At 50.0% G+C, this 144,179-nt stretch overlaps 1 protein-coding gene, 1 long non-coding RNA gene and 1 pseudogene across 3 annotated transcripts; 2 read left to right on the forward strand and 1 right to left on the reverse strand.

Annotated features, from left to right (window-relative positions):
- Window positions 1–15,850: 15,850 nt before the first annotated feature.
- LOC140400024 (uncharacterized) lies at window positions 15,851–20,300 on the forward strand. The gene is made up of 3 exons (XR_011938088.1): window positions 15,851–16,134; window positions 16,335–16,560; window positions 18,500–20,300. It is a non-coding gene; the product is annotated as an uncharacterized lncRNA (long non-coding RNA).
- A 2,833-nt stretch (window positions 20,301–23,133) lies between these two features.
- Window positions 23,134–23,432, forward strand: LOC140400952 (dynein light chain Tctex-type 1 pseudogene; annotated as a pseudogene).
- An 11,749-nt stretch (window positions 23,433–35,181) lies between these two features.
- Window positions 35,182–99,238, reverse strand: slc30a10 (solute carrier family 30 member 10). Of its 2 annotated transcripts, none has more exons than XM_072509413.1 (4): window positions 98,329–99,238; window positions 97,760–97,834; window positions 60,927–61,166; window positions 35,182–35,669 (listed from the first exon to the last, which is right to left on the reverse strand). In XM_072509413.1, the coding sequence occupies exons 1-4, from the start codon at window positions 98,762–98,764 to the stop codon at window positions 35,590–35,592; spliced, it is 831 nt and encodes a 276-aa protein (XP_072365514.1). In that variant the 5' UTR covers window positions 98,765–99,238; the 3' UTR covers window positions 35,182–35,589. The 2 variants fall into 2 exon arrangements, with proteins under 2 accessions (XP_072365514.1, XP_072365504.1); XM_072509403.1 differs by lacking the exon at window positions 35,182–35,669 and adding an exon at window positions 45,175–46,888 and having other exon boundaries at window positions 98,329–99,236.
- Between the last annotated feature and the right edge of the window lie 44,941 nt (window positions 99,239–144,179).

The raw sequence follows: 144,179 nt of genomic DNA on the forward strand, positions 1-144,179 counted from the left end.
TTGATTTCCCAATGGCAGGTTGAGATGCAGAGTTTAAGTCAGTGGCATGTTTGTGACCTTGTGCTATCTTGTGGCGGGTTTCTACATTTGCATACCATAAATACTCATGAGCATAAAACTTTTAGCATAACAATCCACCCACATGATAAAGTCAGCAGAGCATGAGAATCACATGGCGCCTGGTCCACATTCGACTAAAGGCAGCATACAGCTTTGTGCAGGTGTGTCTGAGTTCAGTGGTTTTCCTTGTTGAACTCTGTGGCTCGATGGAGGAGAATGGCAGCTTGCACGAAGGCTCAAGACTGTCATGGGTGAGTCAGTGGTAAGGGAGACGGGGATGAATGAATGGTGCTTATTGTCACAAGTAGGCTTCAAATGAAGTTACTGTGAAAAGCCCCTAGTCGCCACATTCCAGCGCCTGTTCGGGGAGGCTGGCACAGGAATTGAACCGTGCTGCTGGCCTGCCTTAGTCTGCTTTCAAAGCCAGCGATTTAGCCCAGTGTGCTAAAGCAGCCCCTGTAGAGTGGGGTCAGGAGAATGAAGGGGTTGAAGAGAGGCCCAAAGGAGGGCAGAGGATGGGGCCGTGGGTATTGATGAGTGAAGGGGGAAGGGCCTGGGGTCCTAGGTGGTGTGGCGGGGGTGTGAGGGTGCAGTCAGTTAAAGTAGGATAATGAGAGGCTTAAAGAGCGGTGTCAGTATTATCCAAATGTGGATCCATTGCAGAATGTTAGTTGGCAGGGTGATTACAGGCTTTTAGGTTCACCCGCAATTTTAATAATAATAATCTTTATTAGTGTCACAAATAGGCTTACATTAACACTACAATGAAGTTACTGCAATACAATTATCATGAGGAAATTGAGCCCTTTTTCTACTTGCAGCATTTAAGTAAAGATTATTTAGCCCTGTCAGACTAACATGTAGCTAATAAAATTCAAGTGTTTCGCAAATTAACCTGAGCGTAATTAGGTTCCCGATTATCACCTAAAGCAGTAAAGAATCAAGAAAACATTCTGAGAAACTGTTCCACGTTTTATAAATTTAGTCATCTCCATCTCAACATTCTGCTAACGGCTGCTGGCCAAATCATAACCGCGTAACCAAAACCCAGTAGTTTTTCCAAACTTTATACTGCCAGCATGCTACTTAGAGTCAATGGAAAATAAATTTGATCTGACAGCCAGAATTATCAGAGATGAAAGTTAGATGGATGATACCTGTGGAAATGACTGTTATCTAACAGTCAGTAGTCAAGTTGTCGAAAATCATTCCATTGTCTTAAGTAGTAAAAAAACAAATACATTAGAAAATAGTACTTAACCTACCATAACTAAGACTTATGACATTCTTTACATTAACCAACCATAAATTATTAGTGACTATTCTTTTAGATATAACCCCATCCACCAAAATTAGTCACTGCCAATAGTTTATGGTTTCATGGTTCATATAACGCTGCAATATTTGAAGCATTCAACAATCTAAAACTTCCATCAGGTTCACAGTATGAGGGTAATTTTATAGCCCTGCTTGTTTTAGTGCAGAACCCTTAGCAGTGTGTCTCTAGATTTGTGCTGTGTGTCACCACTGGATGAGGCTTCCCAGCAGAAACATAGATTCATAAGATTGGCCCTTGTTTTTTTTATTCATTTACGGGATGTGGGCGTTACTGGTTAGGCGAGCATTTATTGCCCATGCCGAGTTGCACTTCAGAAGGTGGTGGTGAGTTGCCTTCTTGAACCGCTGAGGTCCTTCTTATAACAGTGCACCCACAGTGCTGTTAGGGGGAGAGTTCCAGGATGTTGCCCCAGCGACAGTGAAAGTACGGCGATATATTTCCAAGTCAGATTGGTGAGTGACTTGGAGGGGAACCTCCAGGTGTTGGGGTTCCCAGGTATCAGCTGCTCTTGTCCTTCTAGATGGTAGTGGTTGTGGGTTTGGAAGGTGTTGTCTCAGGAACCTTGGTGAATTACTGCAGTGCATCGTGTATATGGTACACAAGTCTGCCACTGTTCACAGGTGGTGGAGGGTTTGAATGTTTGTGGAAGGAGGAGCAATCAAGAGGGCTGCTTTGTCCTGGATGGTGATGAGCTTCTTGAGTGTTGTTGGAGCTGCACTCATCCAGGCAAGTGCAGAGTGTTACATTACACTCCTGACTTGTGCCTTGTAGATGGTGGACTGACGTTGGGGGGATCAGGAGGTGAGTTACTCGCTGTCCAAGCTTTTGACTTGCCCTGATAGCCACAGTATTAATATGGCTAGTCCAGTTCAGTTTCTGATCAATGGTAACCCCAAGGATGTTGATTGTGGGGGATTCAGCAAAGGTAATGCCATTGAATATCAAGGGGTGATGGTTCGTGTCATGATATCCATATTAACATATCATGGTGCAATCACACACACACACTGATGGACAGGTAGACGGACCAATCAACACACACACATCACAGCCAATCACCAGTGAGAGCACACGCACTATAAAACAGGGAACACCACAGTTCCCGCTCATTCTACCAGGAGATAGCTCAGAGCTCAGAGCTCACAGTGTGCCACTCAGACATACACCATGTGCTGAGTGCCTCTCTAAGATAGAGATAAGGCTGGGTCCACAGGTTAGCTGGTGAAGTACGAACCACAGCCAGAAGTTAATAGTTATTATTGTACAGAATAATAAAACAGAGTTGTACCATCTACAACCGTGTTGGTTCGTTTGTGTATCGGAACATCCAACACGACAGTTAGATCCTCTCTTGCAGGAGGTGGTCATTGCCTGGCACTTGTGTGGCGTGAATGTAACTTGCCATTTGTCAGCCCAAGCCTGGATATTGTCCAGGTCTTGCTGCATTTGGACATGACTGCTTCATATTCTGTGGAGTCGCGAATGGTGCTGAACATTGTGCAGTCATCCGCAAACATCTCCACCTCTGACCTTATGATGGAAAGCAGGTCATTGATGAAGCAGCTGAAGATGTTTGGGCCTGGGACACTACCCTGAGGAACTCCTGCAGTGATGTCCTGGAGCTGAGATGATTGACCTCCAACCACCACAATCATCTTCCTTTGTGCCAGGTATGACTCCAACCAGCGGAGTGTTTTCCCCCAGATTACAGGGTTGCAACCTGGTCCATACCATTATCTTCCTTAACCTCTTCTGTAGTTTAACATTTTATTAACAACTTATTATTCTTTAGTTATAGCTATCCTCTCACACATTTTATTTTGTTGCTGTTATCACAACTTGTGAATATTTCATGTTTATTACACTACAATACCGTGGATAGGTTATTTTTATTTTGAGAGGGTATCACTTGGATACAGTTAATGAAAGTTTAACATTTATTTCAGGTCTTTACCAATCACAAGAAAGTACAGTATACGAACCAACAGTGAGACAGGAGGGTAGAATTCCAAATGTCAGTGTTATATATCCAACAAGTGAGCACAGAATTTCAATTGTGATTTTTTTCCTTCAATTTTCTTTTTCAAAATATGAAAACAAGAGTTCATTTCTCCATATTAATTTGGATATTAGTAAAATTTAGAGCAACCAACCGAATAAAGAAAAGAGCTTATATTCATATAGCAATTTTAATGATCTCCGAGCCTCCCTAAGCGCTTTATTACCAATGATGATTAAATGTGATTATGTGTGGAAATGCAGCAGCCAATTCACACACAGCAGGGGACATTATATCAGTGGCATGTCAGATCCGATGGCGGAATAGGAAGTAGCCACCACCTCTGCTCTCTTGCTTCTTGCTGGTTACTACATGATTACAACTAAAATTGAAAGTGCTGATGGCATGCACAGGGGACATGTATGATCACGCAGTGGGGAAGTCTTCTCAGTGGTGAATCCCACCGTCAGCTGGCAATGCAGCAGATGCAGGCAGGTTCTGAAAGAGCTCTATTGGAGCCCTTCTTAGACAAACAGGGAGCCTCGTCATCAAAGGCACCAAGTTGACCTGCAAAAAGCACGCCGCTGAGTTCATCTCTAAATTCGAACACCGCCCCCAGCCCCCCAATCAGGAAATGCAAATTTCAGCTCCTGCCTAAATAAGTCACCCGATCCACCAGGTTTCCCTGACTCGCAAGCCCCATAATGCAGCAATGAGATCATTTGTTATTTAGCGTTATTGATTGATGGATAATTATTGGCCAGGACACAGGGAGAACACCTTTGTTCCTCCTGGAACAGGTCCGTGGGCTCTCATGTCCACCTGAGAGATGAGACAGGATGTCACGTTAGCTCATTATTATAAGGAGCCCTGCCAGCAAAGTTTGTATTACAGCTGACTTTGATTACATGGTCCAGGCAAAATTCTTTTTTTTAATTATTTTTATTGGAATTTTACAGTTTAAACATAGTTTACAAAAGGTGATTATCGTCTATTTACATATATATAGTTCTTTTTCCCGCCTCACCTTCCCTCTCCTCCCCCCCCCCCCCCCCCGTGTTTTGGGTGTCCCCTTGGCGTCTTGGTCTATTTTGCCTTATTTGCTTGTGCCAACCCTGGCAGGGCCCTAGGACTTCTAACTGGCTCTGTTAGTCTGCCGGTTGGTATGAACATTTCTGCCTGGGGGTTGGGGGGTTGGTGCCCCTCCATGTACCAGGTGGTTTGGTCTTGGCCGGCCGGCCCATTTTGATCTGGGGCCTTTTGTCCCTGCCGCAGGGCCTTGTCTTGGTGCCTTGTTCTGGGCCCCCCGTTATTTATTCCAGCTGTTCCCATTCCCCCTCCTACTTACCCTTTCCCTGTCCCTCCCCCCTCCTCCTTCCCTCTCCCTTCCTGTTTTTTGATGTCTTGTTGGCCCCTCTGCGCGTCTCTCCCCCATCCCTCACTGCTGGCTTCAAACAGCCCCTGGAACAAGTTGATGAATGGCTTCCACGTATCGTGGAGGCCCTCCTCAGACCCTCGGATAGGGAATTTGATTTGCCCCAGGTGTAGAAATTCCCGTTGGTGACCAGGCAGAATTCTGACTGAGACAATTTGGTTTATTGTTTGCTGTTCTCATCTGTAGCTTATAAAATTCTTGATCCGTACATAATGGGCAAAATTCAGTGAGGCAGTAATCCCAACAGCCTCACAATCTGTTAGCATGGGATGGAGTATCAGGGATGTAGTTGTTCATTATTAGTATTGCTCTGCGCAGTGGGAGTGCAGTCTTACTTAATATGTTCCAATGTGTTTTTCTGTGCTAGTTGCAGCTACAATCCTATAATTTTCTTCATGGTAGAATTCAGGCTTTTCTAAGAGCACAGTTATGCTACACTTTAGGTCAGTGCAAAACAATTTCACATGTGCATCAATGCACCAGCAGCCATTTTGCTCAAGAAGCAGGTAAGCAAGCTGACTCCTGAGTGTACTGAAGGAAAGTGTGAGACTACCTGGAGCAGAGACTACACCAGTTGGAGTTTACACTGGCTGCAATTGTTAACCTTGGCAGATAGAAAGATATATTTCAAACATGCATGGCATATTGGACCTCTGGGCAAATTTACGAACATATTTTTTTCTATCTTTTCAAAGTTAGGATAGAGTAAATAGTGCTTTCTAGAACTCACAGCCTGTGAAAATCCAAGGCAGGGCTTTATGAGGAAAAAGCAAAGATGCTTGTTATGTATCAGAGGAAGACCATTGGCTGGTCTAATGTCACGTGTTCCGCAATGACATCATCAGAGCGTTTCACGGCCTTTGGGGAGTTCATCATTGTACCGTTTGAGCAGCATCTTGTAAAATAAACCCCTTGCACACTGTTATACGAATTCGACATGTACCACCTTTAATTCTTCCTCTTTGCAGCTGCAACAAGGAATATAACAATGCTAAACCAGCAACTACAACTGCTGCAACATTTTGGTTACTAGATGTTCTGTTGTGCAACTAATTTGAAGATTAATTTCCATTTCCTGATCCCTGATTCCAGCAGCAACAACAGGGACCCTTGCCCCTTACACATATATATCTTAAACTACTCTATGATCGCAGCATAATCATTGCTAATGATCTCCAATAGATCTATAAATCACAGTGATTTCATTAGCAGTAGAAATGGCTGAAATGTAACCAAAGAGCCCTCCAACAGAGGGCAAGTATTATGCCCTAACTCAAATTGGACTCAATGGCCCACAAAAATACATTTACAAAAAGTAATGCACAATCATTACTTGAACTTAATTTAGACTAACTTGTCCTTTAAATTAAATTAATTGCTCATTTTTACTTAATGTTTAACATCTGTTATTAATTTACAGAGCGAACTGCAGCTGAGCATAATAATGCCCAGTGCCGATTTATTTATGAAAACCTTTTTTCATTGAGTGAAATATTACACAGACACTGCGGAAATGATTCTGCTACACAGAGCAACGCCACAGATTATTGTCTTCTGTGGGACACAGGTTTTCTGGCAAAGTTCCTTGTTTCCTATAGGCATTGCGATGTTGCTGGGATATGGTTCTATGATGTTAAAAGCGTGGCTTTTTTGTTGGTCAAGCAGATGTCTAATATGCAGAAGCAGATGATCACATTCAAGAGTCTATGGAAAAGTGGCAGAGAACTCCATCCAGGTAGCAGTTCCTGTTTGCTCAATATAAAGTGCATATGTTTCTGTGGTGATTGTCCCTTTCAGGGAAACACAGCCAATTAAGGGTCATATCATCACAATACAACAATGTCTTGACAGTTCTTTCACAATCTTGGTCTGTCACGTGTGCAGGAATGGTCATGGTAGTCTGTTTCTGGTACTTAGGTTGTGTAATAACTGTCGTGTTGGGTGTTCCGCTATACAAACGAACCAACATGGTTGTAGATGGTACAACTCTGTTTTATTATTCTTGATAACATCTACTGTATACTTCTGGCTGTGGTTCGTACTTTACCAGTTAACCTGTGGACCCAGCCCCAGCACTATCTTAGAAAGGCACTCAGCACATGGTGTATGTCTGAGTGGTATGTTGTGAGCTCTGTGCTCTGAGCTATCTCCTGCTGGAATGAGCGGGAACTGTGGTGTTCCCTGTTTTATAGTGCGTGTGCACTCACTGGCGATTGGCTGTGATGTTGCGTGTGTGTTGATTGGTCCGTCGATCTGTCCATCAGTGTGTGTGTGATTGCACCATGATATGTTAATATGAATATCATGACAATAACGTTTCTTCTCTTTCCAGTATTTCAATTCAGCATCTTTTTCATATACCATTTGATCGGTTTCATATCAAAATTCAACCATTTACCTTAGTCCAGAGTACCTCCTTTCAGTGAATGTTTCTGTCCCTAGTTTTAAACCTGCCTGTGTTCACAGACATTAGGAAGGCCTGCTCGACAATTCTTGCTTGGTGCGGAGGCCAGAGACTTCTTAACACAATGGGCGCAATTCTCCGCTCCCGCGCCGGGTGGGAGAATCACCTGGGTGGCCAAATTTTCCCGCGACGCCGGTCCGACGCCCTCCCAAGCGGCGAGAACGGCCCCGTCGAGTTCCGCGCGGCGCAAGCCGGAGAATCGCCCGAGACACCCAAAATGGCGATTCTCCAGCACACCTGCTATTCCCAGGCCCGGATGGGCCGAGCGGCCAGCCCAAAACGGCGGGTTCCCCCGCCGCCGTCCACACCTGGTCACTGCCAGCGGGAACAGCGCGGGAACGCTGGGGGGGCGGCCTACGGGGGGGGGGGAGGGGGATCCTGCACCGGGGGGGCCTCAAATGGGGTATGGCCCACGATCGGTGCCCACCGATCGTCGGGCCGTCCTCTCTGAAGGAGGACCTCCATTCTTCCGTGGCCCCGCAAGATCCGTCTGACATCTTGCGGGGCAGACTCGGAGAGGACGGCAACCACGCATGCGCGGGTGATGCCAGTTATGCGGCGCCGGCCGCGTCATGTATGTGGCACTGCCTTTACGCGGCGCCAAGGCCTGGCGCGCGTGAATGACGCGGCGCCACTCCTAGCCCATTATCGGGCCCTGAATCGGTCGGGATAGGGGCCGTTTGACTCCGTCGAGGTTCACGACGGCGCGAACACTCTGCCTCCATTTCGGAGAATCCCGCCCAATGGGTATGAGGTATTTACCAATTACCAAATCAGGTTAAGAAACTGTTTCAAAAAGAAAATATTACAGATGCTGGAAATGTGAAATAAAAAGTAAATTCCGAAAATTCTCAGAAGGTCAAGAGAGAGAAACAGAGTTAATGAGCTGGATTCTACGCTGTTGGGATTCTCCACTGCGCCGGCAGCCGGGGAATTCCCGAAGGTGTGGGGCTGCCCACAATGGGAAACCCCACTGGCCAGCTGGCGGGACAGAGAATCCCGCCCCATGTTTCAGGTCTGTGATCAATCATCAGACGAAGCTGAAATATTAACTCTGTTTTTTCCTAACTAATTATTCATCAGCGGGATTTTCGGCGGGAGCAGTGTCCAGGGGCCTATCGGGAAGGTAAGTTTAACTTTTAAAGAGTTATCCTGCAGGAGAAGCAGCCTTCAGATTTTCGGCGGGAGCAGGGTCCGGGGGCCTGTCGGGAAGGTAAGTTTAACTTTAAAAACTTACCTTTAGAGGTGCAGGAAGTCGGCCGTGGGGATTTCTGGGAAGATTTGTTAGTACCTGTATATAAGTTGGGCGGTTGCTAAACCCGAGACACTACACTTGTAGTGTCCCCCACCCTTCCACCTCCTTTAACCGAAGGGGTAGAGTGAATATCAGGTAAGCTCTTCCTTTCTTTTTCTTGTTTTATCTAGAGGGGATGGCAGGGAAGGCAGTACAATGTTCCTCCTGCAGAATGTTTGAGGTGAGGGGCGCCGTCAGTGTCCCTGCTGATTTCATCTGTGGGAAGTGCACCCATCTCCAGCTCCTCAGAAATATTGGGCGAAATTCTCCCCCAACGGCGCGATGTCCGCCGACTGGCGCCAAAGACGGCACCAATCAGACGGGCATCGCGCCGGCCCAAAAGTGCGGAATGCTCCGCATCTTTGGCGGCCTAGCTCCAACATTGAGGGGCTAGGCCGACGCCGGAGGGATTTCCGCCCCGCCAGCTGGGTGAAGATAGATGGGTGACGGTGAGAGGGTCTGGGAGGAAGCAGTCAGTACAGGGATCCCCTGTGGTCGTTCCCCTTAGTAACAAGTATACCGCTTTGGATACTGTTGGGTGGGGGGGACTTACCAGGGGTAAGCCATGGGGTACAGGTCTCTGGCACAGAGTCTGTCCCTGTTGCTCAGAAGGGAAGGGGGGAGAGGAGTAGAGCATTAGTCATTGGAGACTCCATAGTTAGGGGGATAGATAGGAGATTCTGTGGGAACGAGAGAGACTCGCGGTTGGTGTGTTGCCTCCCAGGTGCCAGGGTTCGCGATGTCTCGGATCGTGTTTTCGGGATCCTTAAGGGGGAGGGGGAGCAGCCCCAAGTCATGGTCCACATAAGTACCAATGTCATAGATAGGAAAAGGGATAGGGATGTAAGGCAGGAATCCAGGGAGCTAGGGTGGAAACTTAGATCTAGGACAAACAGAGTTATTATCTCTGGGTTGTTACCCGTGCCACGTGCTAGCAAGACGAGGAATAGGGAGAGAGCAGTTGAACACGTGGCTTCAGGGATGGTGCAGGAGGGAGGGTTTCAGATTCCTGGATAATTGGAGCTCATTCTGGGGTAGGTGGGACCTCTACAAACAGGATGGTCTACACCTGGACCAGAGGGGTACCAATATCCTGGGGGGGAAATTTGCTAATGCTCTTCGGGAGGGTTTCAACTAGTTCAGCAGGGGATTGGGAACCTGAATTGTAGCTCCAGTATACAGAAGGTTGAGAGTAGTGAGGTCATGAGTAAGGTTTCAAAGTTGCAGGAGTGTACCGGCAGGCAGGAAGGTGGTTTAAAGTGTGTCTACTTCAATGCCAGGAGCATCCGGAATAAGGTGGGTGAACTTGCGGCATGGGTTGGTACCTGGGACTTCGATGTTGTGGCCATTTCGGAGACATGGATAGAGCTGGGACAGGAATGGTTGTTGCAGGTGCCGGGGTTTAGATATTTCAGTAAGCTCAGGGAAGGTGGTAAAAGAGGGGGAGGGGTGGCATTGTTAGTCAAGGACAGTATTACGGTGGCAGAAAGGACATTTGATGAGGACTCGTCTACTGAGGTAGTATGGGCTGAGGTTAGAAACAGGAAAGGAGAGGTCACCCTGTTAGGGGTTTTCTATAGGCCTCCGAAAAGTTCCAGAGATGTAGAGGAAAGGATTGCAAAGATGATTCTGGATAGGAGCGAAAGTAACAGGGTAGTTGTTATGGGGGACTTTAACTTTCAAAATATTGACTGGAAACGCTATAGTTCGAGTACTTTAGATGGGTCCGTTTTTGTCCAATGTGTGCAGGAGGATTTCCTGACACAGTATGTAGATAGGCCAACGAGAGGCGAGGCCATATTGGATTTGGTACTGGGTAATGAACCAGGACAGGTTTTAGATTTGGAGGTAGGTGAGCACTTTGGTGATAGTGACCACAATTCGATTACGTTTACTTTAATGATGGAAAGGGATAGGTATATACCGCAGGGCAAGATTTATAGCTGGGGGAAAGGCAATTATGATGCGATGAGGCAAGACTTAGGATGCATTGGATGGAGAGGAAAACTGCAGGATGGGCACAATAGAAATGTGGAGCTTGTTCAAAGAACAGCTACTGCGTGTCCTTGATAAGTATGTACCTGTCAGGCAGGGAGGAAGTGGTCGAACGAGGGAACCGTGGTTTACTAAAGCAGTTGAAACACTTGTCAAGAGGAAGAAGGAGGCTTATATAAAGATGAGACGTGAAGATTCAGTTAGGGCGCTCGAGAGTTACAAGTTAGCTAGGAAGGACCTAAAGAGAGGGTTACGAAGAGCCAGGAGGGGACATGAGAAATCTTTGGAAGGTAGGATCAAGGATAACCCTAAAGCTTTCTATAAATATGTCAGGAATAAAAGAATGACTCGGGTAAGAGTAGGGCCAGTCAAGGACAGTAGTGGGAAGTTGTGCGTGGAGTCCGAGGAGATAGGAGAGTGTTGGGTGGGGTTACTGGGTTATGGGGATAGGGTGGAGGTGTTGACCTTGGGTAGGGTGCTCTTTCCAAGAGCCGGTGCAGACTCGATGGGCCGAATGGTCTCCTTCTGCAGTGTAAATTCTATGAGAGGTGCTAAATGAATATTTTTCGTCAGTATTCACACAGGAAAAAGACAATGTTGTCGAGAAGAATACTGAGATGCAGGCTCCTAGACTAGAAGGGCTTGAGGTTCATAAGGAGGAGGTGTTAGCAATTCTGGAAAATGTGAAAATAGATAAGTCCCCTGGGCTGGATGGGATTTATCCTAGGATTCTCTGGGAAGCTAGGGAGGAGATTGCTGAGCCTTTGGCTTTGATCTTTAAGTCATCTTTGTCTACAGGAAGAGTGCCAGAAGACTGGAGGATAGCAAATATTGTCCCCTTGTTCAAGAAGGGGAGTATAGACAACCCCGGTAACTATAGACCAGTGAGCCTTACTTCTGTTGTGGGCAAAGTCTTGGAAAGGTTTATAAGAGATAGGATGTATAACCATCTGGAAAGGAATAATTTGATTAGAGATAGTCAACACAGTTTTGTGAAGGGTAGGTCATGCTTCACAAACCTTATTGAGTTCTTTGAGAAGGTGACCAAACAGGTGGATGAGGGTAAAGCAGTTGATGTGGTGTATATGGATTTCAGTAAAGCATTTGATAAGGTTCCCCACGGTAGCCTATTGCAGAAAATACAGAGGCATGGGATTCAGGGTGATTTAGCAGTTTAGATCAGAAATTGGCTAGTTGGAAGAAGACAAAGGGTGGTGTTTGATGGGAAATGTTCAGAATGGAGTCCAGTTACTAGTGGTGTACCACAAGGATCTGTTTTGGGGCCACTGCTGTTTGTCATTTTTATAAATGACCTGGAGGAGGACGTAGAAGGATGGGTGAGTAAATTTGCAGATGACACTAAAGTAGGTGGAGTTGTGGACAGTGCGGACGGATGTTACAAGTTACAGAGGGACATAGATAAGCTGCAGCACTGGGCTGAGAGGTGGCAAATGGAGTTTAATGCAGAAAAGTGTGAGGTGATTTATTTTGGAAGGAATAACAGGAAGACAGAGTACTGGGCTAATTCTTGGCAGTGTGGATGAGCAGAGAGATCTCGGTGTCCATGTACATAAATCCCTGAAAGTTGCCACCCAGGTTGAGAGGGTTGTTAAGAAGGTGTACGGTGTGTTAGCTTTTATTGGTAGAGGGATTGAGTTTCGGAGCCATGAGGTCATGTTGCAGCTGTACAGAACTCTGGTGCAGCCGCATTTGGAGTATTGCGTGCAATTCTGGTCACCGCATTATAGGAAGGATGTGGAAGCATTGGAAAGGGTGCAGAGGAGATTTACCAGAATGTTGCCTGGTATGGAGGGAAGATCTTATGAGGAAAGGCTGAGGGACTTGAGGCTGTTTTCATTAGAGAGAAGAGGTGACTTAATTGAGGCATACAAGATGATCAGAGGATTAGATAGGGTGGACAGTGAGAGCCTTTTTCCTCAGATGGTGATGTCTAGCACGAGGGGACATAGCTTTAAATTGAGGGGAGATAAATATAGGACAGATGTCAGAGGTAGGTTCCTTACTCAGAGAGTAGTAAGGGCGTGGAATGCTCTGCCTGCAACAGTAGTGGACTCGCCAACACTAAAGGCATTCAAATGGTCATTGGATAGACATATGGACGATAAGGGACTAGTGTAGATGGGCTTTATAGTGGTTTCACAGGTCGGTGCAACATCGAGGGCTGAAGGGCCTGTACTACGCTGTAATGTTCTATGTTCTATGTTCTATCATTGATTATCTTTATGGAAAACAACTTCTATTGTGTAATTGCATACCTGTGGTATAACTCAATTAAGAAGAAAACAAGTTTTGTCACATAAAATGCCAGGACATTCATGAAGCAAGACGATCCGTTCCAGTGATACCAACTCTCCTGCTTAACCTGAGCCAATTTTGATGGAAAAGCCATTCTATTAGCTTACTGCTTATCTTCACCATTTCCAGAACTACTTGTTGCGGCATCCTGGGCAAGTGCACAGTCAATTCCAGCCCCCACGTGCCCTTGAGTCACAACACAAGTTAATTAAGCAATAATTCTTTTCTTTTCTATTAAAAAAAAATAAATTTAGAGTACCCAATTAATTTTTCCCAATTGAGGGGCAATTTAGCGTGGCCAATCCACCCACCTGCACATCTTTGGTTTGTGGGGGTGAGACCCACACAGACACGAGGAGAACGTGCAAACTCCATACGGACAGTGACCCGGAGCCAGGAGAGAACCCGGGCCCTCGGCACCATGAGGCAGCAGTGCTAACCACAGGGCCACCAACGCACCCCTTAAGCAACAATTCTTATAAAAATTCCCAATGTCTTTGGCCCTTGGCTGCCCAATAATTACAGTCACAGGGTTGAAAGTAGAAACACAATTACTGTTTTAATTTTTATTGATTTTTCTAATTAAGGAGCAATTTAGCCTGACCAATCCACCTACCCTGCACATCTTTTGGATTGTGGGGTGATGCCCACGCAGACACGTGGAGAATGTGCAAACTCGACACGGACAGTGACCCAAGGCCGGGATTCGAACTTGGGTCCTTGACGCAGCAGTGCTAACCATTGGGCCACTATGCCACCCATTACTGTTTATTTATAAAAAGAATGATGATTAAATATGCAGTAAGCACACTGGATAATGACAAGCTACCTTACTACCCCCCTTTAACTGTCCCACCCTCTACCCACACATACAAGTCAGACATACACTGTGGGGGAGTGGGGGAAGGGGTGAAATGAATAAGGATGAAGGTCAAAAGATGCTTCCAATGATGGTTTCTTAGCATGCTTTCCTCACAGCATGCTGGTTGATCAGTCCTTGGTTTTCAGCTGGTAATGGTCTTTCTTGCAGAGTCATTCATCAGGTTAGAGAATTTAGTGCTCACTAACAACAGGCTTTTTTATTTCTTATTTCTTATAAGACTGAGCCTTCAGCTCGAGGTTCACCCCAGGCCTATATCTTTCCGTATAGGCACTTTATTGCATATTAAACCTTGCTTTCAGCTCATGGTTTGACTTCAAGCCTTTGCAGTCTCGAGAGGATGACATCCAGTCTTGCTGGAGAGAGAGTCAGCCCTCAACGTGGCCTTATGGTGAGGATTAGCTAGATCTTTTTGGAAAGAATTAATTAAAACCTTATATCCAAACTGCAAAAAGCCAATCCTTGAAGCTCTGAAATATTCCAGTGGGATCAGATCCAATCACCACCTGTTACCGGGCAGAACACAGTCTTTTGGGCCAATTCATTGGCTACCAGCCTAATCAATCAAACCAAGTCATCATGGATGTCAGTCAGTCTAAAACAGCAGTCTTCTAGATCCTTCTGTTTGAATTAAAGGCACAGGCTGCTTTTAGGCAGCTCTGCCTTAAAGTCGCAGGTCCATTAAAAATCCATGGGTCTAAAATATAACAACAAAAATAAAAGAAACGGGAAATAAGGGAATAATCATGAACAAACAGGAAGGTCGCTTATATTCTTTAAAGTTAGGTGTCGCTATAATTGACAAGTGTAGGATTTAAACTTTAAATGTATCTTTGAGACCTACTGTAGATACCATGGATATTCTCTGTCACCATCAGGAATTGTCGGATCGAGGTCAGGGATCCCACTTCAAGTATGGAAAATAGTCCACAAAAACAAATGGTGTTCAGGAGCAGATCTTTACGGATGGCAGAATTCCTGTTTCACCTGAGATGTGCTGCAATTCTGTACCAATTCATTCCAGTCATTGGGCGTCATTCTCCGACCCCCCGCCGGGTCGGAGAATGGCCGTTGGCCGCCGTGAATCCCGAAGTCTCCAGTACCGGAGATTGGGCGGGGGCGAAAATCGGTCCGCGCCGGTTGGTGGGACCCCCCCGCTGGATTCTCCGGCCCGGATGGGCCGAAGTCCCGCCCAGAAATTGCCTGTCCCGCCGGCGTAAATCAAAGCTGGTATTTATCGGCGGGACCAGGCGGCGTCGGCGGGCTCCGGGGTCCTGGGGGGGGCGCGGGGCGATCTGACCCCGGGGGGTGCCCCCACGGTGGCCTGGCCCGCGATCGGGGCCCACCGATCCGCGGGCGGGCCTGTGCCGTGGGGGCACTCTTTCCCTTCCGCCTCCGCTACGGCCTCCAACGTGGCGGAGGCGGAAGAGGCTCTCCCCACTGCGCATGCGCGGGAAACTGACAGTGGCCGCTGACGCTCCCGCGCATGCGCCGGGAAACTCAGCGGCCGCTGACGCTCCCGCGCATGCGCCGCATTTCCGCGCCAGCTGGCGGGGCAACAAACGCCATTTCCGCCAGCTGGCGGGGCGGAAATCCCTCCGGCGTCGGCCTAGCCCCTCAATGTTGGGGCTAGGCCGCCAAAGATGCGGAGCATTCCGCACCTTTGGGCCGGCGCGATGCCCGTCTGATTGGCGCCGTGTTTGGCGCCAGTCGGCGGACATCGCGCCGTTGGGGGAGAATTTCGCCCATTATGTCTGCATATTTGAAGGAGGTTTATATGTTCCATAAGCAAGTCCTTTTGTGGTGAATATTTAAATTTTCATGGTTGCAGTTATTTCTTTAAAAGATGTATTCCTCAGCCTGTCTTGTTCATTTCCAGTATTCAGAGAGACATAACTGAGCCAGAGAGACTCCACATACAACAAGCAAGAATTTCCATAAAATGGTTAATAATAAGGGATTCTGTGCCTGATCTACTTTACGTTACAGTTTGGGGCTGCAGATGTGACTGTTTATTTTTCTCTCTGTAACTACAGTAAGTCTACTGTTTGTCATTGCTTCTGTTCACTTATCCATTTATTGTTTAATAAATCTGTGTCTTAGTTTATAGCCTAAGTCATGGTGCAATCAACTATTTATCCCAACGCCTCCATATGAGAACAGGTGATATAATGAGGAAGCCAAAACACTGAGAGTTTTCTGTTCCTTCCTGGGATTCACTACAGATGACTAGATTGTGATCCAGCACAGATTCACCCCCATGGTGTATGACCTTGAAGTGCTTTACCTACATAGATCAAGATCTAAAACTGACAAAAATGTCTGGAATAAAAACACAAAATCCATTCACAGGTAAGCACAATTAACAAATCCTGCTCCAAATCCTTAGTGGTCCATCAGACTTTAAAGTGCTCCTCGTGGTTGTCTGAAGAGGTTTCACGTAACATCCCTGTGTCTCCACCTAACAGATCTCCTATCCTTTGCAACCAGGATGCTGTTTACTGGGCACACAGCTAGTCAGCTCTTTAACTTTGATTTGTTTCTGACTTCAGCTGCAGAGGTGGGGCTGTTTCGGGTCATATGTCATCTGCTTCAAGTCCTCCCAGCTGGCAATCAAACAAGACATTACCCTCAGTCTTTGATGTGAGCAGTATCCTTCCTGTAGCTATGTGTTTTGGCCCAATCATTCACAGCACACCGGCAATCAGCCAAATCTGGCTTGGCAGACATTCTTCATCACGAGGCCAGCACCTTACCTAAGGCCTCTTAATGAATAAGGTCAGTGATCTGAAGTGGCCCGGTGATTTTTAATACTGCAATTGGAAAGCAAAGAATGTGCGATAATTAACCAGTCAATTGCTGCGTCACACTGAATCCCAAAACCAATCATTGGCGGACCTTGGGAAGCAGGAAGCAGGTTCTGCAGAGACCAGGGTAGTCCAAGGCCACCCCTAGCAAAAAAGAACGTGTGAGTGAGCTTTATAACCCTCACGAGATCCACAGGGACACCCCAATTGATCTCCCTGTGGGGTACGTGGAATGTGGGCTCCCTTGTTAGCGGGTAGAGGCCCATCAGCTAGGGCTCGTGAAATATCGCCTCATAAATACCGGCTCGGACTGGGACCGGCGTGATCGGTAGTCCCGATTGCGAGCTTTGGACCTTAAGCCCGGTTGCAGCCTTCTTGTTGTCCACTTAAACTGCCTTTGAATTTACCTTCTCGGGCCTACTGAGCTTTCATAGTGAGAAAGAATGACGTGAAAAGGAAGTTGTTTTAAATGCCAGTCTTTCAGATGAAAGAGCCTTTGTGTTACCAGCAGAAATAAACAGAAAAATAATCAATCAAAAATGAATGCCTGAAAGGGCACCACAGGTGTTCGAACACTGGCATATCCCAGTCACCCATAAGAAGCAATTGACAACATTCAATGAAATCAATCAGAAAAGATTTCAGTCCATAATTAAGATTCGGTGACAATACTTAAGAAACCACTTATCTGTGAAGTGTTTTTGGGCCAGCCAGAGGATATGAAAGATATTATTGGGCGGGATTCTCCGGCGGCCAAAGCCGGAATCGGGAAAGGCGATTTGAGAATCACGCGTAACCCCAAAATCGTGGCCGGCGCCAGGCGCCCGACAAAATGCCATGCTCCAGAGCCTCGACAGCGGCATCATAACATTCTACTCCACACATACAGTAAACGCCGTCCGCATATCATTGGCAGGCTTGATCCGTTATTCTCCGGGGCCTCCTCGATGCTCTTGCGCTTTTAGAAATAGGGAAACGGGCGCCGTGGCTGATGAGGGAGAGAGAGGATGTAAGACATGCAGAGGCACGACCGTAGGCTGCCGGACCCCCTCCAGTCTTTTCCCTATTCCGGCAGTTGTGCCCGCCTTCTCCTTGAGGGGAGGGGAGGTTGACAGAAAGCACAGTGTTAGGCAGTTGGGTGCATGCAGCACAGGGGTGGGTAACTCGTGGTCTTCGTGGCCAGGGCACCTGGCTATGGCAGCCGGTATGGGTGCTGCCATGAGGTGGGGTGCATGCATACCGTTGGCGGTAGCCATCCGGGTGTGTGGGATGGGAGTTGGTGCCAGAGGCACAGTGTTGCCTACTCACACTGGCTGCCCTGAGAAGGTCATGCAGATTTTTGCGGCACTGCTGTATGGTCCTGGCAGTGGGGTCCACGGTGCTCACGTCCTCTGCCAAATGCACCCAGGCCCAGCGTACGGTAGTGGGTGGCAGCCTTCTTCCCACCCCAGGTACAGGGTAGCCCGCCTCTCCACCACAACGTCCAATGGGGTCTCAAGCTCTGCGTCTGCAAAATGGGTGCCGCCCTCCATGCTGCCATCTTCTTGTCAGGGTTGAGTGTGTGTGGGGAGCGGAGTATTAATAATAATAATATGCGGCTGCAGCTTGACAGACCCTCAAGTGTCGATCCCAACCCCAGCGAATCCGACACCATTTTTCATTGGAATCGATCATGTTCCACATGGCGCCTGTGCTAGCAATTCAACAACTGTTAATGGTTAACATTAACAGTTGTTGAATTGCTCCGGGGGCAGCGCCAATTTTGCTGTCGTAGAAGTCGTCTGGTTCAGTCCCGGCACCAGTACTTAGTCTCTGAAACGGAGAATCCCCCCCCCCATTGTATTAACGCACATTTTTTTCCCCGATTTTTTTCTCTGTGTTCAGTACGGATCATATTTTGTTTATTTTAGGCCATGCAATTTTGACAGTCACTGGAATATGTACCACAGCTGAATTTCTGGAGGACAAAACCGTGTTTTCTTTCTGTATTTGACAAGAAGCAATGTTGCCGCCAACTTGAAGATGGTTCCAACACCACTCTGAGTGATTAAATTGGTTACGTTTTTAATGCTTGAAAATGAGTGGGGCCTTATCCAAGAAAGGTACACTTCTGACTGTTTACAGACACTAGAAACAACCCATAAGTACAGTTCTCAATGTTAGCTCTCATAAAGCGGATAGCAGTGTCTGGTCAGCCACATTCCCAGAGGAAGTAAAGGAAAATCGGAGGTATAAGCACCTTGACTCACTGTTATGGCTAGTTACATGCCAGTCTAAGCGTGGATTTCAATACAGGTGTTCTGTCCATGCTATCCCTCAATAATTATCTATATTACAAGAAGGTCATAGATAGTAACAACCAATAATTGAAAATCTAGTATAACACTATCTGTATATGTTAGTGATCTACTGAAGATTATTTCTCAATAAATATGGAGTAATGGGGAAAGAATTTCCAGTCAATAAAGGTCATGCATGAATGTTCAATGTGCTCGTTCTACCTTCCTGTGTGCACTATAAACATGTTAACATGTGCAGAATAATGGCACGCAGAGGAATGTGTGTAATGCATTCATATGTGAATTCTGCCGATTAGAAACTCTACCATATGTTGTCATGGACGGTTAATACCCTTGTACATATGAAGGACATTGAGGCACCGACAGACTCTGCAAACATCTAAACCTAATGGATGAATTTCTGCAGGGTTCTGCCAACCATCCACTATACTTTGATTGGAAAATCTGGGAATCAGCATTAAATGGTTTTTACGTTGTTTCACCATGGTTCTGTGACTCCAATGATTTATGCGCTCCCAAATATTTGTTTCATGCAAGTGATTTGTGTGCATAGCTCTACTATTGATAACCACCGGTTTTCCCTTTATTGTAATTATATTATTGATGTGCAATGTAGCCTAATTTGCTACCCATCTTTCCACTTCATAGAATCCCTACAGTGCAGGAGGCTATTAGGCCCATCGGGTCTGCACTGACCCTCCAAAAGAGCACCCTAACATAGGCCCACACCCTTGACTTACCCCCACCTAACCTTTCGACACTTAAGGGACAATTTATCATGTATAATCAACCTAGTCTGCACATCTTTGGACTGTGGGAGGAAACCAGAGCACCCGGAGAAAACTCACGCAGACACGAGGAGAACATACAAACGCCACACAGTCATCTAAGGTCGGAATCGAACCCGGGTCCCTAGTGCTGTGAAGCAGCAGTGCTAACCATTATGCCACCATGCCGCCCCCAGTGAGATGCCAACTTGCTGGCAGTCTTTAGGGACAGAATTATCTCTTTGTTTCCTCGAGGTGTATCTTCTCAATATCCAACTACCAGTTTCATCAATTGCTGCATGATTCTGGATGATCCTGCTTAATTTCTTGTATTTGCACAAGCGAGCAGGGTTGACAGTGATAATTCTGATGCAGAGCCTCACAGATACACTACACATGCATGCCAGTACCTGCCTCGACATTCCTACCGATCCACAATAGACTCAAGGACAGCTTCTTCCCTGCTGCCATCAGACTTTTGAATGGACCTACCTCATATTAAGTTGATCTTTTCTTTACACCTTGCTATAACTGTAACATTATATTCTGCAGTCTCTCCTTCCTTCCCTATGTACGGTATGCATTGTTTGTACAGCATGCAAGAAACAATACTTTTCACTGTATACTAATACATGTGACAATAATAAATCAAATCAAATCAAACCTGATGGCACCAGATGTCTGTTATATCTTATGTGAGGTGAATCCAAACTCCCAGCAGCTGGAAACCAGAGAAGAAGGCATGTTGCATAATATATGCCTACAATGGGTTGAAGTGCACTGAGCTATCGATTTTGTGCTGATGCTAACTGTGCCCTTTAGAATTTGTAGACTGATGCTGCTAGTATCATCTGATGTTGTCAGGCTTCTACACTTAGAAAATATCCTTTTAAAGCACCTCATGTGAAGTCCACATCCCATAACTCTTTAGCTGAACTGAGAGTCAGCCATGTCCTTCAATGGGTTCCTGCTCCTTCCCAGCCTCCAAAGCCACCTTTCCTGCTCAACTCGTGTTTTGTGAGTAATTTATGCATCTTTGTTGATGTTACGAAAAGGGTGGTTGGATTAAAGATGGTGCTTCAATGGGTAGCAATGAGTGATGCTGGCTGCTGGAGTGTTCGAGAGATTTAGTGGCGTCCTGTTTTTTCTACTTGTTCCTATTGTTCCTAGACAGAGGATGGAAGATACATTACAATGATTGAATCACATGCATAATTGCTTTCATCAGAATTTTGTGTCCATGCTTGACAACATACGTTGATGGCAGCAAGTAAGAGATAGATTAAGAATAAAGGGGATGATGAGAATGGTTCTAGTCAGTACATTGTGGTGGACTGGGGGATCTCAACTGCCCGATCTAACACCCCTTCCACAGCTTCCAAGTCAGATAACCAGAGTGCCACTTGTTCACAATAATAATTTGACTTAGAATCAAAGGACCCTCCATCGATATGGATCTGTTCTCAGTGGTAATGCATCAGCTTGGTTGCAAAGAAAAAAAATTGAAAGCAGAAGTTCACATAGTCAGGAAAAACAACAAAAATAATCCACGGATAGGTGAAATCACACGGACCTGCATTATGCAGCTGCATTGGCAAATAAATACAATACAACTTCTGAAAAAGTTGTGAACGAAAGCTGAATGAATATAAATATTAACTTTTTGTTTATAAATTTTGAGTATCCAATTATTTATTTATTTATTCCACTTAAGGGGCAATTTAGCATGGCCAATCCACCTACCCTGCACATCTTTTTGGGTTGTGGGGGTGAGACCCATGCAGACACGGGGAGAATGTGCAAACTCCACACGGACAGTGACCCAGGATTAAACCTGGGACCTTGGCGCCGTGAGGTCCACAGCGCCACCCCTGAATATAAATATTAATTTATGTGACTGACAGAGTGAAAGGCTTGGAAGATTACTATGTGTGATACACAGTTGAGAGAATGTCACAGTTCTTGGGCACATCTTTGTAAAATCTTTAACTTGTACCGCTGTTCTGTGAGTGCTGCTCAGAATTGGCATGTCTTCAGCTGGGTCAGTGCCCTATGCTGAGATAAACCTGCTTCAATAACACCTCAAAACTAGGATGCAAAATCTTTGGGCTCTCATCACTGCTTCCACAGTTCTAAGTAAGTTGAAAGTAAACTTACTTGCATAAACAGCACTGGGATTCAGTTGGGATTTAATACTGCAGTGTATGTATAGTTTCTGAAGAGAGGCTACAATGCAACCTTCCAGTATGTGATATCAAACATTCAGGAAGCTTATTTGCTTAATGTTAATGCAAAGGGGGCCAAATCGTCAGTGTTGAAGGCCACTTCTCCCAGTCTGCACCTTGACCAGTTTTTCCATGTGATTTTCTTTTCTATTTCTAACAATAATTAGTGATTGTAAGCTGTGGTTCAGTTGATAGCACTCTCACTTTTGAATCACAAGGTTCTGGGGTCAAGTCCCATTCCAGTGCTTCAGTCCAAAAATCAAGGCCGACACACCAGTGCAGTACTGAGAGGGTGCTGAATTGTTGGAGGCCGAGGCCCAGGAGAGGGAGGTGGAAACAGTGCCAAATGCCAGGGCTGGCCGGTGGTGGGGCGGGGGGGGTTTGAGCTTCAGGTTTTAAAAGGACTTTCTCATCATCTCGACTGAGCAGTCAGAGCTACAGGCCAGCTTTACAAAATCAGAACTGCAGAGTGCCGACCTTTTTAAAGCCCGTCTGTCGGAGTCAATTTCACTGAGCTGCTGCTTCTGACCTTTGAGCAGCTTCATGGGTCCAATTTATTTTTTTAAACCCAACCAGAAAACCAACGCTGCCCAAAGGCCAAAGACAGCGCAGCAACTGTCAGGAGAGAGCTCGGGCGGGATTCTCTAATAATGGGGCTATGTCCCTACGCCGGCGTTAAAACCGGCGCCAACCACTCCGGCGTCAACGGCCCCCGAAAGTGAGGAATTCTCACCTTTCTAGGGGGCTAGATTGGTGCCGGAGTGGTCCCCGCAGCTCCAGCTGGCACGGAACGGGCCGCGCGAGTTCGCGCATGCGCAGAACGGCCGGTGTATTTTCGCGCATGTGCAGAACGGCCGGCGTGATTCGCCACATGCGCAGGGTTTCCCTTCTTCCCGCCGGCCCCCGGGCAATATGGCGGAGCCCTACAGGGGCCCGGTGTGTAGTAAAGTAGACCCCCATGGAACCAGTCTGCCCTCTGATCGGTAGGCCCCGTTCGCGGGCCAGGCCACCGTGGCGGCCCTCCCCCCTCCCGGGGCGGATAGCCCCACCCTCCCTCCAGGACGGCCCCTACACACTCACCTACCATGTCCCGCCGTGTGGGAGGTAAGTAATCCACGCCGGCGGGGCTCAGCGAAACATGTCGGCCACTCGGCCCATCGGGGCTCGGAGAATGGGGAAGCCGGCGGCGGGGTGGTGGCGGGAATTCTCCAACCCGGCCCTCATGTTTGAAAAATAGTAAATGTCGGCGCTGCCGCCAGGAGGCGCGAGCGCGGTGGCAACCGTTAGCAAAATGGAGGAATATCAGAGCGGAGAGGAGACTGCTTTTATTGTTGATGAAATTAGTGGCATTATTAAAGAGTCAATTGAGGCTGCAATTGGTGGAAATGCATATCAGCCTAGCAGAGTTAATCAGTGGACGACAAGTGTGGTGGAACTCTGTCTGAGTCAGCTCACTAAGCAGGGAAGACCCTTCAAGTATATTGTAACCTCTGTGATAATGCAGAAGAATGGAGCTGGACTGCACACAGCTAGTTCCTGTTACTGGGATAATCTTGGTGATGGAAGCTGCACTGTGAGATGGGAGAATAAGACCATGGGCGCCATTCTCCGACCCCCCGCCGGGTCGGCGAATGGCCGTTGGCCGCCGTGAATCCTGCCCCCGCCCCCGCCGAAGTCTCCGGTACCGGAGATTGGGCGGGGGCGGGAATCGGTTGGCGGGACCCCCCGCTCAATTCTCCGGCCCAGATGGGTCGAAGTCCCGCCCAGAAATTGCCTGTCCCGCCGGCGTAAATCAAAGCTGGTATTTACCGGCGGGACCAGGCGGCGTGGGCGGGCTCCGGGGTCCTGGGGGGGTGGGCTCCGGGGTCCTGGGCGATCTGACCCCGGGGGGTGCCCCCACGGTGGCCTGGCCCGCAATCGGGGCCCACCGATCCGCGGGCGGGCCTGTGCCGTGGGGGCACTCTTTCCCTTCCACCTCCGCCACGGCCTCCACCATGGCGGAGGCGGAAGAGACTCTCCCCACTGCGCATGCGCGGGAAACTGTCGGCAGCCGCTGACGCTCCCGCACTTGCGCCGCATTTCCGCGCCAGTTGGCGGGGCACCAAACGCCATTTCCGCCAGCTGGCGGGGCAACAAACGCCATTTCCGCCAGCTGGTGGGGCGGAAATCCCTCCGCCGCCGGCCTAGCCCCTCAATGTTGGGGCTTGGCCCCCAAAGATGCGGAGCATTCCGCACCTTTGGGCCGGCGCGATGCCCGTCTGATTAGCGCCATTTTTGGCGCCAGCCGGCAGACATTGCGCCGTTGGGAGAGAATTTCGCCCCATGTTTTGTCCAGTCAGTGTCTTTGGGTTGGGCATCTAAAGCTTAGACTGCTGCCAGACTTCATCCTCAACTTACATGGTCTTCAGATGGAAGATATACTTGTGAACACTTGATTGCTGCCTTTATAATTACACAATACCCTCAGTAAACTTAAGCTACAGTCAGCATATGTTTCTTTACTATCTCAGCTTCAGTATTGTGTTTTAGTGTGAAGTTTTAGCGTTTTAACGTGGCATTGGTTCAATCTATGCTGCTGAGAAAAGTAAACAATTACAACTTAAACTAATGTTTTCATGAAAAGTTATTCTGATTTGGAGGTTTTGAAATAAATGTGAAATGTTTAATTCAAAAAAAAAATAGTAAATGTCATTTTCGAACCAGTTGGATGCTGTTAGTGTTGTGTTGGGAGGTTGTGGGGGACACAGTTTGGAGGAGGGGTAGGTTGGACTGGTAAAGAATTCCATCTGTTGCATGCTTTCTTTGCTCTGTGCAGGCTGATGCATATGACAAATTGTACATGCTTGAACATATTGGTCGATCTCTCTGTTTATTCCCGGCCAAAACACCGACTGTCTGGCTGGCCCAAAGACACTTTTCGATGCCTTGATAACCCTCGTGAATCTGCTGCAGAATCCCTAAACGTAAACTGGCAGCTATCACAATCCTGTCTCCCTTGAGCAGGACACCATCAATTGTAGCAAGATTCTCTCTTATATCTCAAAAGGCTGATTTGCATCCAGCAGGCCATCCTTCTTTTAGGGGTTGGTTCACCTTCGGGAGCGTCAGATCCTTGTCAGTTTCGGCTTTTATGGTCTGTAGTTTGCGGTCAGATACTGGCAGTATGTCGGTAATTAAACAAGCTTGAGGTTCCACTCTTCAGACTAACTCGAGTTCTGATGTTTCAGCATCAGTGGTTGCCCTGTATTCTGATGTGTCAGCATCAGCTTTAGAGAGGTCGTTTTCAACACCCAGGTCTTCCCTCGACTCTTCATCTTGGTCATCTGAAGTACTGGTTGAGTGAATCCTTTCAACTAGCTGCTATCTTTCACCAGCATCAACTCCAATTAATGGTGATTTCTCACCCTCTACCACCTCAAAGTCGCTGGGTATCTCAATGTTCCCATTCTTCACAATGACGCAGCATGACCCCCTTGTGGCTATTGTGTTATCATTGTAATCTGTGAGCCTACAGGTGGACTGCTTTATCAGTGATTTTGCAATTGCTTGCATTAAAGATCGGTACATGATAATATTTGTGTCCGCTCCTGTATCAATCTTAAATGGGATCAATTCTCTCTTTATTTCTAATGAGACAGTCCCCTCCTTAATTATCTTTGAGAGAACTTTTTTTGGTCTTTCCTGCCAATGCAGTAAATCAATCCTAGTGATAGCTTTTATCATGAAGGTATCCGAAAGTGAATATGGTGAGCAATCTTCTCTATCCGCTATGATGTTGGATTTTGACTCTGCACTCTGTACACTTTGGATCCGTCTGAAATCACTTTAGGACTTTTTAAATTTGTTTACTGGAACAGTTGCTGATAAACGACACTGTGCTGCAAAGTGGTTCAGTCTGCCACAATTGGAGCAATGTTTCCATTTCACTGGACAATTTTTGCAACTGAGGGCATGTCCACAGCGTGTGCACATCATCACGCTCGTGACATCACTTTCAAAATGTCCGCCGGTCATTGTACGCAGTTTTCTTTGCTGTGGCACAGCATTAATGGCGTCAGCCACGTTTCCCGATTTCGTGCTCTTTTCCTTTACCATGAATTTGGCATATTCACTCGATGCCTGTGTGCTGGCCTTACACATATTTATAGTGTCTTCAATCGATAAAACCGGTCTTCTTAATATTTTCTCGTGCAACCGCTCATCGTTTATTCCGAACACAACTTTATCTCGCAGCATAGACTCGGAGACTGAGGATAAATTACCGGACTGCACTCGCAGCTTTAAAGCTGTGATGAATGAATCTACAGACTCTCCTCTGAACTGCAGCTATTTTTTTAACATGCAGTGCTCATAGAATTTTTTCAGGATTCGCAATCTCTGTAGCACCATGCTGTATTTATTGTTATCCTCATCTGCACTGAATTCAAACAAATTAACAAGCTCCAATGCCTGCGGTCCAGCCAAATGTGGGGGGAGTGCTATTTTGCGTTGGTCTGAGGCATTTTCAAGCGCAGAGGCAGAAATAAAAACTTCAAATTGTTGCTAAAAGGAAGCCCAGCTCTGGCATAGTTTACCATGTGTCTTGAAGTGGTCAGGCTTCTTGAGATCTTCCATCTACTGATCAGTCTTACCATAGATTCATTTCTTCAATCTCTAATGCTATTCTAACCTAATCTAATTCCCGTTTCTTATAAAGAATAGGCTTCTGGTACCATGTGGTGTTCTTTGTGTCGCTTGTTTAGAATGGTTGGCATACTGTTCACAAAGACCACAGAATATCTTTTAACTTAAACAAATAACTTAATCCAAATAAACCCCTTGTATAAAATAATTGTATTGGATAATACCACATACCCAAGCAGAAGAAAATCTTCTGCTTATACAGAATGGGAAAGATCTTATGCAGTTTATTTGGAGAACAAGCATTGAATCTTTCTTCCAAATTTGAATTTACTTTCACCGTGTCCACATGGTGCAAATGTGCAGAACATGTGAATGAGGGCTGAGGCAGTCACACGAATTGGTAATACTATCTGCATGGTGTTATAAGTAACTAATGGGATATTCGCTGCTCTTAATATTAATGACATATGCTGCATACATATGGGATGATATTCATAACCAGATGCTAACAATGGGCGATATCAATTTGCTAGAATCTTTCTGTGGTTGCTTTGTGAATTGATTGGTGAATCTTGACACAAGAAAACATATCATGCGTGATTTGGGGGGGGGGGGGGGGCTGTTAAAGTGGGTGGGGGAGGGGCGAATAAGGAGTCCAGAAACAGGAAAAGCACTGGGGCCCATGATTTCTCTCCCTGGCGCTGGTTGACGTTATTATGTTTCAGATGAGGTGTTAAACCAAGGCCCCATCTGCTGCTCAGATTTAAAAGTTCTCACGGCACTATTTTTAAAGAACACCGGGGGAGTCATTCCTGCTGGCCCGGCAGATATTTATCCCTCAATCAACATTATGTAAAACAGATTATCTGGTCACTATAACACCGCAGCTGTGGAAGTGAGCAGAAATTCCTACATTACAACACTGACTACCGTGGCTGTAAAGTTGTTATAACCACAGGTCTTATGGGGTGGGAATGATTAACTACCCCGTGGGCCTTGCAGAATACGCCCCCCCCCCCCCACACACACACACACACACCGATAAGGGCGTAGGGGGACCTCTAAAAATGCCTGGCTATGTATGAATAGAGTCGGCTAGTAAGGCACTGACTAGTGAAGAGCCAGTGGGGAGCTACTGGAGATGCATATAATAGTAGTTGTAAAATAAAGTAAGTTTTTACTTCCACAAACTCGGTGTGGGCTCTTTGTGGCCTTATAAATCAATCGACACTGCTGAGCCAACCCCATCTCAATCGGATATAGGTTGGATATTTTATATCTGTATGCCTCTTTTTGGACGTTTGGATGTGTTTGCTGCCGGATTGGAATAAATACGCACAGAGGGTTCATTACTTTTTCCGGGCAAATGATATCGCAGAGAACGACCGCCAGGAAGTCATATTGCTCACTGCTTGTGGCACGCACGCGTTCGGAATGATATGGAGCCTTATGTGTCCAGTGGTCCGACACTAAAACGTTTGATGAGCGTGTAGCCTTCGTGGCCCATCACTTTAATCGGATCCCATCCATTATAGTGCAGCAATATAATTTTAATACCACAGAAAGGAACCTGGGTGAGTCCATCACCGAGTTTTTATACAGGTTATGGAAATTTCCAGAATTCTATGGATACAGCACTGCCCTATCTGAGATGTTGTGTGACCACTTGGTTTGTGGCATTAACAATGCGGCCTCTCAGAAAAAACTGCAAACCAAACCTTCCCAGGCTGCGCTGTCCCGGGAATGTGTGGTGCGAGGGGTGCGGGAGATACAGCAAATGGAAGTCAATGCCCTAGAGCACACCCCCTCCTGCTGATGAGGCCCCTCCCCGGACCACCACCATGCCCTGGACCGAGCAGCATAAAGGTCCGACCCGTTGGCCGAAGGAAGAGTGGTGGGAGACTTTGCCAGAGTCCGTAGAAGGGGAGTCTGGTCAATGAGGGGCTTATGGTCACCAGCCCTGGCTCAAGCATGAGCGCAGCCCATAAGTGAGCCTGAGGTCCAGACGCCCCCGTAGAGGTAAACGTCAGCCCAGGGTCCGGACCTTCTACCTGGATGAACGGGAAGAGGAGGATGACTGCAGTTGCATTGTGTCATAGGCCCCCAGAAAAATCACAGTACAAATCAATGGGCACTTGCTCGATGTGGAATTGGATGCTGGGGCAGCGATCTCTGTGGTCAGACAGAAGGGGCTGGATTCTCCGATTCTGGGGCGATGGAACCACGTTGGCATGGGAACGGTGGCGTTTTACACCAAAACAAATGATGTAAAACGGCCATGTATTCCCCGTTTTGCTGGGGGCTAGCATGCCGTCATGGGCGAGCACCCAGCTCTAGCTGCTGCTATGGCCGGAGAATTGCCGAGTCCGTGGCCACGCATGTGCACAGCGGCGGTCTGCAGCGGCCGCGCTGTGCTACATGGCGGAGGCTGCTCGCGAACCCAGCCCACGAAATAGTGCCACCCCTTTGGCCGGCTTGCGCACACCGGACCACCCCCCACAGTGCCCCCAGCCCCTAATAAAGACCCCCTTGCCCATGGGTCAGCCCTCCCCGACTGTGACGGCGCTGGACTGAGTCCGCAGCCGCCATGTCGTGTTCCCAACGGATGAGACCACACGCGACCGACACTGTCAGGAACTCGGCCAGTCGGGGGCGGAGCATCGGAGAGCAGGCCTCAGGCAACGTCCTGAGGCCGTCGATACATGGTGCAGTGTACACTGGAGGGGGCGGAGCATCGCAAAAACGGTGCTGCCCCCGATATTTTCGGGAGCTGTAATTCTCTGGCTGATCGCTGAACACGATTTCAGCGTCAGCGATTGGAGAATCCAGCCCAAGATGTTTGACCAAATTATGCAGTGTATTCGGACCTTGGATTTAATGGACACCCAGGCCAGACTGGGCACCTACATGGGAGAATCTTTGGATATTGCTGGTACTATTATCACCCCGGTAATTTATGGGCACAAGTCAGCACCTCAAGCTTATTCTAGTAAAGGGCCAAGGCCCCAGCCTGTTGGGTCATGTTTGGTTGCACCTTCTACTGCTGCATTGGCAGCACATCCTCCAGATGGGGTCCAGCGGCCTAACATAGAAACATAGAAAATAGAAGCAGGAAGTGTACTTTCGGCTCTTCAAGGCTGCTCTGCCCATTCATTATGATCATGGCTGATAGGGCAGCACGGTGACGCAGTGGTTAGCACTGGGACTGCGGCGCTGAGGACCCGGGTTCGAATCCCGGCCCTGGGTCATTGTCCGTGTGGAGTTTGCACATTCTCCCCGTGTCTGCGTGGGTTTCACCCCCACAACCCAAAGATGTGCAGGTTAGATGGATTGGCCACGCTAAATTGCCCCTTAATAAAAATTTAAAAATGATCATGGCTGATCATCAAGTTCAATACCCTAATCCGGTCTTCCCTCTTGAGTCCTTTAGCCCCAAGGGCTTCATCTAATTACTTCTTGAAATTACGCAATGTTTTGACCTCAAGTACTTTCTGTGGTAGCGAATTCCGCAGATTCACCACTCTCGGGGTAAAGAATTTGCTCCGCACCTCAGTCCTAAAAGGTTTACCCCTTAGGTAACAAGGTGCGGCCCACCTAGGGCAGCACCAACAGTTTACCCCTTATCCTCAAACTATGACCCCTAGTTCTAACTCCCCCACCATTGGGAATATTCATTCTGAGTCTATCCTGTCTACTCCTGTTTGAATTTTGTAAGTTTCTATGAGAGCTCCTCTCTCTCTTCTAAACTCCAATGAATATAATCCTAAACAATTTAGTCTCTCCTCATATGACATTCCCACCATCCCAGGAATCAGCCTGGAAAATCTTCACTGTACTCCCTCCATAGCAAGACCATCCTTCCTCAGATAAGGACACCAAAACTGCACACAATACTCCTGGTGTGGCCTCACCAATGCCGTTTACAATTGTAGTAAAACATCTCTATTCCTATCCTCTAATCCTCTCGCTATGAAGGTCAACATACTATTTGCCTTCTTTACTGCCTTATGTACCTGTGCACTTACTTTCAGCGACTGATGCACGAGGACACCAAGGTCTCGCTGAGTATGCACCTGTCTCAATTTACACCCATTCAAATAATCTGCTTTCTTATTTTTGCTACCGAAGCAGATAACCTCACATTTAGCCACATTATACTGCATCTGCAATGTATATGCTCACTCACTCAGCCTGTCCAAATCCCACTGAAGCATCTCTGCATCCTCCTCATAGCTCACCCTTCCACCCAACTTTGTATCATCTGCAAATTTGGAGATCATGGGCGGGATTCTCCGTTGGCCGATGCCGAACTCGCAAAACACAATTGGGCAGAGAATCAGTTTTGTCGCCTAAATTGCGGCGGACACCGATTTGACACCAAATCACAATTCTCCGTCACCTAGACAGCAGCATCAATGTGTACCAGAACGCACGTACAGTAAACCCATTTGCATATAATTTACGGGCTGTAAGGCAGCCATCTTGCTGCGCACCCCGCTGACCGTCCACCTTGGCTCCTGGTTCTGCAGAGTAGAGTGACACCAGCCGTATGGGTGCCCCTACCACCTCCCCACCCCCCATCCCCACACCTCCACCATTACCCCCCTACCTACCCGGCCACCACCCACAGGCGGCCCACCTAGGGCAACACCAACAGTAGTCCCTACGGGTGCCTCGGTGCATACCCCTGGCAAGGGCAGTGCCAGCCGACAGTACCCCTGGCATCAGGGATGGGGGCCAGAGAGATAGCTCGATGTAGAGCTGCGTGCTGAACCTATTTTATACATAGTAAGAAGTCTTACAACAGCATAGTATGAAGTCTTACAACACCAGGTTAAAGTCCAACAGGTTTGTTTCAAATCACCAGCTTTCGGAGCAGTGCTCCGAAAGCTAGTGATTTGAAACAAACCTATTGGACTTTAACCTGGTGTTGTAAGACTTCTTACTGTGCTCACCCCAGTCCAACGCCGGCATCTCCACAACATATATTATACATAGTTAGAATAATGTTCAATAAAAGGCAGTTTACCAACAGCCTAGCCTCCAGCATCATCTGGGAGTCTGGATCATGAACATCTCCTCCCAGACCCACAATGATACCAGAATCAGTTCAAAAGTTGTAAGCTTTCTTAAGGCACTAAAAAGTGACAAATAACTTCTCATACACATGTTGAGAACACTTCCGAATGCAACTGTTGAATATTAGTCACGTTTTTCAGATCAAAAGAAAATAGACAAAATTGTCATGACTAAAGGACAAACTCTGAATCTTAGATATATTCAAACAATCCTCTGAAAGGAACACACTTCTAACCAATGGTTTCCCCTGAGCCTAAATTTGGCATCTTACATTAAATATTGGCATATTCACACAGAGGAATACCGACAATTCTACGCCAATCCCTAGAAAAGGGACACTTATCTAACAGCAACAGTGCCTGATGTTTGTTGTGCAGAATGATTTCCAGTCCTCCATCCTCAGTACAGAAAAACCCTTCTTTACATCTGTGTGTGGTGAAGTGATCAGGTGATAGTTCTTCAAATTAATTCTGTACTCGCTCTGTTCTCTTAATAAGATTAGTTTGATTCCAATCCTTTAAGACTGATTTAATGTAGTTCCTGCACATTATACACATACTTAAATGATTGAATTCCTGTTTAAATCCTTTTGCTACATTTCATGTACTTTATGTACAATAGCTATGAATCATTCAACACCACAGTTTCTACAAACACGTCTCCTTCTACCTTTTATTAAATTAAAAATATGCATTTAAAGGGGCAAGCTAAAAACTGTAGCATTCGAGATTCCAAAGATTGGGAAAGAGTACAGGTGGGCTAGCAGCAAATAAAATTCAATGAAGATCCTCATTCCTAATTGCCCTGCAGTGCTCAGTGCTGGAACTTTCTGCTAAAAGTGTTTGTATATGGATGTTAGGTAACAGCCCTCATTCTGCATTTACATTCACACGTCCCCATATTTCAGTGACGTGCCAATATCACTATAATGATTCAAGCTTTTAAAGCAGACCAAGGCAGGCCAGCAGCACGGTTCGATTCCCGTACCAGCCTCCCCGAACAGGCACCGGAATGTGGCGACTAGGGGCTTTTCACAGTAACTTCATTGAAGCCTACTCGTGACAACAAGCGATTTTCATTTCATTTCATATGAGTGACGTGTGAGTGAAGTACCAGACAGCTACTACCATCTGCAGGAATATATTCAGGGAGCAGGACTGAAAGGAAACAACTGGAAATATATGCTGGCTTCGCTCTGGAGCCTACGTGCTCCTGTCAGCAGAGAATCAGGACTGATCTCTGGTGGCACTAGGGTTGCTCAGGTGTGAGTTACAGTCTTTGGCCATGCAAATTTATGCATGGTGGAGACTATGGCAGATTCCATTCAAATTCAAGTATCGGGCCGTCATTTTGAGCGGGAAGCCCAATCCCAGTGTCCTGAGGCAGCCCCCACAACAAATTCTTCACCAACCCCCCACCCCTGCTGATAAGGAAGGCACCCCCAACCCCTCATCAAGGGAGGGCATCCACCCCCACCACGGGAATAATGGGTCACCGACCCCCCCCCCCCCCCAAAGCCACGCCTGAATTTGGGTGACCCGCACTCCACAAACCCCCCCCCCCCCCCTCCCCCATCAACCGCCCCTTTCATGGCATTTACGCCCTGGCAGTGACACCCGTACCTGACTCGGTGGATTCCAAGGGGGGGGGGTATCAGTCCATTGATAACGTGCCCTTCTGTTACTGCTTGGCTGCAAAGGAATGTACCCCAAGGGTCCTGGGAGTTGTCTGGGTGAGGGCAGTGGGTGAGGGGTTGAGCCTGGCCCTCCCTCCCCCCATGATGGGGGACCCATTTCTGCTTTGCCCCTTTCAGCCCTGGGCAACCTGAAGATCATCTTAGGCATCGTGATCTGGCCCCTGTGCTCAACAGGAACCTCATTGGTTGACTTTTTAATCTCTGAGGTGGTCTCCTTAGCCTGAATTGCTCTACCTGACAGCTGATTAGCAGTCCAGGCAGTTCAGTGAAGAATCAATGCAAGAACACTTTCCCTTTCCTAGCATCTGTTCCCTCAGACAAATTCCTTTAACTTTTACAAGTGTCAAAGGCTTCTTTGAAAACCTACAACACTTGAAAAGGCTTCAAATCCCCGACACCCTTTGAAATGCTAAGCATCATTCAATTTCTCAGAGCAATGCTTTTCATTAGCTTGTGATTAACAGTTTAATGATTCAGACACAGCTGTTTAAGGAGTTTATTGTTTTACATTTCCCTTCATGCTTGAACGCATCTCAAGTACCCTGCTTTGATTCTAACCACAATGTTTATAAACACTCTTACTATGATTAACAGCTCCTGACCACATAAAAACTGAGTGATTCCAGTTCCTCTTTTCTAACAGCAGAAAGCTGTCCCAGAAGGCGCATGAACCAGATTATGTCAGCTAACGCGGACTGAGATCATTGTGCACTGTTCAGCGCCCAGCGCAAATCCCATTTAGAGGCTCTCCCGCTATTCTCCTGACATAATGGGATTTGCACCGGGTGTATCACGGCTGGAGAATCGCCCCCTTAATATAAATTTTTTTGATATATGATTGCCATATCATCATATACTAGGAAACAAGCTTGTATGGGTGTGACTGGTTTAATTGAATTGGATATAATAGCAGCAAAGGTCAAATATCAATAAATGAGGTGTGAAGTCCAGCAGTTTAAAATGGGAATGAAGAGAGAGCCAGGGGAGCTCAAATAAAAGAAACGATGTAAAGTTGGCTGTTGTATTTCAAAAAGAAAATATACAAATGGAAGACTATAAACAAAAGAGACAAAAAAGCGCAAGTTTAATTTTAAAATATAGTAACCATAAAGTCAAAAAAAGGTTTGATCAATTCTGGGAAAAGGAACTTCTAAAGTATTGTAGGAAGAATGGAGTATAAGATTTAAGGAAATATTGAAGTAGTGATGGTTGTGAGATCTCAAACAAGATAGTGTGTGTTGAAGCTAGACCTGTGAACACCTGTTTGTTGCCACCCTCAGAGAGCACCCTGAGGGCATTATGTGGTAATGTTACTGAAATTAAAAATCTATGAGGACTGCTGCCATCAAAAGGGGGTTAAGTTCTGAATTATTTGAACCAAAATCTTGTAAAAATAAATATTTGAAAAGTACTGTTAACTGTGTAAAGGTGTTCTTGTGTTTTAAGTGTTATTTTCTTTTCTATTTATTTTAATAAATGTTTAACTTTTATATATAAAATCATCACAATTGACCTATGAGTTACTTTGTCAACTCCTCATAATATTACAAATTGCAAAGTTGTTGTGGCAACTGTTTGAAGTTTCCCTTTTGGATTTGTGCAGCTGTCGTACCATGTGCCATGCATTAACAAGGATGATATAAATATTGATCAGCAGTGTTTAGAATGATTAATGATCAGTGATAAATTACTGTCTCCAAATAGCTCTCCTCCAGCACTCCCAAAATTCCTTCATTTTTAATTATCATATTTGTACAGCAAACGTGTGCTTCAAGTAAATATTTCCACTGCCCAGAGGGGCCTTACTTTTTCAGCAAGATTTGTTAGAGCTTTCGATGTCGCCAAATGATGCAATGCAACACACATTCCTGCATCAAACAGAAAAAAATATATTTGCTCTTTATTAGTTTTAATTATATTGAAGGACTACACAAGTGCATGTCTAGACATACCTATGTTTGTTTTCACCAGTTGCCTGTCTTCAAACGCACCTTGGCTTAGTCTGTGTGCTGGTTCAGAAACACTTGTTGCCGGCTCCTGTTGTGTTGTTGTTCAGTCACATCTTCTTCAGCTGTGCTCATCCAGTGTAGGATGTAGCCCCGGTCATGCTTCTTTTCATGAGGGATTTCTGCCATATCTGACACACTGGCAAGTCATGTTGGCCATCATTGCTGACTAGCAATCCCTCCAACTCTAACCACCTACCGTGGTGTATGGGACGAATGAGTAGTTTGATTATCATCCTATTTGGCTGCATCATGAATATATTCCTTCCCTGGCCAGCAGGTCCTGGGTGCGTCTGGAACCTGGCTACTGAGCCGCAAGACCTCCCACAGTCTCTTCACACTGTGGGTTTTCACAACTTGCTTTTCTCACCACAGGAGGATCGGCTGAAGAAAGAAGACAATCATAATACTGAAGAAAGCATCCAGCAGGCCACTTAACATCCTTATGACATGCAGATTCTTGCAAGGAAAAAACATTTTGCCAGCTTTTCATTTCAATGGATTGGGAAACAATGATTCCATTTTACGGCACAATGGCAAAGTGGTTAGCACTGCTGCCTCACAGCGCCAAGGTCCCGGGTTCAATTCCGGCCTTGGTTGACTGTCTGTGTGGAGTTTTGTACATATCCCTGTGCCTGCATGGGTTTCCTCCGGGTGCTCTGCTTTCCTCCCACAGTCCAAAGATGTGCAGGTTTAGTGGATTGATAAATTGCCTCTTCGCTTTCAAGCATGTGCAGGTTAGGTGGGGTTATGGGGTTACTGGGGTCATGCAAATGAGTGGGCCTAGGTAAGATGTTCTTTCAGAGGGTCGGTGCAGACCCGAAGGGCCGAATGGCCTCCTTCTGCACTGTAGGAATTCTATTGATTCTACTTACAAAATAAATCTACCTCCCAGTTTAAAATTGTGACAATATTGTCCCAAAATGGGAGAAAATTAAATGTAGTATAAAGGGTTAACAGGTATTATGCTAATAGCTAGAGTGCATTACCAATTCTGTGCAGCTGGAACCTGAGGTAAGACTAATGGAATCCTGCTAAAGTGCACATCTGCAAATAGTCAATAAATGTTCATTAGTTTTCAATAGCATGGTTTATCACTCTCTTAGAATCCTAGCATTCCTACAGAAGGTAGGTGCAGAAGGTCCATTTGGTCCATCAAGTCTGCACCAACCGTCTGAAAAAGCACCCTACATAGGCCCACTCCCCTGTCCTATCCCCGCAACCCCACCTAACCTGCACATCTTCGGACTGTGGGAGGAAACCGAAGCACCGGGGGGAAACCACACAGACAGGGGGAGAAAGCGCAAACTCCACACAATCACCTATGGTCAGAATTGAACTCAGTCCCTGGCACTGTGAAGCAGCAGTGCTAACCACTGTGCTGCCCCTTCTGTCAAAGGCTCCCAGAGCCCGGTCATGATAAATAAAGAGAGAGACATTGAGATTAAACAAGAAACCAAGAATGGTGTACATGAATATGCAGAATAGCCAGATTGTCTGTCAAAGAAGATACAAATTGAGAAAAAATACAAACTGAGCAAAAGTTATATGCAAACTGAGAAACAAATAGCAACAAAAGAGACATGTACAAAATTCTCATGCAAACATGTGAGGCTCATACAGATAAGGTAGAGAAAAAACGTCCTCCAAATATAAACCGTAAGGTAGAGGGACACACATACACAAAATGTCAAGGAAGTCAATTGGTTGAACAATTATTTGACTGTGATGACTGAAATACGTGCTACAAAAGTGATCACACCCACAGATAAATTGTTACATTCTTTCAAGAATAATGCTGCCTCCAACAATGATTTTTTTTAAATTTTGATTGCATTGGCAAATAACTCACATTTTTACAGCAGGTAGCTTTATTCTCCCAATGACAGTAACATTTCAAAAGAAGTACATATATTTGCAAATGCTTATGAATTTCAAATATCACTTTTAAACTAACCCAAATTTGTCTACCTTCATCATTCATTCATTAACAGCATAATAACAAACAGTAAAGGCACATATATCACTACCATTAGCAATTTGTACATGATGACAATTTTCAGTGTACAGTACAGCACCATCTTTTATTGCCGCACATTGACTACAAATGGAAGTAACTGAACATTTCCACAAAAAATGTAAACTAGAATTGACTGCGTTTTTGAGAATAGCTACAAATCACAACACTTGTTGATCAAGGCAGCTCAAAGCAATCATTGGAAATGTTATGAAGATCTTGCCTATTAAAACAAATTGTATCCCCATGTGCATTTCTAGATCACCTGCAAATGAAGTGATCATTTATCTTACTGGATACTGTAGTATTAAATGTGTATGTTTTTTCAATATTCATCATAGGATGTGTGTGTTGTTGACTAGGCCAGCATTAATTCCCATCCCTAATTGCCCTCATGACGGTAGTACTTCTTGAACCGTTGCAGTCCATGTGTTGTAGGTACACCCACAGATGTTATGAAGGGAGCTCTGGAATTTTGACCCTGCGACAGTGAAGGAATGATGATATAGTCCCAATTCAGGATACTCTGTGACTTGGAGGGAACTTTGTGGTGACGTTCCCACGTACTTGCTGCCCTTGTCCTTCTAGGTAGTAGAGGTCATGGATTTGGAAGGAGCCTTGGTGAGTTGTTGCAGTGTATCTTATTGATAGTACACACTGCTGGTGGAGGGAGAGAATGGTATTGTGGTAGATGGGGTGCCAATCAAGTGGTATGCTTTGTCCTGGTTGGTGTTGAGCTTCTTGAGTGTTCTTGGAGCTGCACTCATCAAAGAAAGTGAAGAGTATTCTTTTTTTTATTTTTTTTTTATATAAAATATTTTATTGAAAATTTTTGGTCAACCAACACAGTACATTGTGCATCCTTGACACAATATTGTAACAACACGAATAACAATGACCTATTTTATAAACAGAAAATGAATAAATAATAAATAACAAAAATGAAAACTAACCCTAATTGGCAACTGCCTTATCACAAGTAACACTCTCCAAAAATATAATTTAACAGTCCAATATATAATTATCTGTAGCAACGACCTATACATATTATACAGTATATATTAACAACCCTGAGAGTCCTTCTGGTTCCTCCTCCCCCCCCCCCCCCCCCCCCGATCCTGGGCTACTGCTGCTGCCTTCTTTTTTCCATTCCATCTATCTTTCTGCGAGGTATTCGACGAACGGTTGCCACCGCCTGGTGAACCCTTGAGCCGACCCCCATAGAACGAACTTAATCCGCTCTAGCTTAATAAACCCTGCCATGTCATTTATCCAGGTCTCCACCCCCGGGGGCTTGGCTTCTTTCCACATTAGCAATATCCTGCGCCGGGCTACTAGGGACGCAAAGGCCAAAACATCGGCCTCTCTCGCCTCCTGCACTCCCGGCTCTTGTGCAACCCCAAATATAGCCAACCCCCAGCTTGGTTCGACCCGGACCCCCACTACTTTTGAAAGCACCTTTGTCACCCCCATCCAAAACCCCTGTAGTGCCGGGCATGACCAAAACATATGGGTATGATTCGCTGGGCTTCTCGAGCACCTCGCACACCTATCCTCCAACCCAAAAAATTTACTGAGCCTTGCTCCAGTCATATGCGCCCTGTGTAATACCTTAAACTGAATCAGGCTTAGCCTGGCACACGAGGACGACGAGTTTACCCTGCTTAGGGCATCTGCCCACAGCCCTTTCTCGATCTCCTCCCCCGGCTCTTCTTCCCATTTCCCTTTTAGTTCATCTACCATAGTCTCCCCTTCGTCCCTCATTTCCCTATATATATCTGACACCTTACCATCCCCCACCCATGTCTTTGAGATCACTCTGTCCTGCACCTCTTGTGTCGGGAGCTGCGGGAATTCCCTCACCTGTTGCCTCGCAAAAGCCCTCAGTTGCATATACCTGAATGCATTCCCTTGGGGCAACCCATATTTCTCGGTCAGCGCTCCCAGACTCACGAACTTCCCATCCACAAACAGATCTTTCAGTTGCGTTATTCCTGCTTTTTGCCACATTCCATATCCCCCATCCATTCCCCCCGGGGCAAACCTATGGTTGTTTCTTATCGGGGACCCCCCCAAGGCTCCAGTCTTTCCCCTATGCCGTCTCCACTGTCCCCAAATCTTCAGTGTAGCCACCACCACCGGGCTTGTGATGTAGTTCCTCGGTGAGAACGGCAATGGGGCTGTCACCATAGCCTGTAGGCTAGTCCCCCTACAGGACGCCCTCTCTAATCTCTTCCACGCCGCTCCCTCCTCCTCTCCCATCCACTTACTCACCATTGAAATGTTAGCGGCCCAATAATACTCACTTAGGCTCGGTAGTGCCAGCCCCCCCCCCCCTATCCCTGCTACGCTGTAAGAATCCCTTCCTCACTCTCGGGGTCTTCCCGGCCCACACAAAACCCATGATGCTCTTTTCAATCCTTTTAAAAAAAGCCTTCGTGATCACCATCGGGAGGCACTGAAACACAAAGAGGAATCTCGGGAGGACCACCATCTTAACCGCCTGCACCCTCCCTGCCAGTGACAGGGATACCATATCCCATCTCTTGAAATCCTCCTCCATTTGTTCCACCAACCGCGTTAAATTTAACCTATGCAATGTGCCCCAATTCTTGGCTATCTGGATCCCCAGGTAACGAAAGTCCCTTGTTACCTTCCTCAACGGTAGGTCCTCTATTTCTCTACTCTGCTCCCCTGGATGCACCACACACAACTCACTTTTCCCCATGTTCAATTTATACCCTGAAAAATCCCCAAACTCCCCAAGTATCCGCATTATTTCTGGCATCCCCTCCGCCGGGTCTGCCACATATAGTAACAAATCGTCCGCATACAAAGATACCCGGTGTTCTTCTCCTCCTCTCAGTACTCCCCTCCACTTCTTGGAACCCCTCAACGCTATCGCCAGGGGCTCAATCGCCAGTGCAAACAATAATGGGGACAGAGGGCATCCCTGCCTTGTCCCTCTATGGAGCCGAAAATATGCAGATCCCCGTCCATTCATGGCCACGCTCGCCATCGGGGCCCTATACAACAGCTGCACCCATCTAACATACCCCTCACCAAAACCAAATCTCCTCAACACCTCCCACAAATAATCCCACTCCACTCTATCAAATGCTTTCTCGGCATCCATCGCCACTACTATCTCCGTTTCCCCCTCTGGTAGGGGCATCATCATTACCCCTAACAGCCTCCGTATATTCGTGTTCAGCTGTCTCCCCTTCACAAACCGTTTGGTCCTCGTGGACCACCCCCGGGACACATTCCTCTATTCTCATTGCCATTACCTTGGCCAGGATCTTGGCATCTACATTTAGGAGGGAAATAGGTCTATAGGACCCGCATTGTAGCAGGTCCTTTTCCTTCTTTAAGAGAAGCAATATCGTTGCTTCAGACATAGTCGGGGGCAGTTGTCCCCTTTCCTTTGCCTCATTAAAGTTCCTCGTCAATACTGGGGCGAGCACGTCCACATATTTTCTATAGAATTCGACTGGGAATCCATCCGGTCCCGGGGCCTTTCCCACCTCCATGCTCCTAATTCCTTTCACCACTTCTTCTACCTCGATCTGTGCTCCCAGTCCCACCCGTTCCTGCTCTTCCACCTTGGGAAATTCCAGCCGATCCAAAAAGCCCATCATTCTCTCCCTCCCATCCGGGGGTTGAGCTTCATATAATTTTTTATAAAATGTCTTGAACACTCCATTCACTCTCTCCGCTCCCCGCTCCATCTCTCCTTCCTCATCCCTCACTCCCCCTATTTCCCTCGCTGCTCCCCTTTTCCTCAATTGGTGTGCCAGCAACCTGCTCACCTTCTCCCCATATTCGTACTGTACACCCTGTGCCTTCCTCCATTGTGCCTCTGCAGTGCCCGTAGTCAGCAAGTCAAATTCTACATGTAGCCTTTGCCTTTCCCTGTACAGTCCCTCCTCCGGTGCTTCCGCATATTGTCTGTCCACCCTCAAAAGTTCTTGCAGCAACCGCTCCCGTTCCTTACTCTCCTGCTTCCCTTTATGTGCCCTTATTGATATCAGCTCCCCTCTAACCACCGCCTTCAGCGCCTCCCAGGCCACTCCCACCTGGACCTCCCCATTATCATTGAGTTCCAAGTACTTTTCAATGTACCCCCTCACCCTTAGACACACCCCCTCATCTGCCATTAGTCCCATGTCCATTCTCCAGGGTGGGCGCCCTCCTGTTTCCTCCCCTATCTCCAAGTCTACCCAGTGTGGAGCGTGATCCGAAATGGCTATAGCCGTATACTCCGTTCCCCTCACCTTCGGGATCAACGCCCTTCCCAGCACAAAAAAGTCTATTCGCGAGTAGACTTTATGGACATAGGAGAAAAACGAGAACTCCTTACTCCTAGGTCTGCTAAATCTCCACGGGTCTACACCTCCCATCTGCTCCATAAAATCTTTAAGTACCTTGGCTGCTGCCGGCCTCCTGCCAGTCCTGGACTTCGACCTATCCAGCCCTGGTTCCAACACCGTATTAAAATCTCCCCCCATTATCAGCTTTCCCATCTCTAGGTCCGGAATGCGTCCTAGCATCCACCTCATAAAATTGGCATCATCCCAGTTCGGGGCATATACGTTTACCAAAACCACCGTCTCCCCCTGTAGTTTGCCACTCACCATCACGTATCTGCCCCCGTTATCCGCCACTATAGTCTTTGCCTCGAACATTACCCGCTTCCCCACTAATATAGCCACCCCCCTGTTTTTCGCATCTAGCCCCGAATGGAACACCTGCCCCACCCATCCTTTGCGTAGCCTAACCTGGTCTATCAGTTTCAGGTGCGTTTCCTGTAACATAACCACATCTGCCTTAAGTTTCTTAAGGTGTGCGAGTACCCGTGCCCTCTTTATCGGCCCGTTCAGCCCTCTCACGTTCCACGTGATCAGCTGGGTTGGGGGGCTTCCTACCCCCCCCCCCCCCCTTGTCGATTAGCCATCCCCTTTTTCCAGTTCCTCACCCGGTTCCCACGCAGCTGTATCTCCCCCAGGCGGTGCCCCCCCCCCCGCCCATCCCCTCCCATACCAGCTCCCCCCTCTCCCCAGCAGCAGCAACCCAGTAATTCCCCCCTCCCACCCCCCCGCTAGATCCCCCGCTAGCGTAATTACTCCCCCCATGTTGCTCCCAGAAGTCAGCAAACTCTGGCCGACCTCGGCTTCCCCCCGTGACCTCGGCTCGCACCGTGCGACGCCCCCTCCTTCCTGCTTCTCTATTCCCGCCATGATTATCATAGCGCGGGAACCAAGCCCGCGCTTCTTCCTTGGCCCCGCCCCCAATGGCCAACGCCCCATCTCCTCCACCTCCCCTCCTCCCCCCATCACCACCTGTGGAAGAGAGAAAAGTTACCACATCGCAGGATTAGTACATAAAACTCCTCTTTCCCCCCTTTTTAACCCCCCTCCTCGCCCCCCACATTCGCCCCACCACTTTGTTCAAACGTTCTTTTTAATAACCCGCTCATTCCAGTTTTTCTTCCACAATAAAAGTCCACGCTTCATCCGCCGTCTCAAAGTACTGGTGCCTCCCTCGATATGTGACCCACAGTCTTGCCGGTTGCAGCATTCCAAATTTTATCTTCTTTTTATGAAGCACCGCCTTGGCCCGATTCAAGCTCGTCCTCCTTCTCGCCACCTCCGCACTCCAGTCTTGATAAACGCGGATCACCGCGTTCTCCCATTTACTGCTCCGAGTTTTCTTTGCCCATCTAAGGACCATTTCTCTATCCTTAAAACGGAGGAATCTCACCACTATGGCTCTGGGAATTTCTCCTGCTCTCGGTCCTCGCGCCATCACTCGGTATGCTCCCTCCACCTCCAACGGACCCGCCGGGGCCTCCGCTCCCATTAACGAGTGCAGCATCGTGCTCACATATGCCCCGACGTCCGCTCCCTCCGCACTTTCAGGAAGACCAAGAATCCTCAAGTTGTTCCTCCTTGCGTTGTTCTCCAGTGCCTCCAACCTATCCACACATCGTTTCTGATGTGCCTCATGCATCTCCGTCTTCACCACCAGGCCCTGTATGTCGTCCTCATTCTCGGCTGCCTTTGCCTTCACGACCCGAAGCTCCCGCTCCTGGGTCTTTTGTTCCTCCTTTAGCCCTTCGATCGCCTGTAGTATCGGGGCCAACAGCTCTTTCTTCATTTCCTTTTTGAGCTCTTCCACACAGCATTTCAAGAACTCTTGTTGTTCAGGGCCCCATGTTAAACTGCCACCTTCCGACGCCATCTTGGTTTTTGCTTGCCTTCCTTGCCGCTGTTCTAAAGGATCCACTGCAATCCGGCCACTTTCTCCTCCTTTTTTCATCCGTATCCAGGGGGGATTCCCTTCTGGTTTACTACACAGTGTTTTTAGCCGTCAAAATTGCCGTTGGGGCTCCTATCAAGAGCCCAAAATTCCGTTTCACCGGGAGCTGCCGAAACGTGCGACTCAGCTGGTCATCGCCGCACCCGGAAGTCCAAGTGAAGAGTATTCTAATACACTGCTGACTTGTGCCTTGTAGATGGTAGACAAGGTTTGGGGAGTCAGGAGGTGAGTTACACACCACAAAATTCCCAGCTTCTGACCTGCTCTTATAGCCACAGTGTTTATATGGCTGGTCCAGTTCAGTTTCTGGTCAATGATAACCCCAGGATGTTGATAATGGGGGATTCAGCAATGGTAATGCCATTGAATATCCAGGGGTGCTGGTTAGATTCTCTCTTGTTGGAGATGTTGGACCCTTGTCGGCGCAAGTGTTACTTGCCACTTATCAGCTCAAACCTGAGTATTGCCAGGTCTTGCTGCATATGGACACGGACAGCTTGAGTATCTGAGGGTTCGATGAACATTGATGATGAACATTGTGCAATCATTAGCAAACAACCCCACTTCTCATGGAGCGATAGAGGGGAGGTCATTGATGAAACAGCTGAAGATGTTTGGGCCTAGGACTCTACAGGAAATGTACAACCACCACAACCATCTTCCTTTCTGCCAGGTATAACTCCAACCAGTGGAAAGTTTTGCCCCATTTGATCCCCATTGACTTCAGTTCTGTTAGGGCTCCTTTATGCCACGCTCAAATGTTGCCTTGATGTCAAGGGCAGTCACTCTCAACTCACGTCTTAAGTTCAGCTCTTTTGGCCATGTTTGAACCAAGGCTGTAACAAGGTCAGGATCTGAGTGGCCCTGACGGAACCCAAACTGAGTGTCAATGAGCAGATTATTGCTGAATAATTCCACTTGATAGCGCTGTTGATGACACCTTCCAGCACTTTACTGAAGATCAAGTGTAGACTGCTGGGGTGGTAATTGGCCGGTTGGATTTGTCCGACTTTGTTGACTAAAACAAGTGTATGTCTACCACATTCCTTTATGTTTAAAGTTATTGAAGAAGTAAAGAGCACAATTTGACTATCCAGTTTAATTTCTGGGGAAATGAAAGAATTCTTCCGGATCACTTTACTGATTTCTGCCTTCGTAATCTCTCTGTACTCATTTCAGCAGCAAGTAACAAATGCTTTAACAGTGTAACACCACTATCGACAGAAATCATAGAATTTACAGTGCAGAAGGAAAGGAAAGACTGTAGCAAGATTTTAGAAATTGTGCTTTGTCTCTAGAAGTATAAAAACAAGTCATTTTAAGCCAGACTGCAAATCAAAACAAAGCTAGAGTATAAAACAAAGCACAGAAAGAGCTATGAATACAATTTAGTCGATCAAACCTGTTCCTTTCATATACCATTTCCCCTAATGCAGACAGTACTTGACATATGTAACCATTTGAGTGAAGATTATGAAAATATCTCTCTCCATTTCCCTCCTAAAAAGGTAACCAGACAAAACTTCAGCCCTACAATGCAATCACCTTTTGAAGATACTTGTTTATTTGTTACATTTTGCTCGAGTCTGTTACAAATATGTAATACTTTCAGCAGGATAAATTCCAATATCTATCATTTTAGGATTGTTCACTTTATTATTTTTCGCCACATAAATAAAAAATCTTATCACAGGAATTACATGGCTTCCAGTGGTCAGTTCATGAATCAGAAATTACTACATAAAATCACCCCCAGGTTCTATAAGGACACACAAGGCAGAATTCTCAGAGCGGCTTAGATTCACAGGACATGCCCCTTTGATGTCGAGGTGGAAGAATAATTTGCCCGCTTCCCCTCAGCCTCAGCCTCCAGAAATACCCCGCAAGCAAACCCGCCACCACCATTGGAGTTCAAAGCAGCACTTTGGTCAGAACAGAACTCTAGTGAAACTGATGCCTATGCCCCCGCCCTGCCCTGCCCTCTCCCAACCTGCGTATTTTGATCCCTTTTGGGTCTACTCGTTATTGTATCAAAATTACCTGTCAAGTAACCCACTCAATGAGAATAATGGTTGGGAATGAAGCCAAGGCCCACCATTTAATGACCCCAGGTAACATACTGTAATTAAGGAAAGACATTTGGCAACAGAAAGTCCAATTTCATGGGACATCTTTTTTAAATAATGAAGGACACAGAAAGGCAATCAGACAGTCGCGCACCAGACAGAAGTAGTTGAAGAAGCCTGATAAAAATCGCACTGCTGAATAGTTGTGTCAAATACCAATTCCTTGGTACTTGATCATCTCAAGGTATAAAATTTCTATTATTGTGGCTTAAAAGACTTAAATGTCTTTTTTCTTGTTTTGAAAGCAATGGCCAGTTGCAGGAATTCTGACACCAGTGTTAAAGCTAGACATTTAATGCAATTGAAATTAAATAAAGCTGAGGAACTCATCCAGGTTTAATGTGCAATTTAGTTATTTTACAAGGGCTAAAACTTAGCTTTTAGTCAATTTAACATTCAAATGGTAAATTGCCATTTAATTTCAATGTTTACAGGAACACCAATAAAATCACTTTTGTGAGCTGTAATTAGTTTGGCAAACTCATTTCAGACTGGTTATAATGAAGAGGTTGACAGTTAGCTAAGCGTACCTCAAACACATTAACAGAGGGAGACCTTATTGATCTGTATTCTTCTGTTGCAGACTTGATTTTTATAACAAGTAGAATCTGTGAGTTTACCAGTCCTTGATTGAGCTTCAGTGCAAAATCTGACTTCATTTTTGTGTATAAAATAAACTCATAAGGATGTACTGTGCAAATGCAATAGCCCATTTGTGGCTTCCGTTTTATCTTCCTCCACATCTTTGGTTGTCAGTCTGTAAGATGGAGGAATGGAAAGTTCTCCTCCATTACCTTCCGCTGCATTGTTACTCATGTGGCCGTTACACGAGGCACCTGCTTCAAGGCTATGGTCTTTTGGTGGGATGCAGCACATTTTATTCTCACATTCCCTTAACATACAGGGGGAGCTGCACATTAGGACAGAGTCAGTCACCCTATAAATAAACTCTGCCTGAATCGTAACAGAGTGAATTCCTGCATTGTGGAATATCTCACGTATTTGTAACTCTGCTGTTCTGTAGCTGGACAGATCCAGGCACTTCACGTGAAGTGAAGCAATAATCCTACCTCCGGCCAACTCCCAGATATGGAGTTCATGAATCCCTTGCACTCCATCAATTGCACACAATGTTTCATCTGCAAAGCATGGGAAATGGAACTTTAGACTGTGTTCAGTTGTCAAAAATAGCATATAATTCAAAATAAGGTTGGCATAACTTTATACTTTTGAACTTAATGAGTCGTTTGACCAGTTTGCTCAAAAGAATATCGGAATCTCTGAGAAAGGAGGAAAACCAGTTGGGCAGTCCAACCCAAAGGGACATCATTAATGGTCATGGAAAAGCTCAGACTCTTGCATCCTCCTGATGGAAAAAAGATTGCGCAAGTTGAAGAGCTGCAAGTGGAGGACCTGAACCAAGCATGTACAAATTAGTTCATGGGATCCTGTATTATGAAAAGATTAGTTATAATAAACATATTAGCTTTGTAACCTTTGCACTTGCAGTGAGGTGATAAAAAGCTGAATCACAAGCTTGAACTAAGATCAGAACCAGTGCACTACCTGGACCAACAGTCTATCATTTCTGGTAATCCAAGATCAAGGACTGAAATATTAAGCTGAATTTAATCAAAACTGATTATTAAATTGCGCTTTTAAATAATTTAACTTAAAATACACCAATTGTATTCTCTCACTACGTTTCACAACCTAATTGAAGATACACCTAACATTTTTAGATTTTATGTTGAAATAGAAATTGCTAAAACCAAATACACAATCATCTTCAATGAGCTAAAAGCTCCATTTCAGCAAAACTATCGTTGCAATGTTCACAACCATTCGCTTAAAGTAAATGTTCTCTCTCCGCCCTGCCTCCCTCCACCTCTCCTGTAGATACAGCCTCCTGTTTGGCTACTGTTCCTTGACATCAGTAGCCCTGTAGTCCCTTCCCCCCATCGTGCCAATACTTCCACATCACCCATACTGAAATTTCAAATTCCAAAGTTCTTCATAAATCATAAGTACAGGGAGCAAGTTCTTCTGTATCTGCCACAGCTCTGGTGTAGGCATTGCAGCCATTCATCTGGAGGGGAACAGCATGGAGAAACTCACAACACACAAGGAGAAAAAAATATGGCAGCAAAATATGTTTTAGCAATGAACTGCTAAAAATCATTTCACTTGTGTTTATTCATCACCTTATTCTGTTGAATTGCATCAAAGCACAATGCAATGAATTACTTCCCGATTACAGGGATTTATCAGACAGGCACCATTTGCCTCCGGAACTCACAAACAGCAATTAGATGAATGATTCATTTATCACTACTTCCAGGGAGAGGTCTAGGTCAGAATAGTGGGTGAACAACCTACTCCTCTTTTAATTGTGCCATCTGATCAAGAAAATCAATCAATTCACTGGATACCATCTCATCCAACAAAACAGCACTCTCTCAGTGCTGTGCATCAGGGTCAGTTGAGAAAATGAGTTCAAAGCTACAATCATCTGATCCAAATGTTAATCTAAACTAACATGCAATAGGTAAGGATGTAGTACGGTTAATTAGTGGAAAGTGACAAGGATATGCTTTTGAATGTTAATTCATCACACAAATGTAATCAAAATTGCTGCCATTTTCTTTCCAGAGTGCAGAAAATAAAGTATCAGTTGTCCAAAGCTAAACACATGCAGGAGACACCAATGAAAAAACAAAGGGATAGGAAAAAATAATTCTGTGATTATATATTCAAAAGAAAATAATCCCTTTTGCTGATTGGAAAAACTGGCAGATGAGGCCCTGATGCATGTGTCTTCCTGTCTGCAGCAACTGTTCACTGATGATTCTTGTTGAAATGTATGGTGTAACAAAATTTTACATGCCTCCTGAAGAAAGGCCCACCTGATGTAAATGTGATCACTGAAAATGTAAAAACTGAGCTGAATAGATTTTTGGAAGGAATATGGAATCATGGCAGGTTAATTGAGCTAAGGTTAGTCAGGATCAAATAGAACGGCAGGACAGGCTTGGGGAGACGGAATGGTCCACTCCTATTTCTATGGGTGGAATTTTTCTTTCCGAAACTAAGAGTGGGATTTTCCGTGCTACCTGCCACGTGTTTCGCAGCGGTGGAAACGGCCCGATTTCACACTCAGATATTCATTAATATGCATTGGTGAGTAGCTCTCTGAATCACATGGTGGGGCAGGCACTGATTTGTCCACTCTGCCGTTACCTAACGGTATCAAAGGTCCAGGCGCCATATTTAAACATCACCCGAACACACACATTACTCTCACCGGGCCAGCTGTGTGACGGAAATGTTTGGATATGGCTCCGCTGAAGAATAAAGGTGCTCTGAGGTTCAGCAGTGACTCCCTTGAGGCCTTCATGCACAGATTCTGCCAACACCAAAATGTCCTCCACCTGAGGGATGGTCGCAGGAGGCCCACAAGCTTCACCTCGCTGGCCTGGGAGGTGGTTGGAAAGGAGGTCAGCTTGTTGGGCACCTGCCCAAGAAACATCATCCAGTGCAGGAAGAGGATGAATGATTTCATCTGAGCCACCAGGGCAATCCAACCTTCAGCTTACTCCAAACTCACACTCTCATAATGGCATCATGCACTCAAAGTGTTACATTGCTCAGGGATCTTACACAATATTAGCGGGGGTGACATTAGCACTGATCATCTCATGGAAATTTCAACACCACCAGCATCTCATCTAAAATGCTGCACTAACTCTATGCTCAGCCCTTACTTGGGAGGGCTCTGCGCGCACAGTGGGCATGCTTGCTTCCCACCTTGGCTGGGATTCTCCACTGCGAGTCTGCCTCGCTACTAGCAAGGATGGAGAGTTTGACACTCAAATTTCTCATTCACTGCAGTGGGACCAGCAAATCCCACTGCTGTGAACAAGCAGAGAATTCTGTCCCTCTCCTCAATTCTTCTCATCACATTCCATTCCATTTATCTTCATGCAGGCCAAGCTCAGCCACAACAACAAGGTCATATCCCTGGAGGAGGCATGGTAGTTGTCCAGGAGTTGTCCCAGTTTGAGGAGGATGCCACCAAGCTGGCAGGCGAAGACAAAGATCGCTCCTGTGGGGAAGGCAAGATCAGCCTCTCCCAGCAAGCCACGATGCATGAGCTATCCATGAGTGATCACATTCCTGATAAATCACAGTGAGTCACATGCAATGTTATATTCTGTCTGCTTATGGACTAAATCTATCTCCTCTCTTTTACAGGCACCAGCTGGCTCAGACAGAGCTTGAGGCAAAACATAAGACCCAGGCCACCTCAGAGGAGGATGCTGAGGATGCATCAGATAGAAGACCTGTCATTGCATTCACCTGCACCCTCCACCAGCACAAAGACACACATCCCAGTGAGTCATAGATTTTCAGTAGGCTGGAGTCACATTCTGGGGTGTGCCACACTGACACATCTCTGTAGCAGTCATAGGCAGTGACAACCCAGGTATCTGGCACTTGGAGAGTTAGTATACTGATTAAGCTCAACTTGCACTTCAGCAATGACTGGATGCCCTTTGGCTCATTATCCATGGAAATGGAGAAAGCACATTAGACGCTTTCATTGTTGATCTGGTGATATGCAGCAGTTGTGCTTCCTTAACAGTTGCCAGCATTTTCCATTCTCACATTCCTCTCTGTTAATGCTCAAATGGAGCGGCTGTATTGTGAAGCCCATGACTCCTGCATTCTCTCTCATTAATGTGCACCAAAAGGCTCCATTTGCAACTCCTCAAGGAAGCCCTCCTCTTTTCTCTCAGCTCTGACCCCAGCGAGTCACGTTTTAATGAGGATTCATGACGTGGTAATTTATGCAAAAATATTCCCGGCACAGATCAGTGGGAAGCCTGACTCACCATCAGCCCGCCATGAAAGTGGTAAGGGCAAAATTCCAAATTCATTTCCCATCGGTGGGATTCTGGCTTTTGGCCACTCTCCTAATCTTCCACTCCAGCCTGCCACGAAAACTGGCAGGATTGGAAAATTCCGCCCTATGGGTGCAATCTTCCCCTTAGTACACTGAGTGCTGGCTGAGGCGAGAAAACCAGTGTGCAGCTCTCCAGCTGTGCAGCGGAGGTTTCTCTACATATTTTAGCGCACTCTGCGCAAAAGACATTTGGAGCCTTGGTTTTTGCCAACACTGTGGCGGGGCAGTGCCTGATAGAGCCACCAATGCCAGCCCACAGAGATCGGACCGCCATTTTTAAAGGGCGTCCAGAACAGCATTGTGACAAAACCTCCCCCACGCACCATGGACTGGGCAACCATCACCACCGACACAGGCATCGGGCATTATCCACCCCCCCCCCACTAGAACATCGAGGGAACCCCCTTTCCACACAAGCATTGGGGCAACCCCTCCACACATACGGGGAATCCGCCCCCGCAATGGGGTTCCTCAGAGGGACCACCCCAGCGCTGTCCCCTGGCACTGTCAGTGTGGGTCTATCAGGCTGTCAGCGAGCAGTACTGGAGGCAGTGCCAGAGCACTCACCGAGCATGTACCTCTCCTTAGGGGGGCTATAATGACATATGAGCACCCGGTGAATTCCCCTCGACAACTTCAAGTTTGGTAAAAGCTGTTGTAAATCTCACCGATGTGACGGAAATTCCCTTCCATGGGGAACATATGGCAGGAAATTCTTTCAATATGTTTAAATTTACTTCACCGGCGAGGGCCGACGAAAATCCGAGAACGAAATCACGCCGGTGAGATTCTCATTCCCGTGGTCTCGCAGAATTTTCCACTGGCGTCGTCGCGAAAGCGGGCTGAAATTCCCTCCATATATTATCTTGATGACCACTGGTAATGCAGCACGTCCAATTGTCAGGCATGGCTTCACTCATAGCACATTTGTCTCTGGCATAAAGGTGGTGGGTGCAAGTGTTGCCCCAGTGACACAAGTGCAAAAATCTAGCTTGACACTCTGGTGCAGTACTGAGGGAATGCTGCACTATTGGATATGTCACCTTTTGGGCGACGCATTAAATTAAGGCCATGCTCTGCTTTTGCGAGTGGACGTAAAAGATCCCATGGCATTATTTTGAAGAAGAGCTGGGGAATTATCCCTGAATTCCTGGCCAGTATTTATCCCTCAAACAAGTTCACTAAAATAGCAGATTATCTGATCATTATCATATTGCTGTTTACGAGCAAACTGACTGTTGTTTTTGCTACATTACAAATGTGACTGCATTTCAAAAATACTTCACTGGTTGTAAAACACGTTAGATGTCCTGAGGTCAGGTGCTATATAAGTGCAAGTCTTTGGAAGTAAAATTTAATAGCTACCAAAAACAGGAGATCACCGGTAATGTACAATTTTTTTTTTAATAAACATTTTATTGAGGTATTTTTTGGTATTATAACAACAACATAATAAACAATGTACATGAAACTATAAACATAGTGCAAAAGCCGTCTCCTTTCCTTACAGGTCCCACCTTTATTAACCCCCTACTCTAAGCTAAACTAACGCCCCCCCCCCCCCCCCCCCCCCGCCCCCCTTCTGCTGACGATTAATTTTCCACGAAGAAGGGTCGATGAACGGTTGCCACCTCCATGCGAACCCTAGCAGTGACCCTCTCAAGGCAAACTTGATTTTCTTCAAACAGAGAAAGCTAGCCCTGTCCGATAGCCAGGTCGCCGACTTCAGGGGCTTTGAGTCCCTCCAAGCTAATAGTATCCGTCTCCGGGCTACCAGGGAAGCAAAGGCCAGAACGTCTGCCTCTTTCTCCTCCTGGATTCCCGGGTCTTCCAATGCCCCGAAAATCAGCACCTCTGGAATCAGTGCCACCCTTGTGTTTAACACCGTGGACATGGCATCTGCAAACCCCTGCCAAAATCCCCTAAGCTTCGGACATGCCCAGAACATGTGGACATGGTTTGCTGGTCCTCCCGCACATTTTGCGCACCTGTCTTCCACCCCAAAGAATCTGCTCATCCGGGCCACTGTCATGTGAGCCCGATGAACGACCTTAAATTGTATCAGGCTGAGCCTGGCACATGTTGCGGACGCGTTGACTCTACCCTACGCATCCGCCTCTATCTCTCCTCCCAGCTCCTCCTCCCACTTGCGCTTCAGCTCCTCGGTCTGCGTCTCCTCTGACCCCATAAGTTCCTTGTAAATGTCCGAGACGCTCCCTACTTCCACCCACCCTCTGGAAACTCCCTGTCCTGAATTCCCCTTAGCGGTAGGAGCGGGAAGGTTGACACCTGTTTACGTAGGAAGTCCCGCACCTGCAGATACCTGAATTTGTTTCCCCTCGCCAACCCAAACTTCTCCTCCTGAGCGCCCTCATACTCGGAAAGCTCCCCTCTATAAACATATACCCCATCCTCTCAATCCCTGCTCTCCGCCATATCCGGAACCCCCCATCCATACTTTCCGGGGCAAACCGGTGATTATTACAGATTGGGGACCAGACCGATGCTCCCTCTGCTCCCACATGTCTCCTCCATTGCCCCCAGACTCTCAGGGCCGCCACCACCACGGGGCTGGTGGAGTACCGTGCCGGCGGGAATGGCAGATCCGCAGTTACCTACGTCCCCAGACTGGTGCTCTTACATGTAGCCGCCTCCATACGCTCCCATGCCGACTCCCCCCCCCACTTCCTGATCATGGCTATATTCGCTGCCCAGTAATAGTTACTAAAATTTGGCAGCGCCAGCCCGCCCTCTCCCCGACTCCGCTCAAGCATTACCTTCCTTACTCGCGGGGTCTTGCCCGCCCAAACAAAGCCAGAGATCGCTTTGTTGACCGGTTTAAAAAAGGACCGCGGAAAAAAGATGAGGAGACATTGAAACACGAACATGAATCTCGGGAGGACCATCATCTTCACCGTCTGCACCCTCCCAGCTAATGACAACGGGAGCGCGTCCCATTTCCGAAAATTGTCCTTCATTTGGTCTACTAGTCGGGCCAGATTTAATTTATGGAGCCGGTCCCATTCCCGCGCCACTTGAATGCCTAGGTACCTAAAGCTTCCCCCTGCTAATCTAAACGGCAGCTCCCCCAATCGCCTCTCTTGTCCCCTCGACCGCAAACATCTCACTTTTCCCCATATTTAGCTTATACCCCGAAAACCGGCCAAATTCCCCTGGAATCCTCAGAATTTCTTCCATCCCCTCCAATGGGTCCGATACATACAGAAGCAGGTCGTCTGCATATAGCGAGACTCTGTGCTCCATCATTTACTTTCCCTATCTCCCTGCCTGCCCCCCTCTTTCTAAGCTGCTGTGCAAGCATTCTGATGGCCTTCTCCCCATACTCATAGATCCCCCCCTCGCCTTTCTCAGCTGCTCCACCGCCCTCCCTGTGGTTAACAAGCCAAACTCTGCATGTAGCCTCCGCCGTTCCCTTAAAAGCCCTGCCTCTGGAGTCTCCGCATACCTCCTATCGATCTGTAGTATCTCCTTAACCAATGGATCCGTCTCTGCCCTGTCCACCTTCTCCCTATGGGCCCGTATCGAGATCAACTCCCCTCTGACCACCGCCTTCAGTGCTGCCCAGACCATCACTGCTGAAATTTCCCCCGTGTCGTTGACCTGCAGGTAGTTCTGAATACATTTCCTCAGCCGCTCACACACTCCTTCGTCAGCCAAAAGTCCCACATCTAACCTCCAGTGCGGGCGCTGGTTACTGTCTTTACTAACCTGCAGATCAGCCCAGTGCGGAGCATGGTCTGAGATTGTGATCGCCGAGTACCCCGTGTCCACCACCCCTGCCAGTAAGGCCCTGCTCAAAATGAAGAAATCGATCCGGGAATACATTTTATGCACGTGTGAGTAGAAGGAGAACTCCTTCACTCTCAGCTGGCCAAATCTCCATGGGGTCGTCCCCCGTCCCGTCCCCATCAGCTCCATGAACTCTTTTAGTTCCTTTGCCATTGCTGGCACCCTGCCCGTTTTCGAGCTTGACCGGTGCAGGCCTGGGTCAATAACTGTGTTGAAGTCCCCTCCAATGACCAGGTTCGGTATCTTCCCCAGCATCCTCTTTATAAACTCCACATCATCCCAATTTGGCGCATACATTTACTAATACCACCTGCACCCCCTCTAGCTTCCCACTGACCATAATGTACCGACCTCCCACGTCCGAGACTATTCTACCCACCTCAAACACCACCCACTTAGTGATCAGGATCGCGACTCCTCTAGTCTTTGAATCCAGTCCCGAGTGAAAGACCTGACTGACCCAGCCTTTCCTCAATCTAATCTGGTCAGTTACTCTAAGATGCGTCTCCTGCAACGTTACCATGTCCGCCTTCAGTCCCCTAAGGTGCGCGAACACAAGTGCCCTCTTGACCGGCCCATTTAACCCTCGAACATTCCAGGTGATCAGCCTAGTTGGGGGGCTCATTGCAGCTTCTCAAACATATCTGCAATGTAAGCCCCAGAGTCCGCTCCTTCGGACCCCTCTGGGAGCCCAATGATTCTCATGTTCTGCCGGCGGTATCTATTCTCTAGGTCCTCCACCTTCTCCAGGAGCCTTTTCTGCTGGTCTCTCAGCATCCCCACCTCCAACTCCACCGCAGTTTGATGTTCCTCCTGTTCAGCCAGCGCTTTCTCCACCTTCTGGATCGCCCGATCTTAGGCGTCCAATCTAAGCTCCAGCCGCTCAATCAACTCTTTTATCGGGTCCAAGCAGTCCTGTTTCTGCTTAGCAAAGCCTTCCTGAATAACTTGCATCAGCTGCTCCATTGACCGCCGGGTCGACAGACCAGAGGTCCGATCCTCCGCCATGCTGTCTCCTGCTGCAGCTTCAGCCCAAGCCTTCTCTGTCTTTCTGTTTCTGCCTTTCCGAGCACTTCTAGTCCTTCTCTCCATGCACCGATGCGGGAATTCAGTACACAATTGCCTCTGTCATCAGTTTTACAGTTCAAGTCCGGTAGAAAAGGTTCAAAAGTCCGACCTGAGCGGGAGCCACCAAATGTGCAACTTACTCCTTCATAGCCGCCACCGGAAGTCCTCGGTAATGTACAATTAACCTGTGCCCATTGAAACTGATGCAGACAGCAGGTCAACTTCGTGGCTGCTCAACTCAGCAGAGGGGACAGAGATAAAGCAAATTAGGACCACATAAAGCCAGCCTGCATTCTGAAACGGGAGGTGTATTCTGATAGGAGGAGCTGGAACTCTTTACAGAAGAGAGCCTGACGAAGAACAATGAACGATGCTGCAACAGGAGAGGAGCACATTCCAAGATTCTCTGATGTTATACTGGGCACCTTGGTGATGGTAACGGAGAGATGGAGAGACGTGATCCGTTCACAAGGGCAGGAGACCCTCCAGACAAACTGTATGAAGGCAATGGGATCAGTTAGGCATGGCGGTCAATGCCAGTGATCGAACCTCAGGAGTCTGGATACAGTGCCACAAGCAGTTCAATGACCTTACATAATTGGTCAAGATCAGTGAAGTCAGCTTCAAATGCCACAGCCTATCAATTACATCCCTATCTTCAAACTATGCACAATGCACAACCCACCTGTCACTCACCCACCAATATTCTCCATGAATAACATGGTACAGATGGAGGGGACTCCTGCAAGGGCTGACCCTCTGCGCTTTGGCTACAGCAGCACTCGCATCCCCCTCGGCAAAATACACATCTAGCCCAGTGGTAGCGGCCACACTGAAAACATGGGCCCAATTAAGGCAGCACTTCGGGCTGACTAGGATGCCCCCCATGGCTCCCATTTGCGGCAATCACAAATTCCCCCCCCCAGCCATGCTAGAAGCTACCTTCAGGAAATGGAGACGGGACGGGGGTACACTGACAGTTAGGGGCTTCTACGTAGGGCACAGACTAGCAACAGTGGACGAACTGACGGAGGAGTGGGAACTACCAACAGGTCAGGAAATGGGACACCTGAAAATAAAGCACTTTCTCCGCAAAGAGACAGTAGGGTACCCCGGAGCCTCAGAGACTACACTATTTGAAGACCTGGTAAACGGAGACAGTAAAGACGGGGGACTATGTGGGAAAATGTATGGACAGTTACTGGACAGAGTCGAACACCACTGGACGAGGCTAGACAGAAATTGGAGGACGAACTGGAGACAGAAGTTGGGTGGGGTCTCTGGAGCGAAGCACTGAGCAGGGCCAACTCCACCTCCTCCTGCGCAAGGCTTAGTCTCATGCAGTTCAAAGTGGTGAACAGAGCACACCTGACCAGAACTCGAATGAGCAGGTTCTTCCCGGAGGTGAAGGACAAATGTGAACGGTGCCAGAGGGGGCCGGCCAACCACACCCACATGTTCTGGGCTTGTCCCAAACTTGCTGGGATCTGGACAGCCTTCTCCGAGGCAATGTCCCAGGTTGTAGGGGCGAGGGTGAAGCCATGCCCAAATGTGGCAATCTTCAGGGTATCAGAGCAGCCAGAGCTACCCATGGGGAAGAGGACCGAAGCCCTAGCTTTCGCTTCCCGAATTGCCTGCCTGAGAATCCTGCTCGGCTGGCAATCAGCAGCAGCACCCACAGCTGCAGACTAACTGGCTGACCTTGCAGAATTTCTCCACCTGGAGAAGATTAAACATACCATCCAAGGGTTGGAGGAAGGCTGCCTAAATGCATGGGGGCAGTTGTCGACATGTCCCAGAACCTGTTCGAGGCCATCAACAACGAATAGGATACGAAACGGGAAAGTTAGAAAGAAAAGAAACACATGCCGAGCCAGAGGGCAGCAGAATGTAAATAGGGGAAATTAAGGGAAGGACAAGACAAACCTTTCTGTATAATACAGTAAATAAACACGGCCAACTATGTGCATAACTGTTTATAAATTTTGAAAATGACGAATGAAAAGATTTAAGAAAAAAGTCTTGCATTTACATGTACTATCTGAGGACTCCCAGGTCAGGTGACTCCATGAAGCACTGAGTGTATGTACCGTATTACATCTGATATTGGAGTCCACTACCACAATCACTGTAATATCATGACAACTTCTATAATCACAGCAAGAGCAAGTAAAAACTGATTAGGAACCAATCTGAAAGTAGTTGATAATCCTGTTAAATAATGCGTCCGGGGTTCCTTCCTGTGGCTCATTGTGTGTCCAGCTGTACCCATTTAAGGGGTGGTCTTAGCTGGAGTACAAACTACCAAACTACCAGCACTGGCATCAATTAACTGTGATCTGCCACACTGCATATATCTAGCAGATGATCCCTCTGTATACCTAATGCACCAACCAAAATAGTGTCCAGTGCAGCTCGCCCTGGAAGTGTCCATATGGCGTTTTGGAGGCAAAACAGCCCCTCATAATGCCAACAACAAAATACGTGCTGCGGAGCCAAATTTCATGGCCTTCTCTTTATTTTGTTGCATATGGTTTCACTGTCCCTGCAGATAATAATAATTATTATTCTAATCTTTATTGTCACAAGTAGGCCTACATTAACACTGCAATGAAGTTACTGTGAAAATCCCCTAGTTGCCACATTCCAGTGCCTATACGGGTACAAAGAGGGAGAATTCAGAATGTCAAAATTACCGAACAACATGTCTTACGGGACTTGTGGGGGGAAACCAGAACTCCCGGGAGAAACCCACGCAGACAGGGGGAGAACGTGCAGACTCCGTACAGATGGTGACCCAAGCAGGGAATCGAACCTGGGACCCTGACGCTGTGAAGCAACAGTGCTAACCACTGTGCTACGAACTTTGTGGGACCAAGCACCACACCTCACTGATAATTCTGAACCTCCTCAGCCTCCATATCTGTGTAATTTTCACATAGCTAAATCTATTGTAGTATGTGCTCTGACTGGGATACCTGTTGCAGTTTATAGGTCAATGACTTTCGAGCTACTGTACCTCATTCAACAGGCCAAGCACTGGATACTCCACTCACATTTGGACAGAAAACCTTGGTACTCACAGTCCTTCTGTAACAATTCTTAACAGGTCAGAAGTTCATAAAATTACTCACCTTTCACGTACCTCCATTTTAAAATGTTGCAGACTTAACAAGGCCTTAGGTTCAACGGTCTTATTTTCCAGTTTCTTGGGGGAAGTGGGAGGTGCGTGGAGGGAGGGAGAAGGTAAGGGAGGGAAGAGGGGAAGCAATGGGGAGGAGGGAGAAGGGAAAAGGGGAAGAGGAGAGGAGGGGAATGTAGTGATATCATGGTTGTGTTGTAATTCACCGACTGACCACTAGGAGTCTCACTGGTATAGAAGTGAATGTAAAGTCAGCTGACCAAACATTCGCTGGAGGAAATAAAAGAGAGAGCTTGCATGTGGATGATTTTGCTGTTGTTCATCTGTTGTCTTGTATATAGTTTACCGCCAGTTAATGTTAATAAATCATTTATACCTTTAACTACAGGTGTTCTTGTAATAAATTAGGCCATTCAACAAGAACATTACATGGTACCAGAGTGGGAAGATATTAAGCACTGAGAAAAAAAAATACCAGCCTGCTACAGAGATTTGAAGATTTTTCAGACTGCTGTATTAACAGCATGGAGTTGTTGAGGCCACCAAAGAGTCTCAGCTTTCATGGTAATGTGAACAGCAACTGACAAGTGTTTAAACAACAATTTAATCTATTTCTTATTGCAGTAACTTTAGAAGATCAATCAGATTCATGTAAGGTAGCAATTCTCCTAACTGCGGCAGGGCCAGAAGCAATTGCTGTGTTTAATTACGGTTAAATTTGCAAACGATGAAAATAGTAAAAATTTTAACAAAATAATTAAAAGATTGCAACCCCAGAAAGAATGAAATTTGTGAAATCTATGTGTTTTGATCACGTTTACGGAAGACAGATGAGTCCATAGATCATTTCATCACTGATTTAAAGTTAAAACCAGTGATTTTCCTGCGGTGGAATCTTCCATGATTCGGGACCAGATTGTGTTTGGTGTGAATGAAAATAAGCTGAGGGGAAAGTTGCTGAGGGAATCGTAGTTGTCTTTGGAGCAAGCAGTTAAGATTTGTGAGGCTCACGAGCTAGCAGCGCAGTATTCTAAAGTGTTTCTCAGTAATGGCGGCGTCTTCTTGGAGGAGAAAATTCCGATTGTCGCCCTTTGTCCAAAAAGACGGGAAACTTCCAAAAAAAGGCAGGAAAGTTCCTATAGCTCCTCGCACACCAACAAATAAGTTAAAGATGAGGATGAAGTATTTCTGTGTAAAAATCATGGCACATTACCATGAAAGCTGAGACGTTTTGGTGGCCTCAACGACTCCATGCTGTTAATACTGCAGTCTGGAAAGTCTTCAAATCTCTGTGGCAGGCTGGGTTTTTTTTTTTCTCAGTGCTTAATACCTTCCCACTCTGGTACCATGTAATGCTCTTGTTGAATGGCCTAATTTATTACAAAAACACCTGTAGTTAAAGGTATAAATGATTTATTAACATTAACTGGCGGTAAACTATATACAAGGCAACAGATGGGGCCCCGTGCCAAAATCGCATTTGGCTGAAATCAGGCCCGGCGCTGGTCCGGCAATTCTAGGGACCCGAGAATTATCTTGTTCGTGGAATACTCCACACAGCTGGATTGACCATGAAATGCCCTCAGGGATGGGCAATAAATGCTGGTCCAACCAGTGATGCCCACAACCCTCCCATGAATGAATTTTTCAAATACCTCATCGGACTTTGATTCAGAACCCACGTGAAACAACATTTCCTTTCCCTGTGGTCTCTGCACTGTAATTCTTTCTTCTCTCCATCCCTCTTTTACCGTGTGAATGCAAAGAAGGAAACATTGCAACACTCCTCCCGCATTTCGATTATGTAAAAATAAACTACCCCTCTAAGTTCATTCTACCTTGAGTTGGCTGTGGGAATATTCATAGAAAATTGTATCACAGCAAAACTGAGAGATTAGAAAATACGCCGTCACTTATAAAAGAGGAAACAAATCAAAACTCAAAAACACTTTCCTCTTTATGGATGGGTAATGAGAGGAGAAATTAGCACTGTTTAAATTAACCTCCTTTCTGTCCATGACACTTTGTTTTCAGCTAGTTTAATGTTAGGCAACTTGGGACAGATTAGGTATCAGACCCTGGATTTAGAAAGTAATTTTCTTATGTATGGGATATGGATTTCCAATTTTAATAAGAGCTCCAATCCATAACTCATGTTAATTAAACTTATAGAGTAAACAGATTAGCTTACCCAAATCAAGAAGTTTGATCCCATTGGGTACCATCTGGAGCAGAATAATTGCTGTTTCTTTTATGAGTGGGAAAGCAGATGATAGAACTATTATGACCATGATGATTGTCAGACTCGGATCCACATAGCATTCCCAGTTACAGATTTCACCGTCATCAAGTGGAAGTAGATAGAAGACAGTAGCAGCGACGACCACCACCACAGAACCCAATGCATCGCCCATTACTTGTAGAAGAACACCTGGAAAATAAGTATTTATTAGAGACTTAATTCTTAGAAAGTACAATAAAATCACTGTGCTTCACTAGCCAGTGAGCATTGCTAATCTAAAACTGGCTCCCTCCCCTTACAGTAATGTAATTGTAGTCCAGGGCAGTTTTACCTCATACTATATGGTTTTTTTTTCAAAAAGTAATGGATTAGGAAAGCCTTACTGACTCATTGAAGCTTGCTCTTCCAGTACACCGAATTACCCAGTTTACCAGCCAATTTAATTTTGAACTCATACAAAGGATGGAACTTTAACATAGGTGAGCGCATAGGTTTGGGTACTGGTGGACAGGGCGGTGATGGTGGTGGTGATGGGGGGGGGGGAGCCATGGCAGGCAAATCTGTCAAAATGTGTTGAGCACTCACAGCTACTTGTGTCAGAGGTTAGTACGCAGTACTTGTGCATAGAGAGATGCACATGGTGTCATCTACCTTTGCAAGTCCAGAATTCTGATCTGTACTTTGGAGCTCTGATCGATCGTATAGCAAGGGTTCAGCTGAAGCCAGGTTATTGTGGAATTCAAATGAAGACCAAGGTGACCACCAACTAAACCAACAACACCAGCAGCAGTATCATGAGTAGCAGGAACTGCACCAAGAACAGCCTGCTGTTCACAGGCCTGTCGGTCCATGGGAGAAGGGTATCAGCAGAGAGATGCAGCTCTTTGGAGGTCAGACACAATGCTGACAGAAGATAAGCTTTGTTTTCATGTCAGAAAATAGTGTTTTAGAAGACTCAGGACTTGCAGTCAGGTAATGGCTGACATTTGCAGCCTGCTGGAATAAGACCTGCTGCTACCTGAACATCATGGACAGTCTTTCCAGTGACTGTCAAAGCCACCACATCCCTCAACCTTTATCCCCTAGATTCTCCCAGGGCTCAGCTAGAGACATTTGCAGGATTTCACAGTCAACAGATGCACAAGACAGCTGAGGTGGATGTCTTGTTTGTCAGGGTTGGCAATTATGTCAACTTCACATATGACGAGGCCAGCCCCCCACTAACAAGGTTGGGCAACAGCTTACACAGCCAGCCCCAGCAAGCTGGCAACAATGGCGCCAAGGAGACCAGCCCCAAGATTGGAGAACACTGACCTGGGGAGGCTGCTAGACACTGTGGAGGCCAGGAGGGATGTTCTGTTCCCCCGAGGGTCCAGGAGGGGCAGCCATAGGGCAGCCAATGCCGACTGTGACGAGGTGACGGCAGTGAGCTCGTCGAGTGTGACCAGGAGGACTGGCATCGAGTGCAGGAAAAAGGTCAATGATTTACACCGGGCATAAGGAGTGAGTAGACACCAACCCGCCCCCCTCCCCCCGCCGAGACCTTACCGGCTCCATAGGAGCATCCATCACCCCTCCCCCTTCAATCCCCCAATGCTTCCTCCACCCCCTCCCCCTTCAATCCCCTCACCCTTCCTTCACACACACACCCACCCCCACCAACCCCACCACTGTGAACCACGCATGTGGCTAACGATGTCCCCTCTGTGTCTCCTCAGAAAAAACGCTCCCATAATCGTCGGGAGAGAGCCCAGGCTGGCAGTGGTGTGCCAGGCCTAAGAACCCTCACCACCTTCAAGCAGCATGCCCTGGAGGTGACTGGTGTAGTCGAGGGCAGAACGGTCACCAACGCGGAGGCTGGCGGACGCTGCAGAGATGAGGAACCACTGGGCCCCACCTATCCAACGGGAGTTGTTATTGCCTTTCTGAAAGACCCATCACTCCCACTGACCACATATCCATTCTCCCGCAGGTCCTCCAGCTGACGGTGCCAGCCCACCCCGGGTGGCACCTGCTCCTGCCTCCCAGGAGACCACCTCAGAGGAGAGCTTCGAGGATACCGCCATACTAGCCACGTCACAGTGCTCATCCCCACTCGCCACCAGTGCAGATACACACACCTCAGTGGGAAATGTTAGTGGTCAGACTTCTGAGGCACAATCTGGTGAGTGCCCCGCTGCTGCTGATGTACATCAGGTGGAGACAGGAGCCCGCAGGCGAGACAGCAGTCGGAGGTCTGCTGGATCCCAGGACTCAGCTGGATGCCAGCCTGATGCTGAGCCTGTGGAAGAGGTCATCCCGGAGCTGATGAAAGCATTAGGGTACGACCGGACATTCAGAGGGAGCTGTCAGCGTCACGCCAGCAGGTCCATAGCCGATTGGAGGAGTCCGAGAGCCTACGGGTGCAGGAGGTGTCGCCGGCAATGCGTGGCACCGAGGCCAACACTGCTCAGGTGGAGATCGCAATGGAGAGACTGGGGCACGATGTTGGCCCCATTAGTGAAGGTGTCCAAGGCATCGTGCAGTCAGTGACGGCCATGGTAGAGGGTCTCGACAGAATGTCTGCCTCGCTGAGGGATGTCACTCAGTACCAGGCTGACCTCGATGAGGTTCTGCGGGACAAGTCCCGTACTCAGATGGGCATGGCCGAGGCACTGCAGGGCTTGTCCCAGTCGCAGGTGGGTATTGCTGAGGCGCTGCAGAGCATGTCCAATGACTGAGGAGCATCTCCGAGGGTGTCGACACGATGGGACGGACCATGGTGAACTACCAGAGCTGGCAGAGCCAGATGATGCAGGGGCAGCGGGGGCTTGAACCAGCTGCCGCTCCATCCCAAGGTGAACCCCAAGGCACGATCGGCACCGAGTGGAAGGAGGGAGTGCCGGGTGCCAACCCGGACCCGTCCCATAGAGTGGGGTTGGTGGCCACCGGCTCCCCCGGGTTCCAGCCTCTGATGAGGCTGCGTCTCAGTCAGCACACAGGACAGGGTGGCACGACTCTGCATGAGCCGCCGACAAGTGAGCCGGGGCCCTCCGGCCTCAGAGCAACCAGAGGATGCCCACCAGGAGCATCGAAGGCCACAAGACATGGTAAGCAGATGGTTGCTTCCACCTCTGATATGCATCCAGGGAACACATTACACGTAATGGTAGAGCTAAGAGGGCAAGGCACCTCTAGGATCACTGCGGGCACCGGGGCAGGAGGTGGGGGGATGTAGATAATGTAGATAGAGGGTGAGGGACCTTGGGGTGGGGGAGGGGACAGCACCATTGGGAGGGTGGGGAATTGTCAAACACAATAAACACTTGTGTGCACAGCTAGTATGATGCTTCTGTCACCTTCTTCCACAATGCGGGGTGACCTCCGAACCCTTGGCCCATCTCTCCAGGCACCTCCCCCTCCTCGTGGCACTCACCCACCCTCTGGCTGTGTCCCATCCCCTGGGTGTTCAGATGTTGGCTGCTGCGTGTGTGGTGTTGCCTCCTGCAGTGTTCAGGCAGTGTCCAGGCATCACGGTCTGATCAGGATGCTGGGCAATGACTCCCACATGTTACATGACCCGCCCACCCAAGGGGATCCACTTGCGTTGTGTGAAGTGCTCACTTAACCACGATTGCTAATTCCCTATTAGCGATCGCTTTCAGCCGTACGGCCAGAGGACTTGGCAGTCGGTGTGGGTATGGGTGCCTGGTGGAGCAAACAGGCAGGGACATGGGTTGCTCCAGGAACGAGCACACATGATCCATGGGGTTGGCATGGTGGTGCCATGCGCGGTTGCACCCCAGTTGCCCCTCCCCCAACCCTCCCATGGCAGTCCACCCCTGCAGGGGGTCCCCACCGAGCACTGGGGTGGGCTCCAGCGAAGGGGGGTTTTGCCTGTGAACAAAGATGGCTATTCACCTCCTCGGCTCCCCACAGAAGCTCTTCCACCAGGTTCACGTTTTTCAAAAGGAGTTCTTTTTTTTTTTATAAATATTTTATTGAAAATTTTTGGTCAACCAACACAGTACATTGTGCATCCTTTACACAATATTATAACAACACAAATAACAATGACCTATTTTATAAACAAACAAAAAAAAAATGAATAAATAATAAATAATAAAAATGAAAACTAACCCTAATTGGCAACTGCCTTATCACAAGTAACACTCTCCAAAAATATAATTTAACAGTCCAATATATAATTATCTGTTGCAACGACCTATACATATTATACAGTATATATTAACAACCCTGAGAGTCCTTCTGTTTCCTCCCCCCCCCCCCCCCCCCTCCCCCCCCCCCCACCCCCCCAAGGATCCTGGGCTGCTGCTGCTGCCTTTTTTTTTCCATTCCATCTATCTTTCTGCGAGGTATTCGACGAACGGTTGCCACCGCCTGGTGAATCCTTGAGCCGACCCCCTTAGAACGAACTTAATCCGCTCTAGCTTTATAAACCCTGCCATGTCATTTATCCAGGTCTCCACCCCCGGGGGCTTGGCTTCTTTCCACATTAACAATATCCTGCGCCGAGCTACTAGGGACGCAAAGGCCAAAACATCGGCCTCTCTCGCCTCCTGCACTCCCGGCTCTTGTGCAACCCCAAATATAGCCAACCCCCAGCTTGGTTCGACCCGGATCCCCACTACTTTTGAAAGCACCTTTGTCACCCCCATCCAAAACCCCTGTAGTGCCGGGCATGACCAAAACATATGGGTATGATTCGCTGGGCTTCTCGAGCACCTCGCACACCTATCCTCCACCCCAAAAAATTTACTGAGCCGTGCTCCAGTCATATGCGCCCTGTGTAATACCTTAAACTGAATCAGGCTTAGCCTGGCACACGAGGACGACGAGTTTACCCTGCTTAGGGTATCTGCCCCCCTCGATCTCCTCCCCCAGCTCTTCTTCCCATTTCCCTTTTAGTTCATCTACCATAGTCTCCCCTTCGTCCCTCATTTCCCTATATATATCTGACACCTTACCATCCCCCACCCATGTCTTTGAGATCACTCTGTCCTGCACCTCTTGTGTCGGGAGCTGTGGGAATTCCCTCACCTGTTGCCTCGCAAAAGCCCTCAGTTGCATATACCTGAATGCATTCCCTTGGGGCAACCCATATTTCTCGGTCAGCGCTCCCAGACTTGCGAACTTCCCATCCACAAACAGATCTTTCAATTGCGTTATTCCTGCTCTTTGCCACATTCCATAACCCCCATCCAATCCCCCCGGGGCAAACCTATGGTTGTTTCTTATCGGGGACCCCCCCAAGGCTCCAGTCTTTCCCCTATGCCGTCTCCACCGTCCCCAAATCTTCAGTGTAGCCACCACCACCGGGCTTGTGGTGTAGTTCCTCGGTGAGAACGGCAATGGGGCTGTCACCATAGCCTGTAGGCTAGTCCCCCTACAGGACGCCCTCTCTAATCTCTTCCACGCCGCTCCCTCCTCCTCTCCCATCCACTTACTCACCATTGAAATATTAGCGGCCCAATAATACTCACTTAGGCTCGGTAGTGCCAGCCCCCCCCTATCCCTGCTACGCTGTAAGAATCCCTTCCTCACTCTCGGGGTCTTCCCGGCCCACACAAAACCCATGATGCTCTTTTCAATCCTTTTAAAAAAAGGCTTTGTGATCACCACCGGGAGGCACTGAAACACAAAGAGGAATCTCGGGAGGACCACCATCTTAACCGCCTGCACCCTCCCTGCCAGTGACAGGGATACCATATCCCATCTCTTGAAATCCTCCTCCATTTGTTCCACCAACCGCGTTAAATTTAACCTATGCAATGTGCCCCAATTCTTGGCTATCTGGATCCCCAGGTAACGAAAGTCCCTTGTTACCTTCCTCAACGGTAGGTCCTCTATTTCTCTACTCTGCTCCCCTAGATGCACCACAAACAACTCACTTTTCCCCATGTTCAATTTATACCCTGAAAAATCCCCAAACTCCCCAAGTATCCGCATTATTTCTGGCATCCCCTCCGCCGGGTCTGCCACGTATAGTAGCAAATCGTCCGCATACAAAGATACCCGGTGTTCTTCTCCTCCTCTAAGTACTCCCCTCCACTTCTTGGAACCCCTCAACGCTATCGCCAGGGGCTCAATCGCCAGTGCAAACAATAATGGGGACAGAGGGCATCCCTGCCTTGTCCCTCTATGGAGCCGAAAATATGCAGATCCCCGTCCATTCGTGACCACGCTCGCCATCGGGGCCCTATACAACAGCTGCACCCATCTAACATACCCCTCTCCAAAACCAAATCTCCTCAACACCTCCCACAAATAATCCCACTGCACTCTATCAAATGCTTTCTCGGCATCCATCGCCACTACTATCTCCGTTTCCCCCTCTGGTGGGGCCATCATCATTACCCCTAACAGCCTCCGTATATTCGTGTTCAGCTGTCTCCCCTTCACAAACCCAGTTTGGTCCTCGTGGACCACCCCCGGGACACATTCCTCTATTCTCATTGCCATTACCTTGGCCAGGATCTTGGCATCTACATTTAGGAGGGAAATAGGTCTATAGGACCCGCTACAATGCGAGAAGCGATATCGTTGCTTCAGACATAGTCGGGGGCAGTTGTCCCCTTTCCTTTGCCTCATTAAAGGTCCTCGTCAATACCGGGGCGAGCAAGTCCACATATTTTCTATAGAATTCGACTGGGAATCCATCCGGTCCCGGGGCCTTTCCCACCTGCATGCTCCTAATTCCTTTCACCACTTCTTCTACCTCGATCTGTGCTCCCAGTCCCACCCTTTCCTGCTCTTCCACCTTGGGAAATTCCAGCCGATCCAAGAAGCCCATCATTCTCTCCCTCCCATCCGGGGGTTGAGCTTCATATAATTTTTTATAAAATGTCTTGAACACTCCATTCACTCTCTCCGCTCCCCGCTCCATCTCTCCTTCCTCATCCCTCACCCCCCCTATTTCCCTCGCTGCTCCCCTTTTCCTCAATTGGTGTGCCAGCAACCTGCTCGCCTTCTCCCCATATTCGTACTGTACACCCTGTGCCTTCGTCCATTGTGCCTCTGCAGTGCCCGTAGTCAGCAAGTCAAATTTTACATGTAGCCTTTGCCTTTCCCTGTACAGTCCCTCCTCCGGTGCTTCCGTATATTGTCTGTCCACCCTCAAAAGTTCTTGCAGCAACCGCTCCCGTTCCTTACTCTCCTGCTTCCCTTTATGTGCCCTTATTGGTATCAGCTCCCCTCTAACCACCGCCTTCAACGCCTCCCAGACCACTCCCACCTGGACCTCCCCATTATCATTGAGTTCCAAGTACTTTTCAATGCACCCCCTCACCCTTAGACACACCCCCTCATCTGCCATTAGTCCCATGTCCATTCTCCAGGGTGGGCGCCCTCCTGTTTCCTCCCCTATCTCCAAGTCTACCCAGTGTGGAGCGTGATCCGAAATGGCTATAGCCGTATACTCCGTTCCCCTCACCTTCGGGATCAACGCCCTTCCCAGCACAAAAAAGTCTATTCGCGAGTAGACTTTATGGACATAGGAGAAAAACGAGAACTCCTTACTCCTAGGGCTGCTAAATCTCCACGGGTCTACACCTCCCATCTGCTCCATAAAATCTTTAAGTACCTTGGCTGCTGCCGGCCTCCTTCCAGTCCTGGACTTCGACCTATCCAGCCCTGGTTCCAACACCGTATTAAAATCTCCCCCCATTATCAGCTTTCCCATCTCTAGGTCCGGAATGCGTCCTAGCATCCGCCTCATAAAATTGGCATCATCCCAGTTCGGGGCATATACGTTTACCAAATCCACCGTCTCCCCCTGTAGTTTGCCACTCACCATCACGTATCTGCCCCCGTTATCCGCCACTATAGTCTTTGCCTCGAACATTACCCGCTTCCCCACTAATATAGCCACCCCCCTGTTTTTCGCATCTAGCCCCGAATGGAACACCTGCCCCACCCAATCCTTTGCGTAGCCTAACCTGGTCTATCAGTTTCAGGTGCGTTTCCTGTAACATAACCACATCTGCCTTAAGTTTCTTAAGGTGTGCGAGTACCCGTGCCCTCTTTATCGGCCCGTTCAGCCCTCTCACGTTCCATGTGATCAGCCGGGTTGGGGGGCTTCCTACCCACCCCCCTTGTCGATTAGCCATCCCCTTTTTCCAGCTCCTCACCCGGTTCCCACGCAGCTGTATCTCCCCCAGGCGGTGCCCCCCGCCCATCCCCTCCCATACCAGCTCCCCCCTCTCCCCAGCAGCAGCAACCCAGTAATTCCCCCCTCCCACCCCCCCCCCCCCCGCTAGATCCCCCGCTAGCATAATTACTCCCCCCATGTTGCTCCCAAAAGTCAGCAAACTCTGGCCGACCTCGGCTTCCCCCCGTGACCTCGGCTCGCACCGTGCGACGCCCCCTCCTTCCTGCTTCTCTATTCCCGCCATGATTATCATAGCGCGGGAACCAAGCCCGCGCTTCTCCCTTGGCCCCGCCCCCAATGGCCAACGCCCCATCTCCTCCACCTCCCCTCCTCCCCCATCACCACCTGTGGAAGAGAGAAAAGTTACCACATCGCAGGATTCGTACATAAAACTCCTCTTTCCCCCCTTTTTAACCCCCCTCTTCGCTCCCCTCATTCGCCCCACCACTTTGTTCAAACGTTCTTTTTAATAACCCGCTCATTCCAGTTTTTCTTCCACAATAAAAGTCCACGCTTCATCCGCCGTCTCAAAGTAGTGGTGCCTCCCTCGATATGTGACCCACAGTCTTGCCGGTTGCAGCATTCCAAATTTTATCTTCTTTTTATGAAGCACCGCCTTGGCCCGATTAAAGCTCGCCCTCCTTCTCGCCACCTCCACACTCCAGTCTTGATAAACGCGGATCACCGCGTTCTCCCATTTACTGCTCCGGGTTTTCTTTGCCCATCTAAGGACCATTTCTCTATCCTTAAAACGGGGGAATCTCACCACTATGGCTCTGGGAATTTCTCCTGCTCTCGGTCCTCGCGCCATCACTCGGTATGCTCCCTCCACGTCCAACGGACCCGCCGGGGCCTCCGCTCCCATTAACGAGTGCAGCATCGTGCTCACATATGCCCGACGTCCGCTCCCTCCGCACCTTCAGGAAGACCAAGAATCCTCAGGTTGTTCCTCCTTGCGTTGTTCTACAGTGCCTCCAACCTTTCCACACATCGTTTCTGATGTGCCTCATGCGTCTCCGTCTTCACCACCAGGCCCTGTATGTCGTCCTCATTCTCGGCTGCCTTTGCCTTCACGACCCGAAGCTCCCGCTCCTGGGTCTTTTGTTCCTCCTTTAGCCCTTCGATCGCCTGTAGTATCGGGGCCAACAGCTCTTTCTTCATTTCCTTTTTGAGCTCTTCCACACAGCATTTCAAGAACTCTTGTTGTTCAGGGCCCCATGTTAAACTGCCACCTTCCGACGCCATCTTGGTTTTTGCTTGCCTTCCTTGCCGCTGTTCTAAAGGATCCACTGCAATCCGGCCACTTTCTCCTCCTTTTTTCATCCATATCCAGGGGGGATTCCCTTCTGGTTTACCGCACAGTGTTTTTAGCCGTCAAAATTGCCGTTGGGGCTCCTATCAAGAGCCCAAAAGTCCGTTTCACCGGGAGCTGCCGAAACGTGCGACTCAGCTGGTCATCGCCGCACCCGGAAGTCCTTCTCAAAAGGAGCTCTAATCGGCACCAGCGTGGGCACTTGCTTGGGAGGCCAATGAATGACGGGAGTCCGTTGGGTAAGGGGTAGTTCTTGTTAATTGTCTGGAAATGGGGCTGTAATGGTGATAATTGGTTTCTCGCCTTGCTACGGCGAGATCTCGATTTCACATGCAGGTGCAGGCTGGTTGCATCACAAACTATTTGGTGCCTGACGCAGTTCTCATTTTCTGCCTCTCCTGCTGTTAACCGGCTTTATTTCACTTGAGTGAGAGCACAACAAGGTTGGAGAATCGTGCCCTATATCTACCTCATTGAAGTCTTCTCTTAAACAACTACTCTCTGGGCAATGGAGCTCAAATTATCCAACATACATAGGGTAGCACGGTAGCACAGTGGATACCACAGTTGCTTCACAGCTCCAGGGTCCCAGGTTCGATTCCCACTTGGGTCACTGTCTGTGCGGAGTTTGCACGTGTCTGTGTGGGTTTCCTCCGGGTGCTCCGGTTTCTGAGGGGCAGGTTAGGGGGATTGGCCATGCTAAATTGCCTAGTGTCCAAACAAAGGTTAGGTGGGGTGACTGGGTTGCGGGGATGGGCTGGAGGTGTGGGCTTGGGTGGGGTGCTCCTTACAAGAGCCGGTACAGACTCGATGGGCCGAATGGCCTCCTTCTGCACTGTAAATGTTATGAATTCTATGAACATCATACAGCTGATCCACTTTTATATTTCGAATCACCTTTGTTGTTCTTCCTTCCATGTACACTTTCACGCATATATCTCTCTTAAAAGCCACGTCACTAATGCTAGACCTGGTGCTCTCAATGAGGTATCACAAGAACAAATCATGAAATGGAAATATTGCACTGGTTCAATGAGAGGTGTTACCCTCGAGCTGCAAATTTTGACACTGAAGAAATTTAGAGCCTTCACAAGGTGAGGGAAACAAGAAGTGCTTTGTAACATATCAAGTGCTTTAGATGTATAATCACTGCTGTAACATAAAGCGGCTGTTCATTTTCATACAGCAAGGTCCCCGTTACAGTCCTAACAGGAAACCAGAATAACCCAGAGTTACCAAAAATTAAACCCAAGTGAAGAAATTACCAACAAGATCTCACGTTTCGCAAATTCACTTTAGCACAAATCAGAACCAGCACAAATTAAATATGAATTAACAGGCAAGTGCTACTTCAAATAAAAGGATACATTACACTTTAAATACTTGATACAATAAAGATACATCTTACATAGCCACAAGCGCCCACAACACTGCCCACACACATGGTACTACGTAGTTCTACAATATCTGCTTCGTTATTCAAGCAGGATAGTTATGTGGAGCGGAGGGATCTGAAATAAACTGCTCCCCCTATCACAGGCCGTTCCCCTCCTGCGTCTGCTGCTGATAGGCTCATTCGTGAGCCAATCAGACAGCAAATGGGAAGATAAGCAGTCTGTGATTGGAGGGTCAGCAACGGTGGCAGTGAGGGGATTCTGGAAAAAGAGGTTTTGGGAGAGAGAGGCGCAGGGGCCGATGATGGAGAGAGGATGCCGGGTCGGTGAGGGAGAGAGGATGCCGGGTCGGTGAGGGAGAGAGGGTGCCGGGTCGGTGAGGGAGAGAGGATGCCGGGTCGGTGAGGGAGAGAGGGTGCCGGGTGGATGTAGGAGAGAGGGTGCCGGGTCGGTGAGGGAGAGAGGGTGCCGGGTGGATGTAGGAGAGAGGGTGCCGGGTCGGTGAGGGAGAGAGGGTGCCGGGTGGATGTAGGAGAGAGGGTGCCGGGTCGGTGAGGGAGAGAGGGTGCCGGGTGGATGTAGGAGAGAGGGTGCCGGGTCGGTGAGGGAGAGAGGGTGCCGGGTGGATGTAGGAGAGAGGGTGCCGGGTCGGTGAGGGAGAGAGGGTGCCGGGTGGATGTAGGAGAGAGGGTGCCGGGTCGGTGAGGGAGAGAGGGTGCCGGGTCGGTGAGGGAGAGAGGATGCCGGGTCGGTGAGGGAGAGAGGATGCCGGGTCGGTGAGGGAGAGAGGGTGCCGGGTCGGTGAGGGAGAGAGGGTGCCGGGTGGATGTAGGAGAGAGGGTGCCGGGTCGGTGAGGGAGAGAGGGTGCCGGGTGGATGTAGGAGAGAGGGTGCTGGGTCGGTGATGGGATGCCGTGTCGGTGAGGGAGAGAGGATGCCGGGTCGGTGATGGGATGCCGTGTCGGTGAGGGAGAGAGGATGCCGGGTCGGTGAGGGAGAGAGGGTGCCGGGTCGGTGAGGGAGAGAGGGTGCCGGGTGGATGTAGGAGAGAGGGTGCCGGGTCGGTGAGGGAGAGAGGGTGCCGGGTGGATGTAGGAGAGAGGGTGCTGGGTCGGTGATGGGATGCCGTGTCGGTGAGGGAGAGAGGATGCCGGGTCGGTGATGGGATGCCGTGTCGGTGAGGGAGAGAGGATGCCGGGTCGGTGAGGGAGAGAGGGTGCCGGGTCGGTGAGGGAGAGAGGGTGCCGGGTGGATGTAGGAGAGAGGGTGCCGGGTCGGTGAGGGAGAGAGGGTGCCGGGTGGATGTAGGAGAGAGGGTGCTGGGTCGGTGATGGGATGCCGTGTCGGTGAGGGAGAGAGGATGCCGGGTCGGTGATGGGATGCCGTGTCGGTGAGGGAGAGAGGATGCCGGGTCGGTGAAGGAGAGAGGGTGCCGGGTCGGTGAGGGAGAGAGGGTGCCGGGTGGATGTAGGAGAGAGGGTGCCGGGTCGGTGAGGGAGAGAGGGTGCCGGGTGGATGTAGGAGAGAGGATGCTGGGTCGGTGATGGGATGCCGTGTCGGTGAGGGAGAGAGGATGCCGGGTCGCCTGGGGAGAGAGGATGCCGGATCGGAGAGGGGGAGTGAACATGAGAGAGAGTTAGTGTGGGAGAGTGAATGAATGAATGTGGGAGAGAGGGGTTAAGTGAGTGAGTGAGTAAGACAGACAGAGTGAGTGAGTGTGGGAGAGAGACAAAGACTGAGTGAGGGAGAGTGAATATGGGATAGAGAGAGAGAGTGAGTGAATATGGGAGAAAGACTGAGGTGAGTGAGTGAGTATCTAGCTCACTCGGAGTCTCGGGATTCCCACTCACCCTCATATACAAATATACAATCACATCCACTCACACAGTGGGTGAGGGTGAATGAATGGACATCAAGAGAGTGCGAGTGAGCCAAACAAAGAGACTCAGTTCCTCTCACATTCTAATGGTGATTTCATTAATTACTCGTTTTTTAAATTATCAATTTATTGCTTTGACATTACAACGGGCGCGATTCTCCGCTCCCGCGCCGCTTGGGAGAATCGCTTGGGTCGCCAAATTTTCCCGCGACGACGGTCCGACGCCCTCCCGCAATTCACGGAAGCGGCCAGACCGGCACAATCGAGTTTTGCGCAGCGCGGTACAGTGAATTGCCTGAGACAGCCAAAATGGCGATTCACCGGTACCCCCGCTATTCTCCGGCCCGGATGGGCCGAGCGGCCTGCCCAAAACGGCGTGTTCCCCCCGGCGCCGTCCACACCTGGTCGCTGCCGGCGGGAACAGCGCGGGAACGCTGGGGGGGGCGGCCTGTGGGGGGATCCTGCACCGGGGGGGCCTCGAATGGGGTCTGGCCCACGATCGGTGCTCACCGATCGTCGGGCCGGCCTCTCTGAAGGAGGACCTCCTTTCTTCCGCAGCCCCGCAAGATCCGTCAGACATCTTCTTGCGGGGCGGACTCGGAGAGTATGGCAACCCGCGCATGCGCGTGTGACGCCAGTTATGCGGCGCCGGCCGCGTCATGTATGCGGCGCCGCCTTTACGCGGCGCCAAGACCTGGCGCATGTAAATGACGCGGCGCCGCTCCTAGCCCATTATCGGGCCCTGAATCGGTCGGGATAGGGGCCGTTTCGCGCCGTCGTGAACCTCGATGGCATTCACGACGGCGCAAACACTCTGCCTCCATTTCGGAGAATCCCGCCCTATATTTTCTGCTCAGCAAATTCTTTTTCCCCACAATACTCAACTTTATTTGTAAATTCATGGGCTGGATTCTCTGTTTGCGAGATTAAGGTCTGGATTCTCCCTTTGGGAGACTATGTGCTGACACCGGTCTGGGAACAGTGGCATTTTACGATCGAAAATAACGGTGCAAACAGCAACCAATCCTCTGTCTGGTGGGGGGCTAGCAGGCACGCAGCGTAAAGCCCCTGGCTCTAGATGCGGATATGGCCGGAGAATTGCCGGGTTCGTGGCCGCGCATGCACACGTGGGCGGCCACGCACGGACCAGGCCTGCCAAATAGTACCCCCATTTGGCCAGGCTCGCCACCCCGGATCATCCTCTGCCTGTGCTCCCAGCTGCCGCCAAAGCAACCCCTGCCCATGGCTCCCCTCCTCCCCCCGACTGTGGCGACGCTGAACTTAGTCCGCAGACTAAGGTTCCCGAAAATAAATAGGACACGTGCCCCATGCCGTCGGGAACTCGGCCCATCGGGGGCAGAGCATCAGGGGGAGGGCCTCGGGTAACGTCCTGGGGCCGTCCCGATGGCGTGCGGCATACTCTGCGAGTACGCTGTTTTGGAGGGGGCGGAGCATCACAAAAGCGGCACCGCCCCCGATATCGGCACTAATGGGGATTCTCCGGCCAATCACCGAGCGCGATTTTGGCATCGGAGAACGGAGAATTCTGCTCTAAGTGTTGATGTTAGGATTTAATTGGGTCCGGTTTCGTTCCAGTTGGCAATTCCCAGCTTAGCAGGTGTTCTAACTGTCGGAGCCGGAGTTAGCGCTAAAGAGTCTGGCAGCTGGAGTTGTTTTAAGCACTCCACTTACCACACACTCACTGCAAGATGGCTCAGAGAAATCCTATCCACGAGTTCGGGAGTCCAAGGTAGACCCACAGCTCCATGCCAGTGAGGAGCGAATGGACACTCTCTTCCCCAGGGTGGGCCTCAGATTCAAGTCTGCCTCCTGAACATCGCCTGGGAGATGGTGGCAGAGGCAGTCAATGATGCCAGCCTCACCAAAGAAAGGTGATGAAGCATCTGCCCTGAGAGGGGCAGAGAACAAGTGAGGGCTCCAAAGGCCCTTTTTCCTCTGCAGTGAGGCAGTGCTTCTGAGGAGCGTCAACACCTGGTGGGCCCCTGATTTAGATTGGCCATGACCATCGCCTTGATGATCCAGCTGGGGTATGAAGATGTCCAGAGGGGCAGTCTGGGTGGGTTCCCAGATGATCAGAGGCCTTCTGAGAATTCATAGGGCAGGCAGCACTCGGCAGTGTGAGCAGACAGGAGCCTGTAAGTAGCACTAAAGGGGTGCATTTAGAAGACAGACCGCAGCAATGGCAATCAGAACCAGGCCAATCTGATCCCGACGGGGACACCCCGAGTCCATGGGGAGCTAGCAGGCACGCAGCGTAAAGGCCCTGGCTCTAGATGCGGATATGGCCGGAGAATTGCCGGGTTTGTGGCCGCGCACGGACCAGCCCTGCCCTCCATTACCCTGGCCTGGGCAGCCATCCCTCAGCAAGCCCAACAGTTTTCAATGGTTTTTCAGTATTTTCTTAAGCCTCCCACTCCACCGTCCACAGCCATTGTGCCCAGTCCCCGTTTGTAAATAGTTGTAGTAATTCACGCCTGTGTGACCTCTGTCTGAGAGGGGTTTTCATATACCTTAAATTAAAATACGCAATCTAAACCTATTAATTTGCATTTCCTCATTACAAAATATTATTGATTTACATTTCATAAGTAATATATGTTTCATTAAACTATTTCAAAACATCAACTTGTGAATAGATGTTAGCTTAACATGGCTTCAAGTAGCATAGAAATAATGTTATGGTAAAAATTATCACCTTAGCTGGTAGGGAGCAAAATAGCCCTAATTCACCACATTATAACAAAATAATTTCTCAGATTCATTTTTTAATACTATTATCAGCATGCTTTCACTTTAACCTATTTATCTCACTAGTGTCCTTGAAGAAGGACACTTGAGGACACCGGAAGCACATCCATTTGATCTAAAATAAATAAATAATATTGATAGTGCATGTTAGGATACTGTACCAGACCCCAACATTTGTTAGGATATTGGGCAAGAACCCCAAACAATTGTTTTTAAATTTGTAAAACTGTGAGGAAAGGATACTTCACCCCGGGAGTGATGGCTCTGACCAATAGGTATCTTTTACGTTAAAACAAACTTTAATTTAAACACAGAATTAACCACAATAATGTCAAAGAAAATAGCTTTACAATTATCAGTTAAACCATTCTTAACCACAAGGAAAAACTTGAACTTACCATCTATACCTGCTAATAACTCCAACTAAACAACCCAATACAGTTCAAATGCCACATATGAATAAAGTTAACAAACAAATTACTTGCTAAGTTGTGTAGAGACTTTGGGAGAGACAGATCCTTTCAGGAGCAGAACCAACACATTTCTGCTCAACCGAGCAGCATTTTGCAAACTTAAAATCCTTCTATCTAGTCTGACTCAACTCCTATGGAAAATTGCAAAACTACAGTCAGACCTGGCTCCTCCCATTAATTATATCATCTGTATCCCCCTCAGAGGTCACATGGCCTGGTTAGCTAGGACTAAATACAACTTCCCCCATAAAGTATCTACACTCTAGGGAATCTCCAGCAATCAAAATACAATTCCATTAGCCCTCTATATGTAAACAAGTAAATGGTTAGAAACCAATAATTATCTCACTTTTACCACTCTTTAATTACAGCATTTGTAGACACAGTTTGAATACCTTAACTTAGGTTCTTTAAGGTGAGGGGAGGAGATACAAAAGGGTTCAGGAGTAATTTTTTCACACTAAAGGTGGTGAGTGTATGGAACGAGCTGCCAGAGGCAGTAGTAGAGGCGGGTACAATTTTGTCTTTTAAAAAGCATTTAGACAGTTATATGGGAAAGCTGGATATAGAGGGTTATGGGCCAAATGTGGGCAATTGAGACTAGCTTAGTGGTAAAAACTGGGCGGCATGGACAAGTTGGGCCGAAGGACCTGTTTTCATGCTGAAAACTCTATGACTCTATACCTGCTGGGAGAATATGGATATTCACTATGATGCCCAAAGGTAAATGGACCAACTAACATTTACTGTCCATATTCAAATGGGAATAAGGGTGTCCAGCACGAGATAAAATGGACCAAATGCGGCTTGTAGAAACATATTCCAGTGAGCAGTTACTGACTTCAGGGGCGAAATTTTCCGTTATCGGCGGAAAGTCCGCCGATCGGCGCAAAAAACGGCGCAAATCCGACTTGCGTCACGTCGGAAAAATGGGTCGATAGTCTCCGGCCCGAAATGGGCTAGCAGCGACGTAACGGGATCCGCGCTTGCGCAGTGGTTCACGCCGTGCAGCGTCATACGCGCCACACGGCGTGACAGCTCATAAGGCCGCGCTGCTCCCCCCCACCCGACCGGAACACCCGACTGCAACACCCGACTGGATGGCTGGCCGCCGCTCAGCCCCGAGGTTCGAGTCACGCGATGTGGAGGCGCTCCTGGATGCGGTGGAGCAGAGGAGGGACGCCCTGTATCCCGGGCACGGCCGCAGAGTTGCCCCACACCACAGCCGGCGTCTGTGGAGGGAAGTGGCAGAGGCTGTCACCGCTGTGGCCCTGACACCACGGACAGGCACCCAGTGCCACAAGAAGGTGAACAACCTCGTCAGAGCAGGCAGGGTGAGCCTCCCCATATCCCCCCATCCCCATATCCCCCCTCCCCCATATCCCCCCTCCCCCATATCCCCCCTCCCCCATATCCCCCCCTCCCCCATATACGGCCCTCCCCCATATCCCCAAGTCAATCCAGCCCTAACCTTAACCTCTGCAATGCACGCGCAACCGATGGCGTGCATTCATATACCTGCCTAACAGTGTTGCCTTTTACCCCTGCCACCCCCCCCCCCCCCCCCCCCCACAGGAGAAGCGCGCACACAACAATAGGGAGCATGTGAGGACTGGAGGAGGCCCCGCTGATGAGAGGCCACTGACCGAACACGAGGAAAGGGCCCTGGAACTGGCTGGCGGACCTGAGGACCGGGAGGTTGCTGATGCAGAGGTCGGGGGCGTACTAGCAAGTGAGCCACCGACAGCCCGTCCCCATATGCCCCCTCCCCTATATCCCCCTCCCTCGTATCACCTGACCACTGCCTGATGTTTAACCATGCATGCTTCATTGTGTATCGCAGGACCAAACGTCCAGGCAGCCATCCCCGCAGATGCAGACCGCCCGCAGGATGCCCCTCGGAGACCACGGGAGACGGAGAGACCCGCACCCTCCAGCATGCGACGCCCGCAGGATGCCCCTCGGAGACCACGGGAGATGGAGAGACCCGCACCCTCCAGCATGCGACGCCCGCAGGATGCCCCTCGCACACCACGGGAGACGGAGAGACCTGGAGCAACAGGGAGACGACACCCCCGTCACGTGCGGGAGCGACCACCCAGCGACGAGGGGGGCAGCCACAGGCCCCCGTCACATCCGAGCCAGGACACCACTACCCAGGACACCACTACCCAGGACCACCACTTCCCAGGACACCACTACCCAGGACACCACTACCCAGGACACCACTACCCAGGACACCACTACCCGGGACACCACTACCCGGGACAGCAGTACCCGGGACAGCACTACCCAGGAAGACGAAATACCGGACAGTGACTCAGAGTGGATGGGTGGAGACGAACCCCCACCCCAAAGTGCCATGGACTCAGAGTGGGATGAAGAGCACGACACAACGCCACTGCTGTCACCAACACCCTCCACCATCGCAGAAACACTCACCACGATTGGGCACTTTAGTGATGAGACGTCTGGTACACTCACTGGTGCGCACAACACAGCCGTCCCGGTACAGCAGGTGGAGGTAGGAGCAGCAGAGGGGCCGGGCGGTCGGAGGGCAGCCCAGCCCAAGCGAACATCTGCCGCCCAGATGGATCCCGGGTTCCTGCAGTTACCACACCCACACATAGATCCGATGCAACCACCGACCCGGAGACAAGCAAAGAGGGTGACGGGCTGCTTGCGGCAGCTGCGGTCGCAGGTGGAGGAGTCCACCCGCGTCCAGGAGCTGGGAGTGGTGCCGGTCATGCGTGCCACCCAGGCCGACACCGCACGGGTGGCGTCCGCGGTGGAACAATGGGTGCGACGGTGTCAGACATGGGGAACGGTTTGCGAGGCCTGGGGCTTTCCGTGCAGGCGGCGTCTGTGGCCCAGGAAATGGCTGCCCTCTCACAGGAGACCATGAGCCAGTGCCAGCGCCAGATGGCAGAGGCGCTCAACGCCATAGCCCAGTCTCAGCAGGCCATGGCCCAGTCTCAGCAGGCCATGGCCCAGTCTCTGCAGGCCATGGCCCAGTCTCAGCAGGCCATGGCCCAGTCTCTGCAGGCCATCGCTGAGGGCATCGGCGCCAGTGGCCATGTGCGAGCCGGCGTCGCACTGTCACAGACAGGGTTTGCCAACCCCCTGGGCTCCATGGCTGCAAACCTGCAGACCCCTGTCGATACCAGCACGGGCCTCCAGGACTGGCAGCGCCAGATGTCGGGGGGGAGTCGGATGGCCAGTCCGTTCGCATCCCCCACCCATGTAGAGGCCTGGGGGCCATTGGGCACCCCGAGGGAGGAGGAGGTGGTGTGGTCCGTCCTGGCTCCCTCTGTAGGGGAGGTCCCGGTACATCGCGACACCTCGGACTCCCCCCCCTCTTCTGTCCCAGGTGCATCGGGTGGGCAACGGACAGGACAGGCTGGCAGCTCGCCATCCCAGTCGCCCGGGCCGCAGCCTGGCCCATCTAGGCCACGACGCCCCAGGAAACGGCCGCCAAAGGGATCCAGTGTCAGAGGGCAGGAATCACAGGAGTCCACCTCCAGTTCTGCTGTACCGTCTGGGGAACCACGTAGACGTAGTCAAAGGGCCCGTAAGGCCAAACAATTAGACACTGAGTAGGTTGGCACGGTTGCAGAGCACAGATGAGTTTCAGGGGCTAGGGCACGTGCATGAACTCCTTTGGTTATTAAAGTCAATGTTACACCTACTGAAGCTGCCTTTGTGCTCTGTCCAAAGTGTGCGGGGGTGTCATGTACGTTGAGCGCAAGTGTGTGTGTGAGGGGTGGTCTTACCTCAGCCCCAGGTGAGTCTGCCCCCTTCCCCCTGGGCCGCCATCAACATCCCCCGGGCAGAGGACGGGACCGTGCGCTGCAGTGTCACAGCCGCATGCAGGGATAGTCCGGGTGGATGGTGGTACTGTGGCCATGGGTCAGACATAGTCCAACGATGTAGAGCCAGGAGCTCACCGCAGGGCGGGTTGTCATCATCCTCCATGGCCTGCGATAGACACGCGTCCACCCGCAACTGTGTGAGCCCGGCCCGTTGTGCCGCAGGTGGATTGGCAATGGGGGGGGGGGGGGGGGGGGCTGGTGTGCATGCGGGTGGGGTGGGTGGGGAGGGGGGTGAGGGTGCTGGATGGGTGGGGGGTGTGGATGGTCGGCTGTTGCCATGGTGTGGTGTCTGTGGCCATACTACCCGATTCCCACGCCCATCTAGTCAGTGAAGCGGGCGTCTATCAGTCTGTCCCGTGCCCGCTGGGCCAGCCGGTAACGGTGGACAGCTACCCGCCTGTGTCTACCCCGTCTGCCCTGACCATTACCCCCATCCCCCTCATCTGGGGAGGACTGCGCCTCTTCCTGCTGCTCCTCCACTCCGCCCTCCTCTGCCTGCGGCACATCGCCCCTCTGTTGGGCTATGTTGTGCAGGACGCAGCACACCACAATGATGCGGCCGACCCTATCTGACCGATACTGGAGGGCGCCCCCAGAGAGGTCCAGGCACCTGAAACGCATCTTCAGCACGCCAAAGCACCTCTCTATCACTCCCCTTGTCGCTACATGGGCATCATTGTAGCGGTTCTCCGCCTCAATGCGTGACCTCCGTATAGGCGTCATCAGCCACGATCGCAATGGGTAGCCCCTGTCGCCCAGCAACCAGCCCCTCAGCCGGGGATGGCGTCCCTCGTACATGCCGGGGATGGATGACCGCGACAACATGAATGAGTCGTGTACACTGCCTGGGTGACAGGCGCAGACGTGCAGGATCATCATGCGGTGGTCGCAGACCACCTGTACGTTCATCGAATAGGTCCCCTTCCTATTAGTGAACACGGCCCTGTTATCTGCAGGTGGCCGCACGGCGACGTGCATCCCATCGATCGCGCCCTGGACCATGGGGAACCCGGCCACGGCAGAGAAGCCCACGGCCCGGGCATCTTGGCTGGCCCGGTCCACGGGGAAGCGGATGTAGCGGTGCGCCATGGCATATAGGGCATCTGTCACTGTCCGGATGCACCGGTGCACCGATGTCTGCGATATGCCGGACAGGTCCCCACTCGGTGCCTGGAATGACCCTGTTGCATAAAAGTTCAGGGCCACCGTAACCTTGACGGACACGGGGAGAGGGTGTCCCCCGCCAGTGCCACGCGGTGACAGGTGTGCCAGCAGGTGGCAGATGTGTGCCATGGTTTTCCGGCTCATCCGGAGTCTCCTCCTGCATTCCCGGTCCATGAGGTCCTGGTATGACTGCCTGGGCCGGTACACACGGGGCGCCCTCGGGTGCCTCCGTTGCCTTGGGGCCGCGACGTCCTCCTCCCCCTCCTCGTCCTGTCGGTCAGGTGTCCCTCCAGCCTGGGCAGATGCCGCCTGCCCCTCTGCAGCAGCCTGCGCCGCCTCTCTGGCACGCTCCTCCTCCTCCTCATCCAGGGCAACATAGACATGAGCGGCTGCCGCCACGGCGGCCAACATCGCTGAAAACATGACGGCCTGGTGGGGGGAGGGGAACGACGACATGTCATCATTGCCCATGGGGATATGGGGCAATGATGACATGTCGTCGTTCCCCTCCCCCCCCCAGCCAGGTGGCATGGACCGCATGGGTCCAACTGTTGGAGGCTGGCACCTGGCCAGGTGGACCAACTCACTTGCCCTCCCATCCCCCTCCCCGGCACGGACCCCCCCCCCCCCCCATCCCCCTCCCCGGCACGGACCCCCCCCAACCTCCACCCCGGCACGGACCCCCCCCCCAACCTCCACCCCGGCACGGACCCCCCCATCCCCATCCCCAGCACGGACCCCCCCCCCACCCTCTCCCCGGCACGGACCCCCCCCCCAACCTCCACCCTGGCACAGACCCCCCCCAACCTCCACCCCGGCACGGACCCCCACCATCCCCCTCCCCAGCACGGACCCCCCCCAACCTCCATCCCGGCACGGACCCCCCCATCCCCCTCCCCAGCACGGACTCCCCCCCCCATCCCCCTCCCCGGCACGGACCCCCCCCCCCAACCTCCACCCCGGCACGGACCCCCCCCAACCTCCACCCTGGCACGGACACCCCCATCCCCCTCCCCAGCACGGACACCCCCCCATCCTCCTCCCCGGCACGGACTCCCCCCCCCCCAACCTCCACCCCGGCACGGACCCCCCCCCCAACCTCCACCGCGGCACGGACCCCCCCCCAACCTCCACCCCGGCACGGACCCCCCATTCCCCTCCCCAGCACGGACCCCCCCCCCATCCCCCTCCCCGGCACGGACCCCCCCCCCCCCAACCTCCACCCCGGCACGGACTCCCCCATCCCCCTCCCCAGCACGAACCCCCCCCCCAACCTCCACCCCGGCACGGACCCCCCCCCAACCTCCACCCCGGCACGGACCCCCCCCCCAACCCCGGCACGGACCCCCCATCCCCCTCCCCGGCATGGACCCCCTCCCGGCACTCCCCCGGAGCCCAGCCTACTCTAACCACCCCCCCCCCCCCCCCCCGCCGCACACACACACACACAAGCCGAGACACACCTCTCCTCACGCATTCAGACTGCGGCCACGCCATCGCCTGCCCAGAGCCAACCCCCCAGGCCGTCACTCACCTCCACGCTGGTCGGCGTGAACCTGGACCTGGAGCACATGGTCACGCCGATGAAAAGGAGGTTTAATTTACGTCGACGTGAACGGTCATCATGTCGACGGGACTTCGGCCCATCCGGAAGGGAGAATATCGGCAGGCCGAAAATTGGCTGCCTTGCGCAGACCCGTGACATTCTCCGCGGCAGCGGCGACATTAACGCCCCGCCGACTTTTCTCCCTTCGGAGACTTCGGCAACCGGCGGGGGCGGGATTCACGGCGGCCAACGGCCATTCTCCGACCCTCTGGGGGGTCGGAGAATGACGCCCCAGGAGAGGCTGAAAGGTTTAAATTTGTTTAATGCTTATCTAAACAGTAAGGTTGGGCAGAAGAGCAAAGTTGTACGCTAATATTTGTGAGAAATGGAAATGTAATTGTTCCTCAGGAAGGGGTTCTCTTCCAAGATTGTGTTCATGCACATTGTTTGGCAGATACCTCTGCACTACATCTAATCCAGGAGCTTTTTTTATTCTTACCATGAGTGTAAATTGAAAATAAATTACACATCGCCACCTCTTACATTGCACTGCTCAAAATTAGGCAGAATAGAAGTGAAAAGTATTAAAAATAAAATGGTGTTGTATAATGCAAACTCAGTGATTTCATCCTCGCACTGGCAATGAAGATTATTGAGAATGTGGTCTGGCTGCATTTTTGAATTCATGTCAGTAAACCCTGTTTTGCAATAGATATATATCAAACTTAACAATTGACTGTCACTGATTACAAGCTGAATAAAAATATATATTTTAAAAATATCATATCTGGCTGCATAGTTAAATTATATGTTCTAAGTGTGTTCTGAAATTGTATGGGTGAATTTGTTAAGAGTAGCCATGCATAGATAATGGGTGTTGACGCCAACGCAGAATTCATGTACTTTCACAACAGAAAGGCGTGCACCACACCTGGACCGATTCCGCTACTATTGAGGGGCTAGCACTAGTGCTGTGTGGAGTGGAATCGATTCCAATAAAAAACAGTGCGGGATTCGCTGGGATCGTGACTGACAGTTGGGAGGCTGACAAGCTGCAGCCACACATACACATTAATCTCCCACATACACACTCATCCCAGCCAACAAGATGGCACTTGTTGTGCTGGAGTGCACCCAAACAGCTGGTGGGTCGGCTGGGGCCAGAGGGCACCCATGGGGTGCCCTGGGAGGGGGAGGGGCACGTATAGACCCGTGGCACTAAGTTAAAAGTGGGCTTTAGCGATGTGTGCAGCTGCATGGCTGCCTTGCCGGCTGCGGCAATGGTGTTCAGTGCTCGTCCACCCTGACCCCACCGCCAACCTCCTGGCCATTCCCACTACTCCCCACCCTCCCCCCAGCCCTGGTAGAAGCCCCCCCCCCCCCAGGCAGCGGCACAACTGTCAGCACACTATGGCGGTGTTGGACATTTTCCGTACCCTCTCTCTCCCTCAGTAGCCGCCACGCCAGTTTCACGATTTTTAAAAGCACAAGTGAACCCCGTCATTGGGAACTCGGCCCATCGGAGGCAGAGGATCGTGGTGGCCCGGGAAATACCGTGTCAGGGCCGCTAATGATATGCAAACGGTGTCTACTGTACGTGCGTTCTGGAACGCATTGATGCCACATTTGAGGTGTTGGAACATTTGTCATTTTGGTATTGGAACTGATTCTCCGCCAAATCACCTTTCCCGATTTTGACGTCGGCTAACGGAGAATCCCGCCCAATGAATAATCACAAAATGAATGTCAAATTAGATACACGTTGGGATTCAAGGTAAGATTTGTTATTACAGCATGAGCAATTTGTGAAGTATCAAACAGAAAATGCTGTACTCAGCGGGTCTGGCAGGATCTGTGGAAAGTAACAAAGTTAACATGTCAGGTCTATGCATCAACTTGAAATGTTGGGTGGGATCCTCCAGTCCCCCAGCTGAGTGAATCCCGGCCCCGAGTTATTGTCCGTGTACAGTTTGCACATTCTCCCCGTCTCTACGTGGATCTCACTCCCACAACCCAAAGATGTGCAAGTTAGGTAGATTGACCACGCTAAATTGCCCTTTAACTGGGGGAAAAAGAAGAATTGGGTACTCTAAATTTTTTTTTTTTAAATCTTATGATATCTTTTAAGGTTCATTCTCTTTTATTTCAACCAACTCTGATTTCTCTTCAGTATTTCAGCTTTTCGGACTTCCGGGTGCGGCGATGACCAGCTAAGTCGCACGTTTCGGCAGCTCCCGGTGGAACGGACTTTTGGGCTCTTAATAAGTGCCCCAACGGCAATTTTAACGGCTAGAAGCACTGTGCGGTAAACCAGAAGGGAATCCCCCCTGGAAACGGATGGAAAAAGGAGAGGGAAGTGGCCAGATTGCAGTGGATCCTTTGGAGCAGCGGCAAGGAAGGCAAGCAAGAACCAAGATGGCGATGGAAGGTGGCAGTTTAACATGGGGCCCTGAACAACACGAGTTTTTGAAATGTTGCGTGGAAGAACTTAAAAAGGAAATGAAGAAGGAGCTGTTGGCCCCGATATTACAGGCGATCGAAGGGCTAAAGGATGAGCAAAAGACCCAGGAGCGGGAGCTTCGGGTCGTGAAGGCAAAGACTGCCGAGAACGAGGACGATATACAGGGCCTGGTGGTGAAGACGGAGATGCACGAGGCACACCATAAACGATGTGTGGAAAGACTGGAGGTGCTGGAGAATAACGCGAGGAGGAATAATTTAAGGATTCTTGGTCTTCCTGAAGGTGCAGAAGGAGCAGACGTCGGGGCATATGCGAGCACGATGCTGCACTCGTTAATGGGAGCGGAGGCCCCGGCAGGTCCGTTGGAGGTGGAGGGAGCATACCGAGTGATGGCACGAGGACCGAGAGCAGGAGAAATTCCTCGAGCCATAGTGGTGAGATTCCTCCGTTTTAAGGACAAAGAGATGGTCCTTAGATGGGCAAAGAAAACTCGGAGCAGTAGGTGGGAGAACGCGGTGGTCCGCGTATATCAAGACTGGAGTGCGGAGGTGGCGAGAAGGAGGGCGAGCTTTAATCGGGCCAAGGCGGTCCTTCACAAAAAGAAAGATAAAATTTGGAATGCTGCAACCGGCAAGACTGTGGGTCACATATCAAGGGAGGCACCACTACTTTGAGACGGCGGATGAGGCGTGGACTTTTATTGTGGAAGAAAAACTGGAATAAGCGGGTTATTAAAAAAGAACGTTTGAAACAAAGTGGTGGGGCGAGTATGGGGGGCGAAGAGGGGGGGAAAAAGGGGGGGAAAGATGAGTTTTAAGTTATTAATCCTGCGATGCGGTAACTTTTCTCTCTTCCACAGGTGGTGGTGGAGGGAGGAAGGGAGGTGGAGGAGATGGGGCGTTGGCCATGGGGGGCGGGGCCAAAAGGGAAGCGCGGGCTTTGTTCCCGCGCTATGATAATCAAGGCGGGAATAGGGAAGCAGGAAGGAGGGGGCGTCGCACGGTGCTAGCCGAGGTCACGGGGGGAAGCCGAGGTCGGCCAGAGTTTGCTGACTTCTGGGAGCAACATGGGGGGTGTAACTACGCTAGTGGGGGATCTAGCGGGGGGGGGGGGAGCTACTGGGTTGCTGCTGCTGGGGAGAGGGGGGAGCCGGAATGGGGTGGGGTGGGCGGGGGGGCACCGCCTGGGGGGGACACAGCTGCGTGGGAACCGGGTGAGGAGCTGGAAAAAGGAGATGGCTAATCGACAAGTGGGGGGGGTAAAAAGCCCCCCAACCCGGTTGATCACGTGGAATGTGAGAGGGCTGAACAGGCCGAAAAAGAGGGCACGAGTACTCGCACACCTTAAGAAAGACGTGGTTATGTTACAAGAGACGCACTTGAAACTTATAGACCAGGTTAGACTACGCAAAGGATGGGTGGGGCAGGTGTTTCATTCGGGGCTAGATGCGAAAAACAGGGGGGTGGCTATACTAGTGGGGAAGCGGGTTACGTTTGAGGCAAAGACCATAGTTGCGGATAGCGGGGGCAGATACGTGATGGTGAGTGGCAAATTACAGGGGGAGGCGGTGGTCTTGGTAAACGTATATGCCCCGAACTGGGATGACGCCAATTTTATGAGGCGCATGCTAGGACGCATTCCGGACCTCGAGGTGGGAAAGTTGGTAATGGGGGGAGATTTTAATACGGTGCTGGAGCCAGGGCTGGACAGGTCGAGATCCAGGACTGGAAGGAGGCCGGCTGCAGCCAAGGTGCTTAAAGATTTTATGGAGCAGATGGGAGGAGTAGACCCGTGGAGATTTAGTAGACCTAGGAGTAAGGAGTTTTCGTTTTTCTCCTATGTCCACAAAGTTTATTCGCGAATAGACTTTTTTGTTTTGGGAAGGGCGTTGATCCCGAAGGTGAGGGGGACGGAGTATACGGCAATAGCCATTTCGGATCACGCTCCACATTGGGTAGACTTGGAGATAGGGGAGGAAACAGAAGGGCGTCCACCCTGGAGAATGGACATGGGACTAATGGCAGATGAAGGGGTGTGTCTAAGGGTGAGGGGGTGCATTGAAAAATACTTGGAACTCAATGATAACGGGGAGGTCCAGGTGGGAGTGGTCTGGGAGGCGCTGAAGGCAGTGGTTAGAGGGGAGCTGATATCAATAAGGGCACATAAAGGAAAGCAGGAGAGTAGGGAACGGGAGCGGTTGCTGCAAGAACTTCTGAGAGTGGACAGGCAATATGCGGAGGCACCGGAGGAGGGACTGTACAGGGAAAGGCAAAGGTTACACGTAGAATTTGACTTGCTGACAACGGGTACTGTAGAAGCACAGTGGAGGAAGGCACAGGGTGTACAGTATGAGTATGGGGAGAAGGCGAGCAGGTTGCTGGCCCATCAATTGAGGAAAAGGGGAGCAGCGAGGGAAATAGGGGGAGTGAGGGATGAGGAAGGAGAGATAGAGCGGGGAGCGGAGAGAGTGAATGGAGTGTTCAAGGCATTCTATAAAAGATTATACGAAGCTCGGCCCCCGGATGGGAAGGAGAGAATGATGTGCTTCCTGGACCGGCTGGAATTTCCTAAGGTGGAGGAGCAGGAGAGGGTGGGACTGGGAGCACAGATCGAGATAGAGGAAGTAGTGAAAGGAATTAGGAGTATGCAGGCGGGGAAGGCTCCGGGACCGGATGGATTTCCAGTCGAATTTTATAGGAAATATGTGGACTTGCTTGCCCCGATACTGATGAGGACCTTTAATGACTCGAAGGAAAGGGGACAGCTGCCCCCGACTATGTCGGAGGCAACGATATCGCTTCTCCTAAAGAAGGAAAAAGACCCGCTGCAATGCGGATCCTATAGACCTATTTCCCTCCTAAATGTAGACGCTAAGATTCTGGCCAAGGTAATGGTAATGAGGATAGAGGATTGTGTCCCGGGGGTAGTCCATGAGGACCAAACTGGGTTTGTGAAGGGGAGACAGCTGAATACGAATATACGGAGGCTGCTAGGGGTAATGATGATGCCCCCACCAGAGGGGGAAGCGGAGATAGTGGTGGCGATGGATGCCGAGAAAGCATTTGATAGAGTGGAGTGGGATTATTTGTGGGAGGTGTTGAGGAGATTTGGCTTTGGAGATGAGTATATTAGATGGGTACAGCTGCTGTATAGGGCCCCGATGGCGAGCGTGGTCACGAATGGACGGGGGTCTGCGTATTTTCGGCTCCATAGAGGGACGAGGCAGGGATGTCCTCTGTCTCCATTATTGTTTGCACTGGCGATTGAGCCCCTGGCAATAGCATTGAGGGGTTCCAGGAAGTGGAGGGGAGTACTCAGGGGAGGAGAGGAACACCGGGTATCTCTTTATGCGGACGATTTATTGGTGTATGTGGCAGACCCGGCGGAGGGGATGCCAGAGATAATGCGGATACTTGGGGAGTTTGGAGAATTTTCAGGATATAAGCTGAACATGGGGAAAAGTGAGCTGTTTGTGGTGCATCCAGGGGAGCAGAGCAGAGAAATAGAGGACTTACCGTTGAGGAAGGTAACAAGGGACTTTCGCTACTTGGGGATCCAGATAGCCAAGAATTGGGGTACATTGCATAGGTTAAACTTAACGCGGTTGGTGGAACAGATGGAGGAGGACTTCAAGAGATGGGACATGGTATCCCTGTCATTGGCAGGGAGGGTACAAGCGGTTAAAATGGTGGTCCTCCCGAGATTCCTCTTTGTGTTTCAGTGCCTCCCGGTGGTGATCACGAAGGCTTTTTTCAAACCGATTGAGAAGAGTATCATGAGTTTTGTGTGGGCCGGGAAGACCCCGAGAGTGAGGAAGGGATTTTTGCAGCGTAGTAGGGATAGGGGGGTGCTGGCGCTACCGAGCCTGAGTGAGTACTACTGGGCCGCCAACATCTCAATGGTGAGTAAGTGGATGGGAGAAGAGGAGGGAGCGGCGTGGAAGAGATTGGAGAAGGCGTCCTGTAGGGGGACCTGCCTACAAGCCATGGTGACGGCGCCGTTGCCGTTCTCACCGAAGAAATACACCACAAGCCCGGTGGTGGTGGCTACTCTGAAAATTTGGGGGCAATGGAGACGGCATCGGGGAAAGACGGGAGCCTCGGTGTGGTCCCCGATAAGAAATAATCATAGGTTTGCTCCGGGGAGAATGGATGGGGGATTTGGAACATGGCAAAGAGCAGGAGTAACACAATTGAGAGATCTGTTTGTAGATGGGACGTTTGCAAGTCTGGGAGCGCTGATCGAAAAATATGGGTTGCCCCAAGGGAATGCATTCCGGTATATGCAACTGAGGGCTTTTACGAGGCAACAGGTGAGGGAATTCCCGCAGCTCCCGACGCAGGAGGTGCAGGACAGAGTGATCTCAAAGACATGGGTGGGGGACGGTAAGGTGTCAGATATATATCGGGAGATGAGAGACGAGGGGGAGATTATGGTAGACGAGCTGAAAGGGAAATGGGAAGAAGAGCTGGGGGAGGAGATTGAGGAGGGGCTGTGGGCTGATGCCCTAAGTAGGGTAAACTCATCGTCCTCGTGTGCCAGGCTAAGCCTGATACAATTTAAGGTGTTACACAGGGCGCATATGACTGGAACACGGCTTAGCAAATTTTTTGGAGGAGAGGATAGGTGTGCGAGATGCTCGAAAAGCCCAGCGAATCACACCCACATGTTCTGGTCATGTCCGGCACTACAGGGGTTTTGGGTGGGGGTGACAAAGGTGCTTTCGAAGGTAGTGGGGGTCCGGGTCGAACCAAGCTGGGGGTTGGCTATATTTGGGGTTGCAGAAGAGCCGGGAGTGCAGGAGGCGAGAGAGGCTGATGTTTTGGCCTTTGCGTCCCTAGTAGCCCGAAGACAGCAGCAGCAGCCCAGGGGGGGGGGGGGGGGAGAGAGGGGGGGAACCAGAGGGATTCTCAGGGATGTTAATATATAAGTATAATATGTATAGGTTGTTATAGATAATTGTATATTGGACTGTTAAAACATATTTTTGGAGAATATTTATCTGGGACAAGGCAGTTGCCATTTAGTTTTGTTTTTGTTTATATATTATTTATTTCTTGTTTATAAAACTGGCCATTGTTATTTATATTGTTATATTACTGTGTAAAGGATACACAATGTACTGTGATGGTTGACCAAAAATTTTCAATAAAATATTTTTTTTTAAAAAAGTATTTCAGCTTTTCTCCAAGGTGCAATATTTCATAGAGATCCTTCCATTACCTTTTGGCAAAATGATCCTCCAGCATTCCTTTGAAGCCTCATGATTCCAGGTTCCACCCTCCTGTGCAGTGGCTTAAAAGATCAGAAAACACCCTTGATTTCTGACAACCCACTGCTTTGGTTTCAAACTGCATCCATACTGGTTACTTCCAAAACTTGACTGCAAATGCCATAAACTGCCTTTAATTGAGAGGATTGCTGCAAAGTTCTTCTTTACGCTTCCAGTTAAACAAATCTTCCAGTTGTTTTTTCTTCCCCTTTACCAACTTTGTCTTATACTAAATGCCAACTCTCGCCAAGGTTCCTTAGACAACACCTTCCAAACCCACAACCACTACCATCTAGAAGGACAAGAGCAGCAGATATCTGGGGACCCCCCTCCAAGTCACTCACCAACCTGACTTGGAAATATATCACTGTTCCTTCACTGTTGCAGCGGCAAAATTCTGGTACTCCCTGCCTAACAGCACAGTGGGTGTACCTACACCTCAGGGACTGCAGTGGTTCATGAAGGCAGCTCACCACCAGCTTCTGAAGGGCAACCAGGGATGGGCAATAAATGCTGGCCTAACCAGTGATGCCCACATCCTGCAAATGAATAAAAATAAATAATAATAATAATGGCAGGCTTCTTCATGAATGATAGACATAGCACTTATTCTACTTCATGTGTAGGTCTGACCTTATCTCTTGACACCCAAAGAGTTACAAGCTACATAAGACCCTGATGCGCGATCAATTACACTCAAGACAAAGTGATTTCATAACTGAAGGCTTTAATCTACTAGAACTTGTTCCCCAGCAGCTTTGGTACAGAAAGTGAAGGCTGCTGGGATGGCACCGTTTCTTATACTCCACCTGTCAGGGTGGAGCTACATAACAACAGCCAATGGTAGACTCCTGGGTCTAACCAATGGTCATCAGCCTCTTAGGTACCGCAATACCTGGTACTACCACATTCACCCTCTGTTAAAAAAAGAGTCCGGCGGGTGTGGTGGCCAGTGGTAACAGTCGCCTTTAACATGGTATGATCAGGTATGGAGGTACCGTGGTGTCGAGGATATTTACAAAGTGTTCGTTCACAGTTAACGTCACAGCGAAGCAATCAGTCGATCGGGTGGCCTGGTCGTCCTACTGGAGCGTCTGGGCTTCGGTGGTGATTCTGGTGGGGATCCCAGGGGTTGCGACTCCGGGAGCGTAGTTTCGGCCTCCCTGGCAGCTTCGTCACCCCTAGACGGCGCTGTTGGGGCAAACGGTTGACACGGGGGGAGGGCACCTGTAGGGGGCGTCGGTGGGCGGGCAGGCCTAGGCAGGAGCGGAGCGGCGGGAGTACTGACCCCTCCCACTGCTGTGGAGGGGGTGGGGGTGGGGTAATGGTTCGGGTGCACGTGGGGTTCCGGCGGGCGCCAGGTCCCGAAGGGAGACTGTATCTTGCCGGCCGTCAGGGAACGCCACGTAGGCGTACTGGGGGTTAGCGTGCAGCAGGTGGACCCTCTCGACCAACGGGTCCGACTTGTGCGCCCGCACATGCTTCCGAAGCAGGATTGGTCTGGGTGTCGCCAGGTTGGGAGCGAGGTCCCGGAGGAGGACTTCCTGGGGAAAACAAGGAGATGTTCATGAGGTGTCTGATTTGTGGTTGTACAGAGCAGCAACGGGATGGAGTGGAGGGCCTTCGGGAGGACTTCTTGCCAGCAGGAGACTGGGAGACTCCTGGACCATAGGGCCAGTAGAACAGTCTTCCAGACCGTTCCGTTCTCCCTCTCCACCTGTCCGTTTCCCCGGGGGTTGTAACTGGTCGTCCTGCTCGAGGCGATGCCCTTGCTGAGCAGGAATTAACGCAGTTCGTCACTCATAATGGAGGACCCCCTATCACTGTGTATGTACACGGGGAAACCGAACAGTGTAGGGCCTTGATGACGGTGGTTGTGGTCATGTCTGGGCAGGGGATGGCGAATGGGAACCGGGAGTACTCGTCAATCACATTCAGGAAATACGTGTTGCGGTCGGTGGAGGGGAGGAGGCCTTTGAAATCCATGCTGAGGCGTTCAAAGGGACGGGAAGCCTTTATCAGGTGTGCCCTCTCTGGCTGGTAGAAGTGCGGTTTGCACTCTGCGCAGATTTGGCAGTCCATGGTGACTGTCCTGACTCCTCGATGGAGTAGGGCAGGTTGCGGGTCTTGATGAAGTGGAAGAAACGAGTGACCCCCGGGTGGCAGAGGTCCTCGTGGAGGGCTCGGAGGCTGCACAAGTGCCGCAGGACAGGGCATCAGGAGGCTCGTTTAGCTTCCCCAGACGGTACAAGATCTCGTAGTTGAAGGTGGAGAGTTCTATCCTCCACCGCAAGATCTTGTCGTTTTTAATCTTGCCCCGCGGTACATTATCGAACAGGAAGGCTACCGACCGTTGGTCCGTGAGGAGAGTGAATCTCCTGCCGGCCAGGTAATGCCTCCGATGTCTCACAGCTTCTACTATGGCTTGTGCCTCTTTTTCGACCGAGGAATGGCGAATTTCGGAAGCATGGAGGGTACGGGAGAAGAAAGCCACGGGGCTGCCTGCTTGGTTGAGGGTGGCCGCCAGAGCTATGTCTGACGCATCGCTCTCGACCTTGAAGGGGAGGGACTCGTTGATGGCGCGCATCATGGCCTTTGCAATGTCTGCTTTGATGCGGCTGAAGGCCTGGCGGGCCTCCGTCGACAGAGGGAAGGTTGTGGACTGGATTAAGGGTCGGGCTTTGTCTGCGTAGTTGGGGACCCACTGTGCGTATTAGCTGAAAAACCCGAGGCAGCACTTCAGGGCCTTGGGGCAGTGAGGGAGGGGGAACTCCATAAGGGGGCACTACGTAGCCTAGAATGACTAGACGGTCGGTGTTAAACACGCATTTATCCTTATTGTATGTCAGGTTAAGGATTTTCGCGGTCTGGAGAAATATGCGGAGGTTGGTGGCGTGGTCCTGCTGGTCATGGCCGCAGATGGTGACGTTATCCAGATACGGGAACGTTGCACGTAAGCCGTACCAGTCAACCATTCGGTACATCTCTCGCTGGAAGACCGAAACCCCATTAGTGAACTCTTAAAAATTGATAGAGCCGCCCATCTGCTTCGAAGGCAGTGTACTTGCGGTCACTATTACGGAGGGGTAGCTGGTGGTAGGCGGACTTGAGATCCACCGTGGAGAAAACCTTGTATTGTGCGATCCTGTTTACCAGGTCGGCTATACGGGGGAGAGGGTACACGTACAGCTGCGTAAACCTATTGATGGTCTGGCTGTAGTCAATGACCATCCTATGCTTCTCCCCGGTCTTTACCATCACTACTTGAGCTCTCCAGGGACTGTTGCTCGCTTCAATGACCCCTTCCCTCAGTAGCCTGTGGACCTCTGACCTGATGAAGGTCCGGTCCAGGGCACTGTACCGCCTGCTCCTGGTGGCGACGGGTTTGCAATCTGGGGTGAGGTTCGCAAACAGGGAAGGTGGGTCGACCTTAAGGGTAGCGAGGTCGCAGACAGTAAGGGGAGGTATAGGGCCGCCGAATTTAAAGGTCAGGCTTTGCAAATGGCATTGGAAGTCGAGTCCCAGGACGGTAGCCGCGCAGAGGTGCGGCAGGACATACAGGCAGAAACTGTTGAATTTCCTGCCTTGGACAGTGAGGTTCGCTAGGCAGAACCCCTTTATCTCCACATAGTGTGACCCGGAGGCCAGGGGGATCCTTTGGTTTACAGGGTGAGTTACAAGTGAACAGCGCCTTACCGTGTCGGGGTGAACAAAGCTTTCAGTGCTCCCAGAGTCAATCAGGCAAGACGTCTCATGGCCTTTGATGAAGACCGTCGTTGTAGCTCTTGCGAGTGTCCGGGGTCGACTTTGGTCCAGTGTCACCGAGGCCAGATGAAGCAGTTGCGAGTTCTGATCGGGCAGTGTGTAGTTGGCCGTGCTGGGGGCCTGGGGCCCCATCCAAGATGGCGTCACCCATGGGTCGCACATGGTGTTCGGGGATGAACAAGATGGCGGCGGCGATGGACAAAATGGCAGCGCCCACCCGTCCAGCGTGATGTCCGGGGGGCAAGATGGCCGTGCCCGTGGGTCGCACGTGGCCCTAGGATAGGGGGGTGGCGGTGAGCGTTGGCCGGTCGGGGCCTGAAGGGGGGGTTGCCGCGGCGGTCCGGAGTCACTGGAGACCGCGGCAATGGCGCAGGCCTGGCAGACCCCCACAAAGTGGCCCTTCTTGCCGCACCCTTTGCAGGCGGCGGTGCGGGCCGTGCAGCGCGTGGGCCGTCGCGTAGCGCAGGCCTGCGGGGTCAGGGGGAAGGTCTGTGGGGCTGCCGCTGTGGGGTGCCACACAGCCCAGGGGGCCGCCGCCCGGTCGGGCGCATAGGATTGCACGTTGTTGTAGGCAACGTCCATGGACCCTGCCAGGGCCCGTGCTTCTCTCAGTCCCAGGGTGTCCCTTTCTAGGAGTCTTCGGCGGATATCTGAGGAGCTCATACCTGCTACGAAAGCATCCCTGATTAAAAGTTCCGTGTGCTCACTCCCCGAAACTTGCGGGCAGCCACAGTTTCAGCCCAGCACCAGTAGCACCCTGTAGAAATCTTCCAACGATTCCCCGGGGCTTTGCCGTCTCGTTGCAAGCAGGTGACGTGCGTAGACCTGATTTACCGGTGGGATATAATGTCCTTCTAACAGTTCGATCGCGGCATCATAGTTCTCCGCCTCCTCGATAAGGGTGTAGATCCCAGGGCTGACCCTTGAGCGCATGAGATGCATTTTCTGTCCTTCTGAGGGGGTGCCTCCGGCCGTCTCGAGGTAGCCTTTAAAGCACGCCAGCCAGTGTTTAAATATTGCAGCCGAGTTCTCCACGTGGGGGCTGAGTTGAAGGCACTCCGGTTTGATTCGGAGATCCATCCTTCCAGCTCGTCTAGTAGATTAAATTGATGCGCAATCAATTACACTCAAGACGAAGTGATTTCATAACTGAAGGCTTTAATCTACTAGAACTTGTTCCCCAGCAGCTTCGGTACAGAAAGTGAAGGCTGCTGGGATGGCACCGTTTCTTATACTCCACCTGTCAGGGCGGAGCTATGTAACAACAGCCAATGGTAGACTCCTGGGTCTAACCAATGGTCATCAGCCTCTTAGGTACCGCAATACCTGGTACTACCACAGACCCAAAGCTGAACAGTCTCTTAGCTGCTTTTCCCAGCATCAATGGAGTCTTGCCTGCTGCCTATGCATTAACTGAATTCACAGAGATAAACTCAAAACAAATAATCTAGGTAAACTCCACCCATTGCTATGGCAATTTAATACACAAGACCAGTTCCTAGGTAGAAATGCAAATGATGTACCTTTTAATTCCAAAGCTTTCCTTAATTTGGGGAAAGCACATCAATAACATATTTTTACTGGAATGATTACAGATGTCATGTCTCCAGTTCTTCAGCCAAGTAAGCCTGCCATTTTAAACTCTTGCCCTTTTATTCTGACTTTATCGCGTTAACGCAAGTTGGCTTAACTCTGTGGTTTGTCAGCCCCTAGATGTTTACCGGGGTATTTCCCCACTGAACCTTGTTTTAATAATCTTACATGCAAAAAGCTATATCTCTAAAACATGAACTTTGACATTAGGCATAAATAACACCATGTAATGGTAGAACTCCATAAAAAAACTAATTTATTGTGCTTCATTTAAGTACTTAACGAGCAAATTTTCCATGGTGTTCATAATGAATCATCTGTTGGGCAATTAAGGTAACAGCCCTCAGAATGTATAATAATTAAACTTTGTGTGGCCAGTTAAATCTACAGCTTTGCAGAATACATTGTTGGATGCTCCAAAACCCCTACTGTTATAAAACAATATATTGTCCCACTTACTGAGACAAATGTCACAGGAGATTTGCACGAGTATTTTGAAATGAACAAACAAAGAACAAAGAACAAAGAAATGTACAGCACAGGAACAGGCCCTTCGGCCCTCCAAGCCCGTGCCGACCATACTGCCCGACTAAACTACAATCTTCTACACTTCCTGGGTCCGTATCCTTCTATTCCCATCCTATTCATATATTTGTCAAGATGCCCCTTAAATGTCCCTATCGTCCCTGCCTCCACTACCTCCTCCGGTAGTGAGTTCCAGGCACCCACTACCCTCTGCGTAAAAAACTTGCCTCGTTGCTGTGTAAAATGATGCTGAATTGGAGGCTTTTGGTCTTCGACACTTAGGACTATATAGAAGTTGCTTACTGTACTATGGATGTGTCTCTTGCCCAAACCCTGTGAAAAAAAGATGTGGCGTGCCCTACATGTTCAATACTAAATGTCCGAAAAGGGAGAAATGTGAGGAACTATTTAATTGCTCATAATTCACATTATTCATCAACTCAACATTGCTGCATTGGGGCTGGTGGCAGAGTGTGGCAAAACAAAATCTGAGGGTGCACTCTCATGGCACAGTTTAGGTAAACGATGAACGGGCTAAGTATTGGAGTGAAGATGCAGAGCACAAATCCCAGTCACCCTAACTGTGACACTCTCCGGCATTGTCTTACCTCGAATGTTCAAAGCCGATGCAGGTGCTGACGCGGTGTTTTCCCTTTGTCCTTCGGTGCCGGTTGCCAGGCGACCTAACAAAAACAACACACAAAATTCGATGATGGGGTACCCTCTTTGGGGAGGAGGCTGGAAGCTTGAGAAGCTCTCGAGATGGGCTGGCACTAACACATGGCACCGAAACACTACTCCTTCAAATTGTTTTTTAAAAGATGCTCCTATATAGGGGGCACGGTCCGATCACAATTATAGAAAATGCACTGCACAACGACTGCAAAATTACAAGTAGAGGGAAAAATGCACAAATGCGTACACAATAAACGGTGGCGGTGTGAAATGCCTGATACGATGACTGGTCCACAGCAGTGGGTTCATCCATCCTGGCAGACATCCTATCGCCCCCCAGGGCCTGTAATTTGTACTGAGAGATTGATTATCCCTGAGCACTGAGCTCCAAAATACTGTCCCTGTCACAACATTGTTCAATTTGTCATTGAACACCAGGCGGGATTTCTATTTGGTTGTGTGTGTGTGTGTGTGTTTGAACAAAAGTCCTCAAGTCACCTACCTGTTGGATCGTTGGAGATTTTCCTCTTGAAGCAGCAGTCCTGGAAGAGGATCAGCCCGACGATGTTCACCGCCAGTCCCAGGGCGCCCACGATCAGCACCAGCTCCACGTCGTCCATCCTCTGCGGCTTGAACAGCCGGGTGATGGCCTCGGCGAAGATGGCGAAGGTGAGCGCGGCCAGGAAGACGGCGTTGGCCAGCGCGCCCACCACCTCGGCCCTGGCGAAGCCGTACGTGTTGCGGTGGTGCCGCCGGATTTGCGACACTCTGGCCGCCGTCAGGCCGATGGCCAGCGAGATGAGGTCGGACAGCATGTTGAAGGAGTCGGACACCAGCGCGATGGAGTTGCCCAGGTGGCCGGACACCAGCTCCACCAGGAAGAAGCCGCCGGTGATCACCAGCATGAAGATCAAGCGGCAGTTCCTGCATCCCGCCATGGTGTCTGCAAGAGGCGGGAGCGGGCGAGTGCGGCGCCCTGTGCAGCCTAAACAAACATCGCCCCTGTACGGCAAGTCAAGTGTTACCCAGTGAGTTACTGATTGTGCCTGTCCCTATCCAGGGGTTTATCCACATCCCACCCAATCCAGTGGAGGATTGCGTGTTAAAATGATATGGGGAAGACCGCCTCAAAACCACATTCCTCAAGCTCAGAATAATCTGAAGCAAATCTTTTCACCATTTTGTGTGTGAGGGTGTGTTTGGTGTACTTTCTCCCTAAACTTCTCGTCAATATAAAAAAAACACTGTTCCGTAAACCTGTGCGCCTTTAAGAGCGGCTACGAATGGAAACAACGCGCGATGCCCAGCCTCATTGGAGTGGCTGTTTTGAAAAGTGGAAAGACAAGCGTGCCTGGAACCCACGTCGATTTATCGATTGAATTAATAGTGAAGCAGTCAGAGGTTTAACGGTGATTAAAGATATCAGCGGAAATTGCTGGGACTCTTCAGCAGGTCGGCCAGCAACCTGGGGGAGAGGGGAATAAGGGTAGTTGGGGGGGGGGGGGGGGTTGGTGGGGAATGCTTTAAGACTCCGACCACATTGGCGGGCAGCAAAATATTGGAGAATAACACTGGGTCGAAGCGGCCACGTTCCTGTCTACCAGCAATTTTCCCGAGGACCGGCTGCAATTAGTGTCGGAAGCGGAGCCATAGTTGAGGATCGCAAAGCCTTGCATTTTTCTACAGCGCTTTTCAACCTCTATCCGTGCTCTTCAAAGTCTAATAAAGTAAAATCGCCATTGTCCCAGGTGACAATCGGCTGCTTTCCCCTTTGAGGAGGAGAGCTGACTGGTGGTGATTTAACCCGATGATCATCACACCTCAGATAAGGGGCAAGGTTGTGTGGTAGTATCAGGTATTGCGGTACCGAGAGGCTGTAGACCATTGGGTAAGCCTAGCAGCTTACCATTGGCTGTTTGGTATGTGGCTCCGCCCTGACTGGCGGGGTATAAGAACAGCAGCCCTCATTCTGTACCGAAGCTGCTGGGGAACAGACCTAGTCTATTAAAGCCTTCAGTTATGATACAACCTCATCTTCGAGTCTAATTGATCGTGCATCAATTTAATAGACTACTCTTGTGATGAAAGAATGGATCTCCGAATCAAGCCAGAGTGTCTACAACTCAGCCCCCATGCGGAGAACTCGGCTGCGATTTTTAAGCACTGGCTGGCGTGCTTTAAAGGCTAGACGGCAAAGCCCCGGGGAATCGCTGGAGAACTTCTACCGTGTGCTACTGGTGCTGGGCAGAAACTGTGGCTGCCCGCAAGTTTTGGGCAGCGAGCACACAGAACTTCTAATCCGGGATACATTCGTAGCAGGTAGGAGCTCTTCAGAGATCCGACAAAGACTTTTAGAAAAGGACACCCTGGGACTGAGAGAAGCACGGGCCCTGGCAGGGTCCATGGATGTTGCCTCCAGAAACGCACAGTCCTGAGTGCCCGACCGCACGGCGGCCCCCTGGGCTGCGTGGTATCCCGCAGCGGCAGCCCCGCTGACCTTCCCCGTGTCCCCGCAGGCCTGCGCTGTAAGACGGCCCGCTAGCTCCGTTGGGCCCCGTTGCTTCTTCTGCGGGTGGCGAAGCGCCCCCACCAGCGCTGCCCAGCCCGCACCTCCACCTGCAAAGGGTGCGGCAAGAAGGGCCATTTTGTGGGGGTCTGCCAAGCACGAGCCGTGGCCGTGGTCTCCAACGACCTTCCCTTTGGGCCCCAGGCGGCCAGCACTCACCGCCACCACCCTATCTGAGGACCACGCCCAACCCACGGCCGCGGCCATCTTGCCCCTCGGACGCCACACTGGATGGATGGGTGGCCGCCATTTTGTCCATCCCTGCCACCATTTTGTACATCCCCGACCACTATGTGCGATCCATGGGAGACGCCATCTTGGATGGGGCCCCAGGCCCCCAGCACTGCCGACTACATGCTGCCCGATCACAGCCCACAACTGCTCCATCTGGCCTCGGTGACGCTGGACCAAAATCGACCTTGGACACTCGCAACAGCAACGACGACGATCTTCATCAACGGCCATGAGACGTCTTGCCTGATCGACTCTGAGAGCACGGAGAGCTTTATACACCCCGACACGGTAAGGCACTGTTCACTTGTTACCCACCCTGTAAACCAAAGAATCTCCCTGGCCTCCGGGTCACACTCAGTGGAGATAAAGGGGTTCTGCCGAGCAAACCTCACTGTCCAAGGCAGGAAATTCAACAATTTCTGCCTGTATGTCCTGCCGCACCTCTGCGCGGTTACACTCCTGGGGTTGGACTTCCAATGTAATTTGCAAAGCCTCACTTTTAAATTTGGCGGCCCTATAGCCCCCTTACTGTCTGCGGCCTCGCGACCCTTAAGGTCGACCCGCCTTCCCTGTTTACGAACCTCAACCCGGATTGCAAACCCGCCGCCACCAGGAGCAGGCGGTACAGCGCCCAAGACCGTACCTTCATCAGGTCAGAGGTCCAGAGGCTGCTGGGGGAAGGGGTCATTGAAGTGAGCAACAGTCCCTGGAGAGCTCAAGTAGTGGTGGTAAAGACCGGGGAGAAGCATAGGATGGTCATTGACTACAGCCAGACCATCAACAGGTTTACGCAGCTGGACGCGTACCCTCTCCCCCGTATAGCCGACCTGGTAAACAGGATCGCACAATACAAGGTCTTCTCCACGGTGGATCTCAAGTCCACCTACCACCAGCTACCCCTCCGTAATAGTGACTGCAAATACACTGCCTTCGAAGCAGATGGGCGGCTCTATCAATTTTTAAGGGTTGCTTTTGGTGTCACTAATGGGGTCTCGGTCTTCCAACGTGAGAAGGACCGAATGGTTGACCGATACGGCTTACGCGCAACGTTCCCGTATCTTGATAACGTCACCATCTGCGGCCATGACCAGCAGGATCACGACACCAACCTCTGAAAATTTCTCCAGACCACAAAAGTCCTTAACTTAACGTACAATAAGGATAAATGCGTCTTTAGCACTGACCGCCTAGCCATTCTCGGCTACGTAGTGCGAAATGGAGTTATCGGCCCTGACCCTGAACGCATGCCTTAAGGAGTTCCCCCTTCCTCACTGCTCCAAGGCCCTGAAGCGCTGCCTCAGGTTTTTCAGCTATCACGCACAGTGGGTCCCCAACTACGCAGACAAAGCCCGACCCCTAATCCAGTCCACAACCTTCCCCCTGTCGATGGAGGCCCGCCAGGCCTTCTGCCGCATCAAAGCAGACATTGCAAAGGCCACGATGCGCGCCATCGACGAGTCCCTCCCCTTCCAGGTCGAGAGCGATACGTCCGACGTAGCTCTGGCCGCCACCCTCAACCAAGCAGGCAGACCCGTGGCCTTCTTCTCCCGTACCCTCAATGCTTCAGAAATTCGCCATTCCTCGGTCGAAAACGAGGCTCAAGCCATAGTAGAAGCTGTGCGACACTGGAGGTATTACCTGGCCGGCAGGAGATTCACTCTCCTCACTGACCAACGGTCGGTAGCGTTCATGTTCGATAATGCACAGCGGGGCAAGATAAAAAACGACAAGATCTTGCGGTGGAGGATCGAACTCTCCACCTACAATTACGAGATCTTGTACCATCCTGGGAAGTTAAACGAGCCTCCCGATGCCCTGTCCCGCGGCACGTGTGCCACCGCACAAGTGGACCGCCTCTGAGCCCTCCACGAGGACCTCTGCCACCCGGGTGTCACTCGCTTTTTCCACTTCATTAAGGCCCGCAACCTTCCCTACTCCATCGAGGAGGTCAGGATAGTCACCAGGGACTGCCAAATCTGCGCGGAGTGCAAACCACACTTCTACCGGCCAGAGAGGGCGCACCAGATAAAGGCTTCACGTCGCTTTGAACGCCTCAGTATGGACTTCAAAGGCGCCCTCCCCTCCACCAACCGCAACACTTACTTCCTGAACGTGATTGACGAGTACTCCCGGTTCCCGTTCGCTATCCCCTGCCCCGACATGACCACTGTCATCAAGGCCCTCCAGGGTATCTTTACACTGTTCGGGTTCCCCGCGACATACACAGTGATAGGGGGTCCTCCTTTATGAGCGACGAACCGCGTCAATTCCTGCTCAGCAAGGGCATCGCCTCAAGCAGGACGACCAGTTACAACCCCCGGGGAAACGGGCAGGTAGAGAGGGAGAACCAAACGGTCTGGAAGACCTTCCTACTGGCCCTACGGTCCAGGAATCTCCCAATCTCCCGCTGGCAGGAATTCCTCCCGGAGGCCCTCCACGCCATTCGGTCGCTGCTCTGTACAACTACCAATCAGACACCTCATGAACATCTTGTCTTCCCCAGGAAGTCCTCCTCCGGGACCTCGCTCCCAACCTGGCTAGCAACACCCAGACCCATCCTGCTTCGGAAGCACGGCGGGCACACAGGTCGGACCCGTTGGTCGAGAGGGTCCACCTGCTGCACGCTAACCCCCAGTATGCCTACGTGGCGTTCCCTGACGGCCGGCAAGATACAGTCTCCCTCCGGGACCTGGCGGCCGCCGGAACCCCACGCACACCCAAACCATTGCCCCCACCCTATCCCCCCCCCCCCCACAGCACCTCACTGGGGGGTCGGTGCTTCCGCCGCTCCTACCTAGGCCATCCCACCCACCGACGCCCCCTACAGGTGCCCCCCTCTCGTGTCAACCATTTGCCCCACCAGCGCTGCCTAGGGGGTGACGAAGCTGCCATGGACAACGAAGCCACGCTCCAGGAGTCGCAGACGCCCGGACCCCAGCCAGAACCACCACAGAGGCTCAGACAATCCAGGAGGATGACCAGGCCACCCGACCGACTGATTGCTACACTGTAACTGTACATGAATACTGACTATATATATATATATTTCCCACACTTGTAAATACTCACGGTACCTCCATATCTGATCATACTATGTTCAATGCAATTGTAACCACTGGCCACCACCCCCGCCGGACTCTTTTTTAACAGGGGGTGAATGTGGTAGGATCAGGTATTGCGGTACCCGAGAGACTGTAGACCATTGGGTAAGCCTAGCAGCTTACCAGTGGCTGTTTGGTACGTGGCTCCGCCCTGACAGGCGGGGTATAAGAACAGCTGCCGTCCCAGCAGCCCTCATTCTGTACCGAAGCTGCTGGGGAACAGATCTAGTCTATTAAAGCCTTCAGTTATGATACAACCTCGTCTTCGAGTCTAATTGATCGTGCATCAGGTTGCGAAGGGAATAGCCTTCATGAATAACCACAGCCCCAAGAGGAACTGAACCCGCACTGTTGGCCTTGCTCTGCATCACAAACCAGCTGTCCAGCTAACTGATCTAAACAGGGCAGTGTTTGGTGCCCATTCCTAATTGCCCTACAGAAGATGGTGGTGAGCTGCTTTCTTGAACCACTGCAGTCCATGTTGTGGAGGTACATCCACAGTTTTTTTTTAATGTATTTACAGGATGTGGGAGTCACTGGTTAGGCCAGCAATTATTGTCAATACCTAGTTGCCCTTCAGAAGGTGGTGGTGAGCCTTCTTAAACCGCTGCAGGTACACCCACTGTGCTGTTAGGGAGACAGTTCCAGGATGTTGCCCCAGTGAGAGTGAAGGAACGGCGATATATTTCCAAGTCAGGTTGGGTGTGACTTGGAGGGGAACCTCCAGGTGGTGAAGTTCCCAGGTATCTGCTGCTCTTGTCCTTATTGATGGTAGTGGTCATGGGTTTGGAAGGTGTTGTCTAAGGAACCTTGGTGAGTTACTGCAATGCATCTCGTAGATGTTACACTGTTTGTCGGCGGTGGAGGGTTCGGATGTTAGTGGAAGGGGGAGCAATCAAGCGGGCTGCTTTGTCCTGGATGGTGTCAAACTTCTTGAGTGTGTTGGAGCTGCGCTCATCCAGGCAAGTGGAGAGTATTCCATTACACTCCTGACTTGTGCCTTGTAGATGGTGGACAAGTTTTGGAGGTCAGGAGGTGAGTTACTCGCTGTAGGGTTCCTAGCCTTTGACCTGCCCTGGTAGCCACAGTATTAATATGGCTAGTCCAGTTCAGTTTCAGATCAATGGTAACCCCCAGGATGTTGATTGTGGGGATTCAGCTATGGTAATGGCATTGAACGTCAAGGGGCAGTGGTTAGATCCCCTCTTGTAGCAGATGTTCATGGCCTGGCACTTGTGTGGTCCTGTTAGGGAGGGAGTTCTAGAAATTTGACCCAGTGACTGAAGGAGCGGAGATATATTTCCAAGTCAGGATGGTTAGTGACTTGGAGACGTCCAGGTGGTAGTGTTCTCAGTGATGTGAGAATAACTAGAGACTAATTTGTTTCATTCAGTGAGGGATAAATATTGACTAGGGACACCTGGGATTCTCCCAAACAGCACATTGGTCACACACAACGGCAGGAGATCATCAGTGGAGATGGGGCAAGATTGGTGGGTGGGGGTGGGGGGACGTGGTCATTGTTATATCAAACGGCCAGGCATTCAGCTCAACACAGCAGATGGCAAAGCTCAGGACAATTATAGCAATACATTGCATTGTAAAGTTACTGCTCAATGGAATCCCAACTACAATAAAGCTTTGGATGAGCACCCCTGCAACAAAGGTGGGTTGCCCAAGGGACTGAAGACCAATATTCTGTAGCGGCTCCAAAGGGAACTGGGTACCATCTACTCAGCTTGGCAGTGCCTCTAATGAGGTAAGTGAGGGTGAGGACCTCCGTAAGGACCGGGTCAGCAATGGAAGGAAGAGCAAAAGCAGGGATGGCACCATGCTGTGGAACCACCCACACCTAAACAGCAGAGAGGAACTGAATGCTGGTCATAAGCTCAAAGAAGACTCCTTGCCCCTCACACAAGCTCAGTTTCATGGACCTCTGACAGCAACAGTGCCTCTGAGGATGTCTGTCACAGCTGGTGTTCCCTGACCCATGTGTCCTTTTGGAGTAGGACCATTGGTCATGACGAGCTGGTGGCCACCCATTGCCTGTAAGAGTGAAGCTAAGCAGTGGTGCTGAGCTTTTGTGCATCAGAACCCTTCAGGAGCCAGCTGCTGTCATTTGCAGATCTCGTAATCTGTCACCATGATTGTATCACACAAGTAACAGATGCCTTGTGTGTGAGAGCATCGACTGCAAGCGGTTTAAACTGATGTTCCCAGTAAGGCCCAGAGGGCTGTCAATTCGACATCTGTGGCAGGATTTCCCCAGATTCAAGACATAACAGGCTGCACCCCAGTGCTATTGAGGCAGTCAGAGCAGCCAGGTATGTTTGTAAATCGGAAAGGATTCCGTTTCTTCAATGTGCAGCTGGTATACTATCACCACAAAAGGATCTTGGAAGTTTGGGCTCGGTTTCTGGGAAGCGGCCATGGATCTCGCATATTGAGCAGTCTCAGAGGTTCAAATATTCATGCTGCCAGGCAGCCTCCTTGGATGGCTCCTGGGTGACAAAGGGGTAGTTTCTAAAGGTGATGATGCCAGTGTGGAACCACATCAGAAGCATGTGAGATACAACAGCCGCCATTTGACAACCAGAGTGACCATCAGGCAGGCCATTGACTTGCTGAAAGGGACACACCTTCCAATAAGCAGCCTTTCACAAGTCTCTCAATTTGTGGCAGTGGGCTGTACTTTAAACAACTTGGTGCTGCAAAGAGAAGTCATGCAGAGTGAAATGTGTCCTCAAAGGAAGAAAAAGAGGCAGAGACCGATCATCCTGGTTAAGAATGGCCATGCCTAGGAAGCACTGATGGCTTTGCCCATTGATATGATTGCCAGGAAAGTTTGGGACTCCCTCATCCAGACAAGGTCCATCTGCCTCTTCCCCTGCTGTCACTGGCATCCAAGTCCATGTGAATGTGATTGTGGCTGCCTTATATCCTCAACCATCCATACTTACACTTTCTCCCAGCTTCACACCCATTTTACCCTCAGCAATAACCTGACCTGCTACCACCCTGCCAGTTTGTTTCGGTTGATGACTTTTCATCAGAAGTGGAATAAGTTCAAAGAACAATACAGCACAGGACCAGGCCCTTCGGCCCTCCAAGCCTGTACCGGTTATGATACCAGCCTTGGCCAAAACCCTCAGCACTTCCTATTACTGAATCCCTCTATACCCATCCTATCCATGTATTTGTCAAGATGCCATTTTGAACACTATTAATGTATCTGCTTCCACAACCTCCCCTGGCAACGCATTCCAAGCACTCATCACCCTCTGTGTAAAAGAACTACCTCGCACATCTCCTCTAAAGTTTGCCCCACGGACCTTAAACCTATGCCCCCTAGTGACTGACCCCACCAGCCTGGGAAAGAGTGCATGCCCATCCACCCTATCGATGCCCCTCATAATTTTGTAGACATCTATCAGGTCGCCCCTCAACCTCCATCATTCTAATGAAAACAGTCCAAGTCTATTCAGCCTCTCTGCATAGTTAACACCCTTCAGAACAGGCAACATCCTGGTAAACCTCCTCTGCACGCCCTCCAAAGCTTCTACATCCTGCTGGTAGTGTGACAATCAGAATTGTGCACAATATTCCAAGTGTGGCCTTACCAAGGTTTAATATAACTGTAGCATGACTTGCCAGTTTTTATACTCGTCCCCCGTCCAATGAAGGCAAGCATTCTGTTAGTGGAAGAAATGGCTATATGTATCAAAGAATTGATATAAGTAATAATAAAGATGTCTCAAGTATTATAGCAATACAGGTCAAGGAAAAACCAGTAGGCAAAGGGTTAAAATGTTGAACCTTAAAGAAGAGTCACCTGCACTCGGGATAATTCAATCATCCTATAGGGCATTAGGAGAAGAATGGGGATCCACATCACAGAAACCATGGCTCCAGCCTGTCTGTAAGAGATTCATTGTCCAGCCCAGAGCAGGGAATAAAAACACATTAACACCCCATCAAGGAGTTCAGGTTAAGGGAAATATGTTGAATAGAATCCAGGAGAATGTAAAGAAGCATTGTATTAGTTGATCGTTTTCCCATTAAAGGGCCCAGAAAGTATGCATACTGATCACCTTGTATTGTTCCGAATGAATTGATGACGTCAATGCCTACTTGTAACTCTGAAAGAACTTTAAATATATCTGCATGTAACTCTGAATATGATCAGAGCTGATTTTTGCGAGCTAAGGGTAGCAGCAGAATCTATCTCTCCTGTGTGCACACAGCAATTCCGAATAACGCAACTTTTACAACCCCACGCGGTCGAGAAAAGACTCTGAGCATTTCTTCCCTCCAACACATTCTATATGCTTTCTTGACTACCTTGTCCGCTTGTGTTTCCACTTTCAAAGATCCGTGGACCTGCACGCCCAGATCTCTCTGACTTTCTATATTCCTAAGAGTTTTGCCATTGACTATATTTCCCCCCCTACGTTAGACCTACCTAAACACATTACCTCACATTTGTCCGGATTATCTCCATTTTCCATTTCTCTGCTGAAGTATCCAACCTATCTATGCCCTGCTGTATCTTCTGACAGTCCTCAACACTATCTGCCACTCCATCAACCTAGGTGTCATCCGCAAACTTACTAATCAGACTGGCTACATTTTCCTCCAAATTGTTTATGTATACTCCAAACAACAGAGGCCCCAGCACAGATCCTGTGGAACACCACTAGTCACAACCTTCCATTTCAGTTGAAATGATTAAATGGAATTAGCCTACAATGCATTTAAATGCACTGTACAATATATTCTTACATGTTATTTGAAGATGAAATAGGCTTTTAAAATATAATTTTGAAGATGATTAACACAAATCTCAATTTATCCAGAGAATCAGAGTTTATAGGGTGCAGAATGAGGCCATTCAGACCATTATGTCTGCTCCGGCTCTCTGACTGAGAAATTCATCTAATGCCATTCCCCCACATTATCCCCATGATCCTGCACATTCTTCCTTTTCAGATAACAGTCTGAATACCTTTGAATACTTCAATTGAACCTGACTCCACCATATGTTTAGGCAGCACATTCCAGACCAGAACAACTCGTTGCATGAAAAAAAAAATTCTCGTATCACTTTTGCTTCTTTTGTCAGTTACTTGAAATCTCTGTCCACTCATTCTTGATCCTTTCACAAGGGGAACAGTTTCTCCATTTCTACTCTGTCCAGCAGAGATGGAATTACACTTTTGAGGGCCCCGCACTCTCCTTCACTGCGGGGCCCTTGTTGGTGATCAGGCCTCTGCTTTTGCCCTCGCCAGTCCGGTTGCTGCCCAGCCCTCTCACTCTCATCCCTGGCCTCACCGCCACACTGCTCACCAAAAACCACAACACCAGCACTTGCCTAGCCTTCGCACCTCCTGACTGCTCACCTCTCACTCAGGTGGCCAGGCCTCAACAACCATAATTGAGCTTGTGGCTGGCTGCTCCGTGGTGGCTTTATCTGTCCTGGCCTCTGTTTCGTTGGATGCTTGCTCTTCCTCCTCACCCCTGAGCTGGAGGTTGAGAGTTGACCCACTGCTCCCTTCAGCAACAGTTGACCAGCACTTCCTCACCTCACCAAAAGCTTTGCAGGCTTTTACCCTGATGTTATGTCAGCGACCTCACTTTTGGCTCAGGCTACCTGCCGGGCCAAATGTCAGAATCCTGACTGCTGCTTCACTCAATGAAAGTTCTGAAACTTCACACCAATTCAGGAGATCCGTCTGAATTGCTCTAAGTCTTCAACACCTGGCAAAATGTTTTCCCACTCTAAAGGGGAGTCCGCCAATCAGAGCCCGATGTTGTTTTGTATTGCCTGCTATAGGCTCAAATTGAGCCTATCAGCAAATTCAAAGCTATCAGGCTCTGATTGGTGCTCCCCCACCACAGTTACCTCTCTGTATGGGGCTTCCCATTGGCTGTGTGTTTCATCGTAAATCTATTTCTGCTGTCCAGACCCCTTATGATTTTGAATTCTTCTATCAATCTCCTCTCAGCCTTCTCTTCATCAAGGAAAGAGATCCATTCTCTCCAATCTATCTTCACAACTGAAGTTCCTCATCCCTGGAATCATTCTCATAAATCTTTTCTGCACTCTCTCTAATGCCTTCACATATTTCCTAAAGTCCAGTGCCCAGAACTGGACACAATACTCCAGTGCAGGCTGAAATAGTGTCTTATACAAGCTCAACATAACCTCCTTGCTTTTGTACTCTTTGCCCCTATTAATAAAGCCTAGGATACTGTAGGCATTATTAACCACTCTCTTAACCTGTCCCACCACCTTCAATGACTTTATCATATATACACCATCGCTCCTCTGCTTCTGACCCTCTTTAAATTTGTACCCTTTATTTTGTACTGTTTCTCTATGTTCTTCCAGCCACAATGAATCACTTCACATTTCTCTGCATTGAACTTCATCTGCCACTAGTCCACCCATTCCACCAACATGTCAGTGTCCTTTTGAAGTTATACACTATCCTCCTCACAGTTCACAAGGCCTCCAAGTCTTGTAATAATAATCTTTTATTGTCACAAGTATGAAGTTACTGTGAAAAGCCCCTAGTCGCCACATTCCGGCGCCTGTTCGGGTAAGCTGGTACGGGAATTGAACCCGCGCTGCTGCCCTTGTTCTGCATTACAAACCAGCTGTCTAGCCCACTGAGCTAAACCAGCCCTATCATCCACAAATTTTGAAATTGCACCAAGGTCTAGGTTATTAACATATATCAGAAAGAGCAAGGGCCCCAGCACTGACTCCTGGGGATTTCCACAACAGACCTTCATCCGGCCTGAAAAAAACACAACTCTGTTTCTTGTAACTCAGCCAATTTCAAATCCATGGTGTTGCTGTCCCTTTTATTCCATAAGCTATAACATTGCTCACACAGTCTGTTGTGCGGCACTGTATCAAATGTCTTTTGGAAGTCCATGTACACCATATCAACAGCATTACTCTCACAAACCCTCTCAGTTATTTCTTCAAAAAACTTCAGCAAGTTAGTTAAACAAGATTTTTCCTGAAGAGATTGACAATGTCTTTCCTTAATTAACCCACACTTGTTGATGTGACGATGAATTTTACCTCAATTTTTTGTTTCTTGAAGTCTCCCATCACCAAAATTAAACTGACTTGTTTGTAGTTGCTGGACTTATCTTTACACATTTTTTGAACAAGGATGTAACATTTGCAATTCTCCAATCCTCTGGCACCACACCTGAGGCTAAGGAGGGCTGGAATATCCACAAAGATCTCTAGTCCAAACTAACCACATGAGAACATCCTCCAGGATTTATTACAGTTCCGAGTCCCTTTGGAAGAAAATATCAAGCATCAGTGGTCAAAGATGCAAAGACAGAGATACTATAAAGCATGCTATGCTGATAATCAGAAGCACACACACCAATAGGTCAGGGGGTCTCATTCTTGTTGCCTCTGAGGCCCTCCTCCCATGTTCTAAATATTCCACAGATCTCTTGTAACGTAGGTACTTTTTCCAACATCCATCGTGTTTTGCTTTCATATCCTTACCTGCCTATATTTGGTGTAAAACGGATACTAATCCCTCCCTCTGCTCCCCAAGAAAGGATATACATAGGAAATTTACAGATATAAATCAAAAAAAAGTTACGTCCGCATTGGATCTAGTAATGGGGAATGGCAAATAAGTAAAAGGGGAATATTTAGGCAATAGTGACCATAATACAATACACTTGATGATAGAGAAGGGCATAAATATGATGAAAACCAGGCTAATAAACTGGAGAAAATCTGATTTTGTGTGGTTAAGAATAAAAAGTAGGCAATTATATATATATTTTTTTACAAATAATTTTTATTAAGGTTTTTATAAAATATCAATAACAAAATGAAAAAGGAACCCAACAGGGTTAAGTACAAAACACAGTCTACCAAAAGCAACCCTCCATACCCCCCTCCCCCCTGTACATAAATAATAAATTAACATTGACACCCCGACTTAACACAACAGGTATATACACCCCCTCAGACCATTCAGTGTAAATAACAAAAACAAAAATAAAGTAAACCGGCCCCCCTCCCCCCCCCCCCCCCCCCCCCCCCCCGAGTTGCTGCTGCCATTGACCAATGTCTACCGTTCTGGCAGGAAGTCTAAGAACGGTTGCCACCGCCTTAATAACCCTTGTACCGGCGTCTCAAGGCGAATTTCACCCTCTCCAACTTAATAAACCCCGCCATATCGTTGATCCAGGATTCCACGCTTGGGGGCCTCGCATCCTTCCACTGAAAAAGAATCCTTCGCCAGGCTACCAGGGACGCAAAGGCCAGAATTCCGGCCTCTTTCGCCTCCTGCACGCACGGCTCCTCTGCCACCCCAAATATTGTGAGCCCCCAGCCCGGTTCGATCCTGGATCCTACCACCCTCGATACCGTCCTCGCTATGCCCTTCCGAAATTCCACCAGCGCTGGGCACGCCCAGTACATATGGGTGTGATTTGCTGGGCTCCCTGAGCACCTAACACACCTGTCCTCACCCACAAAAAACCGGCTCATCCTTGTCCCGGTCATGTGTGCCCTGTGCAGCACTTTAAACTGTATGAGGCTGAGCCTCGCGCACGATGAGGAAGAGATCACACTCCCTAGGGCATCTGCCCACGTCCCTTCCTCAATCTCCTCTCCCAACTCCTCCTCCCACTTGCCTTTCACCTCCACCACCGAGGCCTCCTCCTCCTCCTGCATCACCTGGTAAGTTTCTGAGATCTTCCCCACTCCAACCCACCCCCCCCAAGAGCACCCTGTCCTGTACTGTGTGTGGCAGCAGCCGCGGGAATTCCACCACCTGCCGTCTGGCAAACGCCCTTACCTGTAAGTACCTGAAGGTGTTCCCCGGGGGGAGCCCGTACTTCTCCTCCAGCTCACCCAGGCTCGCAAACTTCCTGTCCACAAACAGGTCCTTCAACCTTCGTATCCCTGCCCTGTGCCACCCCGAAAACCCACCATCTGTTCTCATTGGGACGAACCGGTGGTTCCCCCGTATTGGGGTCCACACCGAGACCCCAGCTTCCCCCCTGTGCCGCTTCCACTGCCCCCAGATTTTGAGGGCAGCCGCCACCACTGGGCTCATGGTATACCTCCTTGGAGGGAACAGCAGCGGCGCCGTTGCCAGCGCCCCCAGACTCGTACCCACACAAGACGCCGTCTCCAACCTCTTCCATGCAGCCCCCTCCCCCTCCATCACCCACTTGTGCACCATCGTCGCATTGGCGGCCCAGTAGTACCCACAGAGGTTGGGCAGCGCCAGCCCCCCCCCCTATTTCTACTACGCTCCAGGAACACCTTCCTCACCCTCGGAGTCCCTCGCGCCCACACAAACCCCATTATACTCCTGTTGACCCACCTAAAAAAGGCCTTCGGGATAAACACGGGGAGGCACTGGAACAGGAACAAAAACCTTGGGAGCACCGTCATTTTGACTGACTGCACCCTACCCGCCACGGACAGCGTCAATGCGTCCCACCTCTTGAACTCCTCCTCCATTTGCTCCACCAGCCTTGTGAAATTAAGCCTATGCAGGGCCTCCCAGCTCCTGGCCACCTGGACCCCCAAATACCTGAAGCTCCTCTCCGCCCTTTTGAATGGGAGCTCACCAATCCCCCTCTCCTGGTCCCCTGGGTGAACCACGAACAGCTCGCTCTTCCCCATGTTGAGCTTGTACCCCGAAAAGTCCCCGAATTCCCTAAGGATCCTCATTACCTCTGGCATTCCTCCAACGGGTCCGCCACATATAGCAGCAAGGCGTCCGCATAGAGCGACACCCTCTGCTCCTCCCCACCCCGCACCAACCCCCTCCAGTTCCTCGACTCCCTCAGTATCATAGCCAGAGGTTCAATCGCCAGTGCAAAGAGCAGGGGGGACAAGGGACACCCCTGTCTCATCCCTTGGTGCAACCGAAAGTACTCTGACCTCCTCCTGTTTGTGGCCACACTCGGCATCGGGACCTCTTACAACAGCCTAACCCAGCTGACAAAACCCTCACCAAACCCGAACCTCTTCAGCACCTCCCACAGGTACCCCCACTCTACCCTATCGAAGGCTTTCTCAGCGTCCATCGCCACCACTATCTCCGCCTCCCCCTCCCTCGTCAGCATCATAATAATGTTCAAAAGCTTCCGCACATTCGCGTTCAACTGCCTCCCCTTCACGAACCCCGTCTGGTCTTCATGGATGATCTGCAGCACACTCAATCCTCGTGGCTAAGACCTTCGCCAGAACCTTGGCATCTACATTTAACAACGAAATCGGTCTGTAAGACCCACATTGCAGAGGATCCTTGTCCCGCTTCAGGATCAAGGAGATCAGTGCCCGGGACATCATCGGGGGCGAAGCCCCCCCCCCCTCCCTTGCCTCATTGAAGGTCCTAACTAGCAACGGACCCAACAGGTCCATATATCTTTTATGGAATTCGACCAGGAAACTGTCCGGCCCCGGTGCCTTCCCCTCCTGCATGCTTCCTATCCCTTTGGTCAGCTCCTCCAGCCCAATCGGGGCCCCCAATCCCGCCACCAGTCCCTCCTCCACCTTCGGAAACCTCAATTGGTCCAGGAAGCAGTCCCTCCCTCCCTCCTCCAGTGAGGGCTCGGACCGGTACAATTCCTCATAGAAGTCCCTGAAGACCCCATTGATGCCAACCCCACTCCGCACCACACTCCCTCCCCTGTCCTTAACTCCCCCGATCTCCCTAGCTGCGTCCCGCTTCCGAAGCTGATGCGCCAGCATCCGGCTTGCCTTTTCCCCATACTTGTAAATCGCCCCCTGGGCCTTCCTCCACTGCACCTCCGCCTTCCTGGTGGTCACCAGGTTGAATTCGGCCTGGAGGCTGCGCCTCTTCCTCAACAATCCTTCCTCAGGCACCTCCGCATACCTCCTGTCTACCCTCACCATCTCCCCCACCAGCCTCTCCCTCTCCCCCTCTCCCTCCTCTCCTTGTGGGCCCTAATGGAGATCAGCTCTCCCCTCACCACCGCCTTCAGCGCCTCCGATACCATCCCCATTCGGACCTCCCTGTTATCGTTGGCCCCCAGGTACCCCTCTATACTTCCTTGGACCCGCTCGCTCACCTCCTCGTCCGCCAACAGCCCCACCTCCAAGCGCCACAACGGGCGCTGGTCCCTCTCCTCCCCAGCTCTAAGTCCACCCAATGCGGGGCGTGGTCCAAAATGGCTATCGCCGAGTACTCGGTATCCTCTACTCTCGCTATCAGCGCCCTGCTCAAAATAAAAAAGTCGATTCGGGAATAAGCCTTATGGACATCTGAGAAGAATGAAAGTTCCCTAGCCCCCGCTTGCAAACCTCCAAGGGTCCACCCCTCCCATCTGGTCCATAAACCCCCTCAGCACTCTCGCCACCGCCGGCTTCCTACCCGTCCTAGACCTGGAGCGATCCAATGCCGGATCCAACACCGTGTTAAAGTCTCCCCCCAAGTCTGGGATCCGACCCAACATGCACCGCATAAAACCCGCATCGTCCCAATTCGGGGCATACACATTGACCAGTACCACCCTCTCTCCCTGCACCTTACCACTTACCATTACGTACCTACCGCCATTGTCTGCCACAATGCTCGACGCCTCAAATGATACCTTCTTTCCCACCAAGATCGCCACCCCTCGATTTTTGGCATCCAGCCCCGAATGAAACACCTGACCTACACACCCTTTCATCAATCTTACCTGGTCTGCCACCTTCAGGTGTGTCTCCTGGAGCATATCCACATCCGCCTTCAGCTCCTTCAGGTGCGCGAACACGCGGGCCCGCTTGACCGGCCCATTCAGTCCCCTTACATTCCAGGTTATCAACCGGATCAGGGGGCTACCCACCCCCCTCCCCCGCCGACTAGCCATAACCCCGCCTCGGCCAGCCACGCGCCCGCACCCCACGCCCGGCCCGTTCCCCACAGCGGCAGACCCCCGTCTCGCCCCTCCCCCCACTAGCTCCAGCTCCCCCTTGACCATCGCAGCAGCAACTCGCCCCCCCCCCCCCCCCCCAGGCCCCGGCTAAGACCCATCCTAGCTGATTTACTCCCCCCATTGCACTTCCGCAAGTCAGCTGACTCCTGCTGACCCCGGCCACTCCCGCCTCTCCTTCGACTCCTCCCATTGAGTGACACACCCTCCTCTTCCATTCCCCATCCACAGGCTCTCCCCCTTCCATCCTAAGCGCAGGAAACAACCTTCGCTTCCCCGCCCCGGCCCCGCCCCCTCCAGTCTTCAGCACTGGAAAAAGCCCGCGCTTTCCATCTACCCGGCCCCGCCACCTCTGCCGCAGCTCCTTTTACAGGCCCAGTCCCCTCACCCCCGACTCGGGCCTCCCCCTCCCCCGCGGGACCCCATCTAGTAGGCAATTATTTGAGCAAACAATGTGAAACATTTAAAACCATGTTCAACAGAGTGCAGGGAAAACTTATTCCACTAAAAGCAAAGAACAAACTAAACAATACTGGGACTCCATGGATGAATGAGGCCATGGATGAATGAGGGCAGCACGGTAGCATGGTGGTTAGCACAATTGCTTCACAACTCCAGGGTCCCAGGTTCGATTCCCGGCTTGGGTCACTGTCTGTGCGGAGTCTGCACGTTCTCCCCGTGTTTGCGTGGGTTTCCTCCGGGTGCTCCAGTTTCCTCCCACAGTCCAAAGATGTGCAGGTTAGGTGGATTGGCCATGATAAATTGCCCTTGGTGTCCAAAATTGCCCTTAGTGTTGGGTCGGGTTACTAGGTTATGGGGATCGGGTGGAGGTGTGGGCTTGGGTAGGGTGTTCTTTCCAAGAGCCGGTGCAGACTCGAATGGCCTCCTTCTGCACTGTAAATTCTATGACTAATAGGACATAATAAAACAATACAAAGCTAGTACATAAACTATAAGGCTGTAAAAGAGTGTATGATATGAGAAGAAATTAGGAGAGAAGGGGGAGTCCCATAATAATTATCTTTATTATTATTGTCACAAGTAGGCTTACATCAACACTGCAATGAAAGTTCTGTGAAAATCTGTAATAAAACAATTACTGTAATAAAACAGGTAGACAATGAGGAACTATGACATTAAATTATTAAGCAACATAAAACAAAATCGTAAAATATTTTACAGGCACCAATAAAAAAGGGGGAGGCTGCGATGGGGATAAAACAATTAAAGGGTAGACAGGATTAAACCACAGGGAACAACAAAGAGATGGCAGAAATTCTAAATACTTTATTTTGTTTTTTATCAGAGAGATAGACATGGCAGTGAATGATGAGATGAGTAATGAGATAAGTGAATTTAAAATATTAAAAAAGAGGGGATTGAATAAACAAACAAAACTCAGTGGATAAAGATGACACAGTTCCTGGTCCAGATGGATTGCATCCACGTATTTTTTTTAAATCTAGGTAAGAGATAGCAGATGTTTTACTTCTGATTTAATAATTCATTAGAACAAGATGAAATTCAGAGGATTGGTGGATAGCTAATGTAATTCTTACATCTAAGGTGGGGAACAGAACATATCCAAGGAATTATAAACCAATCAGTTTAATATCAGTGGTCAAAAAACACAATGGAATCATTAACAAAAGAGAGAATAGAACATCAAGAATGAGATATAAATAATGCATAGTCAGCATGGATGTCAAAAAGGAAATTCTTGCTTGGCAAGAAGTGGTTGGGGTAGGTTACAGAGAGGGTAAACAATGATGATGTTGTAGATGTAATTTATCTGGTTTTTTAAAAACCTTCAATAAGGTTCCCCATAATAGATTAATGAATAAGGTTAGAGAATGTGAAATCAGGGCACATTAACGGAATGGATTCCTGGCTGGCTTCAAGGCAGAAAGCAGGGAGTGGTAATAAGAGGGAGCTATTAAGAGTGGCAGAAAGTGGGAAATGCTATTCCACAAGGATCAGGTCCGGGATCACTGTTGTTCACAATTTACATAAACAATTTGAGCCTTGGAATCAAAGACACAACTTCTAAGTGTGTTGATGACATCAAATTGAGGAGGGGCAGTTAATACTGAGGAGTTAATACAAAGAGGGCATTGAATAAACTTGCAAAATGGACAAGTACTTGGCAAATTAAGCTCAACACAAATAATGCTACATTTTGGCAGGAAGAATATGGAGGTCATTTAGTACTTGGAAAGTTCACGTCTAGGTGGGCTAGAAGGACACTGTGATCTCGATGTACAAATACACAAAGTACAAAAAGTTATGCCACAGGTCAGCAAGACCATAAAAGAGCAAACCAAGCAGTAGGCTTTATTTCTGAAGGGATAGATTTGAAAAGGATGGAAGTTATGCTAAACATATATTGACCCTGGTTAGACCACACTGTGTGCAATTCATAGATTATCATAGAATTTACAGTGCAGAAGGAGGCCATTCGGCCCATCGGGTCTGCACCGGCTCTTGGAAAGAGCACCCTACCCAAGGTCAACACCTCCACCCTATCCCCATAACCCAGTAACCCCACCCAACACCCAGTAACCCCAACCAACACTAAGGTCATGAAGACCATTCTGGTCATCATATAAAAAGGATGTAGAAGCACTGGTCAGAAAAGATTTACTCCGGGAAGCAACATGGGGGGTGCAATCAAGCTAGAGTGGGATCTAGCGGGGGGGCGGGGGGGGGAATTAACTGGGTTGCTGCTGCTAAGGGGAAGGGGGAGCTGTTACGGGATGGGATGGTCGGGACGGGAGGGTGCTGTCTGGGGGACAAGCGGTTGCGTGTGAACCGGGTGAGGAGCTGGTTTAAAAAAGGGGATGGCTATTCGACGAGGCGGGGGGGTAAAGAGCCCCCCAACCCGGTTGATCACGTGGAACGTGAGAGGGTTGAATGGGCCGATTAAGAGGGCAAGGGTACTTGCGCACCTAAAGAAGCTAAAGGCAGACGTGGATATGCTTCAGGAGACGCACCTGAAACTGGCGGATCAGGTCAGATTAAGAAAAGGATGGGTGGGACAGGTATTCCACTCGGGCTTGGATGCGAAAAATAGAGGAGTGGCAACACTGGTGGGGAAACAGGTATCGTTCGAGGCGAAGACCATAATGGCGGACAGTGGGGGTAGGTACGTGATGGTGAGTGGCAGATTGCAAGGTGAGGCGGTGGTGCTGGTGAACGTATATGTCCCAAACTGGGATGATGCGAACTTTATGAAGCGTATGTTGGGGCGCATCCCAGACCTGGAGATGGGAAAGTTGGTAATGGGGGGGGGACTTCAACACGGTGCTGGACCCAGGGCTGGACCGGTCCAGATCTAGGACCGGGAGGAGGCCGGCAGCGGCCCAGGTGCTTAAGGGCTTTATGGAGCAAATGGGAGGAGTGGATCCCTGGAGATTTACTGGACCGAGGAGTAAAGAGTTTTCCTTCTTCTCCCACGTCCATAGAGTGTACTCCCGGATAGATTTCTTTGTCCTGGGAAGGGCGCTGATCCCAAAGGTGGCAGGAGCGGAGTACTCGGTTATAGCCATTTCAGATCATGCCCCACATTGGGTAGATCTGGAACTAGGTGAGGAAAAGGAGCAACGCCCACTTTGGAGATTGGACATGGGACTGTTGGCGGACGAGGGGGTATGTGGAAGGGTGAGGGGATGTATTGAAAGATACCTAGAGGTCAATGATGACGGAGAGGTCCAGGTGGGAGTAGTCTGGGAGGCGCTGAAGGCGGTGGTGAGAGGGGAGCTGATTTCCATAAGGGCCCATAAGGGGAAACAAGAGGGTAAAGAAAGGGAGAGACTGATTGGGGAGATTCTGAGGGTGGATAGGCAATATGCGGAGGCTCCGGACGAAGGGCAAAGACGGAGACTACACACGGACTTTGACTTGTTGACCACGGGTAAGGCGGAGATGCAGTGGAGGAAGGCACAGGGACTACAGTATGAATACAGAGAGAAGGCGAGCCAACTGCTGGCCCAACAACTTAGGAAGAGGGGGGCGGCGAGAGAGATCGGAGGAGTTAGAGACGAGGAGGGAAGGATGGAACAGAGAGCGGAGAGGGTGAACGGGGTATTTAAGGTATTCTACGAGAGGCGGTATAAGGCCCAACCCCCGGAAGGGAAAGAGGGAATGATGCAGTTCCTAGACCAGTTGGAATTCCCGAAGGTTGAGGAGCAGGAGAGGACAGGACTGGGAGCGCAGATTGAGGTAAAGGAGGTGGTAAAAGGAATCGGGAATATGCAGGCAGGGAAGGCCCCGGGACCAGATGGGTTCCCGGTGGAATTCTATAGGAAATATGTGGACCTGCTGGCCCCACTCCTGACGAGAACCTTCAATGAGGCTAAGGAAAGGGGGACACTACCCCCAACGATGTCGGAGGCGACGATATCGCTAATCCTGAAAAGAGACAAAGACCTGCTGCAGTGCGGGGTCATACAGGCCAATCTCCCTCCTGAACGTAGATGCCAAGTTATTGGCCAAAGTGATGGTGACAAGGATAGAGGACTGTGTCGCTGGCTGGTGCATGGTGACCAAACAGGATTTGTTAAAGGGAGGCAATTGAATACCGATATATGGGATTGTTGGGGGTGATGATGATGCCCCCACCAGAGGGGGAGGCAGAGATAGTGGTGGCTATGGATGCAGAGAAGGCATTTGATAGAGTGGAGGGGACTACTTGTGGGAGGTACTGAAGAGATTTGGATTTGGAGAGGGGTTCATTAGTAAGGTTCGGCTCCTATACGGGGCCCCGGTGGCAAGTGTGATTACGAACAGGCAACGATCTGACTACATCCGACTATACAGGGGCACAAGACAGGGGTGCCCCCTGTCCCCATTACTGTTTGCGTTGGCAATTGAGCCATTGGCCATAGCGCTGAGGGGCTCTAGGAAGTGGAGAGGGGTACTTAGAGGAGGAGAAGAACATCGGGTGTCATTATACGTGGATGATCTGCTGTTATATGTCGCGGACCCAGTGGAAGGGATGCCTGAGATAATGCAGACACTCAAGGAGTTTGGAGAGTTTTCGGGATACAAACTGAATTTGGGGAAGAGTGAACTGTTTGTGATGCACCCCGGGGAACAGGGCAGGGGAATAGACGAGCTGCCGCTGAGGAGGGTAACAAGAGATTTCCGGTATTTAGGGATCCAGGTGGCCAGGGACTGGGGAACCTTGCATAAGCTTAACTTGACACGACTGGTAGTGCAGATGGAGGAGGACTTTAAGAGGTGGGATATGGTGCCCCTGTCATTGGCGGGCAGGGTGCAGGTGGTTAAAATGGTGGTCCTCCCGAGGTTTCTTTTTGTGTTTCAGTGCCTCCCCATACTGATTACAAAGGCCTTTTTTAAGAAGGTGGACAGGAGCATCATGAGCTTTGTGTGGACCGGAAAGACCCCAAGGGTAAAGAGGGGGTTCCTGCAGCGCAGTAGAGAAAGAGGGGGATTGGCACTGCCGAGTCTGACTACACCACAAACCCAGTGGTGGTGGCGACTCTGAAGATTTGGGGGCAGTGGAGATGGCATAGGGGAGTGACGGGGGCCTCAGTGTGGTCCCCGAGAAGGAACAACCACAGGTTCGTCCCGGGAAGGATAGACGGGGGATTTCAATCTTGGCAGCGAGCAGGAATTGTGCAACTGAAGGACTTGTTCTTGGACGGGACGTTCGCGAGTCTGGGAGCACTGACAGAAAAATACGGGTTGCCACCTGGGAATGCATTTCGTTATATGCAAGTGAGGGCATTTGTGAGACAACAGATGAGGGAATTTCCGCAGCTCCCGGCACAAGGGATCCAGGACAGAGTGATCTCGGGGGCATGGGTGGGTGATGGTAAGGTGTCCGATATATTCAGGGAAATGAGAGACGAGGGGGAGACGATGATAGAGGAACTGAAAGGAAAATGGGAGGAGGAGCTGGGGGAAGAGATTGAGGAAGGGCTGTGGGCAGATGCCCTAAGTAGGGTAAATTCCTCGTCCTCGTGTGCCAGGCTCAGCCTGATCCAATTCAAGGTACTACACAGGGCGCATATGACAGGAGCAAGATTGAGCAGGTTTTTTGGGGTGGAGGATAGGTGCGGGAGGTGCGCGGGAAGCCCTGCGAACCACACCCACATGTTTTGGTCATGTCCGGTATTGCACGGGTTCTGGGAGGGTGTGGCAAAAGTGATTTCAAAGGTGGTGGGGGTCCGGGTCGAACCAAACTGGGGGTTGGCTATATTCGGGGTTGCAGATGAGCCGGGAGTGCAGGAGGTGAGAGAGGCCGATGTTTTGGCCTTTGCGTCCCTAGTAGCCTGGCGAAGGATTCTACTTATGTGGAAAGAAGCTAAGCCCCCGGGCGTGGAGGCCTGGATAAACGACATGGCAGGGTTTATAAAATTGGAGCGAATAAAGTACGCACTAAAAGAGGTTCGGCTCAAGGGGTCACCAGGCGGTGGCAACCGTTCCTCGACTATCTCGCAGAGCGATAAGGGAAAATAGGAAAGACAACAGCAGCAACCCAGGGGGGAGGGGGGGGGGAGGGTGCATTCGGGTCTTTGGGGGTTCTTTGTGTGTTGTTACATATTTGTTGTTCATATTTATCTTCTCAATGTTATCATTTCTTTTCGTTTTTTATTTGTGTTGGCACTTGCCGTTAGTTAATATATTATTTTAAAAACGATCAATGTATATACTGTTACAAAGTTGTAAAAATGGAAAATTCTTGGTTGATCGAAAAACTTTAATAAAATATATATTTTTTTAAAATAAAAAAAATAAAAAATAAAAATAAAAAGATTTACAAGTTGTACATATCAGGAAAGTATTGACAGGCTGGGTCTCCTCTCTTGAAAAGAGCTGAGGGGTGGACTAACAGTCTTCAAAACTCTGAAAGAATTGAGTGGATCCAGAGAGAATGTTTCCTCTTTTGGGGAAGAACATAGCTAGAGGCCATCAATATAAGTTAATCATCAAGAGAATTCAGAAGAAACATCTTTACGCAGAGTAGTGAGAATTGACGACAGGGGGATTGGAGAAGGGGGTAGTATCGGCAGTTTACGGGGCTATTTTGGAAGAAGAGGTGCCGCTGGAAGGGATCAAGACAAAGTGGGAGGAAGAGTTGGGAGAGGGTATGGAGGAGGGGTTCTGGTGTGAGGTTCTCCGGAGGGTAAACTCCTCCACCTCGTGTGTGAGGTTGGGGCTGATACAGCTGAAGGTGGTATATAGAGCGCACCTCAGAAGGGCGAGGATGAGCCGGCTCTTTGAGGGGGTAGAAGATGTCTGTGAACATTGCGCACGTTCATATGTTTCGGTCCTGTCCAAAGCTGGAAGATTACTGGAAGGAGGTTTTTAGGGTAATCTCTAAAGTGGTGCACGTGAAACTGGCCCTGGACCCTCGGGAGGCCATATTCGGTGCGTCGGACCAGCCGGGGTTGGAAACGGGTGCGGAGGCAGATGTTGTAGCCTTTGCCTCGTTGATCGCCCGAAGGCAGATCCTGTTAGGGTGGAGATCAACCTCTCCACGCTGTGCCCTGGTGTGGCGGGGGGACCTGCTGGAATTCTTGACTCTTGAGAAGGTCAAATTTGAACTGAGAGGAAGGATGGAGGGGTTCTACAATCCATGGGCGTTATTCATTATGCACTTTTGAGAATTGGATTACATCGAACATTAGGGGGGTGGGGCTGGGAGGGTTGGGGGGAGAGGGGCTGTATGTGTTAATGGTGACTATGGGTGATTCCTGATTCCTTTTTGTCATTTGTTTATGTTAACATGCGGCTAATGTTTGGGGGTTTGGTGGGAGGGTGGGATTGTTGTTATTCATATGGGGATTGATATTGCATTCGTTACTGATTATTGTTGGGTGTTGTAGCCACCTAAATTGGCCAGCTCCCGATTTAAAATGGCGAACGGCAAAGGCTGATGGGAAAGTCAGCCAACATAGACAGAAACCAGCAGCTGCAGGTTTGCTGTGTATTTACCTCTGCAAAGGCCAGACAACATCGATACCAGCGACCATCAGCACAACAATGTAGCAGCCATCTGCATACTGATGAGCAATCCCCGGGAACAATAAGTAACATTTTGGACACACAAAGCAAAGCCAGACTCCTCGGCGCCAGCAGGAGCCAACACAAAGGAGGTGAACAAGCACGTCAAGACCGCCCTTCGATCAGGGAACCGCTCCAGTATTGGAGAAATCGAACCAAGCGATTGGGACAAAGTCCAATCACTTGGGACCAGGTACAGGGTCCGCCCCGAAAGGCGGGAAGCCCCTGGGGACTATAAGAGTTAAGCCCCAAGTTCAAATCGGTCTCTCTTCACCTCTGCGTCCTGCCCGGATCACCCAGCAACACAAACCAACATTGACCGTGACCGGTGCAGTGACCCCCGAACAAAGTAAGTCTTAATTCAACGCTCGCTACGAGATAGGCGCTCCTAGCTACCAATCCGTACCAACTTCGAATCCCGCAGACTCAGAACCCGAACAAAAGGCCATTAGTTCCCCTGACCTGGTGGGCCAGTCCGAAGTTAAGTATAGGCCTGTTAGTTGTAGAAGTAGCTTAGACGTAGAATTTGTGCAGGAGTAGCGATTACTGTGTATAATAAATGTGCTTTGATTTGAATCTTACTAATCGGTGTATTGGGTTATTGATCATTACTCGGACTTGAACCTCGTGGCGGTATCATAAAGATACCTGGCAACTCGAGAGCAAAGGTAATAAAACAGACCAATTGAACCAAAGAGAAAGTTGGTTTTTTTTAAAATCTTTTTATTCTCTTCCTTTTTCACATTTTCTCCCACATTTACACCCATCAACAATAAACAATAATCAGCAAGATATGTCAATCCCCATAATAACAACGATCCCATCTACCCACCAACCCCCAAGCATCAGCCCGCATGTTTACATAAACAAATGACAAAAAGGAATCAGGGATTACCCGTAGTCACCCTTAATCTACACAGCCCCCCTCCCCCCCACCCCACCCCTGCACCCACCCCCACCACTCCCACCCCCCCAACTAATGTTCGATGTTATCCAGTTCTTGAAAGTGCATAATAAATAGTGCCCAAGACTTGTAGAACCCCTCCGAGCTGCCCCTCAGTTCGAACTTAACCTTCTCAAGGGTCAAGTATTCCAACAGGTCCCCCCGCCACGCCAGGGCACTGGGTGGAGAGGCTGCTCTCCACCCCAGCAGGATCCGCCTTTGGGCGATCAACGAGGCGAAGGCTATGATATCTGCCTCCGCACCCGTTTCCAACCCTGGCTGGTCCAACACCCCGAATATGGCCTCCTGGGGACCCGGGTCCAGTTTCACACGCACCACCTTGGAAATTACCCTAAACACCTTCCAGTACTCCCCTAGCTTTGGACAGGACCAAAACATATGAACGTGATTCGCGGCCCCCCCCCCCCCCCCCCCCCCCAACGCTCACACACATCCTCTACTCCTTCAAAAAATCGGCTCATCCTCGCCCTCGTGAGGTGTGCTCTATATACCACCTTCAGCTGTATCAGCCCCAACCTCGCACATGAGGTGGAGGCATTCACTCTCCGGAGCACCTCACACCAGACCCCCTCCTCTATAACTTCTCCCAGCTCTTCCTCCCACTTTGCTTTGATCCCTTCCAGTGGTGCCTTATCCTCTTCCAGAATAGCTCTGTACACCGCTGACACTGCCCCCTTCTCCAGTCCCCTTGTCGTCAACACCTCCTCCAGCAATGTGGAGGCCGGTTCCTCTGGGAAGCTCTGTATCTCCTTCCTGGCAAAATCACGAACCTGCACGTACCTAAACACTTCTCCCTGCTCTAGCCTATACTTCGCTTCCAGCTCCCTCAATCCTGCAAACCGACCCCGAAGAAACAAATCTTTTAGCGTCTTAATCCCCTTCTCTTCCCATTTCTGAAAACTTCCATCCCACCTCCCTGGCTCAAATCTGTGGTTCCCCCGAATCGGCATTTCCCTTGACCCTAAAGCCACCCCGAAGTGTTGGCAAAACTGCCTCCAGATTTTCAATGAAGCTATTATTACCGGACTCCCTGAATATTTCCCCGGAGCTATCGGGAGCGGCGCTGTTGCAAGTGCCTTCAGCCCCGACCCCCTGCACAAACTCTCCTCCATTCTGACCCACTGAGAATCCACCCCTCTGACCCAGCTCCGCACTTTCTCCACATTCGCCGCCCAGTAGTAGTACAACAGGTTCAGGAGACCCAAACTCCCTGCCTGCCTTCCCCTCTGTAGCAGCACCTTTCTGACTCTGGCCACCTTCCCTTCTCATATGAATGAGGTAATCCTTCCCTCAATCTCCCTGAAAAAATACTTTGGCAGGAAAATCGGTAGGCATTGAAAAATAAACAGGAATCGCGGCAACACATTCATTTTAACCGCCTGTACCCGACCCGCCAGTGACAGAGGAAGGCCATCCCACCTTGCCAGATTGGCTTTCACTCTCCCCACCAAACTAGTGATGATGTACCTGCGAAGCCTGCCCCACTCCCGGGCAACCTGCACCCCCAAATACCTAAAATGAGTCCCTGCTCTACGGAATGGCAGCCCCCCCACCCCTGCCCCCACCCCCGGCCGAGACACCACAAAGTACTCACTCTTGTCCAGGTTCAACTTGTACCCCGGGAAAGACCCAAATACCTGCAGTAGCTCCAATATTTCTCCTATCAACGCACTCGGCTCCGACACATAGAGCAGCAAGTCGTCGGCATATAAGGACACTCTATGCTCTATCCCCCCCCGCACTATTCCTTTCCATGCTCCCGAACTTCTCAATGCGATGGCCAACGGCTCAATCGCAAGTGCAAACAGCAGGGGGGACATAGGACATCCCTGTCTCGTCCCACGGTGGAGAGAAAAGTATCTCGAACTGATATTATTTGTGCGGACACTCGCCTTCGGTTCCTTATATAATAGCTTTACCCAGTTCTTAAATCTTGGTCCAATCCCAAACCGCTCCAGCACTGCCATCAGGTATCCCCATTCTACCCGATCAAATGCCTTCTCGGCGTCCAATGCCACAACTACCTCTGTTTCCTTCCCTTCCGCCGGTGCCATAACAACGTTCAAAACCCTCCTAATGTTCGAAAACAGCTGCCTCCCTTTCACGAACCCCATCTGATCCTCCCCTATCACCTTCGGAAGGCACTCCTCCAGCCTACCCGCCAGTACCTTCGCCAACACTTTTACGTCCACATTCAGAAGTGATATGGGCCGATACGACCCACACTCCGTCGGATCCTTATCTTTTTTTAGTAACAGGGAAATCTATGCCTGCCCCAAGGTTTGCGGCAACACCCCCTTCCCTATCGCCTCCTCAAACATCCCCACCATCAGGGGTGCCAACCTATCCTTAAATTATTTATAATATTCCACCGGAAACCCATCCGGCCCTGCCACCTTCCCCGACTGCATCCTCCCAATCGCATCCTTTATCTCCTGCTCCACTATTGCTCCTTCTAATGTAGCCCTGTCCCCCTCCCCTAGCCTCGGGTACTCCAACCCATCTAGAAATTCCTGCATCTCACGGTCTCCCCCAAGTGGCTCTGACTTGTACAACCTCTCATAAAACGCCTCAAAAACCTTGTTAATCAGCACTGGGGCCACCACCAACTTCCCTGCCCTATCCTTCACCTGATGAATTTCCCTTGCCGCTGCCTCCCTCTGGAGCTGACCTGCTAACATATCTCCATGTTCATAAACTGCACCCCTTGCTCGTCTCAGTTGGCGCACTGCCTTCCTGGTGGACAGTCGGTCGAAGCTCGCCTGTAGTTCCTTCCTCTTTTCCAGCTTCGCTTAGTCCCCATCCTCTGCCTACCTCCTATCTACCTCCAACATCTCATCTATTACCCTCTGCCGCTCCAACCTCTCCTCTTTATCCACCCTGGCCTTAAACAAAATTACCTCACCTCTCACCACCACCTTTAGAGCCTCCCAGACGACTGCCTTCGACACCTCACACGAACAATTGAAACCTACATATTCCTTAATTACGTTTTCAATTATCTCACAGAACACTTGATTCCCCAAAGGCCCCACATCCAGTTTCCACCCCGGTCTCTGCACTGCCCCCTTCTCCGGCACCATATCCACCCAATGTGGAGCGTGATCTGACACTGCAATTGTAGAGTATTCCGACCCCTTGACTCCAGCCAGCAAAGCCTTCCCCACCACAAAAAAGTTGATCCGCGAGTATACCTTATGGACCGCTGAGAAAAACGAATACTCCCGTTCCCTTCGGTGCAGGAACCTCCAAGGGTCCACCCCTCCCATTTCCACCATTAGCCCAGCCAGCGCCTTTGCCCCCCCTGATGGGACCAGCGAGCGCGGCCGTGATCTGTCCAACCTTAGCTCCTGCACCAAGTTCCAGTCCCCCCCCACAATCAGCTCATGCGTGTCCAAGTCGGGACTAGCCTCAAACACCTTCCTCGCAAATCCCACATCGTCCCAATTGGGACCATATACACTTAACAACGCCACTAATCTCCCCTCCAGTGCCCCTGTCACAATCACAATGACCCTAGACCCCAAAAACAGTATGGATTTCCCCAAGAGGCAGAGGGAGAAATCTCAAAAGTAATAGAAAGCTTATTAGAGCAGGGCGTACTTAGATCAGTAGCCTCCACTAATAATGCTCCGATTTGGCCAGTGAGAAAGCCCGATGGATCATGGCGACTGACCATCGATTACCGGGAACTCAACAAAATCACCCCCCAGCAGCCCCCACAGTAGCAACAAGTCCCGAGACCATGCTCAAGCAGGGACTCAATTCCCGATTCTTTACGGTTTTGGATGTCAGTAATGGATTCTGGTCCATTCCATTGGCTTCACTTTTAAAAATCAGCAGTACACGTGGACATGTCTGCCACAAGGATTCCACAACTCCCCCTCCATTTTCCACCGACAGCTGGCAAATGGTTTAGCCAAATTCTCTCGCCCCGAATGTCTGGTCCAGTATGTAGACGACCTACTACTGCAGACAGACACCAAGAAAGAGCACATTGAGCTTCTGTCCGAACTCCTGGAACTCTTACACTCAATCGGTTGTAAAGTCAACCCCAAAAAGGCCCAGATTTTGGAAGATAAGGTGATATATTTGGGAACAATTATTACACATGGTAAACACGAGATCAAGCACAAAAGGATTGACTCAATTGCTAAATTCCCCCTTCCCCAGAACGTTTCAGCCCTCCGGTCGTTCTTAGGACTGGTTGGCTACTGCCGAAACCACATTGACGGTTTCGCCAGCAAGGCAGCACCCCTCTCACACCTCCTAAAGAAAGGAACCCCCTGGGAATGGCTTCCGCAGCATACGGATGCTGTGGATGCTTTGAAGCATCACGGAACACACCTTCACCCAACTTTTACTGGACGGACGACTAAAGGACGGTACAGTTAGTCAGATAAGAGCAGCCAGATGGACCCTTCTTTTGCAGGGATGGGACATCACCGTTAAAAGGACAAAGACCCATACTTTTTTAGCCGACAACTTACAGTACCCCGGAACCCCCCATGAATGTGAAATTATCTCTCCACACCACAACACGGGCTCCTTTATCGCGAAAACACCCCCCAGAAAGATAGGTAGTTCAACCCAGAGCCCCCAGCACACAGACACGTGCGAGCCCATAAAGATCTATGTGGACGGATCTTCCACAGTCTTGGATGGGAAGCGCATAACATGTTGCGGTATATATGTCGAGGATGCGCAGGGACGCGCCCTTGAGGAAATATCATTAAAACTGCCAGGCCACTTAGGCGCGCAGGCAGCAGAGCTCGCGGCCATCGCATATATAATGGAACACCCAGATTCCTTCCCCAGCCCAGCAGACATATACTCGGATAGCCTCTTTGTCTGCAACAGCCTCACAGAATTTCTGCTCCTGTGGAAAGCAAGAGGATTTGTTTCCGCAGACGGGAAACCCCTCCCCTCAGCCCCATTGCTCCGTCACATTTTAGAGAGAGCACAGAACAGGACTTTTGGTATAGTCAAAGTTCAAAGTCACCATCGTTCCTCCCCCCCTGGAAATGTAAAGGCCGACACACTGGCTAAAGCAGGTTCCAGGCATGGATATTTTTGGACACCCACCGAAAGCGCACCAGTGAGTGCAGTTCAGGTCTCGCAGACTAAGATTGAGGATCTAGTGGAGGCCCAGAAGCAGGACAGCAATCTCAGGGAGATTGTAAAAGGACAATATCCAGCACCCTATGAGAGATTTAAAAATGCACTGACCACACATGACGGTGTGGTGTTAAAAGACATCCTTTATGTTGTTCCTGAACAGGACAGGAATCAACTGATTTGTTTGTTCCATGACGTTCATGGACATCAGGGAATCGATCCCACTACAGCCCACCTCAAGCAGCTTTGTTGGTGGCCGAATTTAAAGGAAGATGTAAATCACTACATCGAGAATTGTCTTATCTGCGCCCAGAATAACCCGGACAGATATGCCAAAAAGGCTCAACTCAGCCACACCCAACCCGTTAATGGCCCCTGGACTAACCTCCAGATTGATTTTATAGGACCATTGCCCCCTTGCAGGAATGGTTATAAATATGTACTCGTGGTGATAGACACGTTTATGAAATGGGTGGAAGCAAACACTGCAAAGACCACAGCCAAGATCCTAACCCACCACATCTTCACGAGATGGGGACACCCCCGCAGCATTGAATCCGACCAAGGTTCCCATTTTACGGGACGTGTCGTGAAGAACGTCCTCACGATATTTGGCATTACCCAAAAATTCCACATTGCATACCACCCCCAGTCGAGTGGTATCGTGGAGCGCATGAATCGGACCCGAAAATCCACCCTCAGAAAAATGGTCCAGCAAAACAACACCACTTGGGACTCAGTTCTCCCTTTGCGCTGATGTTTTTGCGAAATACAGTTTCAACTTCTACAGGTTACACCCCACACACCCTCATGACTGGACGCCCCATGAAAGGCACTGAATTTTTATTAGGCTTAGACTTGACCAGCCCCGAAGTGACGGCCCTCACACACGAGAAAGCAGTAGAACAATTGGTGGCGAATGTTAAAACGGCTCAGCTAGCAGCCGCAGTGAAATTGGGCACAAGAAAGAAACAGAGCAAGGCTTGTTTCGATAAGACCATGCATGAGACTGAGTTCAGTGTAGGACAGCAAGTCATGCTCTCCGTATACAACCCCAGCACATTCCTGTCACCAAAGTACTCGGGTCCGTACTCCATTGCGGACAAAGTAAGCCCTTCCGTCTACAAAATAAACTGCCCCAATGGAAAGACTGCGTGGTTCCATATCAACCAGCTGAAGGCATATGGAACACAGTCGAACCACGCACACCACGTCATGCTCGACGCAGCACACCACGCCCCGCCCACAGCCAACGTAACCCTACCATCCCCCAACACCTCCAGCCCAGCCACGGACTCAACCTCAACTCCACCCCCAAAATATACACTCCACCCCGGAACGCCCACAGACAGCAGCAGCAGCGACAGCGACTGTGACTCGGACACTAGCCACAGCACGCCTCGCCCATGCAACAGGACCCACACCCAGCGATTCTGAGCACGATTCGCGTGATCCCTTCACGATCACTTTCCCAAACAAACCCCACCACCGACCACCAACCTACAATGACGACCCCGATTCCGTCCTCATAGAACTAGACACCACCTATTGGCACAGAGATAATTCATACAGACTCATCCGGAATGACGAGAGCGATCCGAAATCACACCATGCAGCCCTATCAGCCCTGATACACTCGAGAGTTTGGCATCCGGGAGAAGATGACGACTTGGAGTCTGACTCCCAAAACGAGAACCCCTTTGCGACCCTATTCGCAACCGATAACTGAGGTGTCCAGATGATGTTTTAAAAGGAACCGCTTGGGAGAAACGGTGTCCTTTCTGATGGAACCTGCAGCATGTTTTATGTTGTTTGTAGTGTTTTGTTAAATGTTGTGTGTTAGACCGGAAAAAAAATTTCCACGGCCCCACGCCTTTTCGGCTGAAACCTCTGAGAACTTGCCCGCAGAGACTTGTTAAGGTACCATACGCCAGTTCAGCGGAACTCGTCTGTCGACAGAAACACAGACCCCCGTTCGTAACTGCTCTTCTGGTTCGAGGAAGGAACCAATATGGCAACCCCCCACCATGACTACATTTCTTGCCCGTTCTTGTCGGATGCTCAGGCAGTGGAGAAACGGCTTGGGACCCGCCCTGCCTGGGAACCCCCCCTCTGGTCAACTACGCTCGGGTAGGGGAGACACGGCATTGGTCGCCGTCCTACCCGGGGACTCCATCCAAATTGTACCAATCGCGGCCCATACGCACCTCATTTCAGCAAAGTTTTGTTCAAAAAATTTTCTTTTGTTTTCAGGTAACCCTTAGGTTGCCAACCCTCTGCTATTTACGTCCTGAAATATTGGGATGGTAAACCGCACAGTCTGCGAGATGGCTCACACTGGTTCATTATCTGTATGTGTGTCTTGTCCTGAATTTCAGTTTTTGAAAAAAAATGAGGGAGTCACACATAGTGACCAATTATAAAGGGAGTAATTGGCACTAAAGGACAGACAGGCTATCGTACGAGATATTAACACAAGGTAGTAACAGACACTATGCTTGATCACACAGAACCCAGGAGCTCCAGGACCGGAGAAGAGAAGAGAAGAGAAGAGAAGTGAGAGAAGAAGAACCATGAGGACATCCTCCGCGCGGCTCATCGTTATAATGGACATTTGGTTGCACGCGAACGCGAACCCCCTGACCTCACCTCCCCCAGCCGTTAATGATCCACTTCCCCACAGTACCCAGAGCCCAGTCACAAGCGACACCACACCATCTTGGTGTGACAGGTTTATAACCTGGTACTCCCTGTCGTACGTGATAGAATCCCTATTGATATTGGCAATACTCTGCTGCATCGTGCAGACTATTCGTCTGAGAAAATGGAGAAGGAGAGCCTACCGCGCTCGCACCCCGGTATATAGAATAAGATCCCCTATTTTCGGATACGACCAGACCCCCGACCCCCGCGATCTATAATAAAGAGCATTCATTTGCGTTTTATTGTAAATAAAGAAATGTTCATGAGCAATTGTACAATCCTGAGCTTGACTGCCAATCCAGGAAAATGTGTATAAAACTGTTATGATTTTGTTTGTATGGTTTAGGAAGATAGTGTGATGAAATATTTGAGTGAGTGTAGTTTATTAAGGATAGTTAGAGGTTCCCATTTTCTAGTTTTGTAATGCATGTCCCTGTTTGACATAGTGCCCCTCAGAATGTCAGTTAAAATTTTCTTGCATAGTTATGGTCAGTGTAGAGGCCATCGAAGAGTGCTCGCCGGGTCAGGGAATGCAAAGCAACGCAGTTATGTGATCCTTCACGCTTCGCGTTAGGATCACAAGGAGGGTGTGTAGCCACCTGAGTTGGCCAAGTCCCGATTTAAAATGGCGAACGGCAAAGGCTGAAGGGAAATTCAGCCAACACAGGCAGAAACCAGCAGGTGCAGGTTTGCTGTGTATTTAACTCTGCAAAAGCCCAGACAGCATCGATGCCAGCGACCATCAGCATAATAATGTAGCAACCATCTACATACTAATGAGCAATCCCCAGGAACAATAGCAATATTTGGGACAAACAAAACTAAGCCAGACTCCCCGGCGCCAGCAGGAGCCAACACAAAGATGTTAACGGACACCTCAAGACCGCCCATCGATCAGGGAACCGCTCCAGTATTGGAGAAATCGAACCAAGCGATTGGAACGAAGTCCAATCACCTAGAACCAAGTACCCGGGAAGCCCCTGGGGACTATAAAGTAAGCCCCCAAGTTCAAATCGCCCCTGCTCTTCTTGACTGGGTCACCCAGCAACGCGAACCAACATTGACCGTGACCGGTCCAACGGCCGCCGAGAGATCATAAGTCTTAAGTCAACGCTCGCTACGAGATAGGCGCTCCTAGCTACCAATCCGTACCAACTTCAAATCCCGCAGACTCAGAACCCGAACAAAAGGCCATTTGTTCCCCTGACCTGGTGGGCCAGTCCGAAGTTAAGTACAGGCCTGTTAGTCGTAGAGGTAGCTTAGACGTAGAATTTGTGCATGAGTAGCGATTACTGTGTGTAATAAATGTGCTTTGATTTAAATCTTACTAATCGGTGTATTGAGTTATTGGTCATTACTCGAACTTGAACCTCGTGGCGGTATCATAAAGATACCTGGCGACTCGAGAGCAAAGGTTATAAAACAGAGCCAAGTGAACCAACCAAAAGTTAGCAACAGTTTGTAATGGTAGTAGGGGTGAAGGAGTATTGTATTATAGTCATACCTTTCATGTTTAATATTATTTTTTCTTTTGTTAAAAGTTTTTTTAAAATAAATGTTTTATTAAAGTTTTTCCAATGAGCGTTTTTACATAACAAAAATAGAAATACAGATAATAATAACAAATGACAATCAACAAATCACAAAGTTTACAGTGAAACTACTTACACAACAGAAACATTTTTTTTTAAAAACAGAAGAAGGTGGATTTTGTTTCCATGCCCAACTCAACATTATATCAACAGTACCCACAGCTGAACCCCCCCCCCCCCCAGGATGATGCTGCTGCTGACACTTACTGCTCCCCTAGAAAGTCAAGGAAAGGTTGCCACCGCCGGGAGAACCCCATCAAGGACCCTCTCAAGGCGAACTTTATTCGCTCCAGGCTGAGGAACCCCGCCATATCGCTAATCCAGGTCTCCACACCCGGGGGTTTTGAGTCCCTCCACATTAGCAAGATCTGTCTCCGGGCTACCAGGGAGGCAAAGGCCAGTACCTCAGCCTCTTTCGCTTCCTGCACTCCCGGATCCTCCGACTCCCCAAATATCGCTACTGTTGGGCTTGCCTTCACTCGAATGTTCAAAATCCTAGATTCACCCTCGCAAACCCCTGCCAGAATTCTTTGAGCGCCGGGCATGCCCAAAACATATGGGCATGGTTCGCCAGACTCCCTGCACATCTCAGGCACCTGTCCTCCACCCCAAAGAACTTACTCATTCTCGCCGTCGTCATGTGAGCCCGATGTACCACCTTAAACTGAATTAAGCTGAGCCTGGCACTTGATGAGGAGGAGTTCGCCCTGCCCGGGGCATCGGCCCACAGGCCCTCACCCAACTCCTCACCCAGCTCCTCCTCCCACTTGCCCTTCAACTCCTCCACTGAGGCTTCCTCCAACTCCTGCAGCTCCTGATATATGTCCGACACCTTCCACTCCCCTACCCAGATGCCAGACACCACCCTGTCCGGGATCCTACACGGGGGCAGCAGCGGAAATGTCCCCACCTGTTTTCTAAGAAAGCCCCGAACCTGGAGCTACCTGAACGCATTCCCCAGGGGTAGGCCGAACTTCTCCTCCAGCGCCTGCATGCTAGGGAAAGTCCCGTCTATAAACAGATCCCCCATCCTCCTAATACCTGCCCTATACCAGCCTTGGTATCCCCCATCCAACCTACCCGGAGCAAATCTGTGGTTATTCCGTATCGGGGTCCACACCGAGGCCCCCTCCTCTCCCCTGTGTCTCCTCCACTGCCCCCAGATTCTCATTGCCGCCGTCACCACCGGACTAGTGGTGTATCGCGCCGGCGAGAACGGCAGCGGAGCCGTAACAAGTGCCCCTAGACTGGTGCCTCTACACGACACCACCTCCAACCACCCCCACGCCGCCCCCTCCTCCATCATCCATTTCCTGATCATGGCCACATTGGCCGCCCAGTAATAACTGCAGAAGTTCGGCAGAGCCAGTCCTCCTCCATCCCCTCTAACGGGTCCGAAATATACAACAGCAGGTCATCCGCGTAGAGGGAGACCCGGTGCTCCTCTCCTCCGCGCACCAATCCCCTCCAATTCCCCGAAGTCCTGAGCGCAATGGCCAATGGCTCAATTGCCAGGGCAAACAGCAACGGGGACAGGGGACACCCCTGTCTCATCCCCCGGTGCAGCCTGAAATATTCCGACCTTAAGTCGGTTTGTGGACACACTCGCTACAGGGGCCTGATACAGCAGCTTGACCCACCCTATAAATCCCTCCCCAAATCCAAACCTGCCTAGCGCCTCCCACAGATACTCCCACTCCACCCTGTCAAAGGCCTTCTCCGCGTTCATCGCAGCCACTACCTCCACCTACCCCCCCTCCGAGGGCATCATGATAATATTCAGGAGCCTCCTCACATTTGCGTTCAGCTGCCTACCCTTAACAAAACCCGTCTGGTCCTCCCCAATCACTCCCAGGACACAGTCCCATATTCTGGTGGCCAGAATTTTTGCCAACAACTTGGCATCCACGTTCAGGAGCGATGTAGGACCCACACTGAAGCGGAGCCTTCTTCTTCAGGATAAGCGAGATCAATGCCTGCGACATTGTCGGAGGGAGGGTCCCTTTCTCCTTTGCCTCATTGAAGGTTCTCATCAGGAGCGGGCTCAACAGTTCCAAGAACTTATTATAAAATTCTACGGGGAAGCTAGCATCCTACTCGCCTTCTCCCCATAATCATACACTGCCCCCTTCACTTTCCTCAGCTGCGCCTCCGCCTTCCCCGTGGACAGCAGGTCAAACTCCGCCTGTAATTTCCAGTGCTCGTTCAACAGCCCCCCCTCTGGGGTCTCCACGTACCTCCTATCTACCCTGAGTATCTCTCCCACCAGACTCTCCCTCTCCGCCCTCTCCTTCTTCTCTCTATGGGACCTAATGGAGATTAACTCTCCCCTAATGACCGCCTTCAGAGCCTCCCAAACCACTGCCACCGTCACCTCTCCTGTGTCATTCGCTCCCACGTAATTCTCAATACTCCTCGCTATCCGCCCGCACACCTCTTCGTCCGCCAGCAGCCCCACATCCAGTCGCCAGAGAGGGCGCTGACCCCGTTCCGCCCCCAGTCGCAGGTCCACCCAGTGCAGGGCATGGTCCGAGACCGCAATGGCTGAGTATTCTACCCCCTCCACCCTCGGGATTAACGCCCTACTCAACACAAAGAACTCTATTCGCGAATAGACTTTGTGGACATGGGAGAAAAAGGAAAACTCCTTCGTCGTTGGCCACGTAAACCTCCAGGGGTCCACTCCCCCCATCTGGCCCATGAACTCCCACAAGGCCCTGGCTGCCTCCGGCCTCTTTCCCATTCTGGACTTGGAACGTTCCAAGCTCGGATCCAAGACCGTATTAAAGTCCCCTCCCATAATCAGGTGACTTATCTCCAAGTCCGGGATCTTACCCAACACGCACCTCATAAAGTCCGCATCGTCCCAGTTCGGGGCATATACATTCACTAACACCACCCGGGCCCCCTGCAGCTTGCCACTCACCATTATATACCTGCCCCCCTTGTCCGCTACGATGCTCCCCGCCTCAAATGCCACTCGTTTACTGACCAAAATAACCACTCCTCTGGTCTTTGAGTCTAACCCCGAGTGAAACACCTGTCCCACCCATCCTTTCCTTAGCCTCGTCTGGTCCGCGAGCTTTAAGTGCGTCTCTTGCAACATGGCCACGTCCGCCTTCAACCCCTTTAAATGCGAGAACACGCAGGACCGCTTGACCGGCCCATTCAGGCCCCTCATGTTTCACGTGATCAGCCTGGTCGGGGGGTTAACCACCCCCCCATCCCGCCGACTAGCCATCTCCCTTTTTCGGCCAAACGTGTGCCCCCGCCTCCCTCCTCCAGCTCTCTCTCCCCGGCGGCCCCCTCGCCCGACTCTCCATCCATACCCCTCACCTGGCTCCCCTTCAGTCAGCAAAGCAGCACTCCTCTCCCCCACAAACCTCCCCCCCCCGTCCCCCGTCCCCCCTGCCAAGCATCCACTAAGCTCTGGTTTCCCCCCCATTGTGCTTCCGTGAGTCAGCTCACCCATGCTGACACCGGCCGCTCACGCTTTTTGTTAAAAGTTAATTGTAGTCCTGTGACTCTGTTCATCCGCGTTTCTAAAAAAAAAGTAAAATTATGGTTAATTGAGCAAGGGTTCCATTCGAGGACCTTCCTATCCTGAACAAAGAACAAAGAAAAGTACAGCACAGGAACAGGCCCTTCGGCCCTCCAAGCCCATGCCGACCATGCTGCCCGACTAAACTACAATCTTCTACACTTCCTGGGTCCGTATCCCTCTATTCCCATCCTATTCATGTATTTGTCAAGATGCCCCTTAAATGTCACTATCGTCCCTGCTTCCACCACCTCCTCCGGTAGCGGGTTCCAGGCACCCACTACCCTCTGCGTAAAAAACTTGCCTCGTACATCGACTCTAAACCTTGCCCCTCGCGCCTTAAACCTATGCCCCCTTGTAATTGACCTTGTAATTGTAGTAGCGTCAGCGGGAATCGTAACACTTCAAAGGCTGCTTTCCACCTCCAGCATCACTAATGTTCACAACCCATGCTGCACACAGGCCACAAAAGCAAAACAAACAGCAGCATTGCTATTGCATTTACCACTATGCATGTACAGCCAGGCCGAGAAGGCAGTGGCCAAAAGAAGGGGGAAAAATTCAGGTTGTTACAATTAGGAAGGTTTTAAGATTGTTATGTTTTGTGACTGGTTTTAAAGGGGGTCAAGTGACCTGCTCTGAAGTCTGCCTGGCAGCCTGGGTGGTTTGATTGTTAGGGATCAAAAGAACGCTTAGATTGTTTTACTGGAACCCTTGGAGACAATGACGGCAGCCTCTGCATTAACAGTAGGAACTGAGTCTCCAAAGTTCCAGGGAAGTGTTGAAATAAGTGTTCCCGTTGGCACTGAATAGCGTGAGATTCACACATCCGTTGGGGGCGCTATTTGATCAGCAAGTCAGGACATGCAAATGGACCAGCAGTCTGGCGACGTGTCAGCTGGAGCTGTTTATAAGCATTCCACTTAGCACACACTCACTGCCACGAAGATGATTCATAGAAAACCTGCTTTCCATGAGGTTGGGAGTCCAAGCTGGACTCACAGATTCAGTGAGGAGAATAGAGACACTCTCTACCCCCGAGTGGGCAGTAGACTTAAGCCCGCCCTCCTGAACAGTACCTGGGAGTGGTGACAGAGGCAGTCAGCACTGCCAGCCTCACCAGGAGACAGCTGGTGATCCAGAGGTGTGGGGGTCACTGGTGAGTACTCTGCCCTGAGAGGGGCAGAGAACCAGGAAGGATTCCAAAGGCCACAGTGCAGGAGCCCTCTGGTTGGGGTGAGCTCTGCTAATCCCTGCTTCCTCTGCAGTGGGACAGCGCTTCTGAGGAGCGTCAACACCTGGTGGGCTCCTGATTGACCTTGGCCACGCACATCCCTTGATGAAACAGCTGCAGTATGACGGTGTCCGGAGGGGTAGTCTGGGTGGGCTCCCAGATGACCAGAGGCTCTTGAAGCATTTAAAGGACACGGGCAGCACTCAGTAGTGTGAGCAGCCAGGAGCCTGTAAATAGCACCAAAGGGGTGCATTTAAATCACATACTGCAGTGATGGATGTCTGAGCCAGGCCACCTTGACCCCGAGGGCGAAATCCTGCGTCCATAGACTTGGCACTAAGTTGTTGGGGGGGGGGCGTGGAGCATGACGTTTCCCAGCCAGTAATTATATTAAAATCCATGCAAATGACCTTTTTGCACAGATTAACCAGCACGGGGCGCAAACCTCAATATCATCGCAAGTGAGGGACCAGACCATGGCGTCAAAATTGACGCCAGACATAAAATGGATTTTTTCCCATTTCACATGATTCTCCGTCCATTCGCAATTTTCACTTCCAGCGTCACTAAGTGGACAATCTAGCCCGTCGTCTACCTCTGCCTTAATGATATTTAGGACTCTGCCTCAACAACCTTTGAGGAAGTGAATTCCAAAGTTCATAAAATGTAGGAGCAGGATTAGGCCATTTGGCCCATCGAGTCTGGTCCGCCATTCGATCATGGCTGATCTCAACATCGCCTTAACTCCACCGTCCTGCCTGTTCTCCATAACCATTCAACCCACTATCAATTAAAAATCTGTCTAACTCCTCCTTAAATTTACTCACTGTTCCAGCATCCACCGCACTCTGGGGTAGCGAATTCCAGATTCACAAAACTTTGGGAGTAGTTTCTCCTCAACTCCATTTTAAATTTGCTACCTCTTATCCTAAGACTAGACCTCTCGTTCTAGAATGCCTCACAAGAGGAAGCATCCATCAATCTCATCAAGTCTATCAACCTCGGGTGGCACGGTGGCAGTGGTTAGCAGTGCTGCCTCAGGGCGCCAAGGACACGGGTTCGATCCTGACCCCAGCTCACTGTCCGTGTAGTTTGCACATTTTCCCCATCTCACCCCCACAACCCAAAGATCTGCAGGGTAGATGGATTGGCCATGCCAATTGCCACTTTATTGGAAAAAAAATTTAAAAGAAAGAAAAGTCCTCATGTCTGTAATATATGGGCAACTCCTTATTTTGAAACCATGGCCCCAAGTCGTAGATTCTCCCAAAAGAGGAGTTATCTTTTTCACACACACCCTGTAAAGCCCCTTCCGAATCTAATGGGTGGGATTTTTCAGCCACGCCTGCCTGGCGACCGGAGGTTTCTGCTCAAGGTCAACAGAACTTTACATGGTCACCATCCCGCCTGTGGCGATCTTGCAGCCAAAGAATCCAGCCCTCTGCATTTCAATCAAGATGCCTCTCACTCTTCTAAACTCCAGCGCATTCAAGCCTAGCCTGTCCAGTCTTTCCTCATAAGGCAACCCGGCCATTCCAGATATTTATCTAATAAACATTCTCTGAACTGTTTCTCATGAATTTCGATCTCTCCTTCAATAAGTAGACCCAATACTGTACACAGTACTCCAGACATGGTTTCGCCAATGTCCTGTATAACCTTCCTCCTCCTGTATTCAATTCTCCTCTCAATAAATGATAACATTCTATTGGCTTTCCTAATTATTTGCTGCAACTGTACACTAGCCATTTGTGCTTCATGCACTAAGGCACCCAGATCCCTCTGCACTTTAGAGCTCTGCAATCGCTCACCATTTAGAGAATATGCCTTTTTATTCATCCTGCCAAAATGGAGCTCACATTTTCGCACATTAAACTTAATTTGCCTGACCTTTGGCCACTCAACACTCAACTAACCTATCTATATTCTTTTTCGCGAACTTTCCTATCTCGCTTTCGGTCATCAGCAAATTTAGCAACCATACCATCCGTCCCTTCATCCAAATCATTTATATAAATTGTAAAGAATTGAAACCCCAGCACTGTGGGGTGTTTTAGATGTTAAAATAATTTTTTTTTTTAACTTGAAAGCTTTAGTTCCTTTTATTTATTGATCTATCTCAACTCCTGTGTCCTAAGCTGGACAATAATTTAGGATCCCTAACACAAAGTACTTACTGCCCAATCAACTGGTTTTCTGTGATTTAATGGTTTGCTCCTCAGCTCCTGACTGTCCCCCACCGACTGCTGGGAAGATAGGCCGCACTGGAATCCCCGTGGTGTTAAGAAGCCCACTGATGTTAGATCCGAGGGTATCCCAAAATCCAGAAAGGTAACTTGCAACGTCGTTTCTTAATTGTTAACTTTACAATTTGGTACAATGTGAGGAGAGATATGCAAATCAGTGAGGAAAGGTCAAGTCTTAATGTAATAATTTAAAGAAAAGAATGTTTATTAAACTGTAAAACATACAAAAAAGTCCACAATATAAAACACAATTAACTACAGTAATGGCTACACACACACAGTATACTTGAATTAATCCTCTTCAAAAGTAGGGGTAGGGGAGGGGAAGATTTCAGAGATCTACAAGGAACTAATGAGTGTGAGGGAGCCACGATAGGGGAGGTGAAGAGAAAGTGGGAAAAAGAGCTGAGTGGGGAGCTGGAAGCCAGATTATGAGAGGAGGTCCTGAGACGAGTCAATGCATCCTCATCATGTGCCAGGCTCAGACTAATACAATTCAAGGAATTCCACAGGGTGCACATGACGGTGTCCCGGATGAGCAGGTTCTTTGAGGGGGTGGAGGATAGGTGACAGCACTGAGCAGGGGGCTGAGAGGCTTCTGGCAGGGCTTTGCTGACATCATGTCAGAAGTATTAACGGTGAGGGTGGTATCGAGTCCAGAGATGGCGATCTTTAGTGTGTCGGAAGATACGGGAGCCCAGGGGGTGAAAGAGGCCGATGTTCTGGCTTTGCCTCCCTGGTGACCCGGAGACGGATCCTACTCGGATGGAGGGACTAAACCCTTGAAGTTGGGGGTATGGGTCAGCGACATTGCAGGGTTTCTGAGACTCGAGAAAATCAAGTTTGCCTTGAGGGGATCGCTACAGGGGTTTGCCTGGAGGTGACAGCTGTTCATTGACTTCTTCCCGAAAAATTAAGCTGTCAGCAGGGAGGGTTGGTGGAAGGGAGGCATGGGGGGGTGAGTAAAGTCAGGATGACCAGTGGAAAGGGGGCCTGGGGAAGGAGGTCCTGTTTGTCTAAGGCCATGTTGGCTGGGGTTTGTTACTGTGTGTTGTTTATCTTGTTTTGTTCCTTTTGATACCTGATGGTTAAAATTGTTAAAATTACAAATGCCTTCATAGAATATTTTCTAAAAAAAATGAATTAACCCCTTCCACATCTATTTATATTCCTAAATTCCGGGAATGTCCCTTTAACTCAAATAACACCCCAGAAAGTGCAACTTTACAAGCCAAATCCAGTAAATAGTTACCACACATGGGGCGTCATTCTCAGACCCCCCAGCGGGTCGGAGAATGGCCATTGGCCGCTGTGAATCCCGCCCCCGCCGGTTGCCGAAGTCTCCGGTACCGGAGATTGGGCGGGGGCGGGAATCGGGCCGCGCCGGTTGGCAGGCCCCCCCGCTCAATTCTCCGGCCCAGATGGGCCGAAGTCCCGCCGAGAAATTGCCTGTCCCGCCGGCGTAAATTAAAGTAGGTATTTACCGGCGGGACAAAGTGGCGTGGGCGGGCTCCGGGGTCCTGGGGGGGGGGGGCGCGGGGCGATCTGACCCCGGGGGTGCCCCCACGGTGGCCTGGCCCGCGATCGGGGCCCACCGATCCGCGGGCGGGCCTGTGCCGTGGGGGTACTCTTTCCCTTCCGCCTCCGCCACGGTCTCCACCATGGCAGAGGCGGAAGAGACTCCCTCCACGGCGCATGTGCGGGAAACTGTCAGCGGCCATGCGCCGCCCGGGGATGTCATTTCCGCGCCAGCTGGCGGGGCAACAAACGCCGTTTCCGCCAGCTGGCGGGGCGGAAATCCCTCTGGCGCCGGCCTAGCCCCTCAATGTCGGGGCTAGGCCGCCAAAGATGCGGAGCATTCCGCACCTTTGGGGCGGGGCGATGCCCGTCTGATTGGCACCGTTTTGGGCGCCAGTCGGCGGACATCGCGCCGTTGGGGGAGAATTTCGCCCATGATTTGTATCTTTACTTTAGGAAGCCATTTTTCTGGTTCAGTGAAGAATGTTGAGGGTTTCATCTCAGAAATCATGTTTTTACCATGTAAATGCAGCATACATTCTTATGTCTCCACTTTGGACTCCCACCTTGTCGTTTTAGCACCTACAATTCTGTACTCTATTAAGTAAATATCTGGTTGCCCTGCTGCTAAGCTAATTTACATTTGAAACTCCTCTGAAAGTTTTTCCGGGTTGCGACGATGCGGAGCTAAGCCGCGTGATTCGGCAGCTCCCACGAAGACGGACTTTTGGGCCCGCTAACGGAGCCCCAACGGCACTTTTTTTAAAAACCAACCCGTGGGGAAGGAAGGAGAAAGGTCCCCTACAGACCTGCATGGATCGGACCCGCAGCGAAACGGCGAAAAAAGCGGCCCTGGAGCAGCGGGAGAAGAAAGAAGAAAAAGAGGAAAAAAACAAAATGGCGGCACCTACGGACAGAGAGGAGATGAAAGAGCTGCTTCGAGGAGCTGCGTAAGGAGATGGTGGCGCCTATACTGGCAATGGTTGAAAGACTTGGAGCAACCCAGAAAGCCCAAGAGGTGAAGATCCAGGAGATCCAGGAAAAAGTGAGTGAGAACGACGACGAGCTCGTGGGCCTGGCGGAGAGAGTGGAGCGGCACGAGGCGCTGCACAAGACGTGGGCGGGAAGACTCGAAGACCTGGAGAAGAGATCAAGGAGAAACAATTTGAGGATCCTGGGTCTCCCAGAAGGAGTGGAGGGGGCCGATGCCGCGGCATATGCGGCACAATGATCGGGGCGCTGGTGGGCGCGGAGGCCCCCCCGGGATTGCTGAAGCTGGATGGGGCGCACCGAGTGCTTGCGAGGAAGCCCAAGGCAAAAGAGCCACCAAGAGCGATGGTGGTGAGATTTCACCTGTTTACGGACAGAGAGAGGGTCCTGAAATGGGCCAAGAAGGAACGGAGCAGCAAGTGGGACAATGCGGAGATCAGAATATACCCGGACTGGAGCGCGGAGGTCGCTAAGCGGAGAGCGGGTTTCAACCGGGCCAAAGCGGTGCTGCATTGGAAAGGAGTGAAATTTGGAATGTTGCAGCCAGCGCGACTGTG

The sequence above is a fragment of the Scyliorhinus torazame genome, chromosome 1, assembly GCF_047496885.1.
Source record: "Scyliorhinus torazame isolate Kashiwa2021f chromosome 1, sScyTor2.1, whole genome shotgun sequence".
NCBI lineage: Eukaryota > Metazoa > Chordata > Chondrichthyes > Carcharhiniformes > Scyliorhinidae > Scyliorhinus > Scyliorhinus torazame.

Excerpts from the sequence above, each read along its gene's own strand:
- slc30a10 (XM_072509403.1), bottom strand. The coding sequence starts at position 98,764 with ATGGCGGGATGCAGGAACTGCCGCTTGATCTTCATGCTGGTGATCACC. Across the intron at positions 97,835-98,328 it reads AATCTCCAACGATCCAACAG|GTCGCCTGGCAACCGGCACC; the intron begins GTAGGTGACTTG and ends TGTTTTTGTTAG. Across the intron at positions 46,889-60,926 it reads GATCAAACTTCTTGATTTGG|ATGAAACATTGTGTGCAATT; the intron begins GTAAGCTAATCT and ends CATGCTTTGCAG.